The sequence below is a fragment of the Apium graveolens genome, chromosome 3, assembly GCF_009905375.1.
Source record: "Apium graveolens cultivar Ventura chromosome 3, ASM990537v1, whole genome shotgun sequence".
NCBI classification, from domain to species: Eukaryota; Viridiplantae; Streptophyta; class Magnoliopsida; order Apiales; family Apiaceae; genus Apium; species Apium graveolens.
This window is the reverse complement of record NC_133649.1, coordinates 133,312,634-133,456,812: the sequence shown is the minus strand read 5'-3', so window position 1 is coordinate 133,456,812 and position 144,179 is coordinate 133,312,634. Positions and strand designations below refer to the sequence as shown.

Below are 144,179 nucleotides of genomic sequence, written 5' to 3'. Positions count from 1 at the left end.
ATTCTACTATTTATACTTATGGAATATTAATACCCGTTGGATCATATCGAATCCGAAAATAGATTACTTAGCCGCTAAGTAACTATAAAAATGATCCAATGTGGTACCAGTTTTGGATAATTATCGAAATCGGGCTTCTTAAAAAAAACACTCTACGAGAAGATAATGTAATAATTTAATCAAAATATCCCGTCTCTCGAAAATACGGGTTTTATTAATCTATCGAAATGACTATTGTATCAAAAAATTTGCGCCGGGACTCGTACGGGTCAAATCGTACTCCGAATTGAAAAAGTCAAAATATGGAAAATGTTCAGAATAATCAAATTAGGTTAGGAAGGAGTTTTCTGAAGAGTTTCGGGTTGTAAAAACGTAAAAACGGTTGAAGTTTGACGATTCCCGGTTTTATAAAATAATCTATAACTACTCAGAAAATAATTTATTAAATCTATAAATTCTTTATAAAATCATATAATAACCTATAACTTACCAGAAAAATATCACAGTTATCTATACTTTATTTTGGACATATAAAAATTAAAGTACTCAAATTTTACCCCATATAAACATCCAAACATCAATTCCAATTACCAGATAATTCACCAAAATTCACATAATACTCACATAATAATTATTTATTGATAAAAATAATTTCACGATATATCCCGGATATTGCAAAACAAACTCAATTTACCGATATCAATAAGATCGGCATTCAAATAGCTTTTGAAAACAATACATTTAAGTAAATATTTGCAGAAATTAACAAGGATCGATATTGTTAGTCCCTTAACAATATAGCAAGAATTACAGAAGGGGGGTTGAATGGAATTCTAGAACCTTTTTCTCGAAATAAAAATATTCAACTCGAATATAGATATAAGTGTTTTAATTAGCACAATGCGGAATAGAAACTTAATAGAATAAAAACATAAGTAATTAAAAACAAGAGTCTTTAAAAACTTTATGATGAATTTAAACAATTCCACCAGAGATATATATTATATATCGAGAGGACTCTGTGTGCAAGAATGCTCACAGCTGCTTACAAATTGAACTGCTGAGAATACAGGGAAATGCTAATGATTCTGCTTACAAAGATTTCTCCTTTTTTTTGTTTCTCAACACTTGTTTTTCTATTTGCTACGTTCTTGGTTTATATAATACCAAGATTACAAAGTCAAAAAGACTGAATAAATATAAAAACTATCAGTATTAAGCTTTGCTGCTTTTCGTCCTCTATTACCCAGTTAATGGGCTTCCACAGTAGATTTGTATACATCTCGACGGCTGTGCTCAGCTTTCACTGTTCAATTGCTGTTTGAATTCTTTATATGATCATCCGTTGGATTCTATGAACATCCGTTGGATATATGATCATCCATCGACTTTCTGAACATCCGTTGATGGCTTCATTGATCATCTGTCGACTGCTATATTAAACATCCGTTGATAGTCATTTGATCATCCGTCGATGGCTTTGTTAATCATCCGTTGGTAGCTATTTTGGCACTTGACTTCATTTCACTTATGCAGAATTACAAGACATCATTTATATACAATTAATCAACCTATTCTGCATATCTAGTTAAAGTCAACATGACTTATAGGCTACTATAGAATCTATACAAAGATGTATACAGAACTGTGCTGCAGACTTATTATTACATAAGCTACTCACTCGATGGATAATAAGTTAACATCCGTCGGGACTATAATGAGTTATCCGTCGGGACTATAATTCTTATCCGTCGAGTGCTACATTATTTCACTAACTAAAATCTACTTAGATGTTTTGTTTATGAAATCATCAAGTACACAACTTATGCACAACAGATACAACAATTAACAATTAGCACATTACCATTTAATAACACAAATTCGTCATACATGAATAAAATATCCACCATTTTATTCCTTCTAAATCATAAAAACACATATATATATTCAAATAATAATTATAATAATTCTAAAAATATGGGATATTACAACATAGACCTAGAAAAATATGGATTTGGTCCGGTTTTGGTTCATTAATATGGATTTGGATTGGTTTTGGATCCAAAACCATATATTAACCATAATATATCTAATATGGATGGAATTTGGTTTGGTTTTGGATTGAAATATGGATCCCTTCCAAAATTTTGAAAACTTAAATTTTAATCTTTAACAGTTGAATTTGTTTACACATGTAATCATAATTTACAGTATTACTTATGACTAGCAAATAAAAATTAGAATTTCAAGCAAAAAGATTCATTTATATATGACTGCATATGGGTACTGGTTTACACATACACGTCACTATATATACACCCATGAGTTGACTCAGTCGACAAATATCAATGAAAGTAGTATGAAACTATAAAAGACGAAGTTTTGTAGAAAATTATCATCATAGAGAAGTGGACGGATGGCTTCGATTGAGCCATGTAAAAGGATGAAGAAAGGAGACCAGAAATTTCTAAAGAGAAATCAAATATGGTTGTCACACTTTTAGAACCATATTTGTACGCTTCAAATCCAAACCAAATCTATTTAAAGGTGATTTTATATTTAACCAAATCCAAAATTTTGTACTGGTTTGGGTAGGTTTAATGGTTTTCAATCCATTTTGCCACCTCTAATATGCCAATTTACTTTTTAGTACTCCCTCCGTCCCTAAAAACGTTTCCTATTTATGTTGGACACATTTGCCAATGCACACTTTTGATTGTTAATATCTTTAATTTCGTATTAGTATTAAATATAAAAACTTCATTATATTAAAATACTCATAAATACGAATTCAACAAGATAACTCATTACTATATTTGATCTTATAAATTAGACGTAAATTAATAGTCAATCGCTTACCAGGAATACTGCCATAAGTCAAAATGGGAAATGTATATCGGGACGGAGGGAGTATATAATTAAGCACCAATTCACAAAGTTATGCATAGTCACAATATATGCCTATACTGTAACAATATTATAATCAAAATATATAATCATGCACCATTCAAGTTTTATGTCTATAACTATAACCCTCTTGGTATTATAATTCATTTGGTAACCTACTACAGTTGATCAGACAATAACAAGTATTAGAATGAAAAGCACTTGAATGAGTAAACCATATAATTGCACAAAATACTCTTGAACAAGACACCAATAATCTCATGTTAGGGTTCCATAAAAATCTTAAGTCATACAATTTATTTCGTATTAAGATATCAAAACAATCCCAAGATAACCAACACTAAACTCTTCTCTGTTGATGGCTACTTCTCCTCCTCCTCCCTTGTACGGCTACTTGTCTCTTCCTTCCCTCTCTATTAGGTTGGTTCTCTCTTATGATAATGTCTAATATAAGTCTTTTTAATAATTTAATGCAAATACAAGGAGATTTCCCAATTAGAATTGAATTCCGAGAAAGTAGAAATTCGTAATTGACATTTTGACTCAGATTGTGGGCTAATTTGGCTGAACTATAAATTCAAGACCAATTCTGAATTAAATCCCTTTTCATAAGCTTTCCATGGGTTGTTGAATCATCAGAATCGGACTTCTGAAACTCCAAATATGGCCCACAAAGTCTGATTTAATTTAATTAAACTTCAAATCTGATTTTGTAAACTCCAAGCCTTACTTTATTATTACTCATTGATACCTACAATAAAAAATCAATATTTATTAAACAAAAATCCAAATCAATACAATATAATCAAAATATAAGGACAATATTGAGATAAAGTGCATAATCATCACATTCCTACACTTAGAATTTTGCACGTCCTCGGGAAAAGAATAAAAGAAATATAATAAATCTTAAACTAACTACTAATATCACTGTCGTAGGTGATCATGATTGCATTTGGAATATGCAACAAGCCATTTAAACTCCCAATGTAGCCCTAATGGACGAGTAAGGTCTCGTGAGGATTTTACAGTGAATCTACCCACAAAATTTTCAAATTTTTTCTGACTGCCAAGTCATAAACATGAAATATATCATAGCACTCCACATATGCAAACTTAGTAATGTAATAACTCATTGATGTCATGCAATGCGGTTCCTCAACTTCACATACCAACACAATTATTCAAGCACACACATAGCCCCAAACATTAAAATAATCATGATAAATATCATAGTTTCAATCAATAAAAAAATAGCATGCTTTGGATGGAAAATACCTTACAAACACTCAAATCACACAAGTATTTGGATGATTTATTCTTATCACTAATTGTAGTCTTTATTTATGACTACATGTAGAGGAGCACTATTATACATATATATATATACATACATTTTTATTTATTCTTTTTATCACTGCTGCCCTTATTTTTTTGCTTACTAATTTCAATTTTTAATAAAACTAGAAAAGTGAAAAGTCTCTGTGATTTATTCTTATCATTGTAGTCTTTATGTAGGAATACATGTATAGGAGCACTAGTATACATACATTTTTATTTACAAAAATGCCATGAATGCAAGGAGAAATAACCCTCATGGTGATAAGAATGTATTATACATTAATGCTATTAAATCATAAGTGTTGTTATGAAATTCCACCGTATAGTTATAATTCTGTACCCATAGTTGTTTTAGTTATTTTAGAATTCTAACATGTTAACTTTAATACTAATATAATCTATTTATGAAACGAATTGTATAATTATCATGTGAACCAAACATTTTTATTATTTTAAATAATTTAATATTACTTGATAATTATTAATAATTATTTTAAGATTTAATTAATTAATAATATATTCTAAAAATAACTATATAGGGATAAAAATAATAATTATATAGTGAGCATCAAAATTTAATAATTTAGTACTTTTAATATCAAATAAAACATAATTTCTCATATTAATAAATAGTATAAATATATACATATACATGTTTAAGAGTTTATGCTTAATCAATATACAACTCTAATAATATTAAGATTCTAGGGGTGAAACAAAAAAAAGAAACCAAATTTGATTCGGTTTAGCTTATTAATAAATATTATAAATATCTCGTTGCCTTTAAAAAAGCGGTTACTATTGATTTTTTTTAACATTGTTGTGTTGGTTACATTTCCAATGATTAAAATAAAATCAAAAGTAAAATAAAATAAAAAATTGTTTAAAATAAAAAAATAGATTCTCAGAATAGTATAAGAAATTGGGTTGTGTGTGAATTTAGAAACGAGCCGCATTTCCTTCACATTCTTGGTTTGTTGATTTCTTATGAAAAAGTTACCTAATATATATTTATAATTTTATATTTACAATTTTGCTTTAACTAAAAGGATTTTATTAAATATGTCATGCGGACAAGTTTCTTTGTGCGCCAAAGTGTAATTTCAACTAGATAAAGGTCATGAGGGTGAAGTTTAAATGTTTGATCATGTTTCCTACATACTTGGCGCAAATGCACAGCTAATTTGGTAGATCAAACGGATATATTGGCCGTCTTGAGTCTGTTATGAGTTCGGATAAGACAGGTCGATATTGGACTTTTAGACAAGAAGCCCAAGTGTAATTAATGCGACATTTAATGTATTTTTAGGATGTATTTTCCATCCATATCATTTGCCCCCCAACTTCTGTAAATATTGCTCGAGTTTTCGTGGAAGTTATAATGGTTTATTCGTGACCCAGGATACTTTTGGCCCTTCTCGGGTATCGGCCCTTCATGGGTATCGTCATATTACCGTATAGTGTGGAACGACCTACACGTTTACAACGGCTTATTAGTGTGAGCATACACACTTAAGGCCCTCGTAGGGGCTATTTGAATGGTCTTCAATACTAAACGGTCCTACTCGGGACTATAAAGTGAGCGTTTATCACCCCTTAAACTTCTTCAAGGTTAATTATAGGGTGAAAGCTACTAATTGGCCCTAATCGGGGCTAATCGACCATAATCAGGGCTAATTTCCATGTACAAGTTGCTAATTATGCTTAAAAGAGCCTAATTTCAAGCTATAATGCACTAATTGGCCTTAATCGAGGCTAATCTGCCCTAATTGGGGCTAATTAAGACTAATTAGTATGCATAAGACACTATTTATCCTTAATTTACACTAATTATAAGAGTGACTGGGTTAAACGACCCTAATCTGGGCTAACTTCATCATACAAATCACTAATTATCCCTAATTTGGGTTAATTACGCTTAATATACATTAATCGACCCTAATCTGGACTTAATCTTAAAATCCTGAAATTTTTTTTAAAAAAAAAATTCTGATTTTTTTTCATTTTTTTCGATTTTTTTTTTCAAAATTTTCGAAAGGGGGGCATCGGGGTTGAGCAGAACCTCCTAAGGCAGGAGGCTCTGCTCGACCTCTGGTCGGCCACTTCTTGGTTGGCCTGGAGGTGGTTGCCCAGGCGTTCCTGCCCCTCACTTTTTTTGAACTTCTCACTAAGAGTTCTAGGTTTCTACACACCTTACCATGCTCTTGTTGTCCTTGAGTGTCCACGGAATTAATTTCAAGGTTGCCTTTGAGTTCCTCAGGGCTCTGCCATGGCTGTTCCCGTGAACGTTCTGTACTCATCGTGGTGGACGTTCCGTACTCGTTCTTGCTGAACGCTTTGTGTTCCACTAAACTTTCCCTTATAGGAAGTCTTGTACTCCATTAAATTTGTCTAAACTTCCCTTGTAGGACGTTACACACTCCAACCAACTCGTTCTCGTAGACGTTCTAGTATTAACGAAACTTGGTTCTGTTGGGAGTTATCCTTTTCAAGAAATCTCCAAAGAACATCTCAAGGAGACCTCTAGAGCAACTTTTGAGGGCCTCAGGGCTCTCCTAAAAGAGCTTTTAGTGGGTAAAAAGACCTTAATTTGTTGGCTGGTAGGTCAAGGCCACTATGGAGGTAAGTTGTGGCCATCATGGCTTTGCTACGGAGGCTCCTGGTAGACCAAAAGGCCTCAACATGTTGGCTGGTCGGCCTGAGCTTCCCCGCACATAAGTTGTGGCCATCATGGCTATGATACGGAGGCTCCTGGTAGGCCAAAAGGCCTCCATTTGTTGCTTGGTCGGTCGGAGCTTCCCCGCATGGAAGTTGTGGCCGTCATGGCTCTGATACAGAGGCTCCTGGTAGGCCAAAAGGCCTCCATTTGTTGCCTGGTTGGCCGGAGTTTCCCCGCATGAAAGTTGTGGTTGTCATGGCTCTGATACGAAGGCTCCTGGTACGTCAAAAGGCCTCCATTTGTTGCCTGATCGGCCGAAGCTTCCCCGGATGGTAGTTGTAGCCCTAATGGCTCTGATACGGAGGCTCCTGGTAGGCCAAAAGGCCTCCATTTGTTGCCTGGTCGGCCAGTGCTTCCCGCATGGAAGTTGTGGCCGTCATGGCTCTGATACGAAGGCTCCTAGTAGGCTAAAAGGCCTCCATTTGTTGCCTGGTCGGCCGGAGTTTCCCTGCATGGAAGTTGTGGCCATCTTGGCTCTAATACGGAGGCTCCTGGTAGGCCAAAAGGCCTCAATTTGTTGGCTGGTCGGCCGGAGCTTCCCCGCATGCAAATTGTGGTCGTCCTGGCTTTGATACGGAGGTTCTGGTAGGCCAAAAGGCCTCAATTTGTTGGCTGGTCGGCCGGAGCTTCCCCGCATATAAATTGTGGCTGTCATGGCTTTGATACGGAGGCTCCTGATAGGCCAAAAGGCCTCAATTTGTTGGTTGGTCAGCCGGAGCTTCCCCGCATGTAAATTGTGGTCGTCATGGCTCTGATACGGAGGCTCCTGGCCGGCCATATGCACCCATGTGTGGGATGGTCGGCCGAGAGTGGTCTTAGTGGACCTTGAGAGTCTCTTGTAGGGTAGTCTGATCCTCTAAGAGGAGAACATTCTGTTCTCGTACTCGTGAGCACTCTGGCCTTCACGGAACTTATTTAGCTGTAAAGCTAATCTTATTTTAACTTCTATAAGTTTTGCTAATCATGGTGATTAGTGTAATCAATCCTCGGTTAAGACTAACGACTTGTGTTTAGCCTCAACCATGCTTTTGTGATCATTTCCTAGTGAGCGTCCTGTTCTTTACGAAACTTGTTTTCATGGACGTCCTAATATTCACGAAATTTGTTCTTATGGACTCTTTAGCCTTCATGAAACTTGTTCTCGTGGACGTTCTAGTCTTCACGAAACTTGTTCTCGTTGGGTGCCCTATTTTTTCAAGAATTCTCAAGGAATTTTAGATGAGTTCCACCGGAAAACCTTCAGGAGGGTCTGAATCAACCCTACAGGATTCTCGTGAGCGTTCTACTCTTCACGAAAAATATTTCCCTTCGTGAGGGTTCTAGTTGGCCTAATCCTTCCTTGTGGAGGACTAACCATCACTAACTCTTGGTAGGCCAGAATCTCACCTCCGTGAGCGTCTTATTCTTCATGAAACTTGTTCTCGTGAACGTTCTGTTCTTTACGAAACTTGTTTCCGTGGAAGTTCTTGTCTTCACCAGGAGCATCTTTTGGCTCTAGTTCATGGTTTTCTTGGAACCTTTATTTGGGGAACATCCCTATTAGTTCCGAATGTCTGGAGATGTTTTATTCGAGGACGTCCTAGTCGTCCTAACCCCTCCATGTGGAGGAGTCGGCTTCAAGGACTCTTGATCGGCCATAGAGAACTAGCACTTAAGGCCCTGGTTGACCGTAACCTCTATGTCTAGAGCTTCTTGGCCCTTCGGGACCTTATTTCGTGGAAGTTCTTGAACTTCAATCTTCTCAATATCAAGTTGTGGCTTAGACTTTCTTCTCTCCTTTTTGTTCGAGGAGTGCCTTTTCGGGTGGGGGCCTCATCTGAGGACCCTTTAGACGATCAAAGTTCTTAATGGATGGCTACTCGGCCTCCTCTGGTCGGCCAAGGGGTCCATTCATGACCCCTCTGGTCGGTCAGGGGGGAATATTTTTGCTTTTTTGGACAACATGTCTCGATCACGTTCGTGACGGGCCTCGAACATAAACTATCATGTTCGTGTTCTTGATGGGTCCTTATAATTCAAAGGAAGCTTGTTAAAGATGGCTTTAGAGGATTCTATATCGAGGGTTCCTATCTTCCTCCTAATTTATCATTGGTTAAATTTGTTCCAATTAAGCGAACAGCTTCCTAATGCAGAGATGTGCGGGGCTAATTCCTTGTATTAGGTACATCTCTTCTTTTTAGAACTTTCAATACATCAAATTTAAGGAGGAGCCTGGCTGGCTTAAAGCCTCCCTTGGAGGCCGGTCTTCTGGAGCCCTTTTCCGAGGGATATCCAGTTGGTCAAGGGCATTCTCTGGAGGCTAATCGGCCTTCTTTGGTAGGCTGGAGTCTGTAGTGTAGACTTTAGATGATCAAATACATTTCGTGAAGCTATCTTTCTAATATCTTTGTCTTATTAGACCAATGCCTACTTCGCAGCTTCTTTCACTAAGAATGCAAAACGAAGGAGTGATCACATGGCCTTAGAGGCATTGATGAAGAAACTTGAGAGAAAGTTTCAGGATTGGGATTCTAGAGCTCTCGTAGTGTTTATCAACAGTCAGAAGACTTATTCAAGATGATGGACACCCATGATGATGAGGTGCGCTCTGTTAATATGTCCATTGGCTCTATTCTTAGCTCTTATCCGGACATGGTAAATTTTTGGGGCTTTCCTAGCCTTTGGGTTGTTTCTGAGGTTGCACTATTGGACAATCATCTGATTTTGGACTATAGATTGTCCTTCAGTGTTTAGGCCTTGCATGCCTTTGTTTTCCGTGTGTGGCTTTTATCTATTTGCGGTCTTTCATGGACTTGAACATCTTCGGTGTGTAACCTAATTATTCATCATGACTTGATCTATGATCCTTCAGGATCTTTTCCATTTGTAGTTTGATTCATATTCGTCTTTCATTTTCGGTACTTTGGTCCTTCAGGACTTTTAATCATTAGATGCTCGTGCGCTGGTCGACCTTATTCCTCCATTTACTACTAAGTACTAGGAACATGTCTTTCATGTCCTAAACTTAATAAACCTTCAGGTTTGAAACATGCTAGGTATGAGGAACTTTGTCACCGATCAGGGTTTCTAACTTGTAGGATCCTCTTCCTAATATTTTCTTGACCTTATACGGCCTTCCCTAGTTATGGCTTAGCTTTTCTTTCTCTTCAACTCCCGATGCCACAATCTTTCTTAAGATCAAGTCTCCTCGGTAAAAGAACCTTTCTTTGACCCTTCTATTGTAATAGAGGGAGGCTCTTCATTGATGCTCTGTATTGCGGGCGTTGGCCTCATCTCTGACCTCGTCAATGAGATCGAGAGCGAGCCTCATGCCTTCTTCATTGGTCTCTTGCTCGTAAGCTTTGATCCTAAGGGATCTATAAGTGATTTCAAGGGGCACCACTTCCTCGGCTCCGTAAGCCAACATGAATGGGGTAGCTTCAGTTGTCACTTTGCAGGTGGTACGATATGCCCATAGTATAGGCAACAACTCATCCACCCAAGTGTTTCTCGAGCGTTCAACCCTTTTCTTAAGTCCAACAAGGATGATTTGTTAGCAACTTTCGCTTTTCCGTTTGCCTGAGGATGTGCAACCGAGGTGAAGCAAAGTTCTATGATGTTATCATCGCAGTACTCTCTGAACTCTGCATTATCAAATTATTTCCCATTATCTGTGATAAGGATGTGTGGGATTCCATATCGGCATATCACATTCTCCCAGAAGAATTGGGTAATTTGCTTGGTGGTTATCTTGGCTAGTGTCTTAGCCTCAATCCACTTTGTAATGTAGTCTATGGCTACCACAATGAACTTCCTTTGTCCCAATGCTACAGGAAATGGTCCAAGTATGTCCACTCCCCACATTGCAAAAGGGATGGGTGTGCTGATCGACGTAAGCCTCTCTAGAGGCTGTCGTACTATTGGAGTGTGCCTCTGGCGTCTGTCACATTTCTTCACATAAGCCTTTGCATTGGCTAGCATAGTTGGCCAGTAGAATCCCAACCAAGTTATCTTGTGAGCGAGGGCTCTGCCCCCAAGTGTTGTCCACAAATCCCTTCATGGGCTTCTTTAAGTGCATCCTCTGCTTCAAGAGGTCTTAAGCATTTTAAGTACGGAATAATAAAGGACCTTTTGTAAAGAAGGCCTTCAATCAATGAGTATCTCAATGCTCTAACCGACAGCTTACGTGCCTCCTGGGCATCGTCGGGGAGCCACCCAGTTTCTAACTGGTTTTTGATCGGGTCTATCCAATAGCTTTCCACACCAACTGGTGCTATCAGATTTATGACATGAATAGTAGGGGTATTCAAGACCTGGAAGTAAATACTTCTTGGATAGTTCTCGATTACAAACGAGGTGAACTGAGATAAGGCATCCACCGTAGTGTTCTCCTCTCTCGGAGCATGTTCTGTGTACCATTCATCGAACTGAGTCAGTGTTCCCTTTACGACTGTCAGGTACTTGGCCATAGTATCATCCTTGGCCTCAAACTCCCCATTAACTTGAGCAACTACAAGTCTCGAGTCTCCATAGACCTTCAAGTTTTTGGCCCTCATGGCTCTAGCCAAGCCTAAGCCAGCTATCAATACTTAATACTCTTCTTCGTTGTTCGTAGTTGGAAAATCCAACTTCAAGGCATACTCAATCATAAACCCATCAAGGCTTTGCAACACTAAGCCTGCGCCACTAGATTTTATTTTGGACGCTCCGTCAAAATGGAGAACCAAATATTCTTTCAGAGTTGTTTCTTCATCCTTCTCCCCTTCTTCTTTCAGAGTTGTTTCTTCATCCTTCTCCCCTTCTTCTGGGGTTATTATCTCTTGCCCCCCGACTTTTTGGTCGTTAATAGTACATTCGACCACGAAGTCTGCTAAGGCCTGAGCCTTAATGGCCGTTCGAGGCTTATACTTGATATCAAATTCTCCTAACTCAATTAACCACTTGGTGAGCCTTTCATTGGCCTTCGGGCTATGAAGAATGTTCCTCAAGGGTTGGTCCATCAGGACTTCGATCTTGTGAGCCTGGAAGTATGGTCTCAACTTCCACAAGGCTGTGATGAGAGCAAGCACGAATTTCTCCGTGGTGGAGTAATTCAACTCCACTCCATGGAGCACCTTGCTTACATAGTATACAAGCTTTTGGAGCTTTTGCTCTTCCTTCACGAGGACCATACTCACGGCTTGTTCAGACACCGCGAGGTCTAAATAGAGAGTATCCTCCGGACTTGGTTTAACCAACAAAGGGGCTTCAGTCATGTACTTCTTCAGCTGTTCAAAGGCCTCTTGGCTCTCAGATATCCATTTGAAGTCCTTCACCTTCTTAAGGGTTTTGAAAAAGGGCATACATTTATCTCCAGACTTGGAGATGAACCTCCCTAGAGCTACAATTCTTCCTGTCAGTTTCTGAACGTCCTTGATGGAGCGGGGTGGCTCCATGTCTAGGATGGCTTTTATCTTGTCGGGGTTGGCCTCTATCCCCCTCTTAGAGACCATATGACCCAAAAATTTTCCAGACCCAGCGCCAAAAGCACACTTGGCTGGGTTTAACATCATCTTGTGGTGTCTCAACACTTCAAATGCCTCTTTGAGGTGGCTAATATGATCCGCCTTGCTTAGGCTTTTGACTAACATGTTATCAACATAGACCTTCATGGTCTTCCCAATTAGATGGACAAATATCTTGTTTACCAGTCTTTGGTAAGTAGCTCCTGCATTCTTAAGTCCAAAAGCCATAACAAGATAACAAAATACACTAAAGTCAGTTATGAAAGATACCTTGGGGTGTCATCCTTATGCATTCTAATCTGATTGTAACCACTGAAGCCATCCATAAAGCTTAGCATCTCATGTCCAATAGTGGTATCTATCAGGGTATCAATTCTTAGTAGGGGGTAGCAGTCCTTGGGACAAGCATCATTCAAGTCAGAGAAGTCAATGCACATCCTCCACTTTCCATTGGCCTTCTTAACCATTACGGGGTTGGCCAACCATTCAGGGAATTGTACTTCATCAATAAATCCAGCTTCTAAAAACTTCTCGACCTCCTACTTAATGGCTTCCAGCCTATCAGGGGCATAAGTTCTCTTCTTTTGCTTTTTAGCCTTTCGAGTTGGATCAACGTTCAACCTATGAGTTTTAAGGTTCGGGTCAATCCCAGGCATATCGGCTGTTGTCCAAGGGAATACATCATTGTTCTCTTGGAGGAAAGTTGTTATTCGACCCTTCAAGAGCTTGTCCAAAGATGCCCCAATGTATGTGACCTTTTTCGGGTCTAAGGGATCTAAGGGAATTGGGACCAATTCCTCAGCTGGCTTTCCTCGTAGTTCGTCATTCTCTCGAACATTCATGTCTTCTATGGGGAGGACCTGCCCCCCGGTTCCATCGGGCCTAAGTGCTGCAATATAGCAACTGCGGGCCATTTTCTGATCTCCTCTCGCTTCTCCAACACCATTCTTAGTTGGGAACTTCAGTTGCATGTGGTAGGTTAAGGGCACAGCCTTAAAAGCGTGGATTCATGTTCTACCCATGAGAGCATTGTAGGTAGAGGCTTCCTTGACAACCTGAAAGTTCAAAATCTGCGTGGCCTCTCTGGGCTCTTCTCCGATAGTTACGGGAAGTTGTATGGCTCCTTCGACTTTGTATTTCACATGGTTAAACCCGTAGATGGGTGTGTCAGATGGAGTTAGTTGAGAATCATGGTAGCCCATCCTTATGAATGTGTCATGGAACAAATTATCCACGGAAGCTCCATTGTCCACTAGGACCCTCATAACAGGACAATTTCCAATTATCGGAGTGATAACCAGAGGATCATCCTGAGGAAATTTCAAACCTTCAAGGTCTGGGTCACCAAATTCAAGCGTCATCTCTGACTTAGAACGCCTAGATGGCTCTCCAACTATGCTCATTACTTCTCTTGCATAAACTTTTTGGGAGTTCCTTGTAGTACCAGCTGCTATAGGTCCTCCTGAGATCATATTGATTACTGGCCCTTGGGGCAATGGGTTGCGATCTCTATCGTTACCTCTCTGATCATCATCTCTTTGATCATTATCTCTCTTTGGCCTCCGACCTCTTCACCCTTGCTGAAACGTCCAAAATTTTCCTTTCGGATCAGATTCTCAATCTCATCCTTGAGTTGCCTACAATTGTCAGTATCATGACCGACATCTTTGTGAAACCTGTAGTACTGATTCCTGTCTCTTTTCTCAGAGTCTCCCCTTAGTGGCTTCGGCCATTTGAAGTCCTTATCCTTTTCAATTTCCATAAGGATTTGGCTCATTAGGGCGTTCAAACTCGCATACTCAACAAACCGTGGTTGTTGATTCTTCTTAGAAGAGGAGGAGTCAGAGCTTTTACCAATTCGTGGATACTTGTCCTTAGCGTCGTACTCCTGATCCGTCTTCCTCTTCTTGTTTCCAGTAGGTTCATTGTTCACAGCTGTCTTCTTCATACTCTCCACCACCTTGATATACTTTCCGGCTCTATCCTGGAGCTGCAGCATACTTTCGGGAGGGCGCTTAGCCAGGGACATCTTAAAGAAAACATCTCTAGTCCCTTGTTGTAGAGCTATTATAGCTACCTTATCATCAAGATCAGGGACCTTCAAAGCCTCCTTCGTAAATCGATTCAGATACTCTCTCAGGGACACCTTTACTCCTTGGATTATGCCCATGAGAGAAGCTGAACTCTTCTCCTGCACTCTGCTACTTATGAATTGTAATATCCGGGATATATCGTGTAATTATTTTTGCTTAATATATGTGTTCAGTATCTATTCTGTGAACTAATTGTTAAGTGTTAAATGCGTTTGGATGTTTGAAAATATTATTAATTGAGTATTTTAATTTTATATGTCCAAAATAAAATAATTGTCATATCTTCCTAATTATTTTTATGTTGATTTATGGATTTATAAGGATCATATAAAATTCATAAAATCTTTTTCCGGGTATTTAAAATCAATTTTATAAAAACGGGAATCAACCGACGTCATCCGTTGTTACGTTTTTGTAACCCGAAACTCTTCCGAGAAATCCTTCCTAACCTAATTGTAATATTCCGAGCATATTCCATGTTTCGACTTTTTCGATCCGACATACGGTTTGTCCCGCGCGGGTCCCGGCGCAACATTTTCGATACAATATTCATTTCGGTAAATCAATAAAACTCATATTTTCGATAAACGGGAGCTTTTTATTAAACTATCACATTTATCACCTCGTAATATGTGTAACCAGGCGCTGAGACCAAGACCGGAGTACAAATTGTACTGATTTGGATAATTATCCCGAAAACCGATACCGTTTGGATCAGTTTTTATAAATAAACGTACCGTTTTATATCCGGAATGATCCAACGAGATACTAATTTTTCGTAAATATATATAGCCTTTTTCCGTATTTTATTTCGTATCAAAATCATTTACAGACAGATAATTATATAATTTTCCAGAGAAAATCTTATATTCATATAATCTTCCAAGAATCAAACCAACTTTTGGAGGTGTTATTGATCTTTGTTTGGAAAGCTCGAGTAACCGATTTGAAGGTCTTGAAGAGCTTTATCAGATTCCGTGATCCATACACCTGCAGAAAACAAGGTTTATTTTCTATATTTTTATTTATTTTCGAATTAATTTTACTAAAAATATGATTTTTTGTTCGGATGATTGTTTGTATGATTTGATGATTGCATGTTGTAGAGCTTGTTTTCCTGATAATTTTGATCTATTATACGTCTGATTTGGAATTCAATAACATGTTCAAAATTGAGTTTAATTTTCGAATTGTGAAATTAGGGTTTATAACCCGTATGAATGTTCTTAATTGAAATTTGGGGGTTTCTTATTTCGGGATAGATAGATGTTGTGATATAGTGGGTTGTGTTCTCTGTGAAATTTGCAATCCAGTCGTACAAGTTTCACAAATCAACGAGGTCTGTAGAGAAGGGAGTTGTCCTTTGAAGTTTACATCGAGTTCGCCGGAAACCGGCGAACTTCTCGGCTATTTTCCGGCCTATTCAGGGGTTGTCTGTGTGATTAAAGAGTATGGTTAGATTCCTGGTAAATTGTAGATGTAATCTGGAGTTTGTGGTGGTGGGAGGAGGCCGGAGTCGAGTTCTCCGGCGAACCCCGACTGTTTTCCGGCGAGGACTGGAAAAATTGCAGTTTAGTACCCTGACTTTTGAAAACGATGAAGTTTAGTCCCTGAACTTTTCAGAGTTTGCAAAAGTTTGATTCCTGTTTTAAAAATATTCAAAAATCATATTTCCTATTTATTTTTATTATAAAAATTCGTTTTAATTTCTGAAAATTCTAAAAATTATTATTTTAATTCCAAAAATTATTATTTTAATTCCAAAAATTATTTTTAATTCAAAAATAAATCTGGATTAATTAGTTAATTAATTTCAGTTAATTTTTAATTAATTAATTGGTCAATTAATTCAAAAATTAATTGATTAATTGATTCAATTAATTATTAATTTATTTTAATTAATTGTTTAATTAGATTTAATTATTTAAAAATGATTTAAAAATTCCAAAAAATAGTTTCGAGCTTTAAAATATTAATCTAAATTATTTCCATGGCTCGATAATTATTATAAAATTTCTTTGAAGCCAGAATTGGCCAACAGAACCCTATTTATTACTCCGAAATCGATCCAACGACCCGTTTTAATTCCGAAAAATGTTTTAAAAATCATTTTAAGTACCCAAAATCCTATTTATGACCCGAGACTTCTTTATAAATGAGATATCATTGATTATGTGACATGTTATGTGTTATATATGACTTGTTGGTTGACTGTCGGTCTGTGTATTCGATGTTTACATGTTTATTGCGTAACTTTCAATCCGTTAATCAGATTTGGGTAAAACGAAGGGTAGATAGGAGTATGTGTTGAATGGAATCATATGAGTTGAATATTGATAGATGCTTATGATATGTGAGCAGAAGAGGCAAGACGTAGGAAAGGTAAACAGGTAGTTGAGGAGTAAGACGATTGTGATTGGAAGCGAGTGCAGTGTAGTAAGCTAATACCAGGCAAGTGTTCTGAACTTTCTCGAGATATTATCGTGATTGATATTCCTGTTTTATATTGTAAGTGTTTTGAAGCACTGAACCCTAAACTTTGATTCCAAGTTATTGATCTTGAGCCGTAAACCTGATTTTTTTAGACCATCAATTGTTGTATACCCAAATATGAACCTCAAATATACGATACTACTCCACAAATATATACAAACTACATATCAAACACTGAACCAGATTGCTTACACATTCAAACCATTGTATCTTATGCTTTGAAAGACCAAATCCTTGAAACCCTGAAACATTGATTTATTGTTATTCAATTCTTTCATTACCTAGCATCCAAACTTTGAAAATGCTCTTTTGATCCTTATGCAGATTAAAACCATTTCATTATTGAACGTCCAATATTGTTAATGATTCTGGTTATTGTTTATTATTGCTTATTCTGTTATTATGTTAGAATTGGATTGTTTTTATAAAATTACGGACCAGATTTATGGTCAGACCATATAATGGTCAAGTTAGGCCAATGTGTGCCTTGGATCCAGTAGTTAGAGCAGTGCTGTGTGCTTTGCTCGGGGTTAGTGCGTGACTGATCAGCAGCCTAACCTTGGTTTTTAACATGAAAAGATAATATCCAATTCTAAATCATAATCCATTGTTCACTTGATATCATAATCATATTTACCTGATGATCGTTATTCTCAGTTTTGTCATTGTGACTTGCTGAGCTAGTTAGCTCATTTGTGCGATATTGTTTATGTTCTTTTCCAGTTAAGAAGGAACCGGTTGGTACCGAGGATCCCCAGTCCAGGGCGAGAGCTAGGGGTTCAGGTTGATCGAGCTAAGCTAGTAGGCTTCTTTTGGGATAATTTGAGTTTGTAAAAGTTTGTAATAATGTTTAATACTCAGTTCTGAGTTTGGAATAGTTGGGATTTGAACGTTTGTAATAAAAGTAGGTGTGTTTGGCTTGTGTACAAACTTTAACCTGTTGCGGTTCGTGGTAGTTGGTAGGTAGGGTCACTGCATATTATTATTATCTTTATCATTGTTATAAGCAGGTTATTAATAAGGTGTGTGTGTGGACCCCAAACTTCTAACCCGGGTTTGGAGGGCGCCACAGGTTTGGTATCAGAGCTACAGGTTATAAGTCACTGACACAAGCCTAGGTTGACGGGAATGGGTAGAGGGTTAGGATTAGAAGTAAGGAATAGAAAGATAGAACGTCGAGAGGTTGAGTGCTTCGGTATAACAGGTATTAGTGTAATTCACGTTATGGTTCAAGATTATTATATTGCGATATGATTTCAGATAGCAGCGATGGCCGACTCTTTCATTCCTGTATCAGCTGATCACTCAGAGCCTTCAGTTGGAGTACCGTCTTCGGATCCACGTCCTGTTGTTCCACCAGTGTTGGCTATACTACCTCCACCTGTGTTGCAGCCCGTACCACAGCAGGCTATTCCACCCCCAGGCATGAGGCCACCTATCAGAGGACCTCCACCAGCTGATTCAGGTTCTACTGGGCATTCAGTTGCGAGTGCCCCATTCCAGTCTACCTTACCCCCAGTTCCTTACTACCGGTATGAGGCTCTTCTATTGGAGCGTGATTCCTTGTTGGCCCAGATCAGAGAGTTACAGCATATCATTAGGACTACTGATGTTGATCGTGGTGTGAGGGAGCTTCGAGAGGAGATTCATGTAACACGGAGGGTTCTTGAGGCTAGGCTACATGGAGCTACACTACCTAGCAGAGGCCCTGATGCACTAATGGGCTGGGCTACTGAGGTGATGGAGGACTTTGAGAGGCTGGCAGGACCAGAGTTTCCTTGGAGTTGAGTTAGAGATCCAGAGATGCTGAGCATTATTGTGATGGTTGTATAGTATGTACAGTAGCGTGTAGTGTGTATCAGTAGACTTTTGAGTTGTATTTATAGACTAGCTATGCTGACTAGTGAGTAGGTTTTTGTACCCTTTTGCTTTTACTTCCGAAGCGTCTTTACGCTTGTACTACCTAAAACTTTTGATTTATATATATCAGTACACTTTCCTTTCCAGCACTGTCATTTACTTTATTGCACCTGTTTTATTTTACCTTATTTATTGCACCAGTTATACCCCTGTGATACCAGGTACCCTGTTTTCCATAACTGTGTATATTATGTAAAGAAGCATGTAATTTACTTAGTTATAACTGTTTTCAAAAAGAGATATTTCTATTTTACAAAACTTTTCTTTCATGCAAAAGATTTGATTCAAAAGCTAAATAAGTTGTTTGATTCTTTACAGAAAAATGCCTCCCAGAAGAAATACCCGCACCAACACCCAGAATGAAGAAACCAACAACAACAATAACAACCAAGATGATACAAATTTGAATGTGAACCCAGGACCCATAGACCCAGCAATAGCCCAGATTCTTCAAATCCTGGCCCAACAAACAGTTCACCTGGCACAACAACAACAAAGACAGACCAATCCCCAGGTAACTTTCAAAACTTTTCAGGCAATAAACCCACCAGAATTCAAGGGATCCCTAGAGCCGATTGAAGCAAATATTTGGTTAAAGGAAATAGAGAAGGCATTTGCCTTAGTGAAAGTAAAGGAAGAACAGAAGGTTGAGTTTGCAAGTTACTATCTGAAGAATGAGGCCACCTATTGGTGAGAGATGGTGAAGACATTGGAAGGTACAGATGTTATTACTTGGGAGAGGTTTAAGGAATTATTTTTAGAAAAGTATTTTCCTCAGTTTGTCCAAGATCAGATGGAGCTGAAGTTTTTAGAATTAAAGCAAGGGAATATGTCGGTGGTAGATTATGAGAGTAAGTTTGAGGAATTGTCAAGGTATGTGCCGTCGTATGTGGATACTGACTGGAAGAAAGCTAAAAGATTTCAGCAAGGTTTAAAGCCATGGATCAGAGGGAAGGTAGCCATTTTTGAATTGGATACCTATGCAGGAGTGGTACAGAAAGCTATGATCGCAGAGACAGAGAGTGAGATGTCCCAGAAGGAAAAGGAAAGCAAGAAAAGGAAATTTGAAGGGAATGAAGGTCAGTCACAACCAGGGAAGTTTCCAAATTTTAAGAAGGGCAAGTTTCAGCCAGGGAGGAATTTTAATTTCAGGAGACAACTTGCAAGCGACGGAGGCCAGGGCAACCGTCCAGTTAATGCGAATCAGCCGAATCAGTTGAGACTAACTTTCCCAGATTGTCAAGTATGTGGAAAGAAGCATGGAGGAGTTTGTAATAAGTTGAATATGGTATGTTTCAAATGCAACCAGAAAGGGCACTATTCGAGGGAGTGCCGAAATTAGCCAGCAAGAGAACTAGCAAATAAGGATCAACCTATCCGGAATCCAGCAGTGAAGGTTCCAGCCATTGGATTTATGTGCTTTAAATGTGGGAAACCAGGACATATAGCCAGGGATTGCAAGACACCAGCCCCAGTCAGTAATGCATTGAGGATTATGGGATCTACCCCAACAGTGAATGAGACTCCAAGGGCTAGAGTTTTCGACATGTTTGTGAAGGATGCTATCCAGGATACTGATGTTGTGGCAGGTACGCTTAATGTGAATTCTTTATGTGCCAAAGTGTTAATAGATTCGGGAGCAACTCGATCGTTTGTTTCACAAGATTTTATTAGTAAGTTAAATTGTCCAGTTGAGTATTTAAATGAAATAATGACGGTGGAATTAGCAAATCAAGAGCGTGTATCTGTTAACCAAGTTTGTGGGAATTGTGAGATTGAGATTTCAGGTAATAAGTTTTGTGTAGATTTGATACCATTTAAGTTAGGGGAATTTGACGTTATATTAGGGATGGATTGGTTATCTAAGCACGATGCCCAAATAGATTGTCGAAATAAGAAGGTAATGGTGAAAACGCCAGAGTAAAGAATAGTAACGTTCAAGGGTTAGAAACAAGTAAAGAAGTTCTTAACGATGATTCAAGCCAAGAAGTTATTACGACAAGGATGCGAGCATTTCGCGGCATATGTAACTGACAGAAGTCAGGAACCAGCAAAACTTGAAAATATTCCAGTAGTGAATGAATTTCCAGACGTGTTTCCCGATGAGTTACTAGGACTTCCTCCAGACAGAGAAATTGAGTTTGCAATCGACTTAGCACCTGGAACAGAACCGGTATCCAAAGCCCCGTATAGAATGGCGCCCGTTGAAATGAAAGAGCTAGCAAAGCAATTGCAAGAGCTGTTAGAGAAAGGAGTAATCAGACCCAGTGTATCCCCGTGGGGAGCCCCGATATTATTTGTCAAGAAGAAAGATGGAAGAATGAGACTGTGCATCGAATATAGAGAACTCAATAAGCTTACAATCAAGAACAAATATCTGTTACCCAGAATTGACGATTTATTTGATCAATTGAAGGGAGCCAAGTTTTTCTCCAAAATTGATTTAAGATCGGGATATCATCAACTGAAGATCAAGGCAGAAGATATACCAAAGACAGCTTTCAGAACAAGGTATGGACATTACGAATTTCTAGTGATGTCTTTTGGATTGACCAATGCCCCGGCAGCGTTTATGGACCTGATGAATAGAATTTTTAAGGAATATTTGGACAAGTTCGTTATTGTGTTTATAGACAATATTTTAATTTATTCAAAAACGGAAGATGATCATGCGGAACATTTGAGAACAGCTTTGGAGATTTTAAGGAAAAAGAAGTTATATGCTAAATTCTCGAAGTGTGAGTTTTGGCTACAGGAAGTTCAATTCTTAGGACACATAGTCAGTAATGAAGGGATCAAAGTGGACGCAGCAAAGATCGAGGCAATTACAAATTGGGAAAGACCGAGAACACCCACCGAGGTAAGAAATTTCTTGGGATTAGCCGGATATTATCGTCGATTCGTTAAAAAAATTTCAAGGATTGCAATACCATTGACAAAGCTTACACGAAAGAATGAAAAGTTTATATGGAACGATAAATGTGAAGAAAGTTTTCAGGAATTAAAGCGAAGATTAATCACAGCACCTGTTTTGTCACTTCCAGACGATCAAGGGAATTTCGTGATTTATAGCAATGCTTCTCAGAAAGGACTAGGATGTGTTCTAATGCAGCACGATAAGGTGATTGCGTATGCGACAAGGCAATTGAAACCACACGAACAGAAGTATCCTACTCATGATTTGGAGCTAGAAGCCATAGTTTTCGCTTTGAAGATTTGGAGACATTATCTGTATGGAGAGAAGTGTGAGATTTATACGGATCACAAAAGCTTAAAGTACATATTCACACAAAAGGAACTTAATATGAGGCAAAGGAGATGGTTAGAATTGATCAAGGATTACGACTGCTCGATTAATTATCATCCCGGTAAAGCGAACGTTGTAGCAGACGCGTTAAGTCGGAAGGAAAAGTTAAATGTGTTATCAGTACCTGAAGAGATATATAAGGAATTTCAGAAACTGGAATTGGAGATTAAAGTTTGCAGGCCTAATGAAGCAAGAGTGTACAATATGACTTTTCAGCCGGAGTTGCTAGTAAAAAAATAAAGAAGTGTCAGGAAGATGTAATGGATCAAGATATAAATCGTTTGGTAGGTGAAGAATTATGCACGCAAAAGGATGAGCAAGGTATTCTGAGGTTTTCTTCTAGAATTTGGATTCCACCAGTAACGGAGCTGAAGAATGAAATTTTACAAGAAGCACATAGTTCAAGATATTCAATCCATCTAGGGAGTACCAAAATGTACAGAGATTTAAAGGAAAATTATTGGTGGCCAGATATGACAGGGAAATTGCGGAATGGGTTATCAAATGTTATACATGTCAGAGAGTTAAAGCCGAACATCAAAGACCAAGTGGATTGCTACAATCATTGGAGATTCCAGAGTGGAAGTGGGAACATATTGCCATGGATTTCATAGTTGGATTACCAAGGACAAGGGCTAATCATGATGCCATTTGGGTTATAGTGGATAGACTTATCAAGTCAGCTCATTTTCTGCCTATAAATGAAAGATTTTCGCTCGACAAGTTGGTCCATATGTACCTGAAGGAAATTGTAGTTCGTCATGGAGTTCCTGTGTCTATCGTATCTGATCGAGATCCAAGATTTAATTCAAAATTTTGGAAGAGTTTTCAAGAATGTTTGGGAACAAGATTGAATATGAGTACGGCCTATCACCCACAGACGGATGGCCAAAGTGAAAGGACGATCCAGACAATTGAGGACATGTTACGTGTTTGTGCTATTGATTTCAAAGGAAGTTGGGACGAGCATTTACCTCTGGTAGAGTTTGCTTATAACAACAGTTACCACGCCAGCATTGGGATGCCACCCTATGAAGCCCTTTATGGACGTAAATGTAGATCTCCAGTGTATTGAGACGAAGTAGGAGAACGTAAGATACTTGGACCTGAATTGGTACAGCAGACAAGGAAGTTGTTGAAATTATCCAGAAGAGATTGACAGCAGCACAAGACCGTCAAAGGAAATATGCAGACCAGTCAAGGAAAGATATGGAATTTGAAGAAGGAAGCTTGGTATTATTGAAAGTATCACCGTGGAAAGGACTAACGAGGTTTGGAAAGAAAGGGAAGCTGAGCCCAAGATATGTCGGACCTTTTGAGATTCTAAAGTGCGTTGGCAAAGTAGCTAACGAGTTGGCGTTACCTCCGCACATGGAGCACATTCACAATATTTTTCACGTATCTATGCTTAAGAAGTATAATCCAGACTCCAGGCATGTAATAGAATATGAGCCAATAGAGCTTCAGGCCGATTTGTCATATGTAGAGAGTCCAGTAGAGATTCTAGAGGAAAGAGAGAAAGTATTAAGGAATAAAGTGGTAAAGCTAGTAAGAGTATTATGGAGAAACCCAAAGGTTGAAGAGTCAACCTGGGAGTTAGAAAGTGATATGAGAGAAAAGTACCCTCATTTGTTTTCTTAGGAGATTCTGAGGACAGAATCCTTTTAAGGGAGGAAGGATGTAATATCCGGGATATATCGTGTAATTATTTTTGCTTAATATATGTGTTCAGTATCTATTCTGTGAACTAATTGTTAAGTGTTAAATGTGTTTGGATGTTTGAAAATATTATTAATTGAGTATTTTAATTTTTATGTCCAAAATAAAATATAGATAATTATCATATCTTCCTAATTACTTTTATGTTGATTTATGGATTTATAAGGATCATATGAAATTCATAAAATCTTTTTCCGAGTATTTAAAATCTATTTTATAAAAATGGGAACCAACCGACGTCATCCGTTGTTACGTTTTTGGAACCCGAAACTCTTCCGAGAACTCCTTCCTAACCTAATTGTAATATTCCGAGCATATTCCATGTTTCGACTTTTTCGATCCAGCGTACGGTTTGTCCTGTGCGGGTCCCGGCGCAACATTTTCGATACAATATTCGTTTCGGTAAATCAATAAAACTCATATTTTCGATAAACGAGAGCTTTTTATTAAACTATCACATTTATCACCTCGTAATACGTGTAACCAGGCGCTGAGACCAAGACCGCAGTACAAATTGTACTGATTTGGATAATTATCCCGAAAACCGATACCGTTTCGATCTGTTTTTATAAATAAACGTACCGTTTTATATCCGGAATGATCCAACGGGATACTAATTTTCCAGTAAATATAAATAGCCTTTTTCCATATTTTATTTCGTATCAAAATCATTTGCAGACAGATAATTATATAATTTTCCAGAGAAAAATCTTATATTCATATAATCTTCCGAGAATCAAACCAAGGTTTATTTTCTATATTTTTATTTATTTTCGAATTAATTTTACTAAAAATATGATTTTTTGTTCGGATGATTGTTTGTATGATTTGATGATTGCATGTTGTAGAGCTTGTTTTCCTGATAATTTTGATATATTATACGTCTGATTTTGAGTTCAATAACATGTTCAAAATTGAGTTTAATTTTCGAATTGTGAAATTAGGATTTATAACCCGTATGAATGTTCTTAATTGAAATTTGGGGGTTTCTTATTTCGGGATAAATAGATGTTGTGATATAGTGGGTTGTGTTCTCTGTGAAATTTGCAATCCAGTCGTACAAGTTTCACAATTCAACGAGGTCTGTAGAGAAGGGAGTTGTCCTTTGAAGTTTACGTCGAGTTCGCCGGAAACCGGCGAACTTCTCGGCTATTTTCCGGCCTATTCAGGGGTTGTCTGTGTGATTAAAGAGTATGGTTAGATTCCTGGTAAATTGTAGATGTAATCTGGAGTTTGTGGTGGTGGGAGGAGGCCGGAGTCGAATTCTCCTGCGAACCCCGACTGTTTTCCGGCGAGGGCTGGAAAAATTGCAGTTTAGTACCCTGACTTTTGAAAACGATGAAGTTTAGTCCCTGAACTTTTCAGAGTTTGCAAAAGTTGGATTTTTTGTTTTAAAAATATTCAAAAATCATATTTCGTATTTATTTTTATTATAAAAATTCGTTTTAATTTCTGAAAATTCTGAAAATTATTATTTTAATTCCAAAAATTATTTTTAATTCAAAAATAAATCTGAATTAATTAGTTGATTAATTTCAGTTAATTTTTAATTGATTAATTGGTCAATTAATTCAAAAATTAATTGATTAATTGATTTAATTAATTATTAATTGATTTTAATTAATTAATTAATTAGATTTAATTATTTAAAAATGATTTAAAAATTCCAAAAAATAGTTTCGAGCTTTAAAATATTAATCTAAATTATTTCCAAGGCTCGATAATTATTATAAAATTATTTTAAAGCCAGAATTGGCCAACCAAACCCTATTTATTACTCCAAAATCGATCCAACGACCCGTTTTAATTCCGAAAAATGTTTTAAAAATCATTTTAAGTACCTGAAAGCCTATTTATGACCCGAGACTTCTTTATAAATGAGATATCATTAATTATGTGACGTGTTATGTGTTATATGTGACTTGTTGGTTGACTGTCGGTCTGTATATTCGATGTTTACATGTTTATTGCATAACTTTCAATCCGTTAATCAGATTTGGGTAAAACGAAGGGTAGATAGGAGTATGTGTTGAATAGAATCATATGAGTTGAATATTGATAGATGCTTATGATATGTGAGCAGAAGAGGCAAGACGTAGGAAAGGTAAACAGGTAGTTGAGGAGTAAGACGATTGTGATTGGAAGCGAGTGCAGTGTAGTAAGCTAATACCAGGCAAGTGTTCTGAACTTTCTCGAGATATTGTCGTGATTGATATTCCTGTTTTATATTGTAAGTGCTTTGAAGCACTGAACCCTAAACTTTGATTCCAAGTTATTGATCTTGAGCCGTAAACCTGATTCTTTTTAGACCATCAATTGTTGTATACCCAAATATGAACCTCAAATATACGATACTACTCCACAAATATATACAAACTACATATCAAACACTGAACCAGATTGCTTACACATTCAAATCATTGTATCTTATGCTTTGAAATACCAAATCCTTGAAACCCTGAAACCCTGAAACATTGATTCATTGTTATTCAATTCTTTCATTACCTAGCATCCAAACTTTGAAAATGCTCTTTTGATCCTTATGCAGATTAAAACCATTTCATTATTGAACGTCCAATGTTGTTAATGATTCTAGTTATTGTTTATTATTGCTTATTCTGTTATTATGTTAGAATTGGATTGTTTATATAAAATTGCGGACCAGATTCGTGGTCAGACCATATAATGGTCAAGTTAGGCCAATGTGTGCCTTGGATCCAGTAGTTAGAGCAGTGCTGTGTGCTTTGCTCGGGGTTAGTGCGTGACTGATCAGCAGCCTAACCTTGGTTTTTAACATGAAAAGATAATATCCAATTCTAAATCATAATCCATTGTTCACTTGATATCATAATCATATTTACCTGATGATCATTATTCTCAGTTTTGTCATTATGACTTGCTGAGCTAGTTAGCTCTTTTGTGCGATATTGTTTATGTTCTTTTCCAGTTAAGAAGGAACCGGTTGGTACCGAGGATCCCCAGTCCAGGGTGAGAGCTAGGGGTTCAGGTTGATCGAGCTAAGCTAGTAGGCTTCTTTTGGGATAATTTGAGTTTGTAAAAGTTTGTAATAATGTTTAATACTCAGTTCTGAGTTTGGAATAGTTGGGATTTGAACGTTTGTAATAAAAGTAAGTGTGTTTGGCTTGTGTGCATACTTTAACCTGTTGCGGTCCGTGGTAGTTGGTAGGTAGGGTCACTCCATATTATTATTATCTTTATCATTGTTATAAGCAGGTTATTAATAAGGTGTGTGTGTGGACCCCAAACTTCTGACCGGGGTTTGGAAGGCGCCACATGAATTGCTTGATAAAAGCTTGGATCAAGTCTTTAAGGATCCAATAGAATTTGGGGGCAGACGACTGTACCACCTTTGAGTCATACCCGATAGGGTTTGAGGGAAGGCCCGACACTTAATAGCGTCATTCACGGGCTGTAGCAACAGGGCGTTAGAGAACGTCCTAACATGATTAGCAGGGTTGCCAGTACCATCGTATGCTTTGATGGTGGGCATCTTGAACTTCCTTGAGATGTGAGCATTCATTATCTCATCTATGAATGGTGGGTTTGGATCATCAGGATCTCCTAGGGGCATAATATCACCTGGATCTTCCCTTGGGGCAACTGCCCATCTTGGTATTAGACCATCCAGGTCTATGATTGAAGGAGGATTTCTCCGTCTTGGAGCAAGTGGGGGTCTTGGGGCCAGATGTGTCTCTAGGTCATGCTTCAGCCTTTGGATCTCAGCTTCATGAGCCCTGATCCTCTGTTGAACATCTTGGGGATTCGTCCCTTGAGTGCTCCTAGAGTGTTGTTCAGTATCAGCCATCGGCTCTTTGCTAGAACGTCTCCTTCTTGGAGCGACATCATTATTCGATGACTCGGAGTCTCTTTCAGTATATGGTCCAGAGAATTCTTGATCCTCCGGAATAGGAGCCAAGCCACACATGTATTGGGGTGTCTGCCCTTGTGCTTCACTCCTATTAGAGTGTCATCTCCCTCCAACTTCGGGGTATAGAGGCATCCCGTAAGGGGGGGTTAGTAGTCACAATTGTCGAGTACTCATACCCAAAGGGTTGAGAGTTCACAGGTGCGTGTAGCTGCTGAAGTTGGGGATTCGTCCCTTGAGGACTCGGGGGATTCATCCCTTGTGGCTGAGCCTCAGTTGCCCCTACCAGGGTTCCTCCTTGGGTGGAGGCATAAGTTGAGTGTGGTGGTACTTCCACCACTGATGTGATTGCTCGCGATGGGACATGAGTGTCTATCCTACTAGTATTTTTGCTCCGTGTGTTCACCATGGTTGTTGTAAATTTCCCACAGACGGCGCCAAATGTTGTGGAATAAAAAATTGAGTACTTTAGTATTTAATGCTAGGGTTTGTGAATTTCGAGTTTTAATGGCTGCTCTTACATTCGGGACTATCGATCCTTGCAAGATGCCTACGTATCTCCGTGTTGTAGAGAATCAAGCCAAAAACGTAGTTCTGGGTTGAGGGGTAGAGCCCTTTATATACAGGTGAGTCTAGGGTTAGACTTCTGTTGGGAGACTTGGTGGACAAGTCTCCAACTCAGATGGTGATTAGGAGTCCTATTGAGGGAGGAGTTCCAGAACCTTCTGTGTAGGATTTTGAGTTCGTTTAGAACACATGTCTCTACTCTTACAACCGTATTGGGCCTAGTTCGTGAACAGCTTGTGTTCGTGGACCTTGACAACCTCAACTAGTGGGTCTCGTCTACATGGGTCGTCTTGAGTCTGTTATGAGTTCAGACCAGACAGGTCTGTATTGGACTTTTAGACAAGAAGCCCAAGTGTAATTAATGCGACATTTAATGTGTTTTTAGGATGTATTTTCCATCCATATCAGTATATGTTATTTAACATATATAAGTGTCTTATTATAATTATATAATTATATATCCAATATTTTTTCATTAAATAAATATTTTATTTTTACTTGTATTTAATTAAATATTTAAATTTATTTTAACATATGAAATTTTGATATATATAAAATAATTTGAAAATAGAACATACTATTTTTGAATGTAGCTAATTAATATAACTAACATCACTGGATCAAATAACCTTACAAATTTAACAAAATTTAAGATAATGATAATTTAGATAACCATTTTAATTATTATGGTTGGAGATATGATACTCACATGTATAGTTTTATTATTATCAGCATTATTGCTTTTTTTTCCTTTTATTTTGCTATCAAAATGAATCATTAAATGGTGTTAGATGTTCTTATTCTAACTAATTTTGTTGGATTCAAACGTATTTTTGTAAGGTGTTGATTCAAAATACAGAAATAATTTAGAGTAAGAGTACAGCTCAATTTTTACCCTCTAGTTCAAAATCGGATGAATTTGTACCACATATTACTAGAGAGGCGCAAAGAAACCCTTGGGGCCGGGTTTTTTCCGTATTTTAAAAAACCCGATTTTTTATTTAAAACGGATGGTACCGGGCTTTTTTAAAAATCGGGTCGGGCCGGGTCGGGCTTTCTAAAAAATATAAGGTCCGTTTTAGGCCCGCAGGCCGGGCCGGATGGGCCAACCGGACTTTTTATTTATATATTAATTTTTTAATATTTATAACTCAAATTATGAGTAGTTTAAATACGGAAGAAAATAATATCTTGGTATATCAGATAGAGTAATTCAGACACCGAAATAAATAATTTTTTAATAGAATATATAAATAATCATATATATCTTAATTGCTTCCAATATTATAATATAATATTTTAAAAATCATAAAAATTATTGTATATTTTCAAATTTCATATAAAATGATCGGGCTTTTATCCGGGCCGAACCGGGTTTTTATCCGGGTTTTTTTGATTCGGACTTTTATCCGGGCTTTTTTCGATTCGGACTTTTATTTGGGCTTTTTTTGATTCGGACTTTTATCCGGTCTTTTTTTGATTCAGACTTTTATCCGGTCTTTTTTTGATTCAGACTTTTATCTGGGCTTTTTTCAATTCGATTCTGAATCGGGTTTTTCAGATTTTTTTTCAAATCAGATCGGATCGTATTTCAGATTTTGGATTTTTTGAACATCTCTGCCTGTGATTGATGATCCTATATTCAAAAAACAGTATTTTTACTACAGTGTGTGTGTGATCTTTTACACTATACACTATAGATTTAGTGGCTGCAAGATTAGTAATAACTTTTGGGTGAAACTCTAATTTTAGAGAATTTTTTTTAAAAAATATATTTTTTAAATATTTAGCTTTTATGATATAATTAGATATATATTTTAAAATAAAATAAAAAGATCTCACATATACATATAGCCCCTACTGGTTCCCTGATTAAATATTGACACTTAATGTTAAGTATGGATCATAATTTTGTATTGGGCGTGTATTACAATCGAAGTTAAGGTATATATATATATATATTACTTAAAAAAATATAATATTGGAGGTGTACAATTTTCCTATGTATAAATATTAAGTCAAATTAAATTGTGTAAATCTATTTGAACTTATTCTTTAAGCCTATACTTGTAAGGATTACATGGAAAGAATTATACTTGGTCAAGAGAAACCATACGGCTTGGGCTATTATTTTAGAAAATAACAATAAGAATGGATAAAAATAAAAAGAAACTATGACATAAAACAAGGAAGATAAAAACCCGGCCCATAATAAAAAGGCCCAACAAATCTTAGCTTAACAGAAAAGAGTTGAAAAATGGGCCCATAAAAATGATGGAAGGGTAGTAGTGACGGTGGGGACGCGCTTAAGTTTGCTTTTTCCCACTTTTGCATGTGAGACGACTGTGCCAGTGCCCTTCCAGCTCACCGACACTAGTCTCTCCTATCAATACAAACAACTTTCCATAAATAAATATACAATACAACTCCATCCATTTTATAAACATTCATTCTCTGTCTTTGTTCTTGAACCAAGAAGAGAAAATGGGTAGACTAGTGATATTAATGTTATTGTGTGTACTCCCAGCCATAGCTACTGCAAGATTCTTGCATCACCAGAAGCCATTTGTTGTACAAGGACGTATCTATTGCGACACTTGCCGTGCTGGTTTTGAAACCTCTGCCACTACTTACATTCCTGGTATGTCTTATGAGTATCACCCATAACTAGATCTTGTAAATTTTTGTTAATATAGTTTGTTTGTTCTAGTTGTATTTGTAAGCCCAGATCTACTACTTCTACACACTGGTTTTATGCAACTAGTATGAGGGAGGGTTTTTGAATTTTAATTAACAATATTAATTAAGGGCACATTTGAATCATGGGATTTCTGGCACGTGTAAGTAACAATTAGATTTGTAATATTGTTTTGGATTACATTTAATTATTGTTTAGTGAACGGGTTGAAATCTCGTGATCCAGACGCCACACCTTGAGGGTAAACAAGTGTTGATGAGTTATAGTTTGTGGGCACAATTGAGGTGGTAAACATACGTTGACGAGTAATAGTTTGTGGGTTGATTGCAGGTGCCAGGGTGAGAGTTGAGTGCAGGGATAGAAAGACTTCGGACCTTACCTATAGCATTGAAGGAGTCACTGATTCCACTGGAACCTACAAGCTAACTGTGGCTGATGACCATTATGATCAAATGTGTGATGCCCTGCTTGTGAGCAGTCCCGATCCGTTGTGTTCTGAGCCTAACATGGGCCGTGATAAGTCTCGTGTCATTCTCACCCGATCCAATGGAATGAATTCTGATACTCGCTTTGCCAATAACATGGGATTCCTCAAGAATGAACCTATGTCTAAATGTACTGAAGTCCTCCAGATGTACCGCGAAACTGATGATCAAGATTAGGGCCTCATGTTCTCCCACTATGTTATTATATAAGGAAGATGCCATTAGAGGCTTTTTCACTTCTACTATGTAACCTAAATTGTTTGCCTTCTATTTATTCATTTTGATTTCTGACTGTTTATTTCTGCTCACTTAATTGTGGCATACATTCCTGGACCAATTTATTTCTTATTATTTAAGTGTATTGTTCTATTGTTCTTATGTTCTTTTTCAATCAATCTATAGATTCTGGTCTGGACATGATCTCTGTTAAATATTTCATTCCTGTTGGAACTATGTTTGAAGTATCCTTATTTTTACCAGCACTAAGTTTTCACTTCTACTATGTAACCTAAATTGTTTGCCTTCTATTTATTCATTTTGATTTCTGACTGTTTATTTCTGCTCACTTAATTGTGGCATACATTCCTGGACCAATTTATTTCTTATTATTTAAGTGTATTGTTCTATTGTTCTTATGTTCTTTTTCAATCAATCTATAGATTCTGGTCTGGACATGATTTCTGTTAAATATTTCATTCCTGTTGGAACTATGTTTGAAGTATCCTTATTTTTACCAGCACTAAGTTTTAGTTGGATTTCGGTGCAGCGCTTTTTTAGTTTTGTGTTCTTCCTCCCCCCCCCCCCCCCCTAAAACTCTATTCTGCTTGGTGATATTGAAATTGATTATTTTGGCATGGTATTTAGTCTTCTTGTCATTTGGGGTCTATTCTGCTGATGGTTGAGGCTAATGCTTGCTTGAATTTGGGTCTGGATTCTGGTAGCAAGTATTCTAGTGGAATTACATGGAGGGAAAGTTTGGAGAAGACAACCATATGTCTTTTTTTCCAAGTAAATTTTTTTTTGCCAAGTGACTGGCATATATGTCGCATGACTATGGGACATTTTACAAATTGGTGATGTTAACTTAGATTTGATTGGGAGGTTGAGGGCAGGCAGCCCTTGGCTTTTGTTTGTGCTTGTACCTGAACTTGTGTTTGTGCTCAGGATGGTGTTCCTGTGTTAATTTTACGTGCTCACTTAATTGTGGCCTATACTTCCGGACCAATTTAGTTCCTATCTTATAGGTGTATTGTTAAACTGTTCTTACGTTCTTTTTCAATCAATCTATGGAGTCGGGACATAATTTCTGTTAAATATTTCATTCCAGTGGAACTACTTTTGCAGTATCCTTATTTTTACTAGCAGGAAGTTTTAGTTTGATCTTGTTGCTGTGTTTTTGTACGTTTGGGTTCTGCTTTTTTTTCCCCAAAATCTGTATTCTGGTTGATGACATCGAAATTGATTATTTTGGCATGGTAGTAACTAGTAAGTCTTGTTGTCATTTGGGTCTATTCTGCGGATGTTTTAGGCTAATGCTTGCTTGAAATTTGAATCTGGGTCCGGGGTCTGGTAGCGGTCTGGTAGCAAGTATTCTAGTGGATTTATATAGAGGGAGTGTTGAGAAGACAGCCATATGTGACGCATGACAATGTAACAGAATATAACATTGGTGATGTTAACTTGGATTTGGTTGGGACTTTGGAGGTAGAGGGCAGGCAGTGCTTGTACCTGAACTTGTGTTTGTGCTTAGCCACGGTGTTAGTGTGTTCATGTCATGCGATCACATAAACTGACCGACATATCAGGTGGAGCGTTGAGCCTCAGAGTATGTGACATGGTTGAAGTTTAATTTTTCAGCAATTCAGCTGGGAGTTCCTAAAAAGATGATATCAAGCATGGCGCATTTGTAACTTACTGTACATTTGAGAGAGAACTTTTGAGTATCACATACTATGGTATATTTATCAGAGCTTAGGCAGGCTTCTATATCAACACCTAGGAGCTGGGAACATGATTTATTGGCATCCTATATTGCTATTATTAGGGCTGTAATTCGCGCCGAGGGAGCCGAGTTTTGAGCCGGGCGTAATTCGAGTCAAGATTAATCGAGTGGAGCCGAATGTTTAACTAAACGAGCCTAAACCTCTGCCCGAGTCGATAAACGAGCCTAAAACTCAGCCCGAACTCGACTCGTTTAATTTCACGAGTCGAGTCGAGCCGGCTCGTTCTAAACGAGCCGGTTTTAACGAGTCGGCCCGGCTCGTTTAATTTTATCCTTAATCGAGCCTAAACCTCTACCCAAACTCGACTCGTTTAATTTTACGAATCGAGCCGAGCAGGCTCGAGTTATTAAAAGAGTTAGAATCTCTCCCCGAACTCGACTATTTAAAATAAAAAAGTCAAGTCGGACTTAAACGAGGTTAATAATATTCATGTACTATAATAAAAATCCAGAATTTGATAATAGTCCCATCTAAAATTAAAATGATGACTTTAAAATTAAATTCTTTATAATTTATTCAATGACATTAATAACCTTTGTTAAAGTTAAACCCTCTTTTAAACGGTACTTTAGTTTCACGTCGTTTTGGTTTTACCACCTTTTAATTTGATCCTTTTGAATCTCATTACAACTCTATTTGTATAATTTTATTTCTTTTAATTCAAATATAACTTATTATTTTGTATGTATTATTTTACCCATTTTTTTATTTTTATATACCTCTATTTATTGTTATTATTGTAACTTTTAATTTATATTTTTTATTCATTTTTATTAATTCTATATAAGATTTAAGATTTACTTATTTTATTTCAGTTTTTTGGTTTCACCCGGGTTCAATTCCATATATTTATAATATCATAATTTATTATATATTTTCATCATATTTTCAAATTTCATACTCTACAATTATATTGTTTGTGATTTTGTATAACTATATAATTGACATCAAGGAGTAATCCATTTTCGAACGTGGGTAGACACTTTCGGTACTTAATAATATTAATTTAAAATTTAAAGATCAATGAAACCTTTATAATTCCTTTTATAAATATTTAAAATTTCACAACTCTCAAATTCAAACACGCACACCTCAAATATCATGCAAACACACAAGATCATCACATATATTTCACATTCACACTTTTAAATATATTCAACCATTTTAATACGGGTTCCGTTCAACTTGATGGCCCGACGAAACAGCTTATTCCCTTAGTTGACTCGTCAAACTGGAACGAGTTACTTTATGTTCCTAGTTACTATTATACAACAACGACAATTAACCACAAAATCATTTAACCTTTTATTTATTCAAATAAATTCACAATTACAACAAAAAATTATACTTTATTCACTTAATCACATCGCGAAATTCCCAGTCGCTACATCAAAGGAACACCAAAACTTGGCATTTGGTATTCTAGAGATTCTGGTTTTGATCTAATGGGTTATTCAGATGCAGATTATGCAGGTTATAGAATTGATAGAAAAAGTACAACAGAAACCTGTCAATTTCTAGGAAATAAGCTAGTATCCTGGTTCAGTAAAAAGCAAAATGCGATATCTACTTCTACAGCTGAGGCTGAATATATTGTTGCTGACAGTTATTGTGCACAAATTTTATGGATGAAAAACCAACTGTTGGACTATGGTCTACAGGTGGATAAGATTCCTATTTTCTGTGATAACACCAGTGCCATTGCAATTGCTAAAAATCCAGTACATCATTCAAGAACCAAGCACATTAACATCAAGTACCATTTCATATATGTACCACTTTCGGTACATATGGTACTAAATTTGATTAGTACCATTTCATATATGTACCGCATTCCACTTCCGGGAATGCGTTACACACCTGTGGCGCATTCACGGAATGCGTTACACCCTTTAATGGCTTAAAAGGGGTGTAACGCATCACCGGAATGCGTTACAGGGCTAGTAACGCGTTCCTGTAATGCGTTACAGCCCGACTGTCCATATTAAATTTGATTTTCTGGGAGTTTCGTAACTCCGTTTTGGGCGTGCAATATACCGTTGGATTCGTTTTTCCGAGACGGATCTAATGGTGTGATCAATTTTAGTTTATATAAAAGTTTTGAACTGTTTATATTTCCATGAAGTGTTTTAAAGTTGTTTTTTGACTGTTTTAATTGCTTTTAAATGCTTCATGTGATACATAGAGATGTATAATGCTTAGACTAATGTGCTAGATGATGTAACATGCCTACCTTGATGTTTATTCATGTTGATATATGTGATATATGCTTAGTTTATCATGCGATGATAGATTCAGGTGAACTTAAATAAACATAAGGCGTTTGTTAGACAACCTAGTATAGTGAAATTGTTTCATAACCTTAATAACAATATTATGAATACAATCATGAGATTCTTGTGTTTATGAAACACGTAATTGAATATGAATTTTTGATATGAGAGAAAGGATGATTCTGTCAACAACAGATTTCTATCTGTAAAAAAGGGTTATTAAGTGACGCCTCTTGACAATGCTCCACCCGATCTGGGAATCGTCTGATTATTGATTATTGATTTGAAATATTTAATTTAAAAGGAAGAATCTCTTTATAATATGATTATGATTGTAACGTAATATAATCCCTCTAAAATTAAATAATATCAAGTAGTAATTGGCCAATGACACAACGGGCTTGTGTCGGTCATAGCCTTCCAACATGGTAGAAAGTAGTTCTTATTTTTGAATCATTGTCGTTTCATGCCACAGCCGAGGGCTTTGATTTCGAAATAAGAAATACTTGTCTATTACATAGAGATGTGTACATTGAATAAGAATCTAAAGGTCGTTACGTGCCACAGCCGTGGGCCTTTGGGGACTGATTCAATTGTACGGAATGTTGGGTTAGACTTGACTTAGAATATTGAGTTTGTCGTACCACAGCCGTGACTCAATTATTCAAGAGGCTAAAGTTTGATTAGGGAATAACATTAGATGTAATTGACAAGAGTTGTCTGCCTATTGAACATTACATGGCGTTTCGTGCCACAGCCGGGGTTGTGTAATGGAATGTAGGATCCCTATTCCCACTAGCATTATGAATGCTTAATTTTTCATGTAGGGGGTTGAATAAATTAGGAAAACTAGTGGGAGCCACTTATGAATAAAAACCCGATTCATATAGTGTTTTGAAATGAAATCGAATATTTGCTAAGTGTTGTTATGTGTTTATCATTTACAGATTTACTTTGTACGTTATGTCTTCTGCACTATCACTTCGGAGCATACTGGATGCTCACAAATTGACGGGTCCTAATTATGCTGACTGGCTTCGAAACTTGAGAATTGTTCTCAGGATTGAGAAGCTGGAATACGTGATTTACTCACCTAAGCCTACTGAACCTGCTAGTGATGCACATAATGATGAACACGTTGTGTATCGTAAGTGGATAGATGATGCAAATGTTGCTCAATGCATCATGCTAGCTTCCATGAACATTGAGCTACAGAAGTAACATGAGTATATGGATGCTCACACTATCCGTATGCATCTACAAGAGTTGTATGATGTGGCGGGGAGGACAGCTCAATATGAGATATCCAAGGAGCTGTTCGGTTGTAGGATGTCTGAGGGATCATCTGTGAATGACCATGTACTTAAGATGATCAATTTGATTGAACGTCTTGGACAACTTGGTTTTGCCATGGATGGGGAGCTGAGCCAAGACTTGGTCTTGCAATCGCTTCCGAGTTCGTTCTCGCAGTTTGTTGTGAACTTTCACATGAATAAGTTGGATGTCAGCCTGCCTGAACTCCACAACATGTTGAAGACTGCGGAATCGAATTTTCCCCCTAAGAAGAGTTCTGTTCTTCTAATTGGTGAAGGTTCCAATCCTAAGAAAAGGAAGAGGAACTCTTCCAAGAAGAAGAAAGTAGGTGAGAAAACGCCGGTTCCACCAAAAGCTGAAGACCCCAAGAGCAAAGTTGTTTGCTTTCACTGTAACAAGGTGGGGCACTGGAAGAGGAACTGCAAGGTTTACCTTACAGAATTGAAGAAGAAGGGTAGTGAGACTACTGCTTCTGATTCATGTATGTTCATGATAGAAGTGAATATGTCATTTCTACTTGGGTATTAGATACCGCCTGTGGTTCTCATATCTGCAATTTGTTGCAGGGACCAAGAAGAAGTAGGACTCTTGAGGAAGAGGAGGTGATTCTACTGATGGAAATGGAGCAAGAGTTGCTGCTGAAGATGTAGAATCATTTCATTTACATATGCCTACGGGCAAGACTATTGTTTGAAATAATTGTTATTTTGTTCCCTCGATTGTGAGGAATATTATTCCCATGTTAGACTTGGCTGGATTTTCATTTATTATTGAGAATAATGAATGTTCTATTCTTAGAGATAATATTCTTTATGGACGTGGTACTTTAAATAATGGCCTGTATATATGTGACATAATTTACTTCAGATTGAACAAACTAATAAAAGAAAATGGATGATGAAAATCTCACTTCATTATGACACTGCAGTCTCCATTTAGTGGACATGGAAAGAGGGCTGCAGATTTGCTAGGAATGGTACACACAGATGTATGTGGACCAATGTCTACGCAAGCCATGGGTGGATTTTCATACTTCATTACTTTCATAGATGATAGATTTGGATTCGGATATGTGTTTGATGAAACACAAGTCTGAGGCCTTTGAAAAGTTCAAAGAATATAAGTATGAAGTGGAGAAACAACCAAACATAGTATTATAACTCTTCGATCAGATCGAGGTGGTGAATACTTTAATGGAGTGTTTCTAGATTATCTCAAAGTAAATGGTATAGTCTCCCAGTGGACTCCTCCAGATTAGTATCTGAAAGGAGAAATCGAACTTTGTTAGACATAGTTCGGTCCATGATGAGCTATGCAAATCTTCCAATATTCCTATGGGGTTATGCATTGGAAACCTCAGCATATTTACTGAATATGGTGCCTTCCAAATCTGTTCCTCAAACTTCGTATGAGATATGGAAAGAAAGGAAACCGAGTCTTAAACACGTTAAGATTTGGGGATGTCCAGCTTATGTCAAGTAAGTTGACCCAGATAAGCTGGAATATCGATCCGTAAAATGTAGTTTTGTGGGATATCCTAAAGAGACTTTAGGGTATTACTTTTACACCGATCATCGGGTGTTTGTCTCCAGACATGCTACCTTCTTGGAAAAGGAGTTTATCCTTGAAGGAAACAGTGGGAGCAAAATTGAACTTGATGAAGTTCAAGAAGCACAAACTACTACGAATCAAGTGGAAACACCTGTTCTGACTGAACAACCTTTTGTGGAACAGCCCATTCATAGATCAGGGAGAGTGTCTCGCCAACCTGAGAGGTAATATGGCCTTGTCATTGAGAATGACAATGAGTTGTCGATCATTGATGATGACGACCCTGTGACCTATAATGAGGCTATGAGTAGTGTTGACTCAGAGAAATGACATAGTGCCATGAAATCCAGAATGGAATCTATGTATACGGTATACAAAAGATAGATTACAGCAGATGGCCAGGTGGAGACCTATAAGGCCAGGCTTTTGGAAAAAGGATTCAAACAAAGGCAATGGATTGACTTTGATGAAACCTTTTGCCTGTAGCCCTGTTAAAATCAGTTCGGATTTTGCTTGCGATTGCTGCTTACTACGACTATGTGATCTGGCATATAGCCAGATGGTTTTCTTTCCAAGGGAAATGAAAACCTAGTATGTAAGCTGCTGCGAACCATATGTGGTTTAAAACAAGCTTCTCGTAGATGGAACATTCGTTTTGATGAGACAATTAAAGAGTTTGATTTTATCAAAAACGTAGATGAACCATGCGTCTACAAAAGGGTTAGTGGGAGCGCGGTAACATTTCTTGTATTGTATTGAATTAGAGTTGACACACATAACAACATAGCAGACCCACTCACAAAGCTACTTTATGAAAGTCACTTTGATCGTCATAATGACAGGATGGGTATTAGATACCAGAGTGATTGACTTTAGTACAAGTGGGAGATTGAAAGGAATATGTCCTAAGTCCAATCATGTATGAGGATTTAGGAATAACTTTTATGTAATCTGTTTTGATTTCATTGATATTAATAAAAGACTTGTTTTGTTTTTATTACGGGCTTTATCTATTTAAGTGTTTAAATAAGATATACCATAGTTTAGAGTAAAGCTTTTTATAGATTATGATGAGATCATAATAGTGAGACCTAAAAAGATGATAACTCTAAATTTAAATAGTTCCTGGTCATAGGATTACTAACTGGTAATTAATAATCCGCAAAGATCGGTACATACTATGCTTGCTTCATTATGAAGGATGTCTGTTCTCATAGACATTTGTGTGGTGACACTATAGCTAGTATGTAGGTGCTTATTATAGAATAAGTTCACTGAACATGACTCGCACAGCTGAACAACTGATGGAGTTCACTCACGTGTCAGCAGTTGTTCGCTTAGTGATAGTTGTACAAGTATCCTTAGACTTGAGGTCATCATAGTCATCTTGTGTACACTGAACTATGCTTTGGTTTAGTTCTTAGTCTCCAGGGACAATTATTAGGGCTCTTCTGGGTATAGGAATTTGTACACGAAGATAGTGTATGATCAATAAAGGATCTACCCCTTCCAGTGAAGGAAGCGAATGTTCAAGGCTGATCCACTTATGCTAGTTCAGGAATCTCTGGCCAGAGTAAATGAAATTAGAAAGGAGTTTCTAATTTGCATAGAACTACGCATAGTAAATGGTAAGCAAGTGATTAAATTAGATAGGCTTGACATGAGATCCATGCCTTGTATTTAATCGGGACATTGTAGGGTAGAAGGAGTTTATTGTACGGTAACTATTCACTGACAGGTTCTTGGTATTCTAAGCAGTGAATTCATATTATCCGGATAGTCGCGATATGTTGATAAGCATCACTCACGATGTAGAATAAATGTGATTAATTAAATAATCATATTTAATAAATTAGAGAATTTATATAAATAATGATAAAATAGTTTTATTATTATTTATTTCTACTACCGGCTTAATATTGAACCTACAGGGTCACACCATACAAAGAGAATGATTTTTTGGTGGAGGAATTAATTAATAATGGCTAATAATTATTTATTTGTGAAATAAATAATTAATTGGCAAATTTAATAATTGATTAAATGAGATTTAATTGATTATAAATTAATTAAGAAAAGTTCTTAATATTATTAATTAAGGATTTAATTTTTGGAAATTAAATCAAGAGAGAGAATTATTTCTAAAGTGTTTAGAAAAAGGATTAATGATTAAAAGGTGTTTTAATTATTAATGAGAATAATAAATGGGATAATAATAATAATATTTATGGGAAAATTTCAGCTGAAAATTTTGCCTATAAATACACTATTATAGACCCTATTTTATTCGAACCCACATTAAACCCGAGAAACCCAAAAGTTTCAGAAAACCAAATTCTCTCCACCTCCTCCTCCTCCTAAAAGTCGTTTTCTTTGTGGATACCGGTGGAGTGCTTCACACTTGAGGAGCAACTGCTAAGGATCTCTGATCGTTGTCTCCGAATTATTTTTAAAGGTTAGATTCGATCCCTCGAATTTTTATTCACGATTTATATGCTTTTATTTGGATTTTGTGTGTGTAAAAGTGTTTTTCCACGCCCCGCTGCGTTTAAAAATCCAACAAATACATAATCTTCAATTTTAAATAAAACTACAGGAACCTATTGATTGATTAAAATCTTAAATCAATGCGAGGAATAATCGTCAATTTCAAAGAAAACTACAGGAACCTATTGCTTCATTAAAATCTCAAATCAATTCGAGGATTATCTTCGCCAATAAGATTTATGCAAGCAAATGATGATTATAAGAAGTGAACTTAGTAATAATCTGAATGCTTTGTTAATTAATATAAAACGTACATTACCTCAATTATGATGCATAATTGGTATAGTTAGTGGCAAAAAATGTTCATCTCCATGAGTCATAACTTTCTGCTAACTCTTTCTACTAAGCAGAATTTGATGTTCATTGACATTTTTGGAAATGATTGTCAATGTTTAAGAAGTCCAATAGTGCATAATGTCAATGCCTAAATTGTACAATGATGACAAACAAAATGTTGATGATCAAGTTGAGGATTAATAAAGTGCTACTATAATATGAAGTGGACTAATGAAAAGATACAACATGAAGGATTAATTATCATGAATTAGTGCTTAAAGGAATGGTTGGTATAATCAAATAGAGGCCGCTTCGTCAGTGCCAGTATCAGTCCCAGACTCAGACTTCCACGATTTTGATAGGATAGATCAGAAGAGTGCATCCAACCAAAGCACATATGGGCATTGTATGATGAAGAAGATGGCATGATTCAATTGTACTGTTTGATCCGAGAAGTCATATCGCTGCAACCATTCAAGGTCCATTTCACCTACTTGAACTCCAAAACTGATACTGAATTTGAATTAGTAAATTGGTTGGATTCAGGGTTTACTAAATCTTGTGGACATTTTAGAGTAATGAACACATACATTTTTGATCAATTTAATATTTTTTTTCTTAACATTTGATTTAGGAGAAGGCTGACAGCGGGGGATGTGTTAGGATTTATCAAAAAGGGGAGACATATGGGCAGTATATCGGAACTGGTTAACAGAACTGGACAACACAACTCCATATGAGGTAAGACATAAGTATGAGATGGTGGAAGTACTTGATGATTACTCTGAGGAGCTTGGAATCAAATTTTATTGGAACATGAGGCCTAAGATTACTAACTACATACTAAAGGAATGGTTGCTATAAAGCCTATCATGCAAAGATATATAAGGAGAATTGAACCTTGACATGATTACAATTTTACACACTATACTGATAGTACATATAACTCTTACAAGGACTATATTCGGACTCCCAGCTCCATCCAGTCCCGCGCCCAACTAGTCCAGACTAATCTAGTCATAACAGCCCAACCTTGGGGAATCTCAGTACGTGAGGCACATGCCCAAACGCGTGATAGGGACAACTGTCATTCATCAGTCATGAGCATAATCAAGTCATGTGCCAAGAAATTCTCAGAATATTCCTCAACCACTCCCATCCTGACATGTGTAAGGCATCCGCTCCATCTAGGTGTCCTTCGCTCCTAGAACCAACGACTACGATTCAAAGGTACCAACCCCAAAACCCTATCTTGGGACTATTTATAGCCCAATAAGGTAAGGTTTTGGGGTTAATCACTCTCTCACACTCATATACACACACAATTACCTTACATCCCTATCTATCTTCATCTTCCCCAAAAACAAGTTCTTACTCTCACATCGGAGGCTCCGAGGGACCCAATCCCCCCTTCCGGTGTTGTTTTGTAGGAACCCCATGACAACTACACCACCACCGCGGTGAAGGATCTAGGCACAATGTCGAAGGAGCAGCCCCGCCACCAGGAGTTATCATTTGGCGCTAGAAGGAGGGGCTCTCCATCCTTGGGTCTTGGTGCCCCTGGATTCACCTTCATCAGCAAGCTCTTGAAAGAGTCCATTTCTTTCACTTGTAAGAACCCAAGCAACCAAACTCTCTCATAAATATGTATGTTGTTTATTTAAGTCACGTTTGTGTGTGCTCGTTGTTTTAGGCCACATTTATGTGAGCCACGTTTCGTTGATTTACACCACATTTGTGTGTGCTATTGCTAGTTTCTATTGTTTTGGAACCCCGAGTTTGCTTTAGTTTTCATATTACCTTTGTGTCCTAAAACTCAGCTGCACTCTTTCTACCATATTGTTTGTACTATTCCCAGAAAGTTATTCAAACCACTCCCAAGAAACTACCTATTGTTGTTTTGAATAGTTTCCACAATTTTAAAAAAGTAACCTTAGATCGATATTGTTAGTTGGAAACTTTGTTAGTTGTTGTTGGTACTTTTGAGACAATGACAAAAGCAGGAACGCATACTTCAGGGAGACCCTCTGCTAGTACTCAGGTCCAGGAGCCGGACCACTCCCAGGCTCAAGACCCGGAAGCCGACTAAGAAACACTCCAGGAGCAACCATTGCAACTCCCATTCTGGAGAGGGTTGTTAACCCCTGGGATGCCAGAAGCCTTATTGAGCTAAACCAATACAAGTACACTAACGTCCCCGTGGTTGAGGAACATATGGCCAACCTCACCAGCAATGAACTAGCAGAAGAAATCTGGCTCTATAGGAAAGAACAAGCCCGGATCCAGGATGATGCCGAACTAGAGGAGGAACCGGAGGAGTCCGGGGACTCCTGGCAATCTAAGAGATCAGTCTTCGACCGTATTGGAGTTAAGGGGAAGAAGAACGAAAAGGATCAGGGCAATAAGAAAGAAAAAGAAGCAGCCAAACAGAAGAGGTTAGAAGAGATGATAGAACAAATCAGAAAGGAAGAAGCAAAGCTTGAACTAAAGATTCAAAAAAGAATGCAGCCAGAGGAAGAGAAACTACTGGCCAAGTCCAGGACTAAGAGGACCCGGAGGGATCCTACTCCCGAGGTCATTTCTGATGATGATGAAGAGAAGCAAAAGGATCTTAAGGATATGATCTATGAACTACAAAGGAAAATGGACAAAGACTCTGGAATGGAAGTTGGGGAAACTCCAACACCTTTTAGCCACTCCTTGGAGGCTATTCCCCGACAGCGGGACCTAAAGCACTATAATGTCGATTCTTTTGATGGTCTGGGAGACCCAAAGGAGCACTTGAATTACTTTGAGCAGATTGCACAGATATATTAATACAATAATTTAACAAAATCCAGGTTCTTCGCATCAACTCTCAAGGGAGAGGCCCATAGATGGTTCAATAGGATCTCCTCCCGGAGCATCCAGAGTTCGAAGGAGTTTCGCGCAGCCTTCCTTAAGAGGTTTCGAGAAAATAAGATACATGAAATGCATATGTGTCACCTGGAAATCATCCGGCAGCTTGACAATGAGTCCATCTCGGCCTATATGCGGCGGTTCCAAGAATCAATCAACAAGATCTCGAACTTGAACGAGCGCGAGGCTTTGAGCATCTTCAGGAGGAACTTAGACCCGGAACACAATGAAAGATATATAGTAGAACTGATCAACAAGGATCCGCAGAGTCTAGAGGCAACCTACTCCATGGATGCCAGATTCATCAAAGAAACTGATGTGCTCCAAGCAATGAGGATGACCCGGAATGGGGGATCTAGGAGCAAAAATCCTGATGACCGACCGAAAGGGGGTTACCATCAAGACAAAAAATTCAAACAGAGCCAGCAGAACCAAGACAGACAAAATACTCCAATATTCCAAAGGCTCGGTCCTAGGACGGAGTCCAAAAGTGACCGGAGACCAACCAAGCAGTCTTGAGAGCCAAAGCAAGAGTCGGACTGGACTCCACTCAATAGGTTCCGAGAAGAAATTCTAATGGAGATAAATGATAAGATGTTCTACTACCCACCAAAGCAAATGCAGACTCCATCGGAGAGCAGGCCGTACAACAGGCAATGCGACTATCATGAAACACATGGCCACAAGACTGAGAATTGCTTATCACTTAAGTACTTCATCGAAGAATAAGTAAATAAAGGGAACCTGAACAAGTACCTAGTTCGGGACAGCAACCAAAAAGGGGAAGGGATTAAGAGAGGAAAAAACATAGTGAATGTGGTTCTGAGAGGATCCCATTCCTCACCAAGGAGTCCGGACTCTGAAGAAGAGGTACTATCCATCCAAACATTCACGGAAGTGGTTATATCTTTCAGCAGTAAGGACTATGAAGGAGTCAATCCTAACCATAATGAAGCTTTAGTGGTAACTCTGGATATTTTTGACAACGAAGTTTGGAGAATGCTTATTGAGAACAGTTCTTCGGTCAATATTCTCTTCAAGCATACTATGGTTCGAATGCAGCTGGGTAGCGTCCGATCAAATAACTACCGAGAAGACCTACTTTATGGGTTCGGGAACAACTTAGTCCCGATCCAAGGAACCCTATACTTACCTGTCCTTTTTGGAACTGCTCCTAACCAGGTAACCCATGTAATCAAATTTTATGTCATCAACACTCCTTCGTCATACAACAAGATAATTGGGCACCCAGACCTAACCAGGATGCAAGCAATAACTTCGATCTCCCACCTAAAAATCAAGTTCCCAACCCCAACTGGAGTGGGTGAAGTAAGAGAAGATTATGAAGTTGCTGAAAAATGCTACAGTCAGGCTCTGGTCATGGCAGAGACTCACCTGGACAATAAGAGAAAAGTAACAGTTCTTCGCAAATAATAAAGTATCAAAAAATATCATCCACGCTCAAGGGAAGAAACGGGAAAAGAAGTACAAGTAATTGAATCCAGTCCGGATCCAAAAGAAACCAAGCCAAGCCCGGAAGAACCGAAAAACAACCAAGTCATGGTAGTTGCTGAAGCAAGTCCAGTCCCAGATCTCACCAGTCCTACCATGCAAGCAACCAAGGGAGAAGAATCAACACAGGAAAATACTTACTTGAAAAAGAACTCTGAAGCCCGGATATATCATATGGTCTCAATCCAGGACCAAGCAAAAATTGAGGCAGCAGTAGAAACAGAAGAAATCTAAATAGATAAAAGCAGTCCTACCAAGAAGGTGAAAATGCGATCCGGACTAGAATCAGCCTTCATAGAAGAACTGGTATCCTTGCTCCATTAGTACAAAGATGTTTTTGCATGGAGTCCAAGGGATATTCCTAGACTTCATGAGTCAATAGCAATGCACAGCTTGGATGTCAACCCCAACAGAAAGACGGTCAAGCAAAAAAGAAGGAACTTCGCCCCGGAGAGGCAAAAAGCAATAGATGAAGAAGTTGAGAAGTAACTCAGAGCAGGGATTATCAAAGAAATTAAATACCCGGAGTGGTTAGAAAATGTTGTCATGGTGAAGAAGTCAAACGGCAAATGGAGAATGTGTGTGGACTACAAGGACTTGAATGATGCATGCCCGAAGGACCCATACCCTCTACCAAATATTGACCAGCTAATAGATGCCACGTCCTGACACATCATGCTAAGTTTCATGGGCGCCTTCTCCGGATACAACCAGATAAAGATGAAGCCGAAAGACATACCTAAGACAACAGTCATAACTCACAGAGCAGTCTACGCTTATGTGATGTTGCCATTTGGACTGACAAACGCGGGATCAACTTACCAAAGAGCAATGAACAAGATAATCAAGAAACTTGGAGTCCTACGTCGACGACATGATTGCTAAATCAACAACCATCTCAGGACATATAGAAGATCTGAGAGAATGTTTTGACAACCTTAGGAAGCATGAACTCAAGCTGAATCCAGAGAAATGTACCTTTAGAGTTGGAGCAGGCAAGGTCTTGGGATTCATGATCAGCAACCGGGGAATTGAGGCTAACCCAAAAAAATAAAAAGCAATCCAGGAGATGAAGACTCCTAGAACACAGAAAGATGTGCAGAAGCTAGCGGGATCACTAGCAGCACTTAGAAGATTTGTTTCAAAGCTAGAAGAAAGGTGCTTACCATTCTTTGACCTACTCAAAGGAGCAAACAACAAGAAAGAAGTCAACTAGACCCCGGAGTGCCAAAGATCATTCGAAGAAATCAAGGAGTACCTCTCATAGCCACCAGTCCTAACTAAGGCCCAACCAGGAGAGCCTCTCTACTTATACTTATCATCCGGGGAACTAGCAGTGGAGGCTTCCCTAGTCTGGGAAGAGAATGGAAAACAGCAACCAGTTTACTACGTAAGCTAAGTACTTAAGGATTCGGAGACCAGGTACCCAAGACTAGAAAATTTTGCTTTCGCCTTGGTCATGACATCAAGAAAGCTCAGACACTACTTTCAAGGAAGAGAAATCAGAGTAGTCACAAATCAGCCCCTAAGGAAAATAATTCACAAGCCAGATGTCTCGGGAAGGCTAGTCAATTGGACCGTGGAGCTAAGCCAATTCAATTTAAGCTTCATTCCCAGGACTGCCATTAAAGCTCAAGCACTTGCTGATTTTATAATCGAATGCAACTTCCCGGAGGTAGAACTAGTTCCAATGAGCATAGACCCAGAGAGAAATCAATCTACGAACCCAGGAGCCTGGACCCTTAAAGTAGATGGTTTAGCAACAAGCGAAAGATCAGGAGTCGGACTCATCCTAACAAGACCTGAGGGATTCATGATACTGACAGGTATATGCTTCGACTTCCCTACAACAAACAACCAGGAGGAGTATGAAGCATTGATTGTAGGACTAAAGCTTTCCAGGACTCTCAAAGTCCAAGACTTGAACATCTACAACGACTCCCAGATAGTGGTCAAGCAAATAAATGGAGAATGTATAGCGAAAGATCCTATTCTGGAAAAATATCAAGCACTAGTTCAAAGCTACCTAGCATCAATCCCAAGGCCTCAAGTCCTACAGATATGTCCATAAGAAAATGAAGAAGCAGATACTCTGTCCAAGCTAGTCCGGAACTCATCAGATCTGGACTGCTCAGTTTACTTCGAAGAATTGCAAAAATCATCTATTGAAGTAGAAGAAGTCCTAGAAATTAAAAACAACCATAACTGGATGACTCCTTTCATCAACTACTTGGAAAAAGGAGAGCTCCCAAAGGACAAAGGAAAAGATCAAAAACTTAAAGCCAAAGCAGCCAAGTTTTTCCTTGAAGAAGGACTACTATACCGTAGGACCTTCTCATCTCCTATTCTAAAATGTGTCGGGCCAGAAGAAGCTATTTACTGTTTAATGGAAGTCCATGAAGGGATCTGTGGAGACCATATGTCTACAAAGTCCCTAGCTCACAAGACATAAGACAAGGCTACTACTGACCAACTATTCACCAGGATGCAGTAGAGTTCGTGAAAAAATGCAAGGAATTCCAACTCTTCAGCAATGTGTCCTGGATGAGCCCAGTCCTACCTTCCTCAATCCTATCTCCAATCCCCTTTGCTGTCTGGGGTATTGACATCATAAGGCCCTTTCCCCGGGCTAGAGGATATCTTGGGTACTTACTGGTATCAATTGACTACATGACCAAGTGGGTTGAAGCAAAAGAAATGAGGACAATCAATCAGCAGGACTGCATAAAGTTTATGGACAATATTTTGATGAGGTTCGAGATCCCAAGATTTCTAGTATCAGATAATGGGCCACAGTTCATCGGATCAGAATTCGAGTCCTACCTACAAGAGCGCAGGATCAAACACAAAAAATCCTCAGTAGCATATCCCCAAGGAAATGGTCAAGTAGAAATCACAAATAGAATCCTGCTCCAAGGCATTGAAAAAAGACTTAAAGAAAGTAAGAGCAAATGGCCAGAAGAACTGTCGAGTGTATTGTGGTCCAACAGGACAACCCCCGGACAAGCACAGGAGAAACTCCATTCAAGCTATCATATGGAACATAAGCAATGATACCCATCAAGGTAGGATCACCTTCCCATAGAGCGATAAACTTCGATGAAATATCCAATGAAGAAGGACTCGGAACAAATATGGAGCTAATTGATGAAGTCTGGGACCAAGCGGTAGAAAAAATGGATAAATATAAGGAGATGACAAAAGAGCACTTCAGTAAGAAATCCAAAGTCAAAAACTTTCAAATTGGAGACCTGGTTCTTCGAGACACAGAAGCCTCAGATCCTACAAACACTAGAAAGCTAATGCCCAAATGGGAAGGACCATATAAAGTCAAGGAAGTCCTAAGGCCAGGAACCTATAAACTGATGAACATGGATGGCTCATAAGTCCCAAATACCTGGCACGAATTCAGACTAAGGAATTTCTACCAATAGAGAAAAGCAAACAAAGCAACCAAAATCTTGTAGCCTATGGCAAGCAACCAGTTTGGTTTTTCATATATTGTATGAATGAAATTTCAGCTTAATGAAAAACATTTCTCTATATTACATCTTCTTAGTTCTTATTCAAAGCACAAACTAGTCCGGACCAATGACGAACCTGGACTAGAGTAAAAATATTTACTTAGAATTAATTTTCTAAGTAAAAAGCATCCACTAGTCCGGAACAATGATGGACCTGAACTAGAGCAAAAATATTTACTTAAGAATTAATTTTTTAAGTAAAAAGCATCCACTAGTCCGGACCAATGACGAACCTGGACTAGAGCAAATATATTTACTTAAAATCAATTTTCTAAGTAAAAAGCATCCACTAGTCCGGACCAATGATGGACCTGGACTAGAGCAAAAATATTTACTTAGAATTAAGTTTCGAAGTAAAAAAATATCCACTAGTCCGGACCAATGATGGACCTGGACTAGAGCAAACATATTTACTTAGAATCATTTTTGTAAGGCATAAGCATCCACTAGTCCGGACCAATGATGGCCCTGGACTAGAGCAAACATATTTACTTAGAATTAATTTTGTAAGTAAAAAAGCATCCACTAGTCCGGACCAATGATGGACCTGGACTAGAGCAAACATATTAACTTAGAATTATTTTCTAAGTAAAAAAAATGTACACTAGTCTGGACCAATAATGGATATGGACCAGAGCAAACATATTAACTTAGTATTATCTTCTAAGGCAAAAGCATCCACTAGTCCGGACTAATGATGGACCTGGACTAGAGCAAACATATTCACTTAAAATTATTTTTCCAAGGAAACAGTAGACACTAGTCCGATCAATTATGGACTTGGACTAGAGCAATCATATTCACTTGGAAAAAATTTATAAGGCAAAATTAGACTAACAAGAAAAACATATAAAAAAAACAGCAGAATGAAAGTCATAAAAACAAAAGTAGCCACCCACCTGGACAAAGAGAAGCTCGATTAAAAGTACTACAAAAGTTCGAGCTTACACAAAAGAAACATTTCAGTTACAAATATTTCAAATTTACAAATATCAATCTAAGCATCCAGAGCAACGGCTGGGAGAAAACTGGGGCAAGGACCATCGAAAGGCTCCGGCTCACCAAGTTTGGCTTCAACGTTCTGCTTTGCCTTGATGAACTCTTCACAAAAGCTGTCAAAGTCAGCCTCAGGATCCCTCTTTATATGCCTCTCGGCAACAATCCAACAACGCCCAATCTCCGGAGCGCCAGCATTTGCAAGAGCCTTGTCATACTCATCAGACTTCTTGAAAGCTTTAATAACCTCATACTCCGGCCTCACACCTGAAATCTGCCTCCGGAGCTCAGCTAATTCGGACTTTAGATCAGCAGTCTCTTTCTCAGCATTCTGAGCACGGACCGTCACTTCATTAATATGCTTGTTTAGTCCGGACAAAGAGGAGTCCTTTTCAGAAATTGGCCCTTCAATCAGCGAGCTCTTTATTCTTATCAGCAATAGTGTCCCGGGCATTCTTCAATTCATTATATGAAATAGCCGCGGCTCCGACAATGTAACCACCAAGCTGTAAAAAAGGTATGCTATCAATCTGAAAAATTCTAAGGAAAAAACAGAGAAAATGGAAGAAGTATGAACAAATATACCTGGCCCCACAGACGGGTACATTCTTTCATAGTGACATTAAATCCGGAGTCATTCATGTTCTTCCACTCATCTTGAGATGGGATTCCGGCCATGAAGCGGGAAACCCTTTCATCATTACCCGGACCACTCCTAGCTAGACTCCCCTCCTCCAATCCCTTTACCTTGTCCTTCCCAGACTTAGAACCAGCAACAACCTGATCCTTCTCTATCCTGGGAGGCTTCATCCCAACAATCCAGAGCCTCTTCCTCCTCCGGACAACGTCAACTTCGGGCACATCTCCCAAAGGTTCGATCTCCTCCAGATTCTCGAACTCATCACCAGCCTCAACTTCAGCATCCTTCTCCGGACCTCTATCTTGCTCACCAGACTCCGGCCTCGAGACAGCATTGCTCTGAGAGCCTTCCTCTGGGGGTGGATTGGATCCAGACCCAACAATATATGCCTTTTTCTTTAGCTTGAAGGCAGTCCCTAAGCCCTTCAAAGCATCACTGTAAGCCGAAGAAGGCGTGTTCGGATTATAGTAAGGCAAACCTATCAAAGCACAAACAAACACAAAAACTAGCCCAAATACTTTGAAAAAACAGACAAAAACTAAATTACCAAGTCCGGATACTCTTCAATCCGGACTACAAAAAAATACTTACAGCCTAGCTTGTTCATGGTCTTATGATTCATAAACGTATCCCGGGTCAGCTGAAACCTGAGACACTCACAGAAAGAAAAAATGAGCCAGACAGTTTCACCCCGGAGAACAGATCGAGGAAATTGGGTCCGGACTCCATCAAGAGCTATGTGGGGAAGATAGAGCAAATCCAAACCCCTCAACATAATCAACTCCCCGTTCCAATGCTTCAGAGATGACTGCTGAATAACGGGTCTATAGGCAGAACCATACCCACACTTCGCAGCCCGAAATCGCAACTCGTACAGTGGCGCCTGGCTAGACTTAACTAAACTAAAGATTTGGTGCCAGAGCCTAAATGTGGGATGAACTTTAAATTTATTGCAACAGGCAATGAACCAACTAATCCACTTAATCCCGTTAGGGGTTATCTGCATAAGAGAAAGCATATATTCATATTTACATAGGTGTTTAAGGAAAAGATGCCAGTGTGGATTCCACCAGGACCTAAGATGCTCCAGCCAGACCGGAACAAATCCATCATCAGGCCTATGATATATCTTCTCTCCGGGATCAGGCCATCTCCACTCAATCCGGTGATCCAACTAGAAGGCAGCCCGGATAGACGGATCTTGAGCCGTGTGTTCCAAAGCAGCATACTCGTCCTTAAGCAAGTATGGATTTTTAGCAACTATGGTACCAACAAACTTTCGATCAAACTCATCTTCATTACCTCGGACCAGCATTCGGATGCCTAGCATATCCGAACCTAAAACTCCTATAGTACCAGCTATTATCTACTTCCTCACTCTTAGTGATAAAGTAGTTCGGGACATCCACCCAGAGCCCCTCCGGAGTACAAGGTACCTTTCTAGGAGATATCTTACCAATCATTAAATTGGTAATGGCGTTGGAGTCCGAGGTACTAGCTTTCTTACCCATCTCGATCCGGTCAGATTCAGAAGAAGAATCAGAGTTAGAAGGCCCCGGATAGTAGGATATGTAAAGTCTGGCACGAGCTTTAGTCCGAACCATATACCTAAAACAAATGAGATTGGTTAGTCTAAATCCCTACAAATTCTTTATCTTGTCTCGTAGAATGGTCCGGACTACCCTATGTTCAATTTTATTAAATTATACACCACCAGTTCGAGGACGTAAGCCTCTAGGACTATCAACCAATAAACAAAAGTCACCTAAACCTGCATCAAAATAAGTCCAGACTCAATCTAAAAAACCACACAAAAATAAATAAAAAACCAGCACAGAACTATACGTCCGGACTAAGAACTACAGTCCGGACTCAACCAAAAAACCCTTATACCAGAAATACCATGAACCAAGATCAAACACCAAAACCTAAACAAAACAGATATATACACATATTCGAAGCCAAGAACACAATCAAATTTACTAAGGAGCATTAGAGATCTCAATAAGCCAATATACTTATCGAGATGTCAAGTTCTCTATAGACCAAATGGAGATCTCGAGGTAAAATCCCAAAGTACAAAATTATAAATCAGTTCAATATCCAAGATTAACAATCAACAAACAATCCAAACAGCTGGATTGACAAGTCTACAAAAAGCAGCTTGAAGAATGTGCAAGATCAAGATAATCACAGGATGCTAAAGATATGCTAAGCCATAAATAGAAGATATACTTTTCTATAAATGGAAATGACAAGTGACTGTTTACAAAAGCTAATAGCATTTCTTATTCTACACTGTGTAAACCAGCAGTTAACTGAATTATAAAGTTAATACTGGTCCTTTAGTCAGTAGTAACAATTTAGATAGAAAATCTTGTAACACTCTCAAGGAGAAGCTAAGTTTTTTATCAACAAAGAGCCAAGAAAATTTATAGTAAAACATTCTTAATTTTAATATAAAATTAAGTGAGTTTTGAAAATCTGTGTTCATTATTTCTGCAAGCTTAATTTCTGCATGAACACATTTTTACTACAAGATTTATTTTACTTTGTTCAACCATAAAATATTCAAGAAAAGCTCAAAAACAGTAAAACACATTCACCCGCCCCCCCCCCCCCCCTCTGTGTGTTATTCATTTCCTAACAAGTGGTATCAGAGCAAAATCTGAAAGTAAACAGATTCAAGATCTTGGAAGAATGAATACACAGAAAATTAGTAACATCAAAATTCCTACATTTGACAAAGCTAACTACACTCTTTGGAAAAAGAAAATGTTGTTATTTATCATGATGGCCAATCAACTCTATATTCAGATACTCAAAAATGGGCCCTTCATTCCTATGGTTAGAGTTGAAGAATCAACAGATGGTGATATGATCATTCCAACTCATTATGCTCCAAAAGATTATTCTGAGTATTCTGAGCCTGGAAAGGAGAAAGTTTCCCTGGATAGTGGCTCGCAATTGATATTGATTGAATTACTTGACAATATGATGTACAACAACATTGTCAACTGTGACACTGCCAAGCAAATATGGGAAAAGATTGAAATACTCTGTGAGGGAACTGATGAAGTTAGATCAAATCAAAGAAGGATACTGATTTCACAGTATGAGGGTTTCATGGCCAAGCCAAAGGAAAGTATTACAGATGTGTTTGAAAGGTTCAACAAGCTGATAAATGACTTGCAGCTCCATGAAAAATTCTATGAAGCTGAAGAGGTAAACTTGAAGTTCTTGCTTACTCTCCCTGGTCATTTGGAACAGAAAATCTCAGCAATCAGGGAAGGAAGAGACTTGAGCAGAATAACACTGGAAGTTCTATATGGAATTCTCAAAACATTTGAACTAGATATGATTCAAAGGAAATCATTGAGATCTGGTCAGGGACATGTTGTAGATGTCTCAAGTGCTTTAATTGTTAATGAAAACCAAAAAACTATTGATGAGCCAAGATCTCAAACTCCAGTTGCTTCAACAAGTGAGCAAAGAACAAATGATTCATAGGAACAAGTCATTCTGGAATTGGAAGAAGATGAGTTCTACACTCTTGATGAACTGGATGAGCTAGATCAGTCAATGGCTTATTTGGCTAGAAAATTCTCCAACATTAGAGTAAAGAAGCCAAGATTTTTCAAGGGTAAAGGGCAGTCTTTCAACAAAGATAGCAGTTGGAAAGGAAAAGGGAAGTACACTTCTGATAGCAAGAATGGTTACAAAACTGGATCTGTTGACAGATCTAAGATAAGGTGCTACAACTGTGATGAGTTGGGCCATTTTGCTACAGAATGTAGGAAACCCAAGAAAGCAAAGAAGGATAAAGCTTATCTTGAATTAGAAGCAAAGTATGAAGCTCTTCTGAAGAAACAACAAAGCAAAGCTTATATTGCATAGGGTAAAAGTTGGGATGACTCTGAAAATGATGAAGATGAAGAATTTGGAAATTATGCACTCATGGCCTTGGAACAAGGAGATCCTAATCTAAATCACAGGTACCAACTCTTACCACCATTGATTTAAATGTGAGTCAATATAAGAAAACTGTAGAGAATATGAGCACAGAAATGTTTCACATTCACACAAGCATGGTTGCTGCTAATGAAGAAGTTAGCAGATTAACAAAGATATATGAGACGCTTGAAAGTGAGAAGCAAGAAACATAATTGTTATTGGTGGAGCTTGAAGCTGTAAAGAAGAAGAATGTTTATCTGAAGAACAAGCTCAAGTGTGCAAATGAAATTGAAGTAGTGCTAAGGGAGAAGTTTGAAAAAAATGAGGTGAAGTTGAAGTCTTTCAGAAATGCATCTGAGCTGGTTGGACAATACCATGAGAAAAACAAACCATGTGCAAATATTGCTATTGGTCTTGACTATGATGCCTTGAACAGCAAGAAGAGAGAAATAGGTGATAAAGGAAAAGTAACAGGTAATGAAAATGTTCCAGCTATGCTGAAAAGGGTTATATCACCTATGTTCAAGGCATGTGAAGCTAACTTCAGTGAAGAAGAATTGATTATCAAGCAAGAAATTGTTGATGAGGACAAAGAGAAGAAAACTGCAGAATCAACTCAGTCTTCCAATACTAAAGAGAAGCTCATGGACAAACAAAGTCCCAAGACACCTGTTAAAGAAACCAAAACTAAAGATGCAAGAAAGAAAAAGAAAAATAGAAATGGGAAAATAGGGATAAACAAAAGCAACAATTTTGCTTATGTTGCAGATGCTCCAAGAAAGAAATGTGAAAAATATGGCTCTGTGAATCATCTAACTCGCCTTTGTAAAAAGGCAATTAGCAAGCCAACTGAAGGAGCCTGCAAATATAATGAAGCAAATACAAATGATCCCTACTCCTTCTGACAAGTTTGACTGCATTCCTTGCAACTTGAAAGTGATGAAAAGTTATCACAAACTGAGAGTAGACCTCAAAAAACAAAAATTGGGTCTACAACAGAAAGGGAAAATGCTCAACAGTCAATGAACTCTATTTTATATGAAACTACTCATTCTACTTCTGCTAAATCAGTTAACAAGAAGAAAGTACCCAACTCTGCTTGGGTTGCTAAACACACTTAAAACTTATTGTATGCAGGGCAAAGTGACTAAAGTCATCTGGATCATAGACAGTGGATGTTCCATGCATATGACAGGTGATAAAGCCCTGCTATCACAGTTTGAGGAGAAAGTTGGCCCTTTGGTAATCTTTGGAGACAACGACAAAGGATTCACAATGGGATATGGCAAAATTGTTTCTGAAAATGTTATCATTGATGATGTAGCACTGGTAGCTGGTCTTGAAGTGAATCTTCTCAATGTTAGTCAATTTGCAAACAAAGGCTTTGAAGTTTTATTCAATAAAGAAGAATGCACTTTATCAGCAAGAAAACTGGTGAAGTTGCTCTGAAATGAGCAAGGAAAGGAAGCTTATTTGTTGCAGACTTAGACTCAACAAATAAGGATGGAATTTGTTGCTTCTACACCAAGGCATCAGAAGAACAAAGCAAGTTGTGGCATAAGAAGCTATCTCACTTGAATTTCAAGGCAATAAACACCTTGGTCAAAAAGGAGTTAGCAAGAGACATGCTTAAACTGGAATTTGCTCAAGTTGAAGTTTGTGAAGCTTGTCAGAAAGGAAAAATGAAGAGATCAAGTCACAAGTCAAAAACTGTGAATTCTATAAGTGCACCATTGCAACTTATTCATATGGACTTGTTTGGGCCAGCAAATGTCTTATCAATTTCAAGGAACAAATATGCACTTGTGATGGTGGATAATTTCTCAAGATATACTTGGGTAGAGTTCATGCACTCTAAAGATAAAACTCCACACATCATAATTGAGCACATCATAATTGAGCACATCAAGAAGATAGAAAAACAGGCTGAAGATTACAATTGTGTAAAAAGATTGAGAAGTGATAATGGAACATAATTCAGAAATTCAACATTGAGTGAATTCTGCAAAGGCAAAGGCATTATTCAAGAATTCTTAGCTTCTAGAACACCTCAACAAAATGGAGTAGTTGAAAGAAAGAACTGAACATTAATTGAAGCTGCTAGAACAATGTTGCAGGATGCCAAGTTGCCAACAAGTTTCTGGGAAGAAGCTGGTAACACTGCATGTTACACTCAGAATAGATATCTCATTAACAAGGCACATGGTAAATCACCTTACTCAATCATGTCTAAAAGAAAGCCTACTGTAAAGAATCTTCATGTGTTTAGAAGCAAGTGTTACATTTTGAAAGACAACTCTGAATATGTGGGAAAAATTGACTCAAAAGTCTTTGAAGCAATTTTTCTGGGATATTCATTGGAAAGAACAGCCTACAAAGTTTATGTGATTGATCAAAATAAGATTATGGAAAGCACATATGTGATTTTTAATGATGAAAAGTGTCCAGGCTTGGAATGCCTTGATGATAATGAAGCTAAAGCCCTTGCATTTGAAAACCTCAACATTGATAGTGATTCTGATGGGAAGATGAAGTTGATGCACAACAGATGATAAATGAAGAGACTACTCAACAGGAAAATCATGGAAGTGGAAGCTTATCTCATATACCTAAATTTGATAGCACAAACTCAGGGGAAGAAAGAGAAGAAGGATCTAGCAGTCATACCAACAATAAAGAAAATGATGAAGGCACAAGTCAACAAACTCATACAAGGAGGTGGGATAGAAGTCACACTAGAGAAGCAATTATTGGTGATCCTACTGCTGGTGTGAGGACTAGAAGTGCAACTGCTAATGAATGCCTACATGCATATTTTCTGTCTCAAGTAGAGCCTAAGAAAATTGATGAAGCTCTACTGGATCCTGATTGGATATCTGCCATGCGGGAAGAGCTGAATCAGTTTGAAAGAAACAAAGTTTGGGAATTGGTTCTTGCACCAAAGAATAGAAGCATTATTGGAACAAAATGGGTGTTCAGGAACAAGATGGATGAAAATGGTATAGTCACCAGAATCAAAACAAGGTTGGTTGCAAAACGCTACTCACAAGAAGAAGGAATTGATTATGATGAAACTTTTGCTCCAGTTGCAAGACTTGAAGCAATAAGGATTTTTCTAGCATTTGCTGCACACTCAAATTTCAAAGTGTATCAAATGGATGTCAAGAGTGCCTTTCTGAATGGTGAGCTAGAAGAAGAAGTTTATGTGTAACAGCGACCTGGCTTTGAAGATCCATAATTTCCAAATTTTGTGTACAAGTTACTCAAGGCTCTATATGGACTAAAACAGGCACCTAGAGCTTGGTATGACACACTGTCAGATTTCCTACTGAAACATGGTTTTACTAGAGGTAAAATAGACAAGACTCTTTTCTACAAGAAATATGGCGAGGATATGATCCTAGTTCAGATCTATATGGATAATATCATCTTTGGTTCTACAAATGAGAAGCTTTGCCAAAGATTCTCCAAGCTTATGCAAAGTGAATATGAAATGAGTATGATGGGGAAATTGAGTTACTTTCTTGGACTTCAAGTTAGTCAAAGAAGTGATGGTATCTTATCAGCCAAACTAAGTATGTCAAGGATCTATTGAAAAAATTTGGTATGGTTGATTGTTCACCTGCATCTACACCCATGTCTACTGCAACAAAGTTGGATGAAGATAAAAAGGGCAAGAGTGTAGATATCTCAAGCTATGGAGGGATGATTGTATCATTGCTTTACTTAACTGCAAGTAGACCAGATATCATGTTTGCTACATATCTGCGTGCAAGATTTCAAGCCAATCCAAAAGAATCACATTTGATGGCTGTAAAGAGGATTTTCATCTCTTTGAAGGGAACTCCAAACTTGGGATTATGGTATCCTAAGGGAACTGGTTTTGAAGCTGTTGGTTACACGATTGCAGATTTTGATGGATGCAGGGTTGACAGGAAAAGTACTAGTAGAATATATCAATTTCTTGGACAAAGACTTGTATCCTGGTATAGCAAGAAACAACAATTGGTATCAACTTCTACAGCTGAGGCTGAATACATAGCTCCAGGAAGTTGTTATGCTCAAGTGCTTTGGATTAGAAATCAGCTAATGGATTATGGTCTAGTGTTACACAAAATTCCTATTATGTGTGACAATACTAGTGCTATATCTACAGTAGCTAATCTAGTTAATCATTCTAGGACAAAGCACATTGATGTAAGGTACCATTGTATTAGAGAACATGCTAAAAATGGTACCATTGAGCTCATTTTTGTTCCAACAGAAAAATAATTAGCTGACATTTTTACTAAACCTTTGGATGAAGCAACTTTCAATAGACTTGTAGGTGAAATTGGAATGCTTAATTCTTCATTCTAAGGCAAGAACTCAGCTAATATTTTGCAGCAGATTAATTTTTAATAAATCAATCTTTATTTGATTTAGATTGGAAACTAACTGAAATATGAATTATAAATATTTCAGAAATTTCTGCATATTTATTTTTCAAAATTCAACTTGGAATTTTTCAAATTTTAAGTAAACTGCTCAATTGTTAATTTACATCTTTAATATGTAAAATTAACACAAGGCAGAATTAAAATGGTCAAAAGTATATAGAGAACTGAGTTCTTGATAAGTCTAACTGACTTATCGACAAGTCATTTTAAGACTTCTCGAGTGAGTTGTCAACAAGTCAATTTACTGACTTCTCAAGTGACTTCTCGATAAGCTTAATTATGACTTATCAATAAGTCTTTGTAGAGTTCTCTAGTAGTGTTAATTCACTGAATTCTCTACAAGTATAATTTTTGACTTATCAATAAATCAGAAATGAAATAATTTAATTTAATAAATTATTTTAGTAAAATACTTTTGAAAATTTATTCTAATATTATTTTGAATTTGTTCAAATAAAGTTGGAATTAATTCAGTCCATTGTTGGACAAACTGGGTATTTATTTGACATCTCGATAAGTCAATTTTTAGTTCTCTATAAGAGTAATTTAAAATGACTTATCGATATGTACTTCATTTCTTAAAATGACTTCTCGATAGACAAATTCCAAACGTCTATTTTTGAGTTCTCGACAAGTTATTTTTTTTACGATAAATACCCGGACTTCTCGATACATATACATACTTACATTTATCGAGATCTCAAGTGACCTAGCCTTTCAAGCAAAAACCGATTTCTCTCTCAGTTTTACTCCTTTCTAAAAAATTCTTCTTACCCATTCTCACTCACTAAACTACAATGGAACAAAACACTGTTAGAGCAACTATCCCAGAGAAAGGAACAAACTATTTGGCTTTTACTGATGCTCACCAAGCCCCTGACAGTTTCAAGGGGTTTGTGAAATTTATGTCTGAATCTTACATTGCAGGAGCCTTGACTGCTAATCCAGTGTTGTACCTGGATGTGTTGCATGCGTTTTGGACTACAGCTATGGTGAAGACTGTAATGAATGATAATTATGTATCCATGGTGGTGACTTTCTCAATTGGAGGACAACAAATTGAGTTTAATGAGCAGGGTGTATACCTAGCTTTGGGATTTCCCACTGCAAATCTGGTGGAGGTGCCAACTCCTGATGAGCTGATTGAGTTTCTGGACTTCATCAACTATGATGGAAGAATCAACTTATCAAGCCTGAACAGAACTAATCTAAGGAAGGAGTGGTCATTCATTTTTTGATTCAGTGGTGAGAGCCTTCACATGCAGGAAGACATGATATGACAATATTTCAAGTATGGAGCAAAATTTGGTGTATCCAATTGCCCACAACAGACACTTGAATGTTGGTCTATTGATCTTGGAAGAACTTGCAACCAGGCTAACTATGCCCCTGTCAGCTAGAGTTAAGGAAATTTTCTTCCCTAGATTTATAATGTCCACTTTAAATAATAAAGTAGCAGACATACACCTATTGAATGGTATAGATAGTACTAAAATTGGCAATTGTAAGCAAGTGTCTAAAATAATATTTGGATCACTTACTACAAAGAATAAGGTAAATGTAAGTCTGAAAATCACTCCATTTATGTTGGAGAGGTTTAGGACTTACCCTTACCCTATGCCTGACATGAGATCTAACATACAATCTAGCACAGCTATGATCCCTGAACTTGTGGCAGTACAAGCACAGGAACACCAACAGGGATCTTCCCAAGCTGCAACCATTCTTTTAAAACCTTTAGAAGCTAGGCAACCAACCACCTCATATTCTCAAAAGGATGAGGTGAGTAAAAAGAAGAGAAAGGGGCAATTTTAACTGTTGTAATTGAGAGTAGTGAGGATATAGCTGAAAAAGAGTCACCTCTGGTCAAAAGATCCAAAAGGAGTAAGCAAACTGAGCTGAACACTCAAGCCACATCTGCATCCTCCCAACAGGATGCAGTTGTAAAAGCAACCAATAGTGAGTCTACACAGCCTGCACAAGAAGCAATTCAAGTGTATGGTAGGAGAAATAAAGAAGGCACACACTATGAGGACACATCTCTTGAAGCTCCCTCATCTATTCAGGGGGAGCTGCCAACACTCACAACTGAGCAACAATCTTTTATATCTAAAATTTCTTCTCTTCAAATTGCACTTGAATCCACTTCTCAAGTGTAATAACAATCAAGTGACTTAGCTCAAGAAGTCTTGCTCACCACCCAGACACCTCATTTAGATGGTGAGAGGCTACTAGCTGGGGTGGACCTTGATGACACCATCACAAATATGGAGGATTCATCAGTTTTCACTGAAGACCCCATGAAAGCTCAAAATGCACCTTCATGTGCCAATCATTCTTCACAGACTGTAAGGTTTGAGGGTAGTACTCATGGGGGGGAGCTACCTAAATCCTCTCCAATTCAATTAGAGGTTCCTCATGTGGGGACAACTCCCCTCAAAACCCTAGCAGAAATTGTCTTGGCAGTTGATGCTAGGAGTACAATTGCCGATGATCCTGTCAGAGGGGAGGCAAGTATAGCACATTCAGGTGCCAGTGTGTTGCAAGACACACAAGGGTTTGAGACTGGTGCACATGGCAGTAACCCAGTCAAATCCCCTCCAATTCAATTGGAGGTTCCCACACCTAGTGAGGAACAACAACTAGCCATAACCACAGAGCAATCTGTGAATAAAACTGTGACTTCAGTCACAGGTGTTTCTGAACCATCAACCTCACAACCTTCAACTTCCCAACCTCAACAACCACACACTCTATCTCAGTGGCTGCAAGAATTTGGCTCTCAACCAACTTCTGTAGATGATCTACTAGTGGAGCAGATTTCTGGACTAGCCAACATCTCACAACATCTTTTGACTTCAAATATGAGCAACCAAGATTATCAAGCTATCATGCTTGCTTACAATGAAGAGATTGAGAAGCAAAAGGAGAAGATTGTCAATGATGCTGAGCAAGATGGGAATATGGATGCATGGATGTCTGATAATTTTGCCTAAGAAATGGATCAAGTTTTGGCCAGATTCAGAAAAGAATACATTACTATTATGGGCAGCAATGCAGAAGACTTGAGTCCATAAGATTTCTATGATTCCATTACAGATGTATACAAGTCTCAGCTCAAAGCATTTCATCTGTTTGGTAAGGCTCTTGAAATCAAGCTTACTGGTCATAAAGACAGAATCAGAAAACTGGTGAATGAGAAGATGGACAAGATTATACCATCTCAAGAACAGATCTCTACTAAATTCAAGCATTTTACTGAGCAAATGGCTAGGATGGATCTTGCCTCTATTGATAAAGAAGTCAAAAATCTCAAACTATCTTTCATCAATCTGAACACACTGATCCAGCAACAAATTACTCACTCAAATGACACCAAGGTCAAGCTGGATTAACTTCACCAGAGCAGATATGAGCCATTAGCTTTGCTTATGGAAGGCATCAAATAGGCTGTAGATGAAATATTTGGTTCATCTACTAGCTCTTTTCAGCCTGGCTCCATCTCCACAAACCTACAAATCAAAACTCTGCAAGGCTGTCTCAGCACTACAAGACTCCAACTCTTCTCTCACTAAAAGTTCAGGCCTTGACATCTCTTGTCAAGAGCCAACAACCAGATATCCAGACCCTGGTGGACTCCCATAAGCATCTTCATATGCAGAATTCTATAGCTTTGGGAGCCATCATGGGCAAACTTAATATACCACTACCTTCTCTACCTGAACAGGTAAGGCCTGGAATCCTTACTACCCTTCTCATGCCTGCCAACAAGATTAAGGGGGAGATAGAGGCTAGGTTGGCACAATCATGGTCATCTCAACAACAAGTTCAGGGTGCTGAAAAAAAATTGAATAAAGAAGTAGATTTTGACATGGAGAGACTTATTAGGGCTGCTAAAGGACCTAGTCTGAGCAGAGAATTTGATAAACTACTCAAGGCCCTAAAAGCTTCTCTCAACAACAATCACTTCACATACAAAAAGGCCCTGGACAAGTGTAATAACCCCAATTTTTGGAATTTTTGAAACACGGATAAATAGTAACTTTTGCTGATGATGTTGATTAAGGAAAATTATCAGACCACACTATATAGGAGTACTGTTATGGAAATTCCAAGGTTGTATTAGTATTCCATAAATTAAATGAGTTTATGTAACGGTCTTTAGAATTCGAATCCAGACACTTTGATTTTTCCCAAAAATTCATCAGATACCGAAAGAATTGAGTATAAGGTAACATGATTAAAAGGATTTAAATTCAGGGATAATAAGAGAGGATCATAAAAGAAATATAAAATATTGATAAAGGTTCAAGGAAGCCCTAGTAATAAGATCTCGGATATGATCCCTCAACCGATTAACAAGAACGAGAGTTAAGCGAACCGTAAAACAAATAAGCGACTAAGGATCAAGCTTATACAAGTAACCAAAGGATTAACCAAATAATTAAGCACCAATCAAAGAGATTAGAGGAGGATGACATCATCAAACCATAAGGAAAAGACATGTGGCTTGGAGGTGAGGTCATCCAAGTAATGTCATCACTTTATTAAAGCAAATCTAGATACTTAGCAAGAGTTAATCTCCACCAATTATTCATCTTCATAAATACCAAGATCAAAAGCAATCAAGCAAACACATTCTTCTTCCCCCAATCTCTTTGCTCTCGGCTTTTGAAGAAAAGAAAGGAAGAAAAATTTCCAAACCCAAGCTCCACTTAATCATAATTCAAGAGGTTTGTTTCTTTAGCTTCTATAATTCATAACTTAGATGAGCCATAAGTTTGAGCTCAAGATTCCATGTTTATCTAAGCTAATCAATTCATCAAAGTTCTTGATGAATAGTATCTTCAAGAAACTAAATTTGTTTTTTCTTGATCGTTTGTGAGATTCAAGCTTCCTAGGGCCATATAAGCACTCCTTGAAGCTTCTAAGTGAATCCCCACTCTCCAAGGAAGGTATAAAGCCCTTGAACTCTTAGAAATCAGTTGGTGGTTTTAAGCATATTATGATAGTTGTGGGAGTATTCTAAGAATTGGTATGATTAGATATGATTTGGATGAGTTATTCTTGGTTATTTCCATTAGTTAGTCAAGTTAATGCTTAATGATTAAAGTTATGAATCTTGAATGTTTAACCTAGAAATTGGTGGATTAGGTTCTGGTAAAATTTTGGTGGTTGAATGATCTTGTATTTTGGTTGAATTATGGTGGAATGGTGTTGATTGATGGTGGTTTGGTATTGAATTGATCTGCTAAAATTTGGGAATCGATAAGTTATAGCTGTCGTAATGCCCAATTTTCCTTACTGTTTTGTGCATGACTTTTGCACCTGAACACTCACTGCCATGAACTAACCATTACCATTCTTAGAATTTTTATGATTCAAACTTCATTTTGATATGTCGTTCGCTTAAATCCAATTTACGGTTTAGGAGAAACGACCATTTTAAGTAACGGTGTTTCGCAAACGAACCTTTACCCCTCGCCTAACTTTGAAACCTTGATTAAGGCTCTTAAAGACTAATTGGATTACAAAAAAATTATATAAGATTAATTAGTCAGTTGGTAGAGTATTCACGAAAGAGTCACCTTAAAATTCGTAACGGTTAATTTATTAAAATTAGTGTAGCCAAGGGTACGCGAGCGATTAATGCAAATTGTTAAGCGTATAAGCGACCATAAGCGACCGTTAGGGTATGAGTGAGTTTTGACTAGTTTATTAAGCGACCATGGTCTAACTCCGGCTTATGTTGTTGTTCATAGGTTACCGAACCCATTCTAAGCTTAAGTCTACCCCGGAATGCTCAGGCAAGTTTTCTACCCGTTATACTGTTGTTGTGATGTAATATATTGATGCATTATCTAGAGATAAGTGCATGGTTTATTAGCAAGTCTTGCGATATATTGGAGCATGTGATATGATATTTATATGCATGCCTGTTTCGTAATCTTGATATTCTATTATCAATTCAAATGCTTATAAGCTGCATAATACTTATGCTAGAGATAAGCAGTAGTTGCGTATACCCTTAGTATAGGGGACCCAAAGGTGAACATTTTTCTAAATCGGGAGTCGATGTTCCCGAGTATAATATATATATATATATTTATATATATATATAGTTTTCTATAACTATTAATCGAATAAGGTATATTCGATGGTTTTGAATAATAATCAAACTTATTTTCGATTATTCAAATAAAGATCGTACTTTCGTATAAGTATATCTTTTGTTATTTATTATTCGTTTCAAGTATGAGTTTTAAAAATTCTACTTCAATTATTTTATAAAGATTTTCCTTTATGGGAATATTATTTAAATGATAATATTCAGATATTTTCTAATATATCAGGACTGATTTATTTTATTAAATCATCCTTACTTCAAATATTTTCAAAAATGTTTTCGAGTTTTCAAAATGATTTTAAAAGTTAGAGCGGATCCCAAAACTTATTTTCAGATTTAAGATCTTCCTTTCGAAGGGGATTTAAATACTCGCTCAACACCTAAGGGTTCCGGCTCCGTGGTATATTTTTGGAGCAATGAAGTTGCTAACTTGATAAAAGAGTTTGATTACTTGCCCAACATTCGGGAAGTAAGCCCAATCGAAATGCGTCGGCATAAGCAACATGGGCTCAGTGGGGGTCCATGAAAGTGTAAGTGGCTCATTGGGGGTCTATCAATGCGTAAGTGGCTGAGTGGCAGTCCAGCATAAGGTCCTAATGCGGCCAGGGTGATGACTAGTGGGAGATTCATCCATCTACTAGTAGAAAAGATGACTTAATTGGTATCTTTGCCTGATCAGCAAGATATCAGGTTTATGCCAAAGTTCCTTCTTTCCAAAATTCTTGGGAATGACAACTCTGCTTATACTTCCATAGCAGAAGAGTGTATGAAATGTATATATATAGGTGTATATATAAATATCGGGATTAATGAAGTATCTCGTAACTTCATTTCTTTTGAATGATATTTCAAAGATTGAATATATTCAAGTCTTATCTTGTAGTCTCATCTATGTGATGAACTTTTGAAACTGATTATAGCTTGAACGGTGGTAGTTCGAGTAGTATTCAGAAAAGATATAAGTATACTGGAGTATCTTGTAACTTCATCTTTTCAACTTATATCTAGTTAATGATTATCTTATGCATGACAAAGATTTTCATAAAAATGTTGAGACAAGGTTAAATATATGAGATCACCTTGCAACGATATTTTTATACAGTTATAAACTGGAACTCTGTGTATATTATACATGTCAGAGGATTTCAAAGATTTTGAAAAGTATATATACATATATACTGATTATTTTGCGACTTGGTCGCATTAAGATATCAAACTTGGTTCACTTTTGCTTGACCAAGACTTTCATGAGTATTATGAGAATGCTCATATATTGTTAATTATTATACATGTTATTTTGGTGGGCTTGTTGCTCACCCTTACTTTATTCTTTCATCACACAACAACAGCTAGACAAGATGAACATGACCAAGCTCCCAATTCGCGAGCGGATAGGAAATGTTCCGCAGTTTCCTGTAGGTGTTGATGCCATTGTAGCTGAGGTAAGAACTACCAATAGGCTAGGCTTTCAACTTTTGATGTACCGGACTTATGTACATTTATGAATTGTAATAATGGAAAAGAATCTGTAAATTTATTCAGAAATTCTTTTGAGGTGTAATGACTTATAATTGTGGAATAAAATAACTTGTGTTATTTTTGGTATTCATCTCTGAGACTATAACTTGTGGTGTGTATGTGTATATTGTGGGGTCACAGTACGCAGTAGTTGGTTGTTTATTAAGATTAAGTGTTATTAAGGGAAATGGAACTCGTGCCAACCCGGATACCCGACCCCGGATTTGGGGGTGTTACAGAAATGGTATCAGAGCCCAGCGTTATAAACCTCAGAGATGATGCATCGTTAAAATGATAAGTTCACTAAGATAATAAGAACTCTTGCTAAGTTCATAGTCGGACTACCTAACGTAGTACTGACAGTTTAAACCCTTATGGGAACCCTTATAAATATCATGATAGTAACATAGTGATAGGGATAAGTAAATTATGTTTGTATAATTAAATACTGCATTAATTGTACGAACTGTGGGCTGCCAGGCCCAATAAAAAGATATATGATACTCAGACCAGAAAGGTTAAGCCTGATGGACCAGATCAGGCCTGATGGAATAAAAAAGGCCCAAAAGCCCTGATTATTAATTAATTTCATAATTAATTAATAAGGGACAAATCAGATGTTGAAAAGAGTCCTGATAAGGATATAAATCCTTGGAGATTAGCCTCAAGGGGACCTAAAAGGATAAGGAATCAGTTTCCTACTATCTAGGACTCCAAAGTCCATTCTAATTATGAGACTTGCCCACCAAGTCTCCTATACCAAGTCCAATTCAAGGACTCCCACATCTATATAAGGGGCCTCACCCCACAAATCAGAACTACGTTTTTTGGCTTGATTCTCTAACTCACAGAGATACGTAGGCATCTCGTAAAGGCAGAATTAAGCTACGAAACACGAGAGCAGCCATTAAAGGCCTTGAGCTCCCGAATCTTAGTAATAAATACAGCAAGTAATAACCTTAGCTTTTTATCCATAACATTTGGCGCCGTCTGTGGGAAAACGCAACAACAACCATGGCGAGAACACGGAGAACAATTGGAGCTCTAGAGGAAGGAACACCATCAGAGACAACCCAGGTGATTTCATCAACCGTGGAGGTTCCTCCCCATTCAACTTATGCATCTACTCAGGGGGAAGCCCAGACAGGGGCAACTCATCCTCAGCCACAAGGGACAACTCCCACGACTATTCAAGGTACGAATCCTCAAGTTCAGCAAGTACATATACCTGTGAATTCTCGACCCGTCGGGTATGAATATTCAACTGTTGTTACTACTAACCCCCCTTATGGGATGCCCCTTCACCCTGAGGTTGGAGGAAGCGGATATGCTGGGCGAAGCGAAGCACGAGGGCGGTCGCCCCCCTATATACGAGGTTTGGATCCTATCCCTGAGGATCGGGAATTTTCTGGTCCATACACTGAGAGAGACTCCGAATCTTCGGATGATGAAGTGGCCCCGAGAAGGAGGCGTCCTGGAAAAGAGCCAATAGCCGATGGAAGGCAACGCCCCCAAAGCACCCCAGGGGCGAATCCCCAAGAAGTGCAGGAAAAGATCAGGGCTCATGAGGCTGAAATCCAAAGGCTGAGGCGTGATTTGGAGGCTCACCAAGCCACCAGACCCCACATACCTCCTAGGGGGAGAAATCCTCCTCCTATCATAGACCTGGATGGTCCGGTAAGAAGAAGGGCTGCTGTCCCAAGAACTGATCCGAACTCCACCCTTCACAGAAGAGATAATGAATGCCCATATCTCAAGGAAATTCAAGATGCCCACTATCAAAGCCTATGATGGCACGGGAGACCCCGCTAATCATGTTAGGACATTCTCTAATGCACTGCTGCTGCAACCCGTGAATGATGCTATAAAATGTCGGGCCTTCCCTCAAACCCTGTCGGGTATGGCTCAAAGATGGTACAGTCGCCTACCCCCAAATTCTATTGGATCATTCAGAGAATTAAGTCAGGCTTTTATTAAGCAATTCATCAGTGGAAGAGTCCATGAGAAAAGTTCAGCATCTCTTATGAGTCTTGTGCAGGGAGCTAAGGAATCCTTAAGAGATTACCTGAATCGTTTTACAAAGGAGGCTTTAAAAGTCCCAGACCTTGATGATAAGGTAGCCATGATAGCACTGCAACAAGGAACTAGGGATGAGTTTTTCAAGATGTCTTTGGCCAAACGACCCCCTGAGAGCATGTTGCAGCTCCAAGAGAGGGCAGGGAAGTATATCAAGGTTGAAGAAAGTATGAGGAAGACCGTAGTAAGTAATGAGCCCACTGGAGGCAAGAAACGAAAAACTGATTTGGAGTATATCGCTAAGGATAAATATCCTAGAACTGAACAAAACCCTGATTCAACCCCCAAGAAGGGAGGACCTGGGCAAAAGTTCACTGAATACGCTAAGCTGAATGCTCCCAGAAGTCAGATTTTGATGGAGATTGAGAAAGACAGAGATATTCGCTGGCCTAAGCCCTTGAAGGCTGATCCCGCCAAGCTAGATAAGGGCAAGTATTGCAGGTTTCACAAAGATGTTGGCCATGACACCGATGAGTGTAGGCAGTTGAAAGATGAAATTGAGTTTTTGATTCGAAAAGGAAGATTGAACAAGTATACTGGAGATGGAGGAGACAGAAATAGTAATGGAAGGAAGAACTTTGAAGATCGTAGGAGGGACCAAGATGATCAGGGGCGGAATCCCCAACCTAGAGGACCAGTTATAAACACCATTTATGGAGGGCCGAGACCTCGAGGGCCTGTGATAAACACGATCTTTGGAGGTCCAACTGCTGCTGGATTGTCCAAAAATTCCAGAAAGGCATATACTAGAGAGGTTATGCATATTGTTGGAGAAGCCCCGAAGAGGGCCAGGACAGAAGTAACATTGGCTTTTGATGATTCCGACCTAGAGGGTGTGAAGTTTCCCCATGACGACCCGCTGGTCATAACGCCGATAATAGGAAATAGCCCGGTTAAGAGGGTCCTTGTGGATAATGGTGCTTCTGTGGATATCTTGCTCTACGACACCTTTCTAAGGATGGGGTATAACGACTCCCAGTTGACACCAACCGACATGCCGATATATGGATTTGCTGGAGTAGAATGTCCTGTGGAAGGGATAATTAAATTGCCAACCACCATAGGTACGGAGCCAAGGCAAGCAACGCATATGCTGGATTTTATGGTGGTAAAGGCTAGTTCAACTTATAATGCTATCATGGGGAGAACAGGGATACATGCCTTCAAGGCAGTCCCCTCTTCCTACCATTCAGTCATGAAGTTTCCCACCCGAAACGGGATTGGAGAAGAGAGAGGAGATCAAAAAATGGCTAGAAGCTGTTATGTGGCCTCTTTGAGGGCAGATGGAGTCGGGGGGCAGGTTCTTCCTATTGAAGATATGGATGTTCGAGAAAATGATGAGAATAGAGGAAGGCCAGCAGAAGAATTGGTCTCGGTTCCTTTATACCCCGAGAATCCTGAGAGGACGACTTTCATTGGAGCCACATTAGAGGAGCCCCTTAAAGGGAAGTTAGTGAAATTTTTGCAAGAAAATAGTGATGTGTTTGCATGGTCAGCAGCTGATATGCCAGGCATAGACCCGGAGTTAATTACTCACAAGCTAAACGTAGATCCAAGACGGAAGACAGTGAAACAAAAGAAAAGAAATTTTGCCCCGGAAAGACAAGAGGCTATAAAGCAGGAAGTGGAAAAGCTCTTAGAGGCTGGATTCATTGAGGAGATTCAATTTCCGGAGTGGTTAGCAAACCCTGTAATGGTGAAGAAGGCTAATGGAAAGTGGAGGATGTGTATAGACTTCACCGATCTGAATGATGCATGCCCCAAAGACTGTTTTCCGCTGCCTAAAATTGATACTTTGATTGATGCTACCGCTGGACATGAGATGCTGAGTTTCATGGATGGGTTTAGCGGATACAACCAGATCAAAATGCATAAGGATGACATTCCAAAGGTATCATTTATCACTGACTTTGGTGTTTATTGTTATCTTGTTATGGCGTTTGGTCTCAAGAACGCAGGAGCCACCTATCAAAGGTTGGTGAATAGAATTTTTAAGAATCTTATTGGTAAGACTATGGAAGTCTATGTTGATGACATGTTAGTCAAGAGTCTAGTAAAGACTGATCATATAGCCCATTTAAGGGAAGCTTTTGAGGTCCTGAGGTACCACAAGATGATGTTGAATCCGACGAAGTGTGCTTTCGGAGTAGGACCGGGAAAATTCTTGGGATTGATGGTCTCGAAGAGGGGAATTGAGGCAAATCCCGATAAAATAAAGGCGATCCTGGACATGGAACCCCCCAAAACTGTCAAGGATGTTCAGAAGCTCACAGGAAGGGTTGCTGCGTTAGGACGATTCATCTCCAAGTCAGGAGACAAGTGCTTGTCATTTTTCAAGTCACTGAAGAACATCAAAGACTTTGTATGGAATGAGGAAAATCAGAAGGCATTTGAAGAGTTAAAGAAGTATATGGGCCAGGCCCCGTTGTTGGCCAAGCCAGTTCTGAATGAAGTTTTATTTTTGTACTTGGCTGTTTCAGAGAGCGCCTTGAGCGCCGTGTTGGTTAAGGAGGAACTGAAAGTCCAGAAACCCGTATACTATGTCAGCAAAATTTTGCATGGTGCTGAGTTGAATTATTCAGCCATTGAGAAATTCGCTTTAGCCTTGGTAATGGCTTCAAGAAAGCTGCGTCCTTATTTTCAAGCTCACCAAATTGAAGTGCTAACAAATCAGCCACTGAGAAATATCATTCACAGTCCCAAGGCAAGTGGGAGACTGATTAAGTGGGCAATAGAGTTGGGAGAGTTCGATCTCAAGTATAAGCCACGTACGGCCATAAAAGCCCAGGCACTAGCTGACTTCCTGGTGGAATGTACCATCCCCAACCAAGAAGTCGGGGGGCAGGAAGATACCATACCTCAAGACGAGGGAGTCGACAATGGGGACAAGGAGAAAGAATATTGGGTTCTCTATTTTGATGGAGCATCAAAAACAAATTCCAGTGGAGCAGGGTTGGTTTTGCAAAGCCCTGATGGATTCTTAATTGAGTATGCCATGAAGCTAGACTTCCCAACAACAAACAATGAGGCAGAGTATGAAGCCCTGATTGCTGGCCTTGGTCTAGCTGGGACACTTAGAGTCAAAAACTTAAAGGTCCGTGGAGACTCGAAGCTGATCATATCCCAGGTAAAGGGAGAATTTGAGGCAAGGGATGATACGATGGCTAAGTATGTTCGCCTAGTAAGGGCTGTGATGACCCAATTTAATGAATGCCATGTTGAACACATTCCAAGGGAAGAAAATGCTAAAGCAGATGCGCTATCAAAGTTTGCTTCATCTGAGATTGAAGAAAGTTCAGGAAGTGTGTACTTCCGTGTTTTGAAGACACGAAGCATAGATGTTAAGCTTGTGGCTCCCGTAGGCTTGGGGACGTCATGGATTGATCCCATCAAGGCTCACATTCAGACCGGTTGGTTGCCAAGTGATGCAATTGAGGCACGGAAGTTAACTGTTCGAGCACTAAGGTACTCTTTGATAGATGGGATTCTATATAAAAGATCTTTCGTGGTTCCTTACCTGAGGTGTCTCAGGCCCGATGAGGCACGCTTGGCTCTTGAAGAAGTGCATGAAGGTATTTGTGGACAACACCTGGGGGGCAGGGCCTTGGCTCATAAAATAACCCGTTTAGGCTTCTATTGGCCAGAAATGATGGCTGATGCCAAAGAATATGTGAAGAAGTGTGATCGCTGTCAGAAGCATGCACCAGTTGTTAGACAACCCCCCGAGATGCTGACCTCTATCAACTCTCCTATTCCCTTTGCCATGTGGGGGATGGATATTCTAGGGCCTTTTCCTATGGCCACGGCACAAAGGAAATTTCTGATTGTAGCCATTGATTATTTCACCAAGTGGATCGAAGCCAAACCCTTGGCCAAAATCACAACTAAGCAGGTTGCACAATTCCTGTGGGAAAACATTATGTGCCGATATGGAATTCCCCGTATCCTCGTCACTGACAATGGAACACAATTCAACAATGAGGAATTCAAGAAGTATTGTGAAGAAAATGAAATTGAGTTACGATTCACCTCTGTGGCTCACCCGCAAGCCAATGGGCAAGCAGAGGTAGCAAATCGGATAATCCTGGATGGACTAAAAAAGAGGATCGAGAAGTCAAGAAATAATTGGGTGGATGAGATACTTCCAATATTATGGGCCTATAGGACTACCTGTAGAGTCACGACAGGAGCAACTCCTTTCATGTTGGCATATGGGGCAGAAGCAGTAGTTCCCGTGGAGATATCGCATTCCTCTCCAAGGATTCAGTCTTTCAATGCTGTAGAAAATGAGGAAGGGCAGAGGTTAGCCCTGGATCTAATTGATGAAGTGCGAGATGAGGCACATGCAAAGATAGTAGAATATCAGAAAAAGGCTTCATTCTATTACAACCTAAGGGTTAAAGAGAGATTTTTTAAACAAGGAGATCTAGTCTTGAGAAAAATAGAGGCTTCTGGTGTTGGACAGAAAGGAAAGCTTGCCCCAAATTGGGAAGGGCCGTACAGAGTCAAGAGCGTTCAAGGTAGAGGAACCTACAAGCTGGAAACTATGGAAGGTTTTGAAGTCCCGAGGACCTGGCACGCACAAAACCTGAAGGTTTACTATGTGTAAGATAGGAGAAGTACGATTCTCACTTGTCATTGACAAGTAGGTTTAAAAGCACCTTGAAGCTTTGCTTGCATAGGATTTTATATTCCAGTAGAATTTACATTGTCTAGTTATTGTTGATTAGGGTCGAACCCATGCTATGTAAGGTTTTGGAAAACCAGACTTCATATTAAAGAGTTTGAAATTATTTCTATCTAAGGATGTTTAAGGTTCAAATGCATATTAAGATTGTAAAGATAAAACAGAAAAAGGCAAGAAAAGCAACGTATAAAACATAACCCCGAAGGGTAACAAGTTCTGATACAAATAAAGTTTAAAAAGAAGATATACAAAAAGCTAGGCCTTGGAAGGATGAGATTCCTCAGAACCACTATCCGAAGTCTCTTCGGAAGTTTCAGTCATTTCTTCGGACGTCTCGGTCGTCCCCTCCGAAGTCCCTGTAGAAGTTCCCTCGGCAGAAGATGATGGCTGTTGAGGCGCTGCTTTGGGAGATTCTTCCACCCTGGCCTTCTTAGCAACAGGCTCGAATTCCTCCTCGGGGGAATCTTCCTCCTCTCCATCCTTGATCATACCAGCAAGCTTTTCAGTAACACCTCCAAGCTCTGGAACCCGCACTGGGCAAGGAAAGGGCAACTGCTCAAGGACCTCGGGAAACTCATCCTGGATGGCCTCCACAGCAGCGTCCCAGCCTTCCTTATAGCTAACAGGATGAAGAAGGGCGTCATGCTCCACCATCAAGTCTTTGAATTCTTGAGTGTCCATCCAGCCATCAAAGGCTTTTTCCTTCTGCGCCTTCAAGATGACATTTTCAGCCCGGGCCGTCTCCAGGTCAGAAGTGGAAGAGGCCAATTGAGCTTCAAGGGCCTCAATTTTTTGATTGGCCTCCTCCAACTTCTTGTTGGCATCTTCCAGGCCAACCTTCCAAGCCTTGGCTTGGTGAATAGCCCCTTGAAAATGGGCGTTAGCCTGCAGGAGAAAACAGCAAAGGTTTAGAAAAGAAAGAAAAGAGAATTGTAAAAAGCATAAGTAAAGTACATACCGTCGCCAGAGCTTGGGCTCCAAACAGCTCATTCCCCTCCAAGTCCTGTTGAAGGACAAAATCTTGATAATCCACCGGGGAAATGGAATGCTTAGACCATTCCTTGGACAGGGCCGTGCTGCCCACAATTGAGTCCTTGCCCCGGATCCCCCAAGCAGGTTGAAAGTAGGCACCTGGCCTCTGCTTGGTGCGCAGAACTTGGCTGGGGCCTTCCTCATCTGGCTCCGTCGCCTGAAGAAGGAACTCCGGGAAGCGGTCACCCAGTCGAGGGTCCTTAAATATCTTCCCGGCCCTCTTCATCCTGGTTGTCTCCAGGTCCTTCGGCTTGGTAGCCTCCTCAATCTTCTCAGCCACTGCAACAAACAAAGTTAGTTGAAAATCAATGAAATAAAAGTGCAGGAAATAAAGGAGATAAGAAAGGGAACTTACTTTTCTTATTAACGGGCGAAAGGCCGCGTTCTACCAGGACGGTCTCCCGGATAAGGTCCCAACAATGGGAAGTGCCGTTGTCTTGCGTAAGGAGGTTGAAACCTCTAGCTTCCTCCTCAGACAAAGTTATGTCATTCGGGCTCCCGTCTACGGCCAGCCCAAAGGATGATCGAAACAGGGAGCCCCAATCTCCACCTTCCCAAATAACAAACAAAAAATCTTTCTTCCACCCCAAGTTGTTGTCAGGGATGGACTTCCCATTTACGATATGGGGGATAGTGGGGCGCTGGTTGATAGAAACCCAACCCGGACTTTTATCAGGGCTGTTTTTAAACTGAAAAATCTTCCTGAAGACAGCAACAGATGTGGGGACGTTGTGCTTGGCGCATTGCGACAGATAACACAGAATCAACCTCCAGGAATTAGGGGGAAGTTGGCAAGGGCTGATGCCCATATCAGCCAATAGCAAAGGAATGAATGGATGAAAAGGGAGTCTAATACCTGCCCTCAGAGTATCCCTATAGACGCATAGCGCGTCCTTCTTCCACTGACAGGCCCTGTCGGCCGGACCCGCAAGAACCAGCTTAAAAGGCTCCTTGATTTTGAAGCAGCTGCTCAACTTTTCCAGCTCCTTGGGATCCCGTAAAGCACTGATATGATCGTGCGCGTCCAGATGCGCATCAGACGGATACTCGTCCCCTCGAGTGTTGATCATGTCGATTAAGGAAGTATACCTCGATCGAATAGGAAAATCATTGGACTTTCTAGCCACGTTCATCTTGGCCAAACGAGTCATTCTTTTGTCAGCCATCTGAAAAAAAGTATGAGGCACGTAAATAGGCTATCTTAAAATGGCACACAATGGAAAAATAATGAAAAGCAAAGGGAGGAATCTTACCTGAAGAAGCGCTCCTAAAAAAGGCTTTGAGCTCCGACTTGCTGTTATTCCTCTGAGAATCTTAGCAGGAAGATGAAGAAGAAAACTAAGAAATGAGAAAGTGAGGAGTAATAGCCTTTCCTCATTCCTTTATATAAGAGGAAAAGGAAGTTGAAGGGACGAAAAGCCCATTGAGGACAAAAGCCCATAAGAAAAAGCCCAGAAAAAAGAATATTCCAGAATATTCCAAGGAATTCTAGAGCATTCTTAACAGGGTGTATTAAGCCCAGATCAATAAAAAGAGGCCCAATAAGATTTGAAAAGACCCAATAAAAGAGGCCCAATAAGATTTGAAAAGGCCCAATAAAAGAGGCCCAATAAGATTTGGAAAAGCCCAATAATAGAGACTCAGAAAAATTTAGTAAGGCCCAACAAAAAAGGCTAGGCCCAAATCCAATTAGGATTTGGAAAATACAATACCCTAAATTAAAGCTAAATAAAGAAGGCTAGTGGAAGACCAGGAACCAGGTCGAAATCCAGGTCGTGAATCCTGCCCGAAATCTTTCGAGCAGACACCCGAAAATAGCGGGTAAAAAAGACCAGAATCCAAGTCGAAATCCAGGTCGTGAATCCTGCCCGAAATCTTTCGAGCAGACACCCGAAAATAGCGGGTAAAAAAGACCAGAATCCAGGTCGAATTCCAGGTCGTGAATCCTGCCCGAAATCTTTCGAGCAGACACCCGAAAAAAGCTGGAATAAAGGAACTGAATTGAGGTCGAAGTTTCGACCAGGAATGAGGTCGAATAAAACCAAGCATCTTTCAAAAAATAGGGATTAAAAACCCAGGTCGAAGTTCGACTAGGATCCTGGTCGAATTCCAGGTCGTGGATCCTAGTCGAAATCCTTCGACCAGGAAGCAAGAAAACCAAAGAATTTTCGAACAGGATTCAGGTCGAAATATCGACTAGAATCCTAGTCGAAATCCTAGTCGATAGGCCTAAAAAAAAAAAGGGTTGAATTTTCGACCTCGATCCAGGTCGAATTTTCGACTAGGATCCTGGTCGAATTCCAGGTCCTAGATCCAGGTCGAAATTTCGACTAGGATCCTGGTCGAATTCCAGGTCGTGGATCCTAGTCGAATTCCTTCGACCAGGATGACAAGGCTGGCCCCATTTTTCGACTAGGATCCTGGTCGAAATTTCGACCTGGATCCTGGTCGAAAAAAGGGCTGGAAATTTGAAAATCCCAGAAAATTAGGGAAAATTCCAGAAAATAAGGAAAAATCCCAGAAAATTAGGGAAAATTCCAGAAAATAAGGAAAAATCCCAGAAAATTAGGGAAAATTCCAGAAAATAAGGAAAAATCCCAGAAAATTCCAGAAAATTAGGGAAAATTCCAGAAAATAAGGAAAAATCCCAGAAAATTCCAGAAAATTAGGGAAAATTCCAGAAAATAAGGAAAAATCCCAGAAAATTCCAGAAAATTAGGGAAAAATCCCAGAAAATTAGGGAAAATCCCAGAAAATTAGGGAAAAATTCCGGAAATAAGGGAAAAATTCCTGGAAATTAAGATAATTCCTGAATAAAAGGAAAAATTCGTTGTAAATGTGTAGGTCGCTCCACACTTTACGGAAAAACGAAACCCTGTAAGGGAACAAATAGACTTAACTTCTGCGAAACCTAATCAATGTTTCCCAAAAGTTGGGGGGCAAATGATAGGGATAAGTAAATTATGTTTGTATAATTAAATACTGCATTAATTGTACGAACTGTGGGCTGCCAGGCCCAATAAAAAGATATATGATACTCAGACCAGAAAGGTTAAGCCTGATGGACCAGATCAGGCCTGATGGAATAAAAAAGGCCCAAAAGCCCTGATTATTAATTAATTTCGTAATTAATTAATAAGGGACAAATCAGATGTTGAAAAGAGTCCTGATAAGGATATAAATCCTTGGAGATTAGCCTCAAGGGGACCTAAAAGGATAAGGAATCAGTTTCCTACTATCTAGGACTCCAAAGTCCATTCTAATTATGAGACTTGCCCACCAAGTCTCCTATACCAAGTCCAATTCAAGGACTCCCACATCTATATAAGGGGCCTCACCCCACAAATCAGAACTACGTTTTTTGGCTTGATTCTCTAACTCACAGAGATACGTAGGCATCTCGTAAAGGCAGAATTAAGCTACGAAACACGAGAGCAGCCATTAAAGGCCTTGAGCTCCCGAATCTTAGTAATAAATACAGCAAGTAATAACCTTAGCTTTTTATCCATAACACATAGATCGTTATCGTATAAGGTAGCGGGGAACCGAACCCTGAAGTTCAAGAGCAATAACACGATGATGTTTTACAAAATATTAGGGATCAGATTGTGGATCCAATGGAGCACCCTAACCAGGGACCAGATGTTGTCCATATTAAGGATGTAGCGATTAAGGATGTTATCCCAGAAGGGGTTGTTGCTGAGGAGGATCCTAACAAGACTGAAGAGATTATCTCTAAGGAATCAATGACCGTAGTCAGGATGACTACCAGAGATAGGATTGGCCTGTTACTACCGGAGGTTCGTTCAAGTTTGCAAAGAGAGTAGCCCCTTTAACGCAGCTTACTCGTAAGACTGAGAAGTGTGAATGGACAGAGAAATGCGAGAATAGCTTTCAAGAACTGAAGCAAAGATTGGTGATGGCCCCTATGTTGGCGTTGCCGGATGGAAAAAGGAGATTTTATGATTTGTATTGATGCTTCGCACAAGGAATTAGGGTGTGTTCTTATACAGCACGACAAGGTAATCGTGTACGCAACAAGACAATTAAGGAAATATAAAATTCGATATCCCGCCCATGATCTTGGGCTCACGACAATAGTTTTTTTCCCCTAAAGATTGGAGGCACTACTTGTATGGAGAGAAGTGCGAGATTTACACAAACCATAAGAGCTCAAGTATATTTCCACGCAGAAAGAGCTCAACATACACCAGAGTAGGTGGTTAGAGCTAATCAAGGATTACAATTATGAGATTCTTTATTGTAATATCCGGGATATATCGTGTAATTATTTTCAATATTAAATAATTATTATGTGTGTTCAGTATCTATTTTGTGAGTTAATTGTTAAGTGATATATGTACTTGAATATTCAAAAATAATATTAATTGAGTATTTTAATTTTTATATGTCCAAAATAAAATATAGATAATTGTCATATCTTCCTAATTATTTTTATGTTGATTTATAGATTTATAAGAATCATATGAAATTTTTAAAATCTTTTTTCGGGTAATTAAAATTTATTTTATAAAAACGGGAACCAACCGACGTCAACCGTTGTTACGTTTTTGGAACCCGAAACTCTTCCGAGAACTCCTTCCTAACCTAATTGTAATATTCCGAGCATTTTCCATGTTTCGACTTTTTCGATCCGGCGTACAGTTTGTCCTGCGCGGGTCCCGGCACAACATTTTCGATACAATATTCGTTTCGGTATATTAATAAAACCCGTATTTTCGATAAACGGGAGCTTTTTATTAAACTATCCCAATTATCACTTCGTAGTACGTGTAACTGGGTGCTGAGACCAAGACCGCAGTACAAGCTGTACTGATTTGGATAATTATCCCGAAAACCGATACCGTTTGGATCAGTTTTTATAAATAAACGTACCATTTTATATCCGGAATGATCCAACGGGATACTAATTTTCCGTAATTATAAATAGCCTTTTACCGTATTTTATTTCGTATAAAAATCAATTGCAGACAGATAATTATATAATTTTACAGAGAAAAATCTTATATTCATAAACTGTTCTAAGAATCAAACAGCAAAATGAAGGCGTTACCGATCTCTGTTTTTAAAGCTTGAGTAACCAAAACGAAGGATTTGAGGTGTTCTATCAGATTCTGAGCTTTTTTCACTGCATAATCAAAGGTTTAATTTCTAAAAATTTAATTATTTTCGAATTATTTTCATGAAAAATATGAATTTTTGTTCGGATGATTGTTTGTATGATTTGATGATTGCATGTTGTAGAGCTTGTTTTCCTGATGATTTTGGTATATTATACGTCTGATTTGGAGTCCAATAACGTGTTCAAATTTGAGTTTGATTTTCGAATTTCAAAATTAGGGTTTATAACCCGTATGAATGTTCTTAATTGAAATTTGGGGGTTTCCTATTCTGGAATAGATTGATGTTGTGATATAGTGGATTGTGTTCTCTGTAAAATTTGCAATCCAGTCGTATAAGTTTCATGAATCAACGAGGTCTGTAGAGAAGGGAGTTGTGTTTTGAATATTTCCGAAGTTCGCCGGAAACTGGCAAACTTCACGGCCAAATTCCGGCCAACTCAGGGATTGTTAGATCGATTTGATTGCATGGTTATGTTCCTGGTAATCCGTAGATGTGATCTGGAGATTGTGGCAAGGTGAGGAGGCCGGAATCGTGTTCTCCGGCCACCCCTGTGTTTTCCGGCGACTGGACTGCAAAATTGCAGTTTAGTCCCTGTAGTTTTGTAGATGATGAAGTTTAGTCCCTGAAGTTTCCAGACTTTGCAAAAATTGGATTGTTGTTTTAAAAATGTTTAAAAATCATATTTCCTATTTATTTTTATTATAAAAATCCGTTTTTAATTTCTGAAAATTCTAAAAAATTTTATTTTAATTCCGAAAATTATTTTTAATTCACAAATAAATCTGAATTAATTAGTTAATTAATTTTAGTTAATTTTTAATTGATTAATTAGTCAATTAATTCAAAAATTAATTGATTAATTGATTTAATTAATTATTAATTGATTTTTAATTAATTATTTAATTAGATTTAATTATTAAAAATGATTTAAAAATTCTGAAAAATAGTTTCGAGCTTTAAAATATTATTCTAAATTATTTTCAAGGCTCGATAATTATTCTAAAATTGTTTCGGAGTCAGAATTGGCCAACCGAACCCTGTTTATTATTTCGAAATTGATCCAACGACCCGTTTTAATTTCGAAAAATGTTTTAAAAATCATTTTAAATACCAGAAAGCCTATTTATGACCCGAAATGTCTTTATAAATGATATGTCATTAATTACGTGATGTATTATGTGTGACTTGTTGATTGACTGTCGGTTTATATATTCGATGATTACTGTTTATGGCATAACTTTCAATCCGTTAATCGGATTTGGGTGAAACGAAGGGTAGATAGAAGTATGTGTTGAACAGAATCGTATGAGTGGAATATTGATAGATACTTATGATGCCTAGCAGAGTAAGCAAGGCGTAAGAAAGAGAAGCAGGTGATCAGAAAATAGAATTGACATGTAGAAAATACAGCAAATGAGGAGAGATTAGAAGCGAGGCATAGGAGAAACAGATGAATGGTGGTTGAATAGAGTCGTAGACACGTACAAGTGAGGTTGGAATCAATTATGATAAGGCAAGTACTTCTAAACCTTTCTTGAGATTTATTGCAAATATTTCTAAATTCTCTTGTGACCTATTGTTAATATTCAAAATAGCTTTCTTTTATATTGGAAATACTTTGAATCCTCCAGCCTTGAACCTGAGCCACATCATTTGATCTTTGAGCCGTAAGCCTTATTCTTTGTGAACCATTTCTTGTGGATTTACCAAATATTAAACCACACAAATACGATACTACTCCATAAATATATATCCATCATATACCAAACACTGGAACAAAATTGTTTATATATACAAAAACTTTTATACTTAACCATACCTTGTGATATCAAAGCACTAAAACTTTGGAAAAACATTATTCATCTAATACCCGATTATCCTACCGGCTGGAGGCCACTTCTTTTATGTATTTTGACATACCCTTTTTGGTAACTATGAACTTTTACCATGCTCTTTTACAAATGTTTTATGGTTATTGATTATGATCTGGTTTTATTGAACTCTATTGTTTATCATATTGAAATTCTTTAGAATTGGATAGTTTTCTTTGTATGGACCAGATTCGTGGTCAGACCATATCGATGGTCAAGTTAGGCCAATGTGTGCCTTGGATCCAGTAGTTAGAGCAGTGCTGTGTGCTTTGCTCGGGGTTAGTGCGTGACTGATCAGCAGCCTAACCTTGGTTTAAAAACTTAAAATGAATAATCCAATTCTATTGATTGTTTAACAAGAAACTTGATTCCTTTGAATCATCTCATTTATTATTGTCTAACCTCAGTTATTGATAATATGACTTGCTGAGCTAGTTAGCTCACTCTTGCGAATCTTTTTATATATTCTACAGTTAAGAAGGATACGGTTGATAGCAAGGTTTCCCAGTTCAATGTTCGAGCTAGGATTCCAGATTATGATTGATCGAGCTAGCAGGAGCTTATGGCAGTAGTGAGATAGCAAGGTTGTAAGAATGATTTTATTATCAATTGTAAGTTAAATTAGTTGGGATTTGGTACGATGTAATAATTAAGGTTGTGGCTTGTTTTCATACTTTAACCTGTTGCGATCCGTGGTTTTGTGAAGCAGGGTCATTATAAATAATATTTCTTATACAGGTTGATATATTGTATTTGTGTTGTGGACCCCAAACTTCTGACCCAGGTTTGGAGGGCGCCACAGGTTGGTATCAGAGCTACAGGTTATAAGTCACTGAAACAAGCCTAGATTGTCGGGATTGGGTAGAGGGTTAGGATTAGGAATAGGAAATAGAAAGATAGGTCATTGTGAGGTTGAGTGCGACTGTATAGTAAGTCTCCGACACGGTTCGTGTTGCGATTCGGGATTCTTGACTAGCGACGTGATATCCAGGCAACGGCAATGGTAGATCCTGATTTCCCTGCATCAACTGATCTTTTGGAACCTTCCGTTTAAGGATCGTCATCTTCTCCCAGATTCGATTTGCGCCTTGTTCTCCATCAGTATTAATGGTATTACTTTCTGTTATGACAGTTGCGCCTCTCCAAGTTATTCAACGCTATTCTATCATCTCTCGATATGAGACTACCTATTCAAGAACCTTCATTTGCTTATTCTTGTTCTTTTGAACATTCAACTATGAATGTATCTTTTCTGTCTATTATACACCATATTCTACATACTTAGTTTAAAAACCTTTCTACCGAAACAACCGCATTTGCGAGAAGGGACGCGATAGCGGCAGTAAACGGTGAGTATTGAGATATAAATTAAGGTGAGAAGGAGTTTAGAAAGAAGATTCAAGTGTTCTGGAGGATGGCTGTATTCGGTTAAAAGAAGCTATTAGTAATTAGGCCACTCATGACTAGCTTGTGGAATGGAATAGATAAGTGTTGAAGAAAGAGGGTTAGAGGAGATGAGGGATCTGAAGATTTCTTGAAATTAATAATGTTGTAATGATGTGATATTAGCTGACTTGTTGACTATGGGATAGTCTGTTCCACTCAATGATTGCAAAGTGGTTAACGGGAGTACTACCAGTATGGGAGCCTTAATGTGAAGCTGCGAATAAGATAACATGCAACGACAGTTGAAGTTTACATCGATTAAGGAAAATAATAGACCCAATGAAGGAGAGGAGATAAATGGAAGTGAATGGACCTTTGAGTGATCATTTCTTTAACTTGGTATTTGGTCATAAGAAGGACAACAACCAACTCATATAGTGAGGACAACCAGAGGTGTGATTTTCAAAATTTTCAAAATTTTTAACAAGTTTTCAAAAAAGATTTTTCCTCACAACATTTCTAAAAGCCTTTTCGAATAAAATAAGTTTTAAACATCAGTTGTCAAGTTACTACTTGAGTTTCTTGTTTGTCAAAAGGCTCGGATTAGCTGGAAGGATATTATTTTAGATTTAGTATTGTTAATTCAGAGGACGAAGTAATCTGCGATTATGAGGAAGTTGGTTATTCCTAACAAGAAGGTACAAATATTGTTTGATAAGATTAACAACAAAACCAGCGTATGGAATAACTATTCATCCAATTACTGGGATTATCAGAGTTCGAAGAATTCATTGATTAAACGGAAGCCTGAGCATGACCGAAGAAGATTGGAAAAATTTTCAGACTCTTCTAAAGGAAGAATATTATTAATAAAATGATCGTTATGTTGAATGATTTACGGTTATTCCAAATTAGAAAGAGGAAACTCAAGGTTATCTGATAAGAGCGCTATTATGATCAAATTGTTAAAGTATTATATGTGTAGGTACGACGTTACAGATGCGAGACTTAACAAGTAAGAATCTACCATAATGCTTAGTTATGAAGGCATTTTAGCATACTTCTAAAGTTACTATATGATTCAATTGGGATATGATCAATCAAACTCGAAAGATGAATACAAGTGAAATGTGGATGGTGATCAATGGTATCATTCTTGTCCTCAACATTACAACGTATATTCCTTTTTAATTCCTAAAAATGTATGAACTCCTTTTCTTAATAAATTCTTTCTGATAACATCAAAACGGAGAATTTTGCATTCCTTTCAAATTTAATTGTTCCCCTCGGGTTTTGCTTTCTGATTGGGACAAACAGTGTTATGATGAAACACTTTGTCGGAATGACAAAGAGTCGGGTGGGACGCCACCTAATCATGTGATGTATGCCACACGGTATGAAAGACTGGCCATCTTCAGTACTAATGTGGTTGTCTCATTCATATTCAAATCATTACTTCTTCTTTCTCTTCAACTCTACGTTTATTAAAATTGTGAATCCTTCTATTTGTTTCGTTGTACCGTTGTTCCTTGCGAGAGTTTTCAAACAAAAGTTAACGTATTATACACTCAGCGGGCAAAGTCTCATCTACCTCACATGCATGGGAAGGAAACAAGGGCATATGGTGAAAATTACAAATCACTGTCCCTAGCCCGGGATGCATTAACAGTTAAGGGAATCCACTTCAATAAGGGATACGTCTCCGAGAACGAGAATATGCGATATGTTATTTAGAATATGGATATGATGACGTGGAAGATTATTGCGGATACCTTATGCGTTAAAGTATTAAAAGATATGGGAGCAACTTGATCATATATTTCTCAAGGTTTTATTGATAAGATGAATTATCCTGTCGAATCAATAAGTCTAGGACTAAAGGACTAGCAAATTAAGAACGTGCAGTCATTAAATATGTAAGTACCAATGACGGAATCGATATTTCTGGCATTAAGATGTGAAGAATTGAGATCATTTGAGATAAGAAGATTTGATATTATTATAAGGAGTGGATTAACTATTCAAGTGTGATGCCCAGGTAAACCGTCGTGACGGAAGATAGTTCTGGAGACGCCAAAGGAGAACAGGAAGAAGTTTAAAGGACAAAGGAAAGTAAAGAATTTGTTAAAAATAATTTAAGATTACAGTGACCAAAATATAAGTACTATGGCGATTATAAATAAGAGTTAGGAGCAGACCGAACTTGAAGATTTTACAGTATCAAGACATATTTCCAGATGAGTTACCAATATTTCCTTTAGATAAAGAAAATGTGTTTATGATTGATTTAGTACGTGAAATGAAGCCAGTGTTCAAAGCCCCGCGCAGAATGGCACCAGATAAAATGAAGAAGTTACCAGAGCAAACGCATGAGATGATTAAAAGAAAAAGCAACTGGACCTAGCGTACCCCCTTAAAGTGCACCGGCACGATGTGTTAATAAGAAAGATGGAAGGGTGAGATTATGTGTTAGCGAAAGCTCAACAAGTTTACTCTCAAGAGCAGATATCTGTTACCTCAAAACCAATGATTTGTTTAAATAAATGAACGAAGCAAGGTATTTTTATAAGATTGATTTAAGACTGGATATATTACCAAGTGAAGATTGAACTTATGGACATATCAAAAATGATTTTCAGAACTCAGTACTGTTGTTATAAAATTCTAGAAATGTTAGTGGGATGAACTGATATACCAGTGATATTTAAATTTGATGAGTAGAATTTTGAAGGAAGAATTTGGATAAGATATACTTGCGTTAATTAAGAAGAACCATGCAACCTATACAATGATAGCTGAGGAGTCAAAAAAGAAAGAAGCAGTATAAAAAGAGTTTACCAGGTGAAAACTTTAATGGCAGGAGGTATAATTCTTAGTATAGACAGTCAGTAAGGAGGAGACAAAAGGGGATTCAGCAGAAAAATTTAAAGATAGTATGAATGAAGAAAGACCAGAAGCACCAACAAAAGTAAGAAGTTTTATCATGGGCCAGTTATTATTGGAAATTTGTGCAAGATTTCTTGGAAAGTTATAATATTAGAGATGAAGTTAACCAGGAAAAGCAAGAAGGTTATATGAAATGGAGAAGGATGAAGAAAGCTTTGCGGAGTTAAATGAAAGAATGGTTACAACACCTATTTTATCACTTTGAAATCATCAGGGAGATTTGGTAGTTTATAATGATACTTCTCGTAAGGGAATAGGATGTGTGTTGACGCAAAACAATAAAGTTATTGCATATGCATCCAGATAACCGAAACCTTATGAGCAGAAGTACCTTACTCATAATTGGGAATTAAAAGCAACAATAATATTCATTTTGAAAGATTGGGAAATATTATAAGTATAGAGAAAGATGTGAGATATATACGGACCACAAGAGTTGAAGTATGAACTCTCTAGGAAAAGCAAATGTAGTGGCAAGAGATGAGCAAGAAGGAGAGAGAATGAACATAGAGACTGTACCAGAAGAATTATCTATGGAATTCTAGAAGTGGAAATTTAAAAGTCAGAGTGCATGATCCAAAAAGGAGTGAGAATATATAAGTATAACTTTTCAGTCGGGATTGTTAGAAAAGATAAAGAAGTGTCAGGAAGAGGAAGTAGATCAGGATATAAATCATTTAGTATGGGAAGAATAGTGCACGCAAAAAGGACGATCAAGGTATTCTTAGGATTTCTTCTAGAATTTGGATTCCACCAGTGATGGAACTGAAGAATGAAATTTTACAGGAAGTTCATAATTTGAGGTATTTAATCCATTCAGGGAGTACCAAGATGTATAGAGATTTAAAGGAAATTATAGGTGGTTAGATATGAAGTGAGGAATTGTGGAATGAATTAGTAGATGTTATATATGTCAACAGAGTTAAAGTAGAGTATCAGAGATCAAGTGGATTGCTACAGTCACTGGAAGTTTGGAAGTGGGAGCATATCACCATGGATTTCATAGTTGGGGTTACCAAGCACAAAAACTAATCATGATGCCATTTGGCTTATAGTGGATAGATTTACCAAGTCAGCTCATTTTCTGCCTATAAATGAAAGATTTTCGCTCGACAAGTTGGTCCATATGTACCTAAAAGAAATTGTAGTTCGTCATGGAGTTCCAGTGTCTATCGTATCTGATCGAGATCCAAGGTTTAATTCAAGATTCTGGAAGAGTTTTCAAGAATGTTTGGGAACAAGACTGAATATGAGTACAGCTTATCACCCCCAAACGGATGGCCAAAGTGAAAGAACGATCCAGACAATCGAGGATATGTTACGTGTTTGTGCTATTGATTTCAAAGGAAGTTGGGACGAACATTTACCCCTGGTAGAGTTTGCTTACAACAACAGTTATCATGCCAGCATTGGAATGCCACCTTATGAAGCCTTTTATGGACGCAAATGTAGATCTCCATTATATTGGAACGAAGTAGGAGAACGCAAAATACTCGGACCTGAATTGGTGCAACAGACAAAGGAAGTTGTTGAAATTATCCAGAAGAGATTAATAGCCGCACAAAATCATCAGAGGAGATATGCAGACCAGTCAAGGAAAGACATGGAATTTGAAGAAGGGAGCTTGGTATTATTAAAAGTATCACCGTGGAAAGGACTAACGAGGTTTGGGAAGAAAGGGAAGCTAAGCCCAAGATATGTCGGACCTTTTGAGATCCTAAAGAGCGTTGGCAAAGTCGCTTACGAATTGGCGTTACCTCCGCACATGGGGCACATTCACAATGTTTTTCATGTATCGATGCTCAAAAAATATAATCCAGACTCCAGGCATGTAATAAAATATGAGCCAATAGAGCTTCAGGCAGATTTATCATATGTAGAGAATCCAATAGAGATTTTAGAGGAAAAAGAGAAAGTATTGAGGAATAAAGTGATAAAGTTAGTAAGAGTATTGTGGAGAAACCCAAAGGTTGAAGAGTCAACCTGGGAGTTAGAAAGTGATATGAGAGAAAAGTATCCTCATTTGTTTTCTTAGGAGATTCTGAGGACAGAATCCTTTTAAGGGGGGAAGGATGTAATATCCGGGATATATCATGTAATTATTTTCAATATTAAATAATTATTATGTGTGTTCAGTATCTATTTTGTGAGTTAATTGTTAAGTGATATATGTACTTGAATATTCAAAAATAATATTAATTGAGTATTTTAATTTTTATATGTCCAAAATAAAATATAGATAATTGTCATATCTTCCTAATTATTTTTATGTTGATTTATAGATTTATAAGAATCATATGAAATTTTTAAAATCTTTTTTCGGGTAATTAAAATTTATTTTATAAAAACGGGAACCAACCGACGTCAACCGTTGTTACGTTTTTGGAACCCGAAACTCTTCCGAGAACTCCTTCCTAACCTAATTGTAATATTCCGAGCATTTTCCATGTTTCGACTTTTTCGATCCGGCGTACGGTTTGTCCTGCGCGGGTCCCGGCACAACATTTTCGATACAATATTCGTTTCGGTATATTAATAAAACCCGTATTTTCGATAAACGGGAGCTTTTTATTAAACTATCCCAATTATCACTTCGTAGTACGTGTAACTGGGTGCTGAGACCAAGACCGCAGTACAAGCTGTACTGATTTGGATAATTATCCCGAAAACCGATACCGTTTGGATCAGTTTTTATAAATAAACGTACCATTTTATATCCGGAATGATCCAACGGGATACTAATTTTCCGTAATTATAAATAGCCTTTTACCGTATTTTATTTCGTATAAAAATCAATTGCAGACAGATAATTATATAATTTTACAGAGAAAAATCTTATATTCATAAACTGTTCTAAGAATCAAACAGCAAAACGAAGGCGTTACCGATCTCTATTTTTAAAGCTTGAGTAACCAAAACAAAGGATTTGAGGTGTTCAATCAGATTCTGAGCTTTGTTTCACTGCATAATCAAAGGTTTAATTTCTAAAAATTTAATTATTTTCGAATTATTTTCATGAAAAATATGAATTTTTGTTCGGATGATTGTTTGTATGATTTGATGATTGCATGTTGTAGAGCTTGTTTTCCTGATGATTTTGGTATATTATACGTCTGATTTGGAGTCCAATAACGTGTTCAAATTTGAGTTTGATTTTCGAATTTCAAAATTAGGGTTTATAACCCGTATGAATGTTCTTAATTGAAATTTGGGGGTTTCCTATTCTGGAATAGATTGATGTTGTGATATAGTGGATTGTGTTCTCTGTAAAATTTGCAATCCAGTCGTATAAGTTTCATGAATCAACGAGGTCTGTAGAGAAGGGAGTTGTGTTTTGAATATTTCCGAAGTTCGCCGGAAACTGGCAAACTTCACGGCCAAATTCCGGCCAACTCAGGGATTGTTAGATCGATTTGATTGCATGGTTATGTTCCTGGTAATCCGTAGATGTGATCTGGAGATTGTGGCAAGATGAGGAGGCCGAAATCGTGTTCTCCGGCCACCCCTGTGTTTTCCGGCGACTGGACTGCAAAATTGCAGTTTAGTCCCTGTAGTTTTGTAGATGATGAAGTTTAGTCCCTGAAGTTTCCAGACTTTGCAAAAATTGGATTGCTGTTTTAAAAATGTTTAAAAATCATATTTCCTATTTATTTTTATTATAAAAATCCGTTTTTAATTTCTGAAAATTCTAAAATTTTTTATTTTAATTCCGAAAATTATTTTTAATTCACAAATAAATCTGAATTAATTAGTTAATTAATTTCAGTTAATTTTTAATTGATTAATTAGTCAATTAATTCGAAAATTAATTGATTAATTGATTTAATTAATTATTAATTGATTTTTAATTAATTATTTAATTAGATTTAATTATTAAAAATGATTTAAAAATTCTGAAAAATAGTTTCGAGCTTTAAAATATTATTCTAAATTATTTTCAAGGCTCGATAATTATTCTAAAATTGTTTCGGAGTCAGAATTGGCCAACCGAACCCTGTTTATTATTCCGAAATTGATCCAACGACCCGTTTTAATTCTGAAAAATGTTTTAAAAATCATTTTAAATACCAGAAAGCCTATTTATGACCCGAAATGTCTTTATAAATGATATGTCATTAATTACGTGATGTATTATGTGTGACTTGTTGATTGACTGTCGGTTTATATATTCGATGATTACTGTTTATGGCATAACTTTCAATCCGTTAATCGGATTTGGGTGAAACGAAGGGTAGATAGAAGTATGTGTTGAACAGAATCGTATGAGTGGAATATTGATAGATACTTATGATGCCTAGCAGAGTAAGCAAGGCGTAAGAAAGAGAAGCAGGTGATCAGAAAATAGAATTGACATGTAGAAAATACAGCAAATGAGGAGAGATTAGAAGCGAGGCATAGGAGAAACAGATGAATGGTGGTTGAATAGAGTCGTAGACACGTACAAGTGAGGTTAGAATCAATTGTGATAAGGCAAGTACTTCTAAACCTTTCTTGAGATTTATTGCAAATATTTCTAAATTCTCTTGTGACCTATTGTTAATATTCAAAATAGCTTTCTTTTATATTGGAAATACTTTGAATCCTCCAGCCTTGAACCTGAGCCACATCATTTGATCTTTGAGCCGTAAGCCTTATTCTTTGCGAACCATTTCTTGTGGATTTACCAAATATTAAACCACACAAATACGATACTACTCCACAAATATATATCCATCATATACCAAACACTGGAACAAAATTGTTTATATATACAAAAACTTTTATACTTAACCATACCTTGTGATATCAAAGCACTAAAACTTTGGAAAAACATTATTCATCTAATACCCGATTATCCTACCGGCTGGAGGCCACTTCTTTTATGTATTTTGACATACCCTTTTTGGTAACTATGAACTTTTACCATGCTCTTTTACAAATGTTTTATGGTTATTGATTATGATCTGGTTTTATTGAACTCTATTGTTTATCATATTGAAATTCTTTAGAATTGGATAGTTTTCTTTGTATGGACCAGATTCGTGGTCAGACCATATCGATGGTCAAGTTAGGCCAATGTGTGCCTTGGATCCAGTAGTTAGAGCAGTGCTGTGTGCTTTGCTCGGGGTTAGTGCGTGACTGATCAGCAGCCTAACCTTGGTTTAAAAACTTAAAATGAATAATCCAATTCTATTGATTGTTTAACAAGAAACTTGATTCCTTTGAATCATCTCATTTATTATTGTCTAACCTCAGTTATTGATAATATGACTTACTGAGCTAGTTAGCTCACTCTTGCGAATCTTTTTATATATTCTACAGTTAAGAAGGATACGGTTGATAGCAAGGTTTCCCAGTTCAATGTTCGAGCTAGGATTCCAGATTATGATTGATCGAGCTAGTAGGAGCTTATGGCAGTAGTGAGATAGCAAGGTTGTAAGAATGATTTTATTATTAATTGTAAGTTAAATTAGTTGGGATTTGGTACGATGTAATAATTAAGGTTGTGGCTTGTTTTCATACTTTAACCTGTTGCGATCCGTGGTTTTGTGAAGCAGGGTCATTATAAATAATATTTCTTATACAGGTTGATATATTGTATTTGTGTTGTGGACCCCAAACTTCTGACCCGGGTTTGGAGGGCGCCACATTTATCATCCAAGGAAAGCCAATATGGTGGCTAACGCCCTTAGTAGAAAGGAGAAACTCAAGATGATAATGTCTTTGGGAGAGTTGATAAGAGATTTTGAGAATGGAAATAAAAGTGAAGGTAACCGAAGCCGATACTGAAAAGTTGTTTGAGATTGTAATGCATCTCGAATTATTGGAAAAGATCATATTGTGCCAAGAAAAAGTGATGCATCAAGGCAAAGAGCCAATGAATAGAGAAGAGATTAATACCGAGAAAGATGATAAGGGAATAATGAGGTATTCCTACAGAATTTGGGTTCCAAATGTTCAAAAGCTTAAGGATGGGATCTTAGATGAAAGCCATAGTTCGAGGAATAAGATTTAGGGCAAACCCTGAATATGATAGTCAGGGAGGTCGTCATCAAGAAAGAAGGAACCCATAACATAATGAAGTGGAAGACAAGGATTTTAACGTATAAGATAACCCCAATTATGAGAGAAGGATGAAACATTTCATACTGAGAAAACAGAAGTCGAGCAAGATAGGGAGAACCAGGACGGTACTCCTATGGGGAAATTCATGGACCTGCCTAAACAAAATTTATACTTTTACCCCCAACCACCACCCTGATGAAATAATGCGGTGGGAAATTCTTTCATGACCTTTAAGTCGCTAAGCTCTCAGAGTTCCAAGGAACAGGTTGACCCAGTTGAGGCAATAGCTTGGCTAAAGGAAATATAGGAATCATTTGAGATTCTAAATGATTGACGAAGCGCAAAAGACTGTTTTTGTCACTTACCTTCCTAAGAGAGAGGCCACCCGCTGATGAAAGGCCATGAAAGACACGGGGCCAGAGGTTATAATAAACCGATTAAAGTTCAATCAATTGTTTTCGGGAAAGTACTTCCCAAGGCTATAGAGATAGTGAAAAAGCTGTAGAGCCAGAACAAAGGCGGACGAGTATGATGAATTATGAATCTAAGTTGTAAAAGTTGGCAAGATTCATCCTGAGGATACGAATGCCAGAATAACGTGATGTTTGAAATCAATGCTTATGTTGTGTTGGTTCATAAAATGGTTGTAAGAGAAACGAAAAAAAGAGAAACTGAAGTGGAAAGGAATATAAAGGCAATAGAGTTTGCGGAATGATAAGGGAGTTGGGTATGAGGAAACCCTAAAGACTAATAGTAATAGAAATAGAAAAATGTGTGATCATCAGGATGAGGGTGATTGACCATGAGGTAAAGTCGAAGTTTGAAGGCATAAGTGATACATATATGTTATCCTCTTTAAGTTGGGAGGATTCGAGGAAACCTTGAGATAGTTTGAAGGATAAATAATAAGACGCGAATAGACTGAGGAGACAAAAAAATGTAAGAAATTATGAAATTGGATGAAAGAAGTGACCTTCAAGAATATGAAGTGTATGTAACACCTGTGAAACACCAGGTATAAGAGATATCCCAATATTGAGAAAAATGTTGAGATAAATAATAGTTGCGAATGAGGATTTATTAATAAGAAGTTCACGTTGAACACGCCCAATATCTTCCAGAACATCCCTGTTATCATTACTAAATCAGGAAAGAAAAGCGGATAATCGTTGTTATCTTTTGGAGGCCATATGGACTGACCTCAGTTTGAATAAGGATGCTATTGTGAAATTAGGTATAGATTATCGAGGTGGGAATGATTGAATAAGAAACCCTTATCAGGGATATATTACTTGATTTATCCATGTAAGGATGCAAGTACCTTTTTAAAGGTGCAATTAAGGATAGAACCTTGATAACTTGAGATGAATCCTAGGGGAAAGCATAAAGGTTGGCATTTCACCCTTAATAGGGACAGTATGAGTTTTGACAGTATGAAATGGGAAAGGATTAGGGTAACAACAACCTTTAAGGATCAATGGAGAAATTTTTCAGAAGTACTAAATAATGGTTCTAGTATTAGTAAATGGTATTTTGATATGCCCTGTATCTAGGGAATACAGGAGGAACGATTCAAGGATAACCTTAGAGGTTTTACAAGGAGAAAGATAATTTTCAAAGTTCTTAAGAATAAAATTTTTGATAAAGAAAATATGACGTAATTATAATAATGGCAGGTGGGCACGTGTTGGACAATAAGAAAGTATAGATCGACCCAATGAAGGTCGAGATTGGTGAAAACAAGAAGGACCCATAAAAGACGTCCTAAGTATGATCGAGAGTCATTCGTGACAATGTTAACCTCTAAAGACCGAGGCAATAACTTTTGGAAAAATGGTGATTTTTTTTCTCACCAAAGCATAAGGAAGAGCATTATCACACAAGCAGTGATTGGAAATGAGGTAGAAAATTTAGTTGGAGATCATTCAAAAGACATTGATAATAAAGAACTATTACTATCAGGAAAGGCCAATGAGGTGGCCGACACTCTAAGTATAGAGGGCAATTATAGGCGCTCGTGCCAGAGGAATACAGTGATGATGGTTAAAGCCGTGAAGGTTGTATCATGGTGTGAAAGATTGACATTCCTTCTGATGATTGTGCGATACTCGACCGTAATAGTAGTTTGGTAAAGATTTAATTCATGTAATCGCCGTGAGCGGGCTATCTATCTTAGAAGGTCCTATCTTGAGATAAGTCAGGACCATGTTACGAAAGGACTAAATAAACCTTTGAGCTTCACGTCTCCTAATAAAGACATGTGGTTAATAATGGTATTAGCCTGCTATCGTTGCTTTTATTGAAACTATTCTGTAATTTTATCTGCTTCATGTCATGTATGTACGTCAGAATCAGGAGTGTTCTTCATGAATCATGAATGGTGATTATGTTACCTCCTTAGAAGAATTTGATACAACAGGTATGGACTCCGTATGGTTAGCTATTAAAATTCCAAGGAAAACGAATGACTACCGTAGGTCCACGGTGAACTATAGTAATGCAGCAATGATTCTGCGAATAATGAGATGATAACAACCGGGAGAGTTGTATTGTAATGGATGTTGAGATTGAGTACACTAATCGGGTCGTGGTGATGTATAAGTTATCATTGATAGACTAACTAGTGGATTATCTACCTATTGAATATTTATTCTTTCTTATCGATAGAGAGTCGTATTACTATACGAGGAAGGTTGTAGGGAAAGCGTAGAATTCTAGTAACGATGATGTCTAGAATGAAATCCCAAATTCGATTTTCGTTATCGAGGGAGTTTCAATGTTGATTGTTTATAAGCTCGAGCAAGAACATGGGTTCATCGAATGATGGGCGGAATAGAAAAAATACTCAGGCACGTGAATTGCGATGCGATAATACTGGATATTGATATAGATACTTATGTTTCATTCTCCTTTGATAAACCTCTATAGTTCAGAGGTAGATTCCAAGCCAGATATTTTATGGCAATATATTTTTTATATAATGCTCTTAAATTCGTTCTTTTCTCTCCTTTTCATTTTGTACAAGATGAGAAGAACAACCCTTCCAGAAGGGGAGGTATTGCCGAATGACTATCTATCTGTGTGATAGAAGCCTAGTAGGATACCATATGTTATTTAATTGCTTGTCAAGTACTAAAGGCTGGCCACCTTCTGTACTAACTATGTGATGTAACAAGTGTTCATGATCATAGTGATCTCTCAATAAAATCTTTTACTTCTATACGATGGATCAAGCTTTCAAAGATGGAAGCAGCTAGAAAGGAAGTAGTATCAGTGCGGTGGTATTCCGAATCTAACGCATTCGTGATACTAAGGTTGACGCAATTGTTAAAAGTTTATAGAACGCTAACAAACTTAAGTGTAACCAGTATAGTATTAGGTACGGAAGATAGTAATGATTACGGACGAGAAAAGAGTGGGTATTGAGAAGAAAAACCTATAGCGCAAGAAGCTATGATGAGAGTCTGTGCGATAGACTTGAAAGAATTTGGAATGATCACTTAGCACGTATCGAGTTTTCTTACGATGATGGATGATATGACAGTGTCGGAATGTCGCCTTACGAGGCCCTATACAGAAAGAGATGTTGATCTCCCTTGTATCGGAATGAAGTTGGAGAGTGCAAGATGCTCAGGTCCAAAGTAGTCCAATTAACCAAAGACATAGTAGATCTAATCAGAGGACGGATAGTAGAAGCCCAAAATCGACTAAAGGAGTAAGCCAGTATGGCCCGAAAGGACAAAGAGTATGAAGGAGGGAACCTTGTATTGTTAAAAGTATTCCCTTAAAAAGGATTGATGAGGGTTAGAAAGAAAGGAAAGTTTAAGTCCATGATTTATTGGACCCTTAGAGATATTAAGACGTATTGGGAAGTTAGCATATGAGCTAGCCCTACCCCCGAACTTGTAGAAAGTTCATAACGTGTTAGACGTATCAATGTTAAGGAAGTGTAATCCGAATGCCAGACAAATAAGGGCATATGAGTGCATAGACATGCAACCAGATAAAACCTATATGGAGCAACCAGGAAGGGTTATAGATCGAAAAGGAACAAGTGCTTAGGAAAAGGGTTATCAAACTAGTCAGAGTTTGGTGGTAGAACCACAATGTGGAAAATTGACTTGAGAGTTAGAAAGTGCACCGCTAAGAAAGCTGATTAAGGAAAATTATCAGACCATACTATATAGGAGTACTGTAATTGAAATTCTAAGATTGTATTAGTATTCCATAAAGTAAATGAGTGTATGTAAAGGTCGTTAGAATTCGAATCCGGACACTTTGATTTTTCCCGAAAATCCATCAGATACCGAAAGATTTGAGTATAAGGTAACATGATTAAAAGGATTTAAATTCAAAGATAATAAGAGAGGATCATAAAAGGAATATAAAATATTGATAAAGGTTCAAGGAAGCCCAAGTAATATGATCCTGGATATGATCCCTCAACCGATTAACAAGAACGAGAGTTAAGCGAACGGTAAAACAAATAAGCGACCAAGGATCAAGCTTATACAAGTACCCAAAGGATTAACCAAATAATTAAGCACTAATCAAAGAGATTAGAGGAGGATGACATCATCAAACCATAAGGGAAAGACATGTGGCTTGGAGGTGAGGTCATCCAAGTGATGTCATCACTTTATTAAAGCAAATCTAGATATTTAGAAAAAGTTAATCTCCACCAAGTATTCATCTTCACAAATACCAAGATCAAAAGCAACCAAGCAAACATATTCTTCTTCCCCCCATCTCTTTGCTCTCAGCTTTTGAAGAAAAGCAAGGAAGAAAAAATTTCCAAACCTAAGCTCCACTTAATCATAATTCAAGGGGTTTATATCTTTAGCTTCTATAATTCATAACTTAGATGAGCCATAAGTTTGAGCTCAAGATTCCATGTTTATCTAAGCTAAGCAATTCATCAAAGTTCTTGATGAATAGTATCTTCAAGAAACTAAATTTGTGTTTTCTTGATCGTTTGTGAGATCCAAGCTTCCTAGGGCCATATAAGCACTCCTTGAAGCTTCTAAGTGAATCCCCACTCTCCAAGGAAGGTATAAGGCCCTTGAACTCTTAGAAATCAGTTGGTTTAATGTGGTTTTAAGCATATTATGATAGTTGTGGGAGTATTCTAAGAATTGGTATGATTATGATATGATTTGGATGAGCTATTCTTGGTTATTGCCATTAGTTAGTCAAGTTAATGCTATATGATTAAATTTATAAAATCTTGAATATTTAACCTAGAAATTGGTGGATTAGGTTATGGTAAAATTTTGGTGGTTGAATGATCTTGTATTTTGGTTGAATGATGGTGGAATGGTGTTGATTGGTGGTGGTTTGGTATTGAATTGATTGACTAAAATTTAGAAATCGCTAAGTTATAGCCGTCGTAATGCCCAATTTTCCTTAGACTATTTTGTGCATGACTTTCTCACTGCCATGAACTAACCATTACCATGCTTAGAAAGTTTATGATTCGAGCTTCGTTTTGATATATCGTTCGCTTAAATTTGATTTACGTTTTAGGAGAACCGACCATTTTAAGTTACGGTGTGTCGCAAACGAACCTTTACCCCTCGCTTAACTTTGAAACCTTGATTAAGGCTTTTAAAAGACTAATTAGATTACGAAACAATTATGTAAGATTAATTGGTCAGTTGGTAGAGTATTCACGAAAGATTTTCCTTAAAATTCGTAATGGTTAATTTATTAAAATTAGTGGAGCCGAGGGTACGCGAGCGATTAACGCAAATCGTTAAGCGTATAAGCGAGCATAAGCGTCCGTTAGGGTATAAGTGAGTTTTGTCTAGCTTCTTAAGCGACCGTGGTCTAATTCCGGCTTATGTTGTTGTTCATAGGTTACCGGACCCAGTCTAAGCTTAAGTCTACCCCGGAACGCTCAGGCAAGTTTTTAACATGTTATACTGTTGTTGTGATGTAATATATTGATGCATTATCTTGACATAAGTGCGTGGTTATTATTAGCAAAGTCTTGCGATATATTGGAGCATGTGATATGATATTTATATGCATGCCTGTTTTGTAATCTTGATATTCTATTATCAATTCAAATGCTTATAAGCTGCATAATACCTATGCTAGAGATAAGCAGTAGTTGCGTATACCCTTAGTATAGGGGACCCAAAGGTGAACATTTTTCTAAACCGGGAGTCGATGTTCCTGAGTATAATATATGTATATTTATATATTTATGCATAGTTTTCTATAACTATTAATCGAATAAGGTATATTCGATGGTTTTGAATAATAATCAAACTTATTTTCGATTATTCACATAAGGATCGTACTTTCGTTTAAGTATATCTTTTGTTATTTATTATTTATTTCAAGTATATGTTTTAAAAACTTCTACTTCAATTATTTTATAAAGATTATCCTTTATGGGAATATTATTTAAATGATAATATTCATATATTTTCTAATATATCGGGACTGATTTATTTTATTAAATCATCCTTACTTCAAACATTTTCAAAAATATTTTTGAGTCTACAAAATGATTTTAAAAGTTAGAGCGGATCCCAAATCTCATTTTCAGATTTAAGATCTTTCTTTCGAAGGGGATTTAAATACTCGCTCAACACCTAAGGGATCCGGCTCCGTGGTATATTTTTGGAGCAACGAAGTTGCTAACTTGATAAAAGAGTTTGATTACTTGCCCAACATTCGTAAAGTAAGCCCAATCGAAATACGTCGGCATAAGCAACATGGGCTCAGTGGGGGTCCATGAAAGTGTAAGTGGCTCAGTGGGAGTCCATCAATGCGTAAGTGCCTGAGTGGCAGTCCAGCATAAGGTCCTAATGCGGCCAGGGTGATGACCAGTGGGGGATTCATCCATCTACTAGTAGAAAAGGTGACTTAATTGGTATCTTTTCCTGATCAGCAAGATATCAGGTTTATGCCAAAGTTTCTTCTTTCCAAAATTCTTGGAAATGATAACTCTGCTTATACTTCCATAGCAGAAGAGTGTATGAAATGCATATATATAGGTGTATATATATATCGGGATTAATGAAGTATCTCGTAACTTCATTTCTTTTCAATGATATTTCAAAGATTGAATATATTCAAGTCTTATCTTGTAGTCTCATCTATGTGATGAACTTTTGAAACTGATTATAGATTGAACGGTGGTAGTTCGAGTAGTATTCGGAAAAGATATAAGTATATTGGAGTATCTTGTAACTTCATCTTTTCAACTTATATCTAGTTAATGATTATCTTATGCATGACAAAGATTTTCAGAAAAATGTTGAGACAAGGTTAGATATATGAGATCACCTTGCAATGATGTTTTTATACAGTTATAAACTGGAACTCTGTGTATCTTATGTTAGGTCACACAACACTGTAGAAGGGGGTTGAATACAGTGTAGAATACAATCAAATCGATTTAAAGCAAAAGTAACAAAAAACAGATGTATTCGATATAACAAACTCTGTTACAATGGAACTGTTCTCTCTCAGTGATGAACAAATATCATGAGAGCTGCTAGGTTACAATATATGATCTTCTCGATGATCGTAACTCCTATAGATTAAAACTATGTCTGTGTTTATATAGACACACAGTTACAAGATAACTTCTAGTTGATATAGAATATAATTCTGTCTCCTAAAATATATCAACCAGATATCTTATAATTCTTCTAGTCCTCGAAGTCTTTCCTTGCATATCTTCTTCTTGTATTAGTCTCTATCTTCTTTCCTGTAAATCAGCTTTCTTCCTTAACTGTAAGTCCTCCAGTACTTAAGTTCTGATATCCATCTTCTGATATTATCTTCAGATAATCTAAGTTCTGATATCCTTAAGTTCTGACTTCTAGTAAGTCCTGATTCCGGTAAGAACAGATATTTCCTGTTTATTAAGATTTGAGAACTAAACATGAAACATATTAGACATGACATCTCAAATATATTCAACAATCTCCCCCAACTTGTAAATTATGCAAGAATGTACAAGTTAATAGATTTGATGATGTCAAAAACATTTAAGTTCAAATGCAATAAGAGTTTGACTAAATAAATAATTACAACTTACAAAACATCCAGCTTTACCAGCATCACTGAATCAATCAAAATCCATAATGATTCTTAACAAAATCTCTTATCAGATTATCTTCAGCTTTCTTCAGAACTTCAGCTAACTGTGCTTTGACCTGCATCAGTTCTTCTTCTTTACTATCACCAATTTGATAAATGGCTATTCTGAGAGCTTGAATGGATGTTCTTTCAAGTCCATCACCAAGTCTGATAACCTTAGGATGTGAAGAGTTTTCATTATAACATAAGCATCTTCCTTTCAGAATAAATTCCACCTTAGAAGAATTCTTCAGCATAGGAATTTCTCTTCCATTACCTTCAGTAATCATTGGACTGTAATGAGAAGTCTTTGTACCAGAGATTCTGAATAGATCTCTTATAGCCTTCAAAATATATTCTAACCATCTTCTAATAACATCAGATTTTACTTCCTGAAGATAATGAATATGTTGAAGCTCTCTGATAGACTTCTTTAATACATCAGAATCAGCTAATCTATAAGTCCTTCCATCATTGATAAATAAGATCAATTTCTCTTTTAGATTCTCCTTATCATGAGCATCTATCACAACTTGAGCAGACAACACCTTGTCAAGGTGTCTTTGTTTGATTTGTTCATATGGCTTGTCTGTCAATATGAAAGGATCTTTTAGAGTAACCTCTACTCTTATTTGAATCTTCTCTTCGTCAGAACCTAATCCAGCTGTATCTCTAGGTTGCTTGGATCTCAACCCAAATTTAGCAAGTTAACTCATCATGAAATTTTATTTTGGTTCAACTGGAGTAGCTTTCTTCCATAACAGCTTCTTCTTATCAGCAATTGTCATTTTGTCCAAATCAACTTGATCAGAATTTGTTGTTTTTTCTGTAGCTTGTTGTCCTTTATTCTGAACAACAACTTGAGCAGTGTCAGAGGTTGTTTTAGAATCTTTACTTATCTTTCTTCTTTTCAGAATTTGAACAGTTTCATCTTCTATCAAATCATCATCATGCAATGTAGTTTGATAGACTGGAATGGAAGAATTTTTCTTTTTCTTTAAAGGTTCACCAACCTTTTCTTTTCCTTTTGATTTAGAATCAATCTCAATTCGTGATCTTCTTTTGGCTTTAGATGCCTCAGTGATTGATTTCTCCTTGATCACAATGCCTTTCTCCTTAGGCCTCGGAGGTTTCTTTGCATCAGAAGCTTTAGACTTAGGATTTGTCTTTTCAGCAGCAAATCTAGCTTCTTCCTCCTTGAGAGTTTCTAAATCCATTCCTGGATTGTGTTTCAGAAATAATCATCTTGCTATCTCCTCATCAAGTGTCTGGATTTTAGGATCTTTGTAATAAACAGTAGTCTGCTTCCCCTTTAACTTCAGTGTTTACAAAAACCTCTGAGAGTCTTCAGATCCTGACTGAATCAGAATATCAGAACTTGACATCAGACTTTGCTTATCACCACTTGACTTCAATCTTTGAGCATTCACAGCATCAAAACTTGACTTGTCCTGAATAGAAGATTTTCCTTGAACTTTTCTTTGACTTCTGCTCTTCTCAGAGTTTCCCTGGTCATCACTTTCATCATCCTTTTTCTTTAGTTCTTGAGTAGGTGAGCATTTGGACTTAACTACCGTCTCCCCCTTTTTGGCATCATCGGGAAGTAAGAGAGAAAGAAGAAGTTCAACTGAAGATTGGATTTCATCCAATTGAGCTTTCTGAGAAGCTTGATTAACCAGAACCTTAGCAATTTGGGCCTGTTGCTTCTCTTGAGTTATCTCAATGGCTGCAACTTTTTCAGAAATAGGTCTGATATACCTGTGTTTGTCAAGCTTGAGTACTTGATCTAGCTTATTAGCTTGTTCTCTAAGTGTATCAACCTTTTCATGAGTAGCAGTATGTAGACCTTGAAGATGTTTTGTAGACAGAGCTGTGATCTTGAGTTATGTCTTGAAATCAGCATTTGTGAGCAACTCATCTGCCTTTGCAATATGCTCTGTCAGAACTTTGGAACCTGGAATAAAATCAGATCGATTCCACTTCTTGGTCCAATCAACACCTCTGTGAGTATCCTCCCAAGGAATAGGTGCTTCCTTTTCAACAAATTTCTTCACCAATTCTTCCTTGCCCAGAATAGGTACTGGAGTCTCAGCAGAAACACTGTCATCCGAACTTGAGGAAGACTCATTGTGTTCTGATAGCTAAACAGTGTGTGAAGCAACTGGAGATTCAGGAATAACATCATCTAAATTCTGATCAGCAGAATTTATCTCTAGAGCTGGTGTTTTTGATGTAGATGGAGCTTCCAGATAAAGAACTTCAGGTATATTCAAATTATGAATATCTATTTCAGAATTATCAGTCTGTTCTTTAGCATCATCTGTAGCTTTAATTGGAGAGATAGGAGGAGTAACAACTGTATTGGAAGCAGTTTCTTTGGCTTGAGCTGGAAGGACTTCAATGATAATCGGTTCCTGTGAGATCAGAGATTCCTGATCCCCTTCCTCAGCTTCTTCAGTATCTTCTGAGATAGCTTTAGCCAAATACCTCATTGCCTTCATTTTCTTCAATCTCCTTTCCAATGTAGGAGTTGCTTCAGCAGCATTAGAATGTACAGATTTCCTTTTCAAAGTATCAGAACTTTGAGCTGCTTTTTCTTTCTGAGAAGTAACATTCTCAGCTTCAATTATCACAGGTTCAGATGCATGAACCCGTGCTTCAATTATTTCTTCTTCACTCTCAGACTCATCTCTGAGAATCATTTTCCTTCTCTTTTGTGGAGGTTGAGGAACAGACTTTGTCCTCTTAGAAGTTTTGGAAGATGAAGGTCTGATTGTTTGTGCTGATGGTTGAGAAGTCTGAGGTGTTTGTGTAGAGGTGGTAGGTGCTAATGGTTGAGGTTCTGATGGTTGGACATCAGGATATAATGTAGTGTATTTTACTGGATTATAGATTATTAAGGCTTGTTTAAAAGATAAAGGTATTTGGAGGGGTCTTAACACAACCTTCTTATTATCAGTAGATAATAAGTCATTAAAAGCTCTTTTAGCTAGTCTGAATGGTGGTATTAATTCACTAGCTGATTGGGGCTTATCATCGCAACAAAAACTATAAATAAGCTGACAGAATCTAGCAAAATAAACAGTATTTCTGTCTTCTGTCATCCTATCCCCAATGAAACCTAAGACAACACTTGCATAATCAAAATAAGTTTGATTAATGAGAGCATACCCGATTTGTTGACTGAATATGGGGATTGCATCAAAGTTAGAACATTTGTTTGTAAAAGCCTTGGTAATGCAGTCAAAGAAGAAACTCCATTCCCTCCTTATGTAAGGTCTCTTCAATTGACCCAGCTTGGCCAATGTCCTTTCATACCCCAGACTGGCCATCATATTTTGAAGAACTGGCTCCTCAACAGTGGAATAGGCACAGTTCTCAGGTAACTGCAGTGCTTGGCGTACTGTAGCCAAAGTTACGACATGCCCGTCCTCCCCTGATGAAAAGATTATACTTGGGGACCCTTGAGCACCACCATCATCATATACTCCACTTCTCCAAAACTCCAGCACTTGAGTTCTAGAGACTGCATCAGGTTGGGTTAGAGCGTACCCAATATTAGAATTAATGAGAAAATCATGAATGAAGTGAAGTTCTGATGGAGCTTTAGCCTTGCTAAGAATGGCGGAGTAGTTGTTAGGAACAAACTTAGCTCCATTGAAAATTACGTCTTTTTGTGCCATCTCTGTAAGAAGTTAAGTGAGAAAGAGAGTGTTTGCAAAGTGTTTGTTAAAAGTCCTGAAAGAAAACGCTTCAGAGAATATTAGAGAGAGAGAGAGAGAGAATAAGAGAGATGAAAAATAGAAAAGTAAATAAAAGATTATAAAATTTGTTAACTCCCATATATATACTCTCTCCTCTCAACAGTTATATTTTTGAAGCATAATATACACTTTACACCTGACACCGTGTGAACAGTCAAAAATGGCAAGAAGAGTTAATGGGCACGTAAAATAAGCAATAATTACCGTGCACGTGTAGGTTTTTAGGATATACACGTTAACCACTAACCCATAATGATCAGAACTTGTCTTCAGAGTTTAATCATCAGAACTTCCATCAGAACTTGTCCTCAGAATTTATGCAACTGACACTTAACTGTTTGTCAAAAACAACTTAATCACCACAATAATTTTCATCATTCATATGGAGTGAAAGTGTGTGCATTCAGCAAGACATCAGATAAAGATTTAAGTCTGATCAACTTCAGTACATCTTAGAAATAAGGCATAACTAAGAAAAATGCTTAAAATATGTCATCAGTCATGATGTCTACTATAGAACAAATTTATGCATGAGTCCACCTCAACTGTTTGTGCTCATTTTATGCATCTTTTGAAATTCCTTTTTACAGTGGCTTCTAAGTGTAAGTGAGTCACGACTGCTTATCAGAATTTATGTTGTTATTAGAGTATTTCTCCAATAATCATAGAGTGTGAAAAGTCACCAAGAAAATTTTTGCTTTTCTAATGCATATTACTTAATACCAGCAATGCACTTGGGTCTTCCCTTCCACATTTTTACTCTATATCTCAAAGGAGTACCTGACTTTTATTCTTTTCTTTTCTTTTCTTTTGATAATTGAGGTTTATCAGCACTTAGTTCATTCTTAAGATTTACTGACATCAGAATTTGACAGATAAGAAACAAGAATCTAGTTTGTGACATAGTAATAAGATACACGAAGTAAACTTGACTAAGCTCAATATCAGAATCTTCTTGTGTTAATGAGTTTCCACATAAATAACTAATCCAAACATGGGATTTCTAGTATGTTAAAGAACTAGGTCAGCATCTAGCACAGTTATCCTTATTGGATTGAATACTCACAGAACATTCAAAACACTTATCAGAGTATATAAATCCACATCAGATAATAATCAGCATTTAATGAATTTTCAGATTAAGCACAGATTACATATAGATAATACAATCTGTAAACACTGATCATAAAGTCTGATGCATGAGAACAAAAACTAAGCAGATTTAGAGAAAGAACCTGAAAACATTCCAAGTTCATTTACCAATCTTATAAAAGTAGCTTCACATAGTGGTTTTATGATGATATCTGCTAGTTGATGATCTGTTGGAACAAAATGCAATTCCATTGTACATTCATCCACATGTTCCCTTATAAAATGGTACCTAATGCTGATATGCTTTGTCATTGAGTGTTGAACTGGATTACCTGTCATAGCAATAGCACTTTGATTATCACAGTAAATAGGGATTTTAGAAAATTCTAACCCATAATCCAGTAACTGATTCTTCATCCAATGAATCTGTGCACAACAGCTCCCTACAGCAATATATTATGCTTTTGCAGTTTATGTGGAAATTGACTTTTGTTTCTTGCTAAACCAAGAAACCAATTTGCCTCCAAGAAATTGGCAGCTTCCGCTAGTGCTTTTCCTGTCAATTTTGCATCCTGTAAAATCTGCATCTGAGTAACCAATTAGCTTAAAGTCTGATTCCCTAGGATACCACAATCCTAGATCAGATGTACCCTTAAGGTACTTGAAAATTCTCTTCACGGCTAATAAGTGAGGTTCTCTTGGATCAGCCTGAAATCTTGCACAAAGACAGGTAGCATACATGATATCAGGTATATTTGCAGTTAGATAGAGTAATGAGCCAATCATACCTCTGTAGTTAGTAATATCTACTGATTTACCAGTATTCTTATCTAACTTGGTTGCAGTGGCCATGGGAGTGGATGCAGTTGAACAATCTTGCATTCCAAATTTCTTCAGTAAATTTCTGGTATACTTGGATTGATAGATAAAAGTGCCTTCTTCAGTTTGCTTGACTTGAAGGCCCAGAAAATAGCTGAGTTCTCTCATCATACTCATTTGATATCTTGACTGTATTAGCTTTGCAAACTTCTCACATAGTTTGGAATTAGTAGAACCAAATATGATATCATCAACATATATCTGTACCAAAAGTAAGTCATTTCCATGGTTGAGGTAGAATAAAGTCTTGTCAATTGTGCCTTTGTAAAATCCACTTTTCAGAAGGAATTGAGCTAAAGTCTCATACCATGCCCTTGGAGCTTGCTTAAGGCCATAAAGTGCTTTGTCAAGCCTGTAGACATGATTGGGAAATTTGGTATCTACAAAGCCTGGAGGTTGTTCAACATATACTTCTTCTTCCAATTCTCCATTGAGAAAAGCACTTTTCACATCCATTTGAAAGACTTTAAACTTCTTGTGAGCAGCATAAGCCAAAAAGATCCTTATGGCTTCTAATCTAGCAACTGGTGCAAATGTTTCATCATAGTCAATACCCTCATGTTGAGAGTAGCCTTTAGCAACCAGTCTTGCCTTGTAATTATGCCATCACTGTAAGTTTTGTTTCTGAACACCCATTTTGTACCTACAACTAATCTGTTCTTTGGTCTTGGCACTAGGGTCCAGACTTTATTTCTTTCAAATTCATTTAACTCTTCCTGCATTGCTTGCACCCAATCAGCATCTTAAAGAGCTTTTTCCACTTTCTTTGGTTCATTCTGAGATAGAAAAGAATGATAGAGACATTAATTTTAAGTTACAGTTCTAGTTATGATACCTGATTCAGGATCTCTAATGATTAAATCAGGTGTATGTGCTTTAGTCCACTTCCTTGCAGATGGAAGTTGATCTCTAGAACTGGATCCTCCCCCATGATCCATGTTGTCTCCATCAGTATCTTCTGATGCTCCCCCTGTAGTTATGCTCTCTGAGACTTCAGAATTTGAATTTGATTTTTCAGGAGTTGAAGAATCAGAGTTTCCAGAATTATCAGAGTTTGGCTCATCAGAACTAGATGAATCAAAACTTAAAGAGCCAGTGACAGGTTCTGATGCTTCTCAAGAGTCTTGAGATGTGGTAGGATCTTCAGCTTGCTCCCCCTGGACAGGTGCATTTTCCTTTGGAGTTGTTACCACAGTTTCAATGACATCAGAACTTAATCCATCAGAACTTACAGGATCTGAATATTCAGGATCAGAATTTGAATCTTCATTCTCAAATCTCAGCTGATCATGATCATCAAAATTTTCAAGCCCAGTAATCTTCTTATCATCAAAAAAGACATTGATAGATTCCATGACAACTCTTGTTCTTAAATTGTAGACTCTGAAGGCTTTTGTGGAAAGTGGATATCCAACAAAAATTCCTTCATCAGCTTTTAGATCAAATTTTGACAGCTGCTCGGGATGAGTCTTAAGAACAAAACACTTGCAACCAAATACATGAAAGTATTTTAGATTTGGCTTTTTCTTCTTCACCATCTCATATGGTGTTTTTCCATGCTTGTTTATAAGTGTAGCCTTTTGTGTAAAACAAGCAGTCTGCACAGCTTCAGCCCAAAAATAGGTTGGTAGCTTTGCTTCATCAAGCATTGTTCGTGTAGCTTCAATGAGAGTTCTGTTCTTTCTTTCTACAACTCCATTTTGCTGTGGAGTTCTAGGTGCATAAAATTCCTGTTTGATTCCATGATCTTTGCAGAACTCTTCCATGATTGATATCTTGAACTCATTGCCATTATCACTCCTTATGATTTTAATAGAATCTTTTATCAATTTATCCAGCTGTCTGACATGATCAGTTAGGGTAGATGCATTTTCAGTCTTCTTGTGCAAGAAGTACACCCATGTGTACCTTGTGAACTCATCCACTATAACCATAGCATATTTCTTCTTTGCAATAGACATGACATTGACTGGACCAAATAGATCAACATGCGGTAGGTGATAAGGCTCAAGAATTGATGACTCAGTTTTGCTCTTGAAAGAAGATTTTCTTTGTTTTGCCTTATGACATTAATCACAAAGGCCATTAGGAGAAAATACTGTTTTTGGCAGTCCTCTCACAAGATCTTTCTTTACAAGCTCATTTATATTATTGAAATTTAAATGAGAGAGTTTCATGTGCCAATTCCAGCTTTCTTCAATTGATGCTCTACTCAACAGACAGATTTCAGAACCATCAGTACTTGTTGAAAGTCTGGCTTCATAAATGTTACCAGGCCTGTATCCTTTCATAACCACTTTGCCTGTTAAATTACTTATTACTACACAGTGTTCTTCAAAGAAATCCACATGATAACCTCTGTCACAGATTTGACTTATACTCAACATATTATGTTTAAGTCTTGGGACAAGAGCTACTGATTCAATGATGACATTCCCAAAATTGATCTTGCCATATCCCAGAGTTTTCCCAATGTTGCCATCTCCATAAGAAACTTCTGGGCCAGCTTTCTCCACAAAGTCTGATAGCAGGGCTTTATTTCCAGTCATATGTCCTGAACATCCACTGTCCAGAACTAGGATGTTCTTCCTGTTGCCCGGCAATCACAACGACCACTAAAGATTAGTTTTAAGGACCCAGACTTGCTTAGATCCTTTGGCCTTTTTAAGTTTGTTAACATTTGCAGCGGATTTAACATCAGAGTTTATGCTAACATTTTTCTTATCAGTATTGACGGTATCAGACTTTGCATCATACTTTATACTAGAAGGAATTAAAGTTACTTTCTTCAAAGAAGGTTTTATCTGATAATAATCATAGTACAAACTATGATATTCCTTACAAGTATAAATGGAATGCCATATACTACCACAATGAAAACAAGGGTTTTATGGCTTAAACCTAACAGACTGACTCTTAACTCCTGACTTAGAAGGTAAGGAGTTTATATTCTTATTCTTCCTGCAAAAAGAAGCCATATGGTTAGAGTTTCCACGGTTATAGCATTTCTTTCTAGGAGCATTAGGAACAGGCATATAATTATTGCTTTTATTCACACCTTCCTTTCCATTCCTATTTTTCCTAGCTTCCTTTACCTTGTTTACACTGGTAATCTCTTTCAGCTTATGTTTAAGCTGCTTCTTTGTCATTAAGCCTATGTTAACTTCAGTTGGTTTATCATGTTCAAATTTATCAAAAGTTGACTCTGCTATCACTTTTGTCTCAATATCTTTCATCTTTTCAGAATCAGACTTTACATTTTTAGCTACAAATTTAACAGAATTTACCTTTGGCTTAGTAGTCTGTTTAACAATAATTGGCTTAACTTTTTTAGTTCCTTTTTCACTTTTCTCATCTCCATAACCTAAGCCCTCTTTCCAGTTTCCACTACTTAGTATATCCTGAGTTGCTCTGCCAGAGTTAGTCCAAGTCCTGATAATCTCTCTCTCCTTTTCTAACTCAATTTTTAGAGATATATTCATTTTTAGCACTTTATCTCTTACATAGAAAGCATCATCTCTATCCTTCTGAGTTTGATGGAACATAACTAACTCTTTTTCTAAATAATCATTCCTCTTTTTAAAAGCAAGATTTTCAGAAGTTAATCTTTTACATGTTAAACTTTGATCTCTATAGCTAATAAACATGGTTTTAAGATATAATCTCAACTTAGTAATATCATCAGTATGAAAGGCATAAGTTGTTTGAGGTACCTTTAACTTAGCAGCATCAGAACTGCTATCAGCATTTGCCATTAGGGCATAGTTCTCCTCATCTTCAGAATCTGATGTGTCTGTCCAGCTTTTCTTCTTTGTGAAAAGTGTCTTGCCTTTGTCACTCTTTCCTTTCTTGCATTCAGGAGATATGTGGCCTTTCTCACCACAGTTGTAGCATTTGACATTTGAGTAATCTCCTCTATCAGACTTTCCTCCTTTGCCTTCAGATTTTCTAACGCCCTTCTTATCAGAACTTCTACCTTTCCTGGAAAACTTCTTTCCTCTTCTGAATTTCCTGTAAGCTATCTTTGTGATACCCTTCACCATAAGAGCACACAGCTTCATCATCTCTTCATCAACATCTACTTCAGGTAGACTTTCAGTTTCTGAATCATCATCATCAGAACTTGATGATTCTGAATCAGACTTTATGATGAGAGCCTTTCCTTTTACTTTCTTTGAGACAACCACTTTGGGGGATTCCTCCTCAGCGTTAAGAGCAACTGTTCTTGACTTTATCCCATGTCTCTTGCTTCTTTGATCCATCTCAAGTTCATAAGTCTTGAGCATTCCATAAATTTCATCAAGAGTAGTTTCATCAAGAGCATAGTTATCTCTTATAATAGTAGCTTTCAAATCCCAACTTTCAGGAAGAGCTAAAAGGAATTTTAGATTTGAATCTTCAATGTCATATTCCTTGTCCACCGGTGATAGATCATTCAAGAGTTTGACAAACCTGCCATATAAGTTAGTTAATGACTCATCACTTTTTGAGTCAAAGTGCTCGTACTCTTGAGTGAGTATAGTCCTCCTATTTTTCTTGATTGCATTAGTTCCCTGAGACCTTGTCTCCAAAGCATCCCATATCTCCTTTGCAGTCTTGCAGTGAATTACCCTATTTGACATGACATTATCAATGGCACTATACAGCAAATGCCTTACCTTTGCATCCTTGGCAATAGATGAGATATCTTCAGCTGTGTATTCACTTTTCTCCTTTGGTATGGTCTTTGATGGCTGATCTGCAACTACAATAGAGAGCTTGGTTGGCTTATGCGGTCCTTCATTAATTCTGTCAAGGTATTCTGGATCTGTAGCTTCCAGAAACATAGCCATCTTCACTTTCCATATAGGATATTCAGACGGTCTCAGCATGGGAACCCTGATAGTCTCATATCGACTATGGGTTTGAGTCTTTGGAGTTTCTTCAGTTTTAGCGGGCTTGGTTGGATTTTCCGCTTCTTCAGACATGGTTGTTTTGGATCTTTACTGTATGTGTGTTAATAGATAGGCTCTGATACCACTTGTTAGGTCACACAACACTGTAGAAGGGGGTTGAATACAGTGCAGAATACAATCAAGTCGATTTAAAGCACAAGTAACAGAAAACAGATGTATTCGATATAACAAACTCTGTTACAATGGAACTGTTCTCTCTCAGTGATGAACAAATATCACGAGAGCTGCTAGGTTACAATATATGATCTTCTCGATGATCATTACTCTTATAGAGTAAACCTATATCTGTGTTTATATAGACACACAGTTACAAGATAACTTCTAGTTGATATGGAATATAATTCTGTCTCCTAAAATATATCAACCAGATATCTTATATTTCTTCTAGTCCTCGAACTCTTTCCTTGCATATCTTCTTCTTATAATAGTCTCTATCTTCTTTCCTGTAAATCAACTTTCTTCCTTAACTGTAAGTCCTCAAGTACTTAAGTTCTGATATCCATCTTCTGATATTATCTTCTGATAATCTAAGTTCTGATATCCTTAAGTTCTGACTTCCAGTAAGTCCTGATTCCAATAAGAACAGATTTTTCCTGTTTATTAAGATCTGAGAACTAAACATGAAACATATTAGACATGACATCTCAAATATATTCAACATATTATACATGTCAGAGGATTTCAAAGATTTTGAAAAGTATATATACATATATACTGATTATTTTGCGACTTGGTCGCGTTAAGATATCAAACTTGATTCATTTTTGCTTGACCAAGACTTTCATGAGTATTATGAGAATGATCATATATTGTTAATTATTATACATGTTATTTTGGTGGGCTTGTTGCTCACCCTTGCTTTATTCTTTCATCACACAACAACAGCTAGACAAGATAAACAGGACCAAGCTCCCAATTCGCGAGCGGATAGGAAATGTTCTGCAGCTTCTTGTAGGTGTTGATGCCGTTGTAGCTGAGGTACGAACTGCCAATAGGCTAGGCTTTCAACTTTTGATGTATCGGACTTATGTATGTTTATGAATTGTAATAATGGCAAAGAATCTGTAAATTTATTCAGAAACCCTTTTGAGGTGTAATGACTTATAATTGTGGAATAAAATGACTTGTGTTATTTTTGGTATTCATCTCTGAGACTATAACTTGTGGTGTGTGTGTGTGTGTATTGTTGGGTCACAGTACGCAGTAGTTGGTTGTTTATTAAGATTAGGTGTTATTAAGGGAAACGGAACTCGTGACAACCCGAATCCCCGACCCCGGATTTGGGGGTGTTACAACAAGACAATTAATTTCATAAGAGTGATCATGGTCAATCAGGACAACCTTTTGCAAAATAAGATAGTGATCAATGCAAATGACTTAGGGACAGATAGATGTATACAGGTGTCCCTCAATTACCTTGTCTCAAGGAGGGCATCTGAGTTAGATATCTTCATCAACAAAGTCAAAGTTATAACTCATGAAGATACCTTGCTGTTAACTGAATTGAGAAATGCTCAAGTGGCTACTTTTCCTGAAGCATATTTACAGCCAGGCAAGGGTATAGCATACATCTGTCCAAACACCAAACAATTCAAACATTTTCAGATCCCCAAATAGTGTGTCATGAGCAACAAGAAGCTTATCATGGTCCTAGAAACTGGCTTAAAAACAAAGAAAAACAAGAACAATGATGATATGGAAATGATAAAGCTACTGAGTGATAAGTGGCATTTTATACCGCTTAGAACGTCTTAAAATGGCTTAAATTGGTGTCTTGAAATCAAGTATTTTGTGTATTTGATGCGTTTTTCTAGTGTTTGTGCGTTTCAGAGTAATAGTTGCATTTCGGGGGAGTAATCATCAATAATAAGCCTTGGCATGTGCCTAGCATCACGAGAGGGAAGAAAGGATCAGATCACAGCGAAGAAACGGAGCAAAAATCAGACATTTTCTAGTAGGGGTCTGAGCGCCCGCTCAGCTATGCTGAGCGGCCATGCAGGAAGCTGAGCGCCCGCTCAGCTAAGCTGAGCGGCCGCGCAGGGACGGGAAATTAAAATATTTATTTTAGACTTCTACTTCTGTTTGGCTTCCAACTTCTGTGTAATCTGAGTTTTATGGGACTTCTATATAAGTAGATTCAGAGACGTTTCACGTGTGTTGAATCGTCGTATTAATCGAGGAGCGAAGGAGATAAGGAAGAAGACCATTTTAGCACACCGCAACGAAGAGGAATCATATTTTCTTGTGATTCTTTATTTTGTTGTAACGTTGGATGCTAGTTTTCTTTGCTTTGAACCTAATTACTCTTGTGACGTACTCTGGTTTAATATAATTAGTTTAGTTATTATTCTCTTGTGTAAATTTATCATGTTTTCATATGAACCCATGATGACGATAAGTGCTATCATGGGCTAATCGTGATCATGGGGTCGTAACAGATTTACTATAGAATTCTTTAGTTAGTTGTTTAATACCTTAGTGTGTGATGATTGTATGATATCTAGTATTGGTTGTGCGTATTCGTCTTATGTGCGTCGCGAACATATAAGATAGGGTGTTAATCTCTTGTGAAGCAACGGTGGATCTCGAGATTTAGAACTTGCTATGCTAGCATAGGTTCATGTATGATGTTGCTTGATTAGTGGGCAACTCTAACCGTTTTATTCGCCCTGTGTAATCAAAAGGAATAACTTGTGCTTAAATAATTATGTTGTCAATTTCTGTAGACATATAGGGACTCAACATAATTGATGTCTATTCAACTTCTATCTCAATTGTGGATGTTTGGTAGAATGGTATTAGTACAATGAAAGTTGGCTTTTATCAGTTTCGTGTTATTCGATTAATATCATCACTATTGCATGTTAAGGGTAATAACAATAACTATTGAAGGAAGTAGTAATGAAGTTGTGATCTCATGAGTGTTTTAATATTGTTAATTCGAAGTGTTAATTAAGTGGTCAAATTTAGTAGTTAATTGTAGTTCATAATTAGTTAATATTATTCTAAGTGTTATTGTCTTAACATTGAGAAGTAAACATACATTGGTGAGTGAGTTTAAGTGAACATAATTAGTCTGAGTCTCTGTGGCAATGAACTAGAAAGTATTTTATATTACTTGCGAACGCGTATACTTGCGTGAATATTAGCGCGTGTTCTCACCCTAACAAGTTTTTGGCGCCGCCGCCGTGGACTCGGCGTATTTGTTTAGTTTATGTACTTACCATCATTGGTCGTTAGGACTCAGTGATTAAGACGTGTTACTTATTGTTTTCGGTTGTGTTTCAGGTACTTTAGCGAGCGTTTATGCAAACTCGTTCTCGTACTCGCAAGAGGACTTTAGATACAGCTGAGGAGACAGACGAAGTTCTTGATATTCCGGAGAAGATAGATTTTGAAGATTCGGATTCAGGAAGTGAGCAGAAAGAACCAGTAATCATGGGTGATCGTATTGTTCCAGCCGATCCAGCTCTTATGGACTTTTCTCGGCCTAAAATTGATGACATTCAGTCAAGCATTCTTCATCCGGCTATTCAAGCTAACACCTTTGAAATCAAGTCGGGCACTATTCAGATGGTGCAATTTCTGTTTCTTTTGGAGGAGCTGCGACTGAAGATCCCAACATGCACATAAGGAATTTTGTCGAGATCTGCAGTACTTTCAAATATAATGGCGTGACTGATGAGGCTATTAAGCTGAGGCTTTTCCCATTCTCACTAAGGGATAAAGCTAAGGACTGGTTACATTCTGAACCAGCTGGGTCCATCACTACTTGGCAAGATCTTGCGCAAAAGTTTCTGGTGAAGTTTTATCCAATGGCAAAGACTGCTGCTATGAGGAGTGCTCTTACTCAGTTCGCGCAGCAACCTACAGAATCTATGTGCGAAGCTTGGGAACACTACAAGGAAATGTTGAGAAAGTGTCCAAATCATGGAATGCCCGATTGGATGGTGAACACTGGTTTCTATAATGGTTTGGGGGCCCAATCTCGGCCCATGCTCGATGCAGCAGCTGGAGGCGCCTTATGGGCCAAAAGCTATATTGAGGCTTATAATCTTATTAAGACTATGGCTGCAAATGAGCATCAAAACCCAACTCAGAGGATGATGCCTGGGAAGGTAGCAGGTATTCTGGAAGTCGATACAACCACCACTATTGCAGCGCAGCTCCAAGCGCTGTCTATGAAGGTCGATTCTCTAGCTACCTACGGAGTCAATCAAATAGCTATGGTATGTGAGCTTTGTGCAGGTTCTCATGCTATAGATCAGTGTTCTCTTGTCAATGAATCTGTTCAGTATATGAACAATTATCAGCGACAACAGCAGCCTGTGCCAGCTATTTATCATCCTAACAACAGAAATCATCCAAATTTCAGCTGGGGTAATAATCAGAATGCTATTCAGCCACCATATCAGCAAGGTGTGAGTAAGCAGTTCAATCCACCTGGATTCTAGCAACCACAGCAGTATGCTCAAAGGCAATCATATCCTCAACAGGGAAGTGCAGCTGCACCCACTAGTGCTGATTTTGAGGAACTTAAGCTGTTGTGCAAGAGTCAGGCGGTTTCTATCAAGACCTTGGAAAATCAAATCGGTCAAATAGCTAATGCAGTGCTCAATCGTCAACCTGGAACACTTCCCAGTGAAACGGAAGTACCAGGCAGGAAGGAAGCTAAAGAGCAAGTCAAGGCTATTACCTTAAGGTCTGGGAAAGTTGCTGATGCTGAAAAGGCAAAAGAAGGAGAAACTGAAGTTGGAGATGAAGAAGCTAAGCAAAAGGAGAAAGCGGCGGAACCAAGGAAGACTACTGTTGAACACACTCTGCCTGAGGGTAATACAGGGGAGAAACAGCTCTATCCTCCACCACCTTTCCCTAAGAGATTGCAACAACAAAAGCTGGATAAGCAGTTCGGTAAGTTTCTGGAGGTGTTCAAGAAACTTCACATCAATATACCTTTCGCTGAGGCTCTGGAGCAAATGCCTAGTTATGCGAAGTTTATGAAGAGTATTCTTTCAAGGAAGGTGAAACTGGATGACCTTGAGACCGTTGCTCTAACAGAAGAATGCAGCGCTGTGCTGCAACAAAAGTTACCTCCAAAGCTTAAAGATCCAGGTGGCTTCACCATTCCTTGCACCATTGGCAAGTTGTCGTTTGACAAGTGCCTTTGTGATTTGGGAGCAAGCATCAATCTAATGCCGTTGTCAATCTTTAAAAAATTGGATTTGCCTGATCCAAAACCCACCTACATATCTCTACAATTGGCTGATCGTTCTATTACTTACCCAAGGGGCATAGTGGAGGATGTGCTAGTCAAGGTGGATAAGCTCTTCTTTCCTGCAGACTTTGTTATTCTGGATTTCGAGGAAGATAAGAAGATTCCCATAATCTTGGGAAGACCTTTCTTAGCTACTATTCGTACCTTGATAGATGTGTAGAAAGGTGAACTTACTATGCGGGTGCAGGATCAGGATGTGACCTTCAATGTATTCAAAGCAATGAAATTTCCTACAGAAGATGAGGAGTGCTTAAAAGTGGATGTGATTGATTCTGGGGTTACTTCAGAACTCAGTCATATGCTAATGTCTGATGCATTATAAAAGGCCTTAGTGGGAGATTTCGACAGTGATGATGAAGATGGCAACGAGCAATTATAATATCTTAATGCTTCTCCCTGGAGGCGAAAGTTGGACATGCCGTTTGAATCTCTTGGTACTTCTGACCTCAAGAATCCTGAAGGAAAGCTCAAACCATCAATTAAGGAAGCACCTACCTTGGAGCTTAAGCCATTACCTGAACATTTGAGGTATGCTTTTTTAGGTGATGCATCTACTTTACCTGTCATTATTGCATCTGACCTTTCAGGAGTGAGGAGGACAAGTTCTTAAGGATTTTGAGAGAATTCAAATCAGCTATTGGATGGACCATAGCAGACATCAAGGGGATCAGCCCTTCATATTGCATGCATAAGATTCTGCTAGAGGAGGGTAGTAAGCCAACTATTGAGCAACAGCGCAGACTTAATCCTATCATGAAGGAGGTGGTGAAGAAAGAAATTCTGAAATGGCTGGATGCAGGCATCATTTATCCTATTTCTGACAGTTCTTGGGTGAGCCCCGTGCAATGTGTGCCTAAGAAAGGAGGTATCACTGTGGTAGCAAATGAGAAGAATGAGCTCATTCCCACTCGAACAGTTACAGAATGGAGAGTATACATGGACTACCGAAAGTTGAACAAGGCCACGAGGAAGGATCACTTCCCTCTTCCATTTATTGATCAGATGCTTGACAGGTTGGCTGGTCATGAGTATTATTGTCTTCTAGATGGTTACTCTGGGTATAATCAGATTTGTATTGTACCAGAGGATCAAGAAAAGACTACCTTCACTTGTCCATTTGGCACGTTTGCTTTTCGCAGAGTTTCGTTTGGGTTATGTGGCGCACCGGCCACTTTTCAGAGATGTATGATGGCTATATTCTCTGACATGATTGGAAATAATGTTGAGGTATTCATGGACGACTTCTCCGTCTTTGGACATTCGTATGATGAATGTTTGAATAATCTTCGTGTCGTGCTCAAAAGGTGTGCGGAAACTAATTTGGTGCTCAATTGGGAAAAATGTCATTTTATGGTGCGTGAAGGCATAATTCTTGGGCAAAAGGTCTCTAGCAAGGATCTTGAGGTGGATAAAGCCAAGGTGGGAGTCATTAAATATCTTCCACCACCTATTTCTGTGAAAGGAATCCGTAGTTTTCTTGGTCATGCGGGTTTTTATCGGCGGTTCATCAAGGACTTTTCGAAGATATCTAAGACGTTGTGCAACTTGCTTGAGAAAGATGTGCCTTTCAAATTTGATGATGAATGTGTGACGGCATTCGAGACTCTTAAGGAAAGGGTTTAATCACTGCGCCAGTTATTACAGCACCGGATTGGACAGAGCATTTTGAGATGATGTGTGATGCGAGTGATTATGCGGTAGGTGCAGTTCTTGGGCAGTGCAAGAATAATCTCTTTCATGTGGTCTACTATGCTAGCAAGACCTTAAATGGGGCCCAAATGAACTACACCACTCCTGAGAAGGAGCTCTTAGCTATAGTCTTTGGTTTTTAGAAATTTCGATCTTATCTGCTTGGGACAAAAGTGACAGTATTCACTGATCATGCGGCCATTCGCTATTTGGTTTCCAAGAAGGATTCGAAGCCGAGACTCATTCGTTGGGTGCTCTTACTACAAGAATTTGAGTTAGAGATCAAGGATCGGAAAGGTGCTGAGAATCAGGTAGCTGACCACCTCTCTAGATTGGAGAATCCCGAGTCTACTTCACAGGATAAGACATTGATCAACGATTCTTTTCCGGATGAGCAGTTGTTCGCAGTTCAGGAGGAAGAGCCATGGTTTGCAGATATTGTAAACTATCTTGTCAGCAATATAATGCCTCCTAATTTGACCTTAGCTCAAAAGAAGAAGTTTCTGCATGAGGTGAAGTGGTATATGTGGGATGAACCATATTGTTTAGACAGGGAGCTGACCAGATCATCAGGAGATGTATCCCATTCTGTGAGATGGAGGGGATATTACGAGACTGTCACTCCACAGTTTATGGTGGACACTATGGTGGTGAGAAGACGGCAGCTCGTATTCTGCAAGCAGGTTTTTTCTGGCCTACTTTGTTTAAGGATGCTCATCAATTTGTTTTAAGGTGTGATCGTTTCCCACGAGTGGGAAATTTGACGAAAAAGGATGAGATGCCGTTATATGTGATGCTTGAAGTCGAGGTCTTTGATGTGTGGGGAATTGATTTCATGGGGCCTTTTGTCTCGTCCTGCAACAATCAGTACATCTTGTTGGCAGTCGATTATATCTCAAAATGGGTAGAAGTCAAAGCTCTACCGACAAATGATGCAAAGGAAGTGTTGAATTTTCTTCATAAGCAGATTTTCACAAGGTTTGGAACGCCTCGGGTAATCATAAGTGATGAAGGGTCGCATTTCTGCAACCGTAAGTTCACTTCTATGATACAGCGTTATAATGTGAATCATCGAGTTGCTACTGCCTATCATCCGCAAACAAATGGTCAAGCGGAAGTGTCTAACAGAGAGATCAAGCGCATTCTAGAGAAGGTTGTTTGTCCGTCAAGGAAGGATTGGTCTTTAAAGCTCGATGAAGCTGTTTGGGCTTACAGAACAGCATACAAAACTCCACTTGGTATGTCCCCTTTTCAACTGGTGTATGGTAAAGGATGTCATTTACCTGCGGAGCTTGAGCATAAGGCCTATTGGGCGTTGAAAAAGTTGAACCTGGATCTAGATGCAGCTGGAAAGAAGCGAATGCTTCAGCTCAATGAACTTGATGAATTTCGACTCCAACCGTACGAGAACAACAAAATGTACAAGGAAAAGGTGAAGAGGTGGCACGATAGGAAGCTACATCCTAAGTTATTCATGCCGGGGCAACAAGTTCTCTTATTCAACTCTCGTCTCCGACTTTTTCCTGGGAAGTTGAAATCAAGGTGGTCTGGACCTTTTATTGTCAAAACTGTGTTTCCACACGGAGCGGTGGAGATTTTTGAGAATGATTCGGACCAAGCATTCAAGGTTAATGGTCAGCGTTTGTAGCACTACTATGGGGACACGGCAAACCGAGAAGTGGTTAGTGCCGTTTTATTGTCAACTTGAGGAAGGTACGCAACGTCAAGCTAATGACGAAAAAGAAGCGTTGCGTGGGAGGCAACCCATGATTTGTTGTTACAGGAACCCTTAGAAGTTAATAACCTATCCAAAACCACAAAAAAAATCAGAAAAACCTGGCTGAAATTTTTTTTTTCCAGTGACCCCTTAGCGCCCGCTCAGCTTTGCTGAGCGACCGCTCAGGGGTCGGCTGAATGAAATTTTTTTTTAGTTAATAAAAATACAAAAAAATCAGAAAAATAAAACACAAATTTCAACCCATAAAACCCACGACCTATTCCCCATTTCCCATGATTTTTACCCATAAACCCACTCCTAATCAAATTATACCCTAATTCATTCCCTATACATACATACACCTATCCCACATATCTCCCACACAACTTCTACACTCAAACTCTCTCCCAAACACAATAACACAATTCTCAAGCACTTTTATTCAGATTCAATGGCACCCAAGAGAGCAAGGACTATTGATAGCAGCAGCACTTTGCCTACGGCTGATTCTTCGAGGGGTACTGTTGCGAGGCCTCGGTTGAATGACAGGGCTGCGGAGGAGGAGTACACTAGACTTTTGGGGAAGCCGACTCTGAAGGAGAGGGGATTTTTACCATCAGGGAGGGATGGTGAGTTGTTACCTATGATTGCTGAGAAGGGGTGGATAGCTTTTTGTGAGTCACCTGAAGCAGTGCCGATGAGCGTGGTTCGCGAGTTCTATGCGAACGCAAAGGCCGAGAAGAATGGGTTTTCTGTGGTCCGGGGGATGACGGTTGATTATCACCCAGTGGCGATTCGCCGTGTGATTGGGCAGCGAGAGAGGAAGCCCGCAGAGGAGAACTGGAACGAGAAAACTGCTGAGGATTTTGACTTGGATTTGATTTGTGCTACTCTCTGTAGGCCGGGCACAGTTTGGACCTTCAAGACAGGAACTAATGAGTATCGTCACTTTCCGGCAATCGCGATGAACAGGTATGCCCGTGCATGGAATGCGTTTATTTGTGCTAATATTCTGCCTTCTTCGCATGCACATGAGGTCACAGTTGAGAGAGCACAGTTGAGAGAGCACAGTTGTTGTGGGGAATTTTGAATGAGGAATACTATGTGGACCTTGATGAGTTCATCTATGAAGGAATTCTGAAGTTTTTGAAGGGAGCTAAGCACATGAACATCCCGTATGCATCTACTGTTACTAAGCTTTGCCGAGCGGTGGGAGTGAACTGGCCGTCTCATGAGCAGTTGCAGTTGCCGGCCGCTCCTATTGATTCCGGGACTCTGAATGCGATGCAGGAGTGGACCGGTGGTGAGCCCGAGGAGTATGGGCCGGGTTATCATCTTCCAGGAGGGCGTCCAGCACGAGGTGCTACTATGGAGAGGCCTAGGCGTGATGAAGCTGGTTCTTCGAGAGCTCAGGAAGGTACTGGGATGGATGATGCCCAATATAGGAGGCTATCACGGAGGATGGATGCTATGTATGAGACGCAGAGCAGGTTTGCTCAGGAGCTCATCCTTGCGCTAGGGACTGCTTTTCGAGGCCTTGGAGCTGGCATCCAGTGGCCAGTTTTTGGTGAGGACTCTGCATATCCGCCTCCTAATACACCACCCACTGAGGGTGATGGTGACGATGACTTCGAGTAGGTATACCCTGTGTTCCTTTCTACTACCTTCACTGGGGACAGTGAAGATTTTAAGTTTGGGGGTGGTAGTTAAGGAATATTATATGTGTGTGTCATATAGCTGCATATTCATGATAGTTAGTTCATATAGTTGCATAATTTTTGCCATATAGTTTTTTTATATATATAGTTTTATTTGTGTATCATATCATGTAGCTCATGCATATACCATGATCCCTTTTGCGATGATTTACCGACTGATTTGTGATGTTGATGTGAGTGTAGTGATAGCATTAAAGTGATGTTGAGTCATGTAGGTTGATATGCATGCTAGAAACACTTGTATTTTCACTAAGTTTTAGAGAATGCTTAAGGACTAGATTGTTGTTATGATCAGATTGTTTTCGAGGTTAATCTATTTATTATGCTTAGAATTTTATAATAGGTTCTTAGTGATAAAGGCATGAAAAAGAAAAATGGAGTAAAAAAAATGGAATTTGATGCTAATTGTGGCTAGGCGTCAATTGGCTAGTAGCCGGCTCGTATGTTTATGCGAGTAGTCTAGGGTTGAGCAAGATGGAGCGAAACGCACTTGCTCAGAAATTTTGAAAAAAAAAGAAGAAAAAAAAGAAAAAGAAAAAAAAGAGAAAAAAAAAGTATGCATAATTGATCACGAGTGGGCTCTTTGGTATTCGAGTTATTAAGTTCTTAGGGGACTTTGTGCCTAGTGACCTAAGGCTTTTAGAGTCTGGGATCCGCTAACCTAACGCTCGCTACATGGATACCATTATATAAGTCTTTTGTGGACCTCACTCATTGCACGGTCAAATAAGCATTACTGTTAGGAATAAAAAGCATGATTCCGTGATAAGCTCCAAAATTCTTGTAGTGTTATAAGTCACTTTGTGCCTAGAATTTTTATTCTTTGTATAATCATGAGATTGCCTTGATGATAGTTGAGTCATAATAATGGATTTAATTCCGGAGCATATCTGTTAAGCATCTGCACACACCACGTTTCTGGCTGTATGTTAGTTGGCATGGTTTGATTGATCTTTAGTCGCCTAATTGCATTTGTTGAGATGTCATAAGTTGGTTGGTTTAGTCGTAGTGAGGGGGATCGCTGCATTTCATATAGATTGCATTCATGCATGTTTTATTTGTTTTTGAGTCTGTGACGCTAGAGGACAAGCATCGATTTAAGTTTGGGGGTGTGATAAGTGGCATTTTATACCACTAAGAACGTCTTAAAATGGCTTAAATTGATGTCTTGAAATCAAGTATTTTGTGTATTTGATGCATTTTTCTAGTGTTTGTGCGTTTCAGGGTAATAGTTGCATTTCGGGGGAGTAATCATCAATAATAAGCCTTGGCATGTGTCTAGCATCACGAGAGGGAAGAAAGGAGCAGATTACAGCGAAGAAACGGAGCAAAAATCAGACATTTTCCAGTAGGGGTCTGAGCGCCCGCTCAGCTATGCTGAGCGGCCGCGCAATAAGCTGAGCGCCCGCTCAGCTAAGCTGAGCGGCCGCGCAGGGACGGGAAATTAATAATTTATTTTAGACTTCTACTTCTGTTTGGCTTCTAACTTCTGTGTAATCTGAGTTTTATGGGACTTCTATATAAGTAGATTCAGAGACGTTTCACGTGTGTTGAATTGTTGTATTAATCGAGGAGCGAAGGAGATAAGGAAGAAGACCGTTTTAGCACACCGCAACGAAGAGGAAGCATATTTTCTTGTGATTCTTTATTTCGTTGTAACGTTGGATGCTAGTTTTCTTTGCTTTGAACCTAATTACTCTTGTGACGTACTCTGGTTTAATATAATTAGTTTAGTTATTATTCTCTTGTCTTTATTTATCATGTTTTCATATGAACCCATGATGACGATAAGTGCTATCAATTGCTAACCGTGATCATGGGGTCGTAACGGATTTACTATGGAATTCTTTAGTTAGTTGTTTAATACCTTAGTGTGTGATGATTGTATGATATCTAGTATTGGTTGTGCGTATTCGTCTTATGTGCGTCGCGAACATATAAGATAGGGTGTTAATCTCTTGTGAAACGACGGTGGATCTTGAGATTTAGAACTTGCCATGCTAGCATAGGTTCATGTATGATGTTGCATGATTAGTGGGTAACTCTAACCATTTTTTTCGCCCTGTGTAATCAAACGGAATAACTTGTGCTTAAATCATTATGTTGTCAATTTCTGTAGACATATAGGGACTCAACATAATTGATGCCTATTCAACTTCTATCTCAATTGTGGATGTTTGGTAGAATGGTATTAGTACAATGAAAGTTGGCTTTTATCACTTTCGTGTTATTCGATTAATATCATCACTATTGCATGCTAAGGGTAATAACAATAACTATTGAAGGAAGTAGTAATGAAGTTGTGATCTCATGAGTGTTTTAATATTGTTAATTCGAAGTGTTAATTAAGTGGTCAAATTTAGTAGTTAATTGTAGTTCACAATTAGTTAATATTATTCTAAGTGTTATTGTCTTAACATTGAGAAGTAAACATACATTGGTGAGTGAGTTTAAGTGAACATAATTAGTCTGAGTCTCTGTGGGAACTAACTAGAAAGTATTCTATATTACTTGCGAACGCGTATACTTGCGTGAATATTAGCGCGTGTTTTCGCCCTAACACTGAGGAGATATCTGGACAATGCAGAAGCCAACTTGCCCAAAACACAAATTGTTGCCCAGTAAAGATACAATTGTTTAAGGGGGGTTGGATACAATTGTATAAACATTTCGAACAAGTATAAAAATATAACAGTTCTTTATATTTTTGATAAAAACTATTACAAACTCTCTCAAGAAATACTGATGTTCTTAAGAGCTGCTAGGTCGTACAATGCTCGAGTTAATCACTATGTGATGACCTAAACTGTGTTTATATAATACACAGCTGGTACAAATCAGTCTAGGATATGCATTATCAAATACTAACAAAAAATGATACATATCTCTAACTGAATATACAAAGTCCTATCACTCAGAACGAACAGATATACATCCCTCAAAATAAGGAACAGACTAAATCTTCACAATAGACTATTCTTCAAATATTGATGCTTCTGCAGATACTGATGAGCATCAAATCCTGATGGCACATCAAATCCTGATGACATCCAGAACAGCCAGATCCTGAGCTTCTTCTGATCATTGAGAATCAGCACGTAACAATCTCCCCCAATTTATGCTTAATGTAATGAAGTATAAATTCCGTTCTCAATGATGCCAAAACCAAGTTACAAAATTTAAAAGGAATAAGGTTTACTTCAATATTCTAAGATGTCTGACAGTTGTTTCCAGAAATTTGTTTAACCTTTCTTCCTCCTTGTCTTGAAGGACTTTGACAAGCTTTTTCTTCAACTCTTTCTTCTCTTCAGTATCTTCCCCAAGCTGATAAATGGCTGATCTTAATTTAGAAATTGAACTCTTAATTATTTCAAGATCACCAATTAACATAAAGCTTAAACTGACATCTTTATGATCAGGACTGAAAGATAACTGAGGATTGTTGAGAAAAACTTTCAGAACCGCAACTCCCTTTTCCATCTTCATTTCTTGACCAGTGTAAGTTCTGTATAAAGGAACATACTCACCATTGTATTTGTCTTCTTTGCTCATGACTCTTCTTCTAATACTCTCAAGTATTATAGAAGACCGGTTTCTGGTGACTTTGTCCTCAACTCTGAGAAGATAGTGAATATATTTCAACTATGTCACACACTTCAACAAGAGTTGCTGCAATGTAAAGCTTTTCACCTTACCATCTCTCAAGAAGTACAGAATTTCCTCTCTGACATCATTATCATTTATCTTTCTATATACAATCTTCACAGCTTCAACTTTCTCAAGATATGAAGGAGTAATTCTCTCTCCAAGACTGTCAGTCAGAGTATCTGTGTCAAGCAAGTTAGATCTCAGAGTCTCCATTTCAGAATGACCAATACCTCCTCTAGTATGAGTTTTGATAAGTTTTAGCTTTTTATTATGTTCCACCCAAGAAGTTTCTTGATGGACTTATCAATATCATCTTGTTTAGAAAAATTATCCCTAAGTCCTGCTAACACAACTTCAATGGGCTTGAATCCTCTAGGATAACTGAATGAATAGATATCTTCCATATTGTATCCTTCTTGCTGAGAGGAGCATTCCCAGTAGATAAATCATGAATCTTCCCTTTTAATTTCTGCCATAGCTCTCTCCTTGAATTCATAATTCTTTGCACATAGATATTACATGCTTGATCAGCTCTCCTTCTGTTAGTTCTTTCTTGTTCATCAGCCTCTGAATCATGAGAAACAACTATTATATTAAGAACTGATTCATCCAATACTTTGATCACCTTCTCATCAGTATCAAAGTCAGCTTTCAGATTCACAGCATCAGGATCTCATTTTTTCTCAGGATTTGTGTCTGCTTTAAGAGACATATTTGCATTAGTTACATCAACTTAAGCAAAGTCAGCGGTTGACTTCTTCTTTCTGGGGACAATCAATTCTTCAGTATCCTCAACTTCTTCTTTTACATCATTTCCTTGTACAGGAACAAAACCTTCTCTAAAAAGAACATTCAGAAATGCAGAATCAATTGCAGAACCTCGACTTGAATTAGAGATTCTTCCTCTTCCTCTTCTTCCTCTGGCTCTTGTAGTTCTTCCACCTCTTTTTCCTCTTCCTTTAGAGGTGTTTACTTCAGCTTTAATTTGAGCCAATAACTCCTTCCGTTGCATAACTGCTTCTTTAGCTGTTAAATTAGGAAATTCTTTAGTTATCAATCCAAGAGCACTTATGGCATTCTTTTGCTCAAACCTCTTATCCTTGTAATACAGAACAATCACTTCACATGTTTTCTTGTGTCTGTAAGGAAAGAATAATCCTTTAGCATATGCTAAGTTAGAGATTGTAACATCACCAGTTTCAAGAGCATCAATATTAGTCTTGTGCTTAACTCCATGAGCACCAGTAGACTTTCCTTGTCCAGAACCAGATCTTCTAGAATGTTGAGGTTGTTGAGCAACAGGAGCAATTTGAACATTAGCAACTGGATTCTTATCACCATCATCATCAGTATTTTTATCTTTCAACTGAATAGAGTCAGGTGTAGATTTTGTGACAGTTATCTTCTCCCCCTTTTTGGCATCAGGATTTGAAAGAAGAGAAAACATAGCATCCAGTTTATCAGCCATTGAAGACACTTTATCTTCCAAGGAAGAAAATCGAGTATCCATGTTTTATTGAGATTGAACCACAGCTCTAACAGCTTTCTTCACACTTATGAGTTCAGCTGAAGTAAGTGGATTAACCATAAAAGTATCAATTTTGTTCTGTAAAGTGGTATGAGATGTCTTCATAGCAGCAAGTTCAGAGAGAATTCCTTTCACAGAGATGGTAGAAGCCTTGAGATGCAATTTGAGGTCAGGGTTTTGAAGTCCATCATATGCCCTGTGAACATGTTGCATACCAACAGCTGAGGAGACACTACTAGAAAAATGCCCTCAGACATCGGTTATAAACCGATGTCTTTTTTTTTCAAACTGATGTCTTCGTATCTGTAGAGAAAGGTAGGGGTCGTTAACATCGGTTTTTAGCCGATGTTAAAGATGTACATAGACATCGGTTTTTTTAGCAAACTGATGTATAATTATCCCTTTTTTTAATAACATGTTAAAACTAGATTGTGAAAAATGGTATCTAGGAGGTTAAAAAGCACTTTAAACATATAACAGGGAAGAACTTTTAACTGATAGACATCATATTCTTAAAAAATTTGATGTCTTACTCTGTATTTTACATCGGTTTATTTACTCAATCGACGTTAAACATAACTTATAACATCAGTTTTACTTGAGGAAGCGATGCTAAAATTATACTTTAACAACGATTTCGTAAGGTAAACCGATGTACATTGTTCTGGAAGACGTCAGTTTTCTTTTGATTTACTTTTATATACTTGCACAAAGCAATGTGTTTTAACACTTTAGACATCATTTTTATTCGTATAATTCAATTTATTTTGTTAGTTTAGACATCATTTTTAGTTTAAACAGGTGATGTATTTTTAGTTGCTTCACATCAGTTTTATAACAAAAGCAAAAAAAAGTATTAAATCAACATTAAGTAGTAACACATAGTTGTTTACTTATATAAGATTATACTTAACATATTATTACAAATATTATACAATACTCATAACGTACGCATCACCGTGCTAGTCCCCTGAGTAATGCCGTAAAACAACCATCAGTAAAGAACTTCTTACTTGTTTGAAATATAAGCTAATATGGTTCGGCTCAAATACTTCAAAATGCTTACTAAAACTATTATCTGTACTTCCTCATCTATGAATCCATAGATAGATGTTGCAAGAATATCAAACCCCTTTTGTTCTTCTAGTCTCCCAATAAAGCCTATAACAGGGACTTCACAGTCTACTGGCAATCCAACCTCAGCCAGCAAGGCTTCTTTTAGCAGAGGTTTTGCATCCATTACCTGACAAGGTCGAGATTATATATGTAAGATGTAAGATGTTTGAAAGATTTTTTGCAGAAATGGATGTCATGAAAATACTTACCATTGTTGCATCATATTTGACATTAGTATATTTATCTGTCAGTGGGTCCCACTCTTGCAGATCCATACCATTTACAATTCCCTTAATACATGTTCTCCGAAGAATGTTATCCAATTCCACTCCCTTGGCATCTTCGGAAGTAAGTTCTTCAGCATAGTATGGGCTAACAATGATATTCGTGTCCGATTCAAGTATTCCAGCCTTCATCCAATTAATTAGTAGTGAGAAATCAGCAAATGCAAATCTGCCTTGGTAAGCTATGTTGTGAATGCAAAAGGCAACCTGTACCAGTCAGCAAGTAGAAAGTTACCAGACAACTGGAGAACATGCATTCTCCCTTTATCACCTTCATCTGCTTTTTTGTGTTCAGGAAGCGACCACCACAGCCCTTGGGTCGACGCATAGCATGAAGGTGGCGAGAAAGGTGCAGAAAGGGTTGCATAGACATTATCGCAATTTAGTTTGTTGCAAACTAGACTTTAGCTTTATTATAGCAAAAATAAGAAGAAAAACAGAGTTGCAGAACTTCTCCAGATTATTATCGGGGTTGATATCTTGAAAGAGAACTTGCCGCATGCTTAGGTGAGCATCGGGGCTTGATATCCCAGACCAGTATACAAAACTACATTAGAGTTGCAGAACTTCTCCAAATTATAGCTGACAATTTGTGAGAGCCATTCCCATTTCTTCCAAGAGCTGGTTTGTACGAGAAAAATGTCTGTGCACCAAGAAAGAGGAAGTAATTTAGTACATCTTATGAACTACTAAGCCTCAAACAATGTGGACTCAGCCTGTTTGGTACAGTGATCCATCAGATTCAGAGTGAATTAACAAGTTGATTTTGAAAAGGGGCAAACACAATGCTCCTAAATGGAATGTCTCAAACAACCATATATACATAAAGCTTATACCCAGTGTAGAAGACTCGGTATAACGGCAAGTCCACATGTATACACCCTATACCTTATTTTTCAAAAAGAGATTGTTTCTTGGGTTCGGGCCTACACCTAGCAGATAGCAGATATACAAAATCAAATACAAGGAACGCGAGAAGGAACATGTTCCAGCTCTGGATATGCTGGAGACATTTTAAATAAACCAAAAGTTTGACAGAACTCATACTTTCAATAATTTAATACATCATTCAATGTGATTATATTTATCAATAAATTACTAACCTGCATCCAAAGAAGCCTCTGTTAGCAGATAAACCAGAGGGATGTGCTACCTTGAGAATGTGGTGTTTTGTTCCATCAATCAACCTGTTAAAAACTTTTGATAAGCTTTTTTACGCATGCAAAAATATCGACTAATACTTTTACTCAAAAATGATTACATTTCAATCAAGCAGACAACCAAATGAATATTCGTGAAAGACACAGAGTGTAAGTTTAAGACATTATATATAGTAAGACTAGATTGAAAGTTAGTTAAAATTAGACAATTAAAAGATATTGATATTATATTCAAATGACCTTCTGGTTTGTGGTTATATGTAAAGACAGATAACTAGGAGCAGAGGCATTGCAACCAGTTAACTAAATAAACTATCTGGCAAGTGTCCACTAAAGTAAATACTATCACATAGATCATAATACTCACTTTGCTCGCTGTAAGAGTGGGACTGTGGATTACAAACTCATCTGTATTGGAATGAAACGTGGCTGTGGTTTCAAGACCTTGTATGTTGGAGCCATGACCAAGTTTAGTTTGTGCATAACAACCGATAATTTGCATTTTTTGTGCAAGTACCAACCATTTCTCTTGTTGGTCCTCAGTACCTTGTCCTTTTATAGAAGGAACAAACATTGCCTGTCTAGGAAAAAAACAGTAAATATGAGCCATGGTCAATAAAAGTTTTGTTCAGACTAACAGGATACATGTATGGCTAGTCTACAATCCCATACAAACCATGAACTGAAGAAATGAAAGTTCAACCGAACTAGAAAAATCATTCCACTAGCTGAAGAAGGGTCTCTTGGTGATCCCCAGGCAAGGTCTTAATGATATCGAAATCACCTGAAATTTATATCAAGGATAATAAGTATACAAGTATCAGAATCATTCCATTATGTTGCAAGCTTGAATGTATATGTAAATTTATACCTGGATCCACAATGCTAAGGCATGACACATGGAGATACTTTCCACATGTTATCCCCAAGTCCACATTGTCTGAAGGAGTAACAAGCAAACAGAAAGATAATTAAAAAAACATCAGACGCACAAATACAATAGATAATGTTTACAGACTTAAAGCATCACGCAACTGCATAAATATCTAAACAGATGAGGTTTCTTCATTTTGAGTAGAATGATAATGCAAATATAACCACCATAGAATGTCAAATACAAAACAAAAATAGGAAAATCTTCCACCCCTGAGAGTCTGAGACGGATTGCAACAGTCACTACAGTAAAATTAACACAGATCTAAACAATTTAAAATTGTGAAATTGTTACAAAAGAAATTGTTACAAAAGGGTGAGGTGGATCTAAAGTTAAAACTTAACCATTTAATGATAATAAAAGCTCTTCTGTAAATAAAAATAAACACTATCACAAAACAATAGTTAGTAGCAAATCAGTATGAGGAACCCTGGCGCACAGGGTTAGAGGATTATATAACAAAATGTTGAGAAAAGTTTGCTTTGCCTTTTCCTTAACAGATAGACACATCCTCTTATCTCTTAACAAAAACTACTTTAATTAACTTATCAATTACAACTTCTATCTAACTAATCAATTACAAGAAGACCATTATCAAACCATCTCACCAATCCCATGGACAACAATATAACTACCTTCCCAATAAAAACCCTTAATAGGCCACATAAGAAACAATGCAATAAGAAATAGAACAAACAAGAAACAGGGTAACAAGAAACACTAGCAGTAATAATAACAAAGCCACCAGTACACTTATATAGATCTGTAAACCCAACTTCTTTCAAGATTAACAATACATACACCAACTTTTAATCGAGTAGATTAGAAGTTAATCTTACATAATCAAGCAAACCCAACTTCTTTCAACACTAACAAAGCTCCAGAGACCTATAAACAAAACTCTATTAAAAAAAACATAAAATTTGAAAATCAATTCGAAATAAACTTACTTTTCTCACACAAATCGAGTAGACCCAACTTTTTTCAAGATTATTTAGCACTAATCGAGCTCGATTTAGGAATTAATCGAGTTTAATTAAAGGTTTGTACAAATAGGGGTATAATTAGGTTTAGAGAGGGTGATTGAGAAGAGAGACGGTGAGAGATGAGAGAGAAGAGAGACTGAGAGAACAAAAGAGAGACGAGATAGTGAGAGAGAAGAGGGAAGAGAGAATAGAGAATGAGAGAAAAAAGAGAATGAGAGAGGGTGAGGGAAAACGGTTTTGGTTAGGGGGAAAACTGAGAGTAAAATTTTTGGTTAAGGGGGGGAATTTTTTGGTATATTAACGTTGGAAAGAAAGAAGCGGGTCTTCTTTATTTTTTTAAAAACGATTATAGACATCGGTTGGTTAAGATACCGATGTCTTATGTAATAACCCCAATTTTTGGAATTTTTGAAACACAGATGAATAGTAACTTTTGCTGATGATGTTGATTAAGGAAAATTATCAGACCACGCTATATAGGAGTACTGTTATGGAAATTCTAAGATCGTATTAGTATTCCATAAAGTAAATGGGTGTATGTAAAGGTCGTTAGAATTCGAATCCGGACACTTTGATTTTTCCCGAAAATCCACCAAATACCGAAAGAAATGGGTATAAGGTAACATGACTAAAAGGATTTAAATTCAAGGATTATAAGAGAGGATCATAAAAGGAATATAAAATATTGAGAAAGGTTTAGGGGAACCCAAGTAATAAGATCCCGGGTATGATCCCTCAAACGATAAACGAGAACGAAAGTTAAGCGAACCGTATAACAGACATGCGGTCATTAGCCAAGTAATTAGGGGTTAATCAAAGAGGTTAGTGGAGGATGATGTCATCACACCACAAGGAGAAGACATGTGGCAAATGGATGACATAAGTAGGGTGATGTAAGCATGACTAGCAAGATATTTGTTTAGATTGATTTGTGGCCAAGTATTCTAACCTTAGTTAAAACAAGGTTAAAGATAACTAAGCTAACAAACACCACACAAAATCAAGGAAGCATTTTCACTCCCATTTCCTCTCTTTTTGCTTCGGCTTTTCATGGAAAAAGCAAGGAAGAGATTTTTAACACCCTAGCTCCACTCCATCAAAAATTAAGAGGTTAGTCTCTATAGCTCATATATTTCATAACTAAGAAGAGCAAGTAGTTTGAGTGCTTGAATCCAAGGTTTGCTAGCTCAAATAAATCATTTTAGTTTAGGGTGAATTGTAACTTTCAAGAACAAACTTTTGATTCTTGATTTTATTTGTAAGGTCAAGGAAGCTTAAGCATAGATCAAGGCTTCCATTAGCATTCCAAGGATCTTTTATTGATTAAAAGCTTCAAGAAGGTATAAAAAACTTCAAACCCTAAGCTTTACTTTGAATGTTTAGGAGTGGTTTTGATTGTTATAGTATATGAGAAGCATGGTGTTTGTGTGTTTCAAGTTTGGTTGGGTTTGTAGTGATTTGGATGATTGAATCTTGTTTATGGTTAATGAACCTTAGTATGGTTAGTAGCTTTTGTTTGTGATTGAATGAGTTGGATAAAACATGAAGTAATGGACTGATGTAGTAAGGTTTGGATGGATTTTGGTTGTAATGTTGGTTGTAAGTTGTTTTGTGATTGATTTATAAACTTTGGTAATCGCGTAAACATAGCCGTCGTAATGCCCGATTTACCTTAGACTATTTTTGTTCTTAACATCAGGACCCGTGAACTCACTGTAAGATTCTGACCATTGCCATGTTTAGATAGTTCATGTTACGAGCTTCGTTTTGATATGTGGTTCACTTGAATTCGATGTACGGTTTAGGAGAAACGACCGTTTTAAGTAACGGCGTTTCGCGAATGAACCATTACCCCTCGCCTTACTTTGAAACCTTGGTTAAGGCCCTTAAATGACTAATTGGAGTATGAAACAATTATGTAAAGTGGATTAGGCAGTTGGTAGAGTACTCGCGAAAGAATCTCCTTAAAATTCTTAATGGTTAATTTATTAAAAATGGTGGAGCCGAGGGTACTCGAACGACTTATGTGATTCGTTAAGCGTAGGAGTGACCATAATCGAACGTTAGGGTTCAATTGGTTAAAGTCTCATTTTTAAGCGACCGGGGTTTAATTCAGACTTATGTTGTTTTTCATAGGTTATCGGACCCACTCTAATCTTAAGTCTATCCGGGAACACTCAGGCAAGTTTTCTACCCGTTATACTATTGTTGTGATATATATATATATATATGAATTATCTTGTGATAAGTGCATGATTGTTATTAGCAAATCTTGCAATATATTGGAGCATGCTAACATGGTATATATGCATGTCTGTTTCGTAATCTTGATATCTAATTGTTGATTCAAATGCTTATAAGTTGCATAATACCTATGCTAGAGATAAGCAGTAGTTGTGTATACCCTTAGTATAGGGGACCCAAAGGTAAACATTTTCTAAACCGGGAGTCGATGTTCCCGAGTATAATATATATATATAGATATAGTTTTCAAAACAATTAATCGAATAAGGTTTATTCGATAACTTTATTGTTAGTCCCTTAACAATATGACAAGAATTACAGAAGGGGGGTTGAATGGAATTCTTGAAACTTTTTCTTGAAATAAAATGTTCTAACTCAAATATAAATATAAGTGTATTGATTAGCACAATGCGGAATAAAAACTTAAGTGAATCAAGACACAAGTAATTAAAAACAAGAGTCTTTAAAAACTTTCTGGTGGATTTGAATGATTCCACCAGAGATATATATTATATATCGAGAGAACTCTGTGTGCAGAAATGCTCACAGCTGCTTACAACAATTAAACTTCTAAGACTACAGAGAAATGCTAAGAATCCTGCTTACAAATGTTTCTCTGCTTTCTTGCTTAGATCGATAGTGTCTTAGTTGCTACTTCTTGGTTTATATATCACCAAGATTACAAAAGTAATAAGACAAGATAATAAAACAAAAACTATCTAGTCTATTACAATATTACTTCATTACTCTATTCCAGCATCTTTGAATATCTTCATAATAGCATGGAAATGGAAATGCTTCTTTGTTCTCGAAAACCCAGTTGAATAGGCTACCACATTCCATTTGCATCCACTCGACGCATGTGACTGTGTTGTCACTGTCAACTGATGTTTGAATTCTTTATTCGTCGAGTTCATGATCATCCGTTGAGTTATTGATTATCCGTCGGGTTGTCTATTTGATCATCCCTCGACTTCATTGTAGGTTATCCGTCGGGTAGCAGACTGGCACTTGACTTCATTTCATTTATGCAGAATTACAAGACATCGTCTATGTACAATTAATCAACCTATTCTGCATATCTAGTTAAAGTCAACATGACTTGAATACTACTTACAGAATCTATACAATGGTGAATGCAGAAATGTGCTACAGACTTATTGTTACATAAGCTACTCACTCGATGGATAATAAGTCATCATCCGTCGGGACTATAATGAGTCATCCATCGGGACTATAAATCTTATCCGTCGAGTGCTACATTATTTCACTAAGTAAAATCTACTAAGATGTTTTGTTCATGAAATCATCAAGTACACAATATATACACAACATTTATTTTATTTAATGAATATTATTTTGAATATTCATTCGAGGACTTATGACTCCGTTCCTTTTATTTAATGAATGTTATTTTGAATATTCAATCGAGGACTTATGATTTCGCTTATTTTATTATATAATATTCTTTATTTTATTAAAGAATAATGTTTCGATATTTGCCAAGTATTCGGAAAATAATTGATACTATCAAATCATTCTTACTTTAAATATTTCCAGAGATTATTTTTAAACTTTATCAAAACTATTTTTGGAAGGTTAGAGCGGATCCCAAAACTCGTTTTCATATTTAAGATCTTTCTTTCGAAGGAGATTTAAATACTCGCTCAAAAATCTGAGGGATCCGGCTCCGTGATGTATTTTTATATTCGGAACAAGGTTGCTGTTTTGATAAAAGAGTTTTTGATTACTTACCCAACACTCGGGAAGTAAAATTCTTGGAATAAGTTAATCCATTAACAGGCATCGCCTGGGAAATATCGGTGAGTTTTCCTTTCCAACTAGATACGACTTCTTGGTGGAGCCGTATCAACAAGTTTCTACTTGGGGAAAGGGGGGATGAGCTTTACATTTCAGAGTCATGGATTTCATCTGAACTAGGAGTGGCGTAAATGGTCGAGTGGTGCCGGTCCAGCCTTATTATATTGGCCCAAATGGCCCGGAAGTTCCGCTAAGACGGTCCATTCCTTAGGAGTCCAGTGTTCGGTTGACAAGTAAATCTGACTGTTCTCCTCTACATGTAAAAAATGGTGGGGTTGCACTACTGTGACTGATCATCGTGAGTGGTCTTCCTGGCGCGGCAAACTCCCGTAATGAGTTCATCATCCAATTGGATATTTCTGCAACACTACCCAGAGCACTTTGATAGAAAGGTTACGGCTGGGTGATTGTTGAGTGTTGGCAGGGTCGAGTTTTCAAAATGATGTTTTCATCAAATGAAGTATCTCGTAACTTCATTTCATTTTGATGATATTTCAAAGATTGATTCTATACAAGTTTTGTCGTGTAGCTTCATCTATGGGATGAACTATTTATACCTTGAACGGTGGTAGTTCAAGTAGTATTCGGAAAAAGATATAAGTATATTGGAGTATCTTGTAACTTCATCTTTTCAACTTATATCTAGTTAATGATTATCTTATGAATGACAAAGGTTTTCAGAAAAACGTTGAGACAAGGTTAGATATATGAGATCACCTTGCAACGATATTTTTATACAGTTATAAACTGGAACTCTGTGTATATTATACATTTCAGAGGATTTCAAAGATTGTGAAAAGTATATAGGTATATATATACTGAATATTTTAGGACTTGGTCGCGTTAAGATATCAACTTGGTTCATTTCTTCTTGACCAAGACTTTCATGAGTACTATGAGAATGCTCATATATTGTTAATTATTATACATGTTATTTCGGTGGGGTTGTTGCTCACCCTTGCTTTCTTTTTTCATCACACAACAACAGATAGACAAGATGAACAAGATCAAGCTCCCAATTTGCGTGCGGATAGGAAACGTTCCGCAGTTTCCTGTAGGCGTTGATGTCGCAGTAGCTGAGGTAGGATTTACCAATAGGCTAGGCTTTCAACTTCTGATGTACCAGACTTATGTATCTATATGAATTGTAATTATGTCAAAGAAATGTAAACTTATTCAGAAACCCTTTTGAGGTGTAATGGCTTATAATTATGGAATAAAACAACTTGTGTTATTTTTGGTATTCATCTCTGAGACTATAACTTGTGGTGTGTGTGTGTGTATTGTGGGGTCACAGTACGCAGTAGTTGGTTGTTTATTAAGATTAAGTGATATTAAGGGAATTGGAACTCGTGACAACCCGGATCCCCGACCCCGAATTTGGGGGTGTTACAGAAATGGTATCAGAGTCAAGCGTTATAAACCTCAGAGATGAAGTGACGTTAAAATAATAAGTTCACTAAGATAAATAAGAACTCTTGGCAAGTTCATAGTCGGACTACCTAACTTAGTACTGACAGTTAAAACCCTTATGGGAACCCTTATAAATATCGTGATAGAAGCGTAGTTCATTATCGTATATGGTAGCGGGACTCCGAACCCTGAGGTTGAGGAGCAACAACGCGATGATGTTTTATTAGTTATTGGAGATCAGATTGTGGATCCGATAGAGCGTCCTAACACGGGACCGAATGATGTTCATATTGAGGATGTAGCGGTTGAGGATGTTGTCCTAGAAGGGATTATTGCTAAGAAGGATCCCGTGAAGGATCCTACCAAGAATGAATAAAGGACCAATGAGGAATTGATGACCATGGTTAGGGCGACTAACAGAGGTAGGATTGGTCGGTCACTACCGGAGGTTCGTTCAAGTTTGTAAAGATAGTAGCCCCTTTAATGCGGCTTACTCGTAAGACTGAGAAGTTCAAATGGACAGAGAAATGCGAGAACAGCTTTTAAGAACTAAAGCAAAGGTTGGTGACGGCCCCTATATTGGCGTTGCCGGATGGAAAAGGAGATTTTGTGATGTGTAATGACGCTTCGCATAAGGAATTAGGGTGCTTCTTATACAGCACAGCAAGGTAATCGCGTACGCATCAAGACAATTAAGGGAATATAAAATTCGATGTCCCCACCCATGAGCTTGGGCTCGTGGCAATAGTTTTTCCCTAAAGATTGGAGGCACTACTTGTTTGAAGAGAAGTGCGAGATTTACACAAGCCATAAGTGCTCTAGTGCATTTTCACGCAGAAAGAGCTCAACATGTGCCAGAGGAGGTGGTTAGAGCTAATCAAGGATTACGATTATGAGATTCTTTTTCATCCAGGGAAAGCCAAAATGGTGGCTAATGCCCTTAGTATAAAAGAGAGACTCAAGATGAAACTGTCTTTGGGAGAGTTGATAAGAGATTTTGAGAAAATGAAAATAGAAGTGAAGGTAACCGGAGATGGTACCGAAAAGCTGTTTGAGATTGCAATACAGCCCGAATTATTGGAAAAGATCATATTATGCCAAGAAAAAGTGATGAATGAAGGCAGAGAGCCAACAAATAGAGAAGAGATTAATACTGAGAAAGATGATAAGGGAATAATGAGGTATTCCTACAGAATTTGGGTTCCAAACGTTCAATAGTTTAAGGACGAGATCTTAGATAAAAGCCATAGTTCGAGGAATAAGATTTAGGGCAAACCCTGAATGTGATAGTCAGGGAGGTCGCCATCAAGAAAGAAAGAACCCATAACATAATGAAATGGAAAACAAGGATTTTAACGTATAAGATAACCCTGATTATGTGAGAAGGATGAAATATTTCATACTGAGAAAATAGAAGTCGAGTAAGAAAAGGAGACCCGAGACGGTACTCCTATACGGCAATTCATGGACCTGTCTAAATAGAACTTAGACTATTATCCCCAACGACCACCCTGAGGAAACAATGCGGTGGGAAATTCTTTCAGGACCTTTAAGTTGCTAAGCTCTCAGAGTTCCAAGGAACAAGTTGACCCAGTCGAGGCAAGAGCCTGGCTAAAGGAAATAGGGGAATTATTTGAGATTCTAAAGGACTGACGGAGCGCAAAACACTATTTTTCCACTCACCTTCCTAAGAGAGAGGCCACCCGCTGGTGAAAGGCCAAGGAAGGCACGGAGCTAGAGGTTATAATTAACTGATTAAAGTTCAGTCAATTATTTTCGGGAAAGTACTTCCCAAGGATAAGGAGATAGTGTAAAAGCTTTAGAGCCAGATCAAAGGCGGACAAGTATGATGAATCATGAATCTAGGTTGTGAAAGTCATCAAGGTTCGTCTGAAGGACACGAATCCAGAATGACGGGATGTTTGAAATCAATGCTTATGTTGTGTTGGTTCATGAAATGATGATAAGAGAAAGGAAAATAAAAAGAAATTGAAGTGGAAAGGAATATAAAGGCAATAGAGTTTGAGGAATGATAAGGGAGTTGGGTATGAGGAAACCCTAAAGACTCGTAGCAATAGAAATAGAAAAGTATATAATCGTCAGGATGAGGGTGATTCACCATGAGTTAAAATTGATGGTTGAAGGCATAAGAGATACATATATTTTATCCCCTGTAAGTTGGGAGGATTCGAGGAAACCTTGAGATAGTTCGAAGGATAAATAATGAGACGCGAATAGACTGAGGAGACAAGGAAGTAAGAAATTAGGAAAATTGGATGAAGGAGGTGACATTCAAGAATGTGAAGTGTAAGACCGGTGGCATGATACCCAGAAAGAGAGACGCAAGGTATGAAAGATATCCCAACATTGAGATGACCGTTGAGATAAACAACAAAAGTAAATAAGGAATTATTAAGAAGAAGTTCACGTTGAACACGACCAATATCTTCCAGAACATCCCTGTTGTCATTACCAAATTAGGAAAGAAAATCGGGTAACCATTGTTATCTTTTGAAGGCCATATGGGTTGACCTCAGTTTGAATAAGGATGCTATTGTGAAATTGGTATAGACTATCGAGGTGGGAATGATTGAATAAGATAATCTATCAAGGATATATGACTTGATTTATCCATGGAAGGATGCAAGTACCTTTTTAAAGGTGGAATTAAGGATATAACTTCGATAACTTGAGATGAACCCTAGGGTAATGCATACAGGTTGGCATTTCGCCCTTAATAGGGACAGTATGAGTTTTGACAGTATGAATTGGAAAGGATTAAGGTAACAACAACCTTTAAGGATCAGTGGAGAAATTTTTCAGAAGTATATAGACAATGGTTCTAGTATTAGTAAATGGTATTTTGATATGCCCTGTATCTAGGGAATACAGGAGGAACGATTCAAGGATAACCTTAGAGGTCTTACAAGGAGAAAGGTAGTATTCAAAGTTCTCAAGCATAGAAATTTTGATAAAGGAAATATGACGTAATTATAATAATGCCAGGTGGGGCACGTGTTGAACCATAAGAAAGGATAGATTGACCCAATGAGGGTTGAGATTTGTGAAAACAAGAAGGACCCAAGATAAGAGACGTCCTAAGTATGATTGAGAGTCAGTCGTGACAATGTTCACATCTAAAGACTAAGGCAATGACTTATGGCAAAATGGTGATTTTTTTTTCTCACCAGGACTTTAGAAAAGCATTTTCATATAAGCAGTGATTGAAATGAGGTAGAAAATTTAGTTGGAGGTGGTTAAAATGACATTTATTGTAAGGAAATTTTACTATCAGGAAAGGCCAAAGAGGTGGCCGACACTCTAAGTGTAAGAGGACAATTATAAGCGCTCGTTCCAAAGGAATACAGTAATGATGGTTAAAGCCGTGAAGGTAGTATTATGGTGTGAAATATTGACATTCCTTCTGATGATTGTGCGATACTCAATAATAATAGTAGTTTGGTAAAGATTTAATTCACGTTATTGCTGTGAGCGGGCTGCATATCTTAGAAGGTCCTATCTTGAGAATAAGCCAGGACCATGTTTCAAAAAGGACTAAACAAACCTTTGAGTTAAGTCTTCTATTGAAGGCATATGATTAAGAATGGTATTAACCTGCTATCGTTGCTTTGATTGAAACTCTTCTGCAATTTTATCTGCTTCATGTCATGAATGTATGTCAGGATCTGGAGTGTTCTTCATGAATCATGAATTGTGATTATGTTAACTCCTTCAAAGATTTTGATACGGCTAATATGGACTCCGAATGATTAGATATTAAGATTCTGAGAAAAATGAATGACTACAGTAGGTCAGCGATGGACCATAGTAATGCAGCAATGATTCTGCGAGTAATGAGCCGATTACAACCGTAAGAGTTATATTAGAATGGTGTTGAGATTGAGTACCACTAATCGGGTCGTGGTGATGTATAAGTTATCATTGATAGACTAATTAAGTCGATTATATATCTATTGAATATTTATTCCTTCTTATGAATAGAGAGCCGTATTACTATACGAGGAAGGTTGCAGTGCAAGCATAGAATTCTAGTAACGATGATGTCTAGAATGAAATCCCAGATTCGATTTTCGCTGTCGAGGGAGTTTCAATGGTGATTGTTTATAAGCTCGAGCAGGAGCATGGGTTCATAGAATGATGGACGGAATAGCAAAAATATTCAGGCACGTGAATTGCGATGTGATAATACTGGATATTGATATAGATACTTATGTTTCATTTTTCTTTGATAAACCTCTATAGTTCAGAGGTAGATTCCAAGCCAGATATTTTATGGCAGTATATTTTTTTTTATATAATGCTCTTAAATTCGTTCTTTTCTCTCATTTTCATTTTGTATAAGCTGAGAAGAACAACCCTTCCAGAAGGGGAGGTATTGCCGAATGACTATCTATCTGTGTGATAGAAGCCTAGTATGATACCATCTATTATTTAATTATTTGTCAAGTACTAAAGGCTGGCCACCTTCTGTACTAACTATGCGATGTAACAAGTGTTCATGATCATAGTGATCTCTCAATAAAATCTTTTACTTCTATACGATGGATCAAGCTTTCGAAGATGGAAGCAGCTAGAAAGGAAGTAGTATCAGTGTTGTGGTATTCCGAATCTAACGCGTTCGTGATACTAAGGTTGACGCAATTATTAAAAGGTTATAGAATGCTAAAGAGCAAAAGTGTAACCAGTATAGTATTATGTACGGAAGATAGTAATGACTACGAACTGGAAAAGAGTGGGTATTGAGAAGCAAAAAAATATAACGCTATAAGCTATGATGAGAGTCTGTGCAATAGACTTGAAAGAATTTGGAATGATCGCTTAACACGGATTGAGTTTTCTTACGAAAATAGATCGTATGTCAGTATTGAGATGTCGCCTTATGAGATCCTTGAGGGAACACAATGTCGATCTCCCTTACGCTAGGATGAAGTTGCAGAGCGCAAGATGCTCGGACCAGCAGTGGTCCAAAGGACAAGGGATATAATAGATCTAATCAGAGGACGGCTGGTAGTAGCCCAAGATGGACATAAGAAGTATGTTGATTTGACACGAAAGGACAAAGAGTAGGAAGTAGGGGACCTAGTATTGTTATAGGTATTCCTTTGGAAAGGATGGATGAGGTTCAGAAAGAAAGGAAAGCTAAGCCCACGAATTGTTGGACCCTTTGAGGTATTAAGATGTATTGGGAAGTTAGCATATGAGCTAGCCCTACCCCCAAACCTGTAGCAAGTTCATAACGTGTTCCACGTATCAATGTTAAGGAAGTGTAATCCGGATGCCAATTATATAGGGGCATATGAGCGCATCGACATGCAACCAGACGTAACCTATATGGAGCAACCAGGAAGGGTTATAGATCGAAAAGGAACAAGTGCTTAGGAGAAGGGTTATCAAACTAGTCAAAGTTTAGTGGTAGAACCACAATGTGGAAAATTGACTTGAGAGTTAGAAAGTGCAATGCTAAGAAAGTATCCCTATTCATTTTCTATCTGATTCTGGGACGGAATCCTTTTAAGGAGGGGAGACTGTAATAACCCCAATTTTTGGAATTTTTGAAACACGGATGAATAGTAACTTTTGCTGATGATGCTGATTAAGGAAAATTATCAGACCACGCTATATAGGAGTACTATTATGGAAATTCTAAGATCGTATTAGTATTCCATAAAGTAAATGAGTGTATGTAAAGGTCGTTAGAATTCGAATACGGACACTTTGATTTTTCCCGAAAATCCACCATATACCGAAAGAAATGAGTATAAGGTAACATGATTAAAAGGATTTAAATTCAAGGATTATAAGAGAGGATCATAAAAGGAATATAAAATATTGAGAAAGGTTTAGGGGAACCCAAGTAATAAGATCCCGGGTATGATCCCTCAAACAATAAACGAGAACGAAAGTGAAGCGAACCGTATAACAGATAAGCGGTTATTAGCCAAGTAATTAGGGGTTAATCAAAGAGGTTAGTGGAGGATGATGTCATCACACCACAAGGAGAAGACATGTGGCAAATGGATGACATAAGTAGGGTGATATAAGCATGACTAGCAAGATATTTGTTTAGATTGATTTGTGGCCAAGTATTCTAACCTTAGTTAAAAATAAGGTTAAAGATAACTAAGCTAACAAACACCACACAAAATCAAGGAAGCATTTTCACTCCCATTTCCTCTCTTTTTGCTTCGGCTTTTCATGGAAAAAGCAAGGAAGAGATTTTCAAAACCCTATCTCCACTCCATCAAAAATTAAGAGGTTAGTCTCTATAGCTCCTATATTTCATAACTAAGAAGAGCAAGTAGTTTGAGTGCTTGAATCCAAGGTTTGCTAGCTCAAATAAATCATTTTAGTTTAGGGTGAATAGTAACTTTCAAGAACAAACTTTTGATTCTTGAGTTTATTTGTAAGGTCAAGGTAGCTTAAGCATAGATCAAGGCTTTCATGGGCATATCAAGGATCTTTCATTGATTAAAAGCTTCAAGAAGGTATAAAAAACTTCAAACCCTAAGCTTTACTTTGAATGTTTAGGAGTGGTTTTGATTGTTATAGTATATGAGAAGCATGGTGTTTGTGTGTTTCAAGTTTGGTTGGGTTTGTAGTGAATTGGATGATTGAATCTTGTTTATAGTTAATGAACCTTAGTATGGTTAGTAGCTTTTGTTTGTGATTGAATGAGTTGGATAAGACATGAAGTAATGGACTGATGTAGTGAGGTTTGGATGGATTTTGGTTGTAATGTTGGTTGTAAGTTGTTTTGTGATTGATTTATAAACTTTGGTAATCGCGTAAACATAGTCGTCGTAATGCCCGATTTACCTTAGACTGATTTTGTTCTTAACTTCAGGACCCGTGAACTCACTGTAAGATTCTGACCATTTCCATGTTTAGATAGTTCATATTACGAGCTTCGTTTTGATATCTGGTTCGCTTGAATCCGATGTACGGTTTAGGAGAAACGACCGTTTTAAGTAAAGGCGTTTCGCGAACAAACCATTACCCCTCGCCTTACTTTGAAACCTTGGTTAAGGCCCTTAAATGACTAATTGGAGTATAAAACAATTATGTAAAGTGGATTAGGCAGTTGGTAGAGTACTCGCGAAAGAATCTCCTTAAAATTCTTAATGGTTAATTTATTAAAAATGGTGGAGCTGAGGGTACTCGAACGACTTATGTGATTCGTTAAGCGTAGGAGTGACCATAAGCGAACGTTAGGGTTCAATTGGTTAAAGTCTAGTTTCTTAAGTGACCAGGGTATAATTCCGACTTATGTTGTTGTTCATAGGTTATTGGACCCACTCTAAGCTTAAGTCTATCCGGGAACACTCAGGCAAGTTTTCTACCCGTTATACTGTTATTGTGATGTATATATGTATATGCATTATCTTGTGATAAGTGCATGATTGTTATTAGCAAATCTTGCAATATATTGGAGCATGCTGATATGGTATATATGC

The 144,179-nt window shown here is 37.7% G+C and overlaps 3 protein-coding genes and 1 pseudogene across 3 annotated transcripts; 2 read left to right on the top strand and 2 right to left on the bottom strand.

Moving 5' to 3' along the window:
* Positions 1 to 13,457: 13,457 nt before the first annotated feature.
* On the bottom strand, positions 13,458 to 13,922 carry LOC141714591 (uncharacterized). The gene has a single exon (XM_074518104.1). The coding sequence runs from the start codon at positions 13,920 to 13,922 to the stop codon at positions 13,458 to 13,460; it is 465 nt and encodes a 154-aa protein (XP_074374205.1).
* A 16,871-nt stretch (positions 13,923 to 30,793) lies between these two features.
* On the top strand, positions 30,794 to 31,996 carry LOC141712767 (major pollen allergen Lol p 11). Its single transcript, XM_074515839.1, has 2 exons — positions 30,794 to 31,076; positions 31,464 to 31,996. Exons 1-2 carry the CDS (start codon positions 30,920 to 30,922, stop codon positions 31,793 to 31,795), a joined length of 489 nt encoding a protein of 162 aa, XP_074371940.1. The 5' UTR covers positions 30,794 to 30,919; the 3' UTR covers positions 31,796 to 31,996.
* A 17,046-nt stretch (positions 31,997 to 49,042) lies between these two features.
* On the top strand, positions 49,043 to 49,378 carry LOC141714590 (uncharacterized). The gene has a single exon (XM_074518103.1). The coding sequence runs from the start codon at positions 49,043 to 49,045 to the stop codon at positions 49,376 to 49,378; it is 336 nt and encodes a 111-aa protein (XP_074374204.1).
* A 3,477-nt stretch (positions 49,379 to 52,855) lies between these two features.
* On the bottom strand, positions 52,856 to 129,916 carry LOC141714589 (granule-bound starch synthase 1, chloroplastic/amyloplastic-like; annotated as a pseudogene).
* Between the last annotated feature and the right edge of the window lie 14,263 nt (positions 129,917 to 144,179).

What these genes read in the sequence shown, in the direction of transcription:
- LOC141712767 (XM_074515839.1), top strand. Translation starts at nt 30,920, where the DNA reads ATGGGTAGACTAGTGATATTAATGTTATTGTGTGTACTCCCAGCCATA. An exon ending in TGCCACTACTTACATTCCTG is followed by an intron (nt 31,077 to 31,463) that starts GTATGTCTTATG and finishes GGTTGATTGCAG; the next exon opens with GTGCCAGGGTGAGAGTTGAG.
- LOC141714591 (XM_074518104.1), bottom strand. Translation starts at nt 13,922, where the DNA reads ATGATCTCAGGAGGACCTATAGCAGCTGGTACTACAAGGAACTCCCAA.
- LOC141714590 (XM_074518103.1), top strand. Translation starts at nt 49,043, where the DNA reads ATGATACCCATCAAGGTAGGATCACCTTCCCATAGAGCGATAAACTTC.